Below are 101,067 nucleotides of genomic sequence, written 5' to 3' on the forward strand. Positions count from 1 at the left end.
TTCATACGAAAGATATTACTTGAATCAAGAATTACATCCAGCTATATAAATAAAGAGTTCGGTTAACTTTGATCCTTAAAATTGAGTTTAAACCAATAATGTTAAAGTCTTTTTAATAAATTTTTTATTAGTTCTTTAAATTCAACTCTAAAAACCCAATTTACTATTTTTCCCAAATAAATAACTAAGCACAAATTACTGAATTCAGTAACATTAACAAGAGAAAATGTCACAATTTCACACTAGGCCACGCAAATCCTTTGCTTATCATCCAAGTGGTAACCAGTCAAGAGGCCATGCATGGCCCATGATAAATGTTCGGTGTGTGGAGGTTTGTGAATTGGGCTTCTTGGGCTTGGTGAGGATCCAATGGTTAATAAGGAGAGTAAGGTTTTATTGGGCTTTGTGCTGAACTATCCTTTATACACACACAAAAAAAGGTTGTTCTCGCATCGAATTCTGTTTTAGATAATTTGATAAACACATTCATTCACTGCGAGTGTCATACTTGATTACTAGTTTATGCAAATTAAATTGAAGAGGATTGCAGCTATTATTATTGAACATTTCGTGTTGACACTGAAAAAGGGGTCTCATAGTTTGATTGAAGAAGCAATATGAGTTTTCTGTTCGGCAGTAGAAAGACTCCCGCTGGTACTTTCCTCTTCTTCCTTTCCAATTTTTGTTTTTGTTTTTATCAAAAGGTTACATCGTCGTTCTGATTCCGTTCATTGAATTCGAGCTATTTGTTAGAAAAAATTGTGTCTTTGATTGGGATTTAGGAATTGGGTTGGTTTGTTATTTGTGACAGAGCTTTTGAGGGAGAATAAAAGGATGCTGGACAAGTCCATTAGAGACATAGAAAGGGAAAGACAAGGCTTGCAAAATCAAGAAAAAAAATTGATTGTTGAGATTAAGAAGAACGCCAAACAAGGACAAATGGTATCTTTCTTTTTTCTTCTTTTTTGTGTGTTTTATTATTATTATTATTATTTGGCATTCTTAAGTAGTTTAAATTTTGTTTCAGTTTTGTGAGGACTGAGATTTAATGTAGTGTAGTGGGGAGGTGTTAAGAATTGAGATTATTTGAGCGGGTATGTAATAAAGTGCATTTTTGGTCTGTTTGTGGGTTTGACTTTGATTTGTTAGGGGGCAGTGAGAGTGATGGCCAAGGATCTTATCAGAACTCGCCATCAGATTGAAAAGTTTTACAAGCTCAAATCGCAGCTTCAGGGTGTTTCTCTGAGAATTCAGGTTTGCTTCCGCACAACTCTTTTTGTTTTGTTTACAAGTCATCACTAGTAGAGAAGTTAAAGGTTATGAGTTTTAGCATTATATTACCGTGATGCATATTCCTTTGACGTTTGGAGTTCAATGGGAAATAATAATAAACGAATGTTCACTTGTTATGTTGCTTCTACTGTTTATAATTTTAATTGTGAAAGCGAGAAGTTGTTATACTGAATAATTGATTAATGTAGTCTTTTGCTGAGTTGATGTTGTTATTACGGTAGTATATTTTGAAAGATTCCACAAGTTTACAACGCAGCGGATCCTTTGATACATAAGCATTTGAAAAAGAAAAGAATAAGGGGTCACTGTTCATACCACAGTAATATGATTAGTTTATTACTGTAGCAGCCTTGTTATATGTCTTTCAGTTTAATTTAATTCAACCTATCTTGCGATGCTACTGTGTATTTTGAATCATGGATTTCATCCTATATGAAGAGATTTTGAAATCTGTAAGATTTTCATCTCTATTTTTGTGTGTTAATTGGACAACCTCCCTATTGACCATGTACTAGATCTTGCTGCTCTATCTTTTGTCAATTTCTGGTCTGCTACAGATATAACCCTGGACGTAAGACTTTATTCTTATAGATGGTCGATTACAACTTTGAATTAGGAATTTAGGATAGATCACAGCCACTTGGTCACCCTAATCCAGTCACCATTCCCCATGACCTATTCTTTGACCAAGACTACTAGTGTTTTTTGTTGTTCAAGCAGCTCTCTCTGGTCTACACTGCGCTTATAAGCTGAGGTCATGACTCTTGGATTAGAAACCTCCCGTCCTCCCTCCAACACATGGATCATTTCTTCAACCTTACCAGGACTAAATCACAACCTAAAACAATCTTGGCTTCATCTACTTTTAAATTCTCTCACTGCCAGTGAACTACCACAAATACCAGCAATCAAATACTAAAATTGAACACATGTTTGCATCAGTCTCCAACAATCACAACCTTTAAAAATTAATGTTAGATTTTAGAGTCTGTAAGACGGATTGCATTATAGCCTTTAAAAATGACTCTGTATGATCAATTTCAGACACTAAAATCAACTCAAGCAATGGGAGAGGCTATGAAAGGAGTTACTAAAGCAATGGGACAAATGAATAGGCAGATGAACTTGCCTTCCTTACAGAGGATAATGCAAGAATTTGAAAGGCAGAATGAGAAGATGGAACTGGTATCTGAGGTGATGGGAGATGCAATTGATGATGCTTTGGAAGGTGATGAAGAAGAGGAAGAGACAGAAGAGCTCGTGAATCAGGTTCTTGATGAGATTGGAATTGATATCAACTCTGAGGTAAGTTGTTATCATTCTTATTAGAGAAGTGAGAATTATAGATGAAAAGGATTATTGTTCATTTGTTCCCCTGGCTGGAGGTGAAGGAGTAACAATAATAATGACTGATGATACATATTTCTCTTGTTCAATTTGCAGCTTTTGAATGCACCTGCATCAACGTCAGTCACTGCACCAGCAGCAAATAACAGGGTTGCTCAAGCTGAATCAACAGGCAATGAAGACACTGGAATAGATGATGATCTACAGGCTAGGTTAGATAACCTGAGAAAGATGTAGTGTGTACGAGGGAAGATGTTTCCAGAAGTACGAAAATAATTCTTGTACATGAAATTAAGCTGTGTTTTAGTCTCATTTTATTATCAGGTCTGAAGCTATCATATGTACGTAAAAGAGTAATGCTAAAAATATTACAAATTTAATTTCTTAAATACATATTATCAACTTTCAAAAGTGTGGTTCTGGTCTACATAATTGATTCCGCCTCTTACAACTAATTAAAAGTTTGAGTTTGCTTTAATAATTTATATGAAATTCCTTGTGATAAATAGAACTATTCAAATGCAAACACTATTGCTGAATAAATCAGGGATTAGTTTTTCCTAAATATTTTATTGCAAAGCTAATCCATGAGTTGTTTATTACTTCACATCCATTTTTAATGAGATAACAAACTGATCCTAGAAGAAATATATACCTGGACGAACACAAATGATCTCATCGCAAGAAGTTTTAAACTTTATCATTCACAAAACATATCTGTGAGGAAAACAGAAAGTTTTAATTTCGAAAGATAGCTACCTCACGAGTGGGGATGGAATGATCAATATTTAGTGTGTTTGGAAACATATGAGAACGCCTGTAAACATGGTTTAACATAAAAGTTAGAAATGCATTCTAACGTGAAATCTATAACAGATTCAAGAATTCGTAGTGACCATGATTATATGATCATTTTCTCCCAAAGCAACTCTACTATTTGGGAGAGTCATTTTTTCAACCTGAGTGCGGCACAGTGGGCAACCAGAATGAGAGCCAAGCCACTTATCAATGCAAGAAGTATGGAAGATGTGCTTGCAAGTGTGAAGCTTCCTGACCCTTTCCTCTTCTTCGAAACCTGTCAAGCAAATAACACATTCGGTCTGATTTGTGCGTTGTGCAGCCTCTGCTGCCTTATACTGGAATGTAATTGAATGTGACTCTAAGCTCAAACAAGGAGAGAACTTGTCATCGAAAGATACACCTGTTGTAGGAAAGGGTGGTATGTGATAGGTATGAGTGCAAAATCCAAGCATAGTGAGGATGAAAATTGTAAACGAAATTACTAGTGCCACTATTATAAAAATCCCAGGGTAGATATCCATTTCTGACATGGGATTCTTTTAGAAGCATTAGTAGAAATGCTGAAATGAGTTTGTTGATACGTTTGTGATACGATTGACAATAACTATGAGCACAACTATTCGGTGTCCTCAATGCTGAAACAGATACAATACACAATTTTGAAAGGATACATAGAATGTGGAATGAATAAAATCTTTTATTGTCCTTTGGGTAAATGAATAGAACTTGCATTTGGTGATGGATAAGAATAAGCTGCTTTTGTTGTTTCAAGGAAGAAAACATTTGATATTTACAATGAAGGGACATGTCCTCCTTTGATTCAAAAGGATTACTTCCGGCTATGAAGAATATTCTGGTGGTTTAGCTGCAGAATCTTTGTGTGTTGAAATAGTTTCTGTATCCTTTTTAGAATTACTCTCATATCACCTTCGATAAATGCCATAAAGGAGAATAACATTGGTGGCGTCCCACAATTGTTTGAAGGAAAGTTTCATAAATGTTATTCTCCCTTTTACATTGTTAGATATTTTCATGCATAAATTCATTATTTATTTAAAGGATTTGTATATTGACTGTCTATGAATATATGTTATGAACTCATTAAAAACATCATATTAAACATTTTAAATTACATTTAAAAAGCATATATTTAATAAATTTTATATTTTTGTATATAATAAATATTTTCTTAAATGTGACCTTATGACGAGGAAGAGTCTACCATTAGAAAGATCTTCATTCTTCAATCACAGGACTCACAACTCCTATCCGATATGCTTAGTGTGTTACCTTTAAAAGGGACCACCGTCCTAATTAGATAAGCTTATCGATAATTGCCTCTTTTGCCTGTCAATAAATCGTTGAAAATTTTTCATTACTAAATGATATATCTTAGTTATTGACGACTTCTAGCAGCTGGTAAATTCTTCTGAAAAAAAATTGTTGGAAAAGATTACGGTGGGTGAGAAATATGAGCTTTTGGGTTTTTTTTTTATAAAAAAATATGTATTAAATTATTAAATATTATTTAAATAATATAAAAAGTATAAAAATAAAAAATATTAAAAAATGAAAATAATAATAATAATTTTTTTTAGTATATAACTCTTAAGAAACCTTCTTTAGATTAACATTTTTTTAAAATATAGAAAAAGATTTTAAAGACAGTGTACTGCAAATTAGATATTTAATTTTATTTTTATTAAAATAAAAAAATTATTTAAGTAAAAATAAAAAATAAAAAAATATAAATACTTCTACATCATCCTCCACTTTTTTTTATTTTTTCTCTCAAACCTTTTTTTTTTCTTCCAATCCTACCTCCTCTTCCCCTCCTTACCTCTCTTCTTCTATTTAATTCTTATTTTTCAAATTTCTTCTTCCTCTTCTGCTTCTACCTCATCTTCTATACCCAATTTTTTCTCCCCATCCTCACATCCACTCTCATCTTTTAGTCCTCTATTTTTTTGTACTCACTTTGCATTGTTTGTTTTTTATATTTTTATTTAAGTGAATTTATTTTTATTTAGCTAAAAATAAAACTAAACATTCAATCAAATATTTTCTTTTTAAACTCTAAAAAAAGCTTTAAAATACATTTAGTGCCAGCACTGATATCAAGTCAATAAAATTCAATGCATTAAAAGTTTAGAAGTCAAGTACTACTTAAAACTACTATCGCATTGTTTTAAATTTTGAGGGAAAAACAAAAAGCATAAATTTCGCCAAATAGGAGTATGCTACCGTTGGCTCTTCACTTCTTCAATTGATATCTTCCGACATATATATATATATATATATATATACAGATGGGAGGAGACGAATTAGATTTATAAGTTGACAAAGGGGTAAGATCATTCAAAGGCAGCACGCGCGCGCGTGAAACGCTTTAAAAAGTTTTAACAACTTGAATTTTCCTTTTCTATTATTAGCAACACACTGTAGTTGTTTGATCTTTTCTTTTCATTCCCCTTCTTTATTCTTTCCATATATCTTGTGTTGTGGGTTGATCATTTTGCTGTTGAAGATGGATTTGTAGATACAAAAGACAAAGTCATATGCATGCTGCCACTGTTTCTATCCAAATGCATCTTACTCTCAAATAGAATGTGTTGTATTTGTTTGGTTTTCGTAGACAAAACTTCGTCAGACTATGCTTTTTCATATGCAATGGGATCTTCTTTTCCTTCATCTTCGTGTGTCTGTGTGTGTGTGTCTATATATATATATATATATATATATGTTCTATAAGTAAATCATATATTGACAAATCATTGTATTTTAAGGCACTGTTTGGCTTAAAAAATATAATATTTTATTTTATTGTAATTTTTTATTTTTAAATATCTGTATAAAAATAATTTTTATTAGTTTTACAATTTTTTATAGATCTTTAAAAAAATAAAAAATAAAAACAAAGTAGTGTTTTATATGCTGCAGAAGATAACATATTGTGTATTCTTTCTTTCTTGTTGTTTAGGAACGACGCTGAGCTAATCTAAGAAATCTTACATGGGTTTCAAAAAGCTTGAATCAAATGCACCAAATTCAATTGAAAGGACATTTTGGTATTGGCAAACCAGTGACAAATTTGGAATCACAATTACTCCAAAGAACGGGAAATGTACATGTATTAGGATAGGGGACATGGGCGGTATCAAGACAACAATTGCAAAGAATTACAATTATTAGACTGTGTTTTGAATATGCTGCTTTTTTGGCAAATACAAGGGAAGGGCCAAAGAGATATATGGAATAATTTCATTAAAGAATAAGCTTTTTCCTACATTATTGGACAAAGAAAATTTAAAATTTAAAACACACCATACAGATTGTCACGTTATGTTGAGAAAAGTCTTCGTCACTTAAAGGTTCTGTTAGTTATTGATGATGTTAATGATACCGAGCAACTAGAAACTTTAGTTGGCATACATGAATGGCTTTTGGATCAACTAGAGAGATAAGTAAGTGCTTGCTAAAGAATTTCATGATATCTACAAGCTTGAGGCATTGGAGTTAGATGTCAACTTTTCAATTTGCATGCCTTTAAAGAAAGTAATCTTGAAAGGGAGTGTTATGAGTTTTAAAGAAAGTGGTAAATTATATATGCTAGACGAATTCCACTAGTTCTTAAAGTTTTAGGGTGGGTTCTTCGTGAAAAAGACAAAAAAAGTGGGAAAGTCAAATAGAGTAACTCAAAAAAATCAATTAATTAAAAAAGTTCATGATATAATAAGACTGATATATGATTATCTAAACCAGAAATCTTAAAAATATTTCTAGATGTTGCATTTTTTAATGGATTGACTTTAGAAGTTAATTACTTGAAACTTTTACTGCTGGGAGATAGTAATTATTCGGTGGCTATATTGGATTAGAAAGGATTATTAAAAAGTCTGATAACTATATTTCTAAAATTGTATGTATGCATGATACTATACAAGAAATGGCATAGGAGATTGTTCGCCGTGAATCTATTTAAGACCATGGAAACTACATTCGAATATGGGATCCTCATGAGTAAAATCCAATTTTGTTTATTGAACACTTGAATTCTTTGCAATAAACATGGCTTATAATGATGTTTTAATTATTATTTTTTATTAGACATTGCTGATAGGGAATTGAGGCTATTAGAAGCATAAGATTTAAGCCCCCAATAGATATTTGCTAAGATAAAAAAAAAAAAATCTAATTTTTTGGATTTAAACGGAGAAAATCAAGACCACTTGCATCTCTCTTGGGCTTGACCAATCTTTGCCAAAAGAACTAAGATATCTTCATTGGATATGCATTACCCTCTGAAGTCCTTGCCGACGAAAGAAAGTATTAGTCCCTTCAACTAGCGAAGTTTCATTTTGGAATTGCTTGAAATTGGATGAAGATTTTCGTAGGGTTATAAGGAAATCAACGTAATACTAGTGGCAGATATGCATGCATTTACACGAACTAGAACGAGGTTATGTTGAAGATTCTGATGTGTTTAGAGCCACATATGAACTGTATCACAACAAAAAAATATCTGATAACAATTGATCTCTGTTGAACTATACATAGCCTGTGTTGTTAAGAGCGTACTTTGGAGTCCACTTCAAAACCCCTCGAAATTAAACACTCGTGGGGAAGAATAATATAGTGAATGGTGGTAGATGTTGTCCCTATTCTCTTACCAAGCTTTTGTGTCCATTTGATCACAAAACATGTCTCTGTATTAAGTACAATTAGTAATTAATAATCTTATTTAGAGACTAGTGTTTTTTTTTCTTACTATGGTGCTTGTGATAATAATTAAAGTGACTTGTATTTCTTTTAGTTGCGTTTGGAGAATTTTAGAATAAAAAATTAAGTATAATAGATTTTTTTAAAAAAATTCTCCCTAAAAGTTAAATTTTTTTACACTTAACATAAAAAATCTTTAACCAAAAAACTAAGATATTCTAAAAATACAATTTTCTTATTATCTAAACACATATAATACAGTAATTTAATATACTTTTTTTTAATCAAAACACAACATTAATTTCACCCGTAGCCAACACATAGTATGTAAATCATTGTATCTCAAATTTTAGTAAAGATAAATTTTCTTACTAGCTTAATTTATAAGATATTGAATTTTAACAAGAAAATATATAAATATTAATTAATTTTATATACAACAAATTTTATAGACAAAAAAATTATTTAAATTTTTATTGTAAAATATTTTAAAATAATTTGGGCTAACTAAAATACAAGTGAATGATGTCTTTAATACATGATAGTGTGAAGTTGAAATTTTATTAATCAACTCAATACTTGATTGACAAAGTTAACGATTAACTAATTTTTTAATTTGTTAATTTGTCAAGAATTAAAGCTAAATAATTTTTTAGAAATTAATTCAAAATTTAGCAAGTTTGAAATTTTATTTAAGTCATAATATTTATCATTATTAGAAGATTAAATGGTAAAAATCATTTAATATATTCAAATATTAATAAACACTTACATATACGTTTCGTTGGGGCAAATAGGGAGGGAAAAAATGAGTTTAAATATTTTGTGAGAGAAAAAATTGAAAAAAGAAGAAGAAGAAGATAGTTTTTTTAAAGTGGGACCCATACATTAATGGGGAAAAAGTGGGAGGAAGATGGACGGTGGTTTTTTTATTTATAAAATAAAATATTAAAATACATTTTAAAAATATAATATTGAAGAAGTTAATTTTTTGATTTATTTTTTTATATCTTCCTTTACATGTTCAAATATATTAAGAAATATTTTTATCTTATTTTAACTTGTTTAAACAATAAACTTTTTTTTACTTTTTTATTTCACTCATGATTCAAATAGAGCATAAGAAGAGCACTGATTAAAAAATTTTAAAAATATTTAAAATTGCATTGAACATTATGTGAGAAAGATGCATTAATAATATTTTTAAAACAAAATAAGTAATCTCATAAATTTATGTACTAAAATGATAGGTATTTAATAATTTTAGAGACTACTTTTCATAATTTATATTTTTATATTTTATTAGAAATTTTATACTTTTAATTGCTATTTGGTTTTACAAAATTGTCAAAGATAACTATAGAAAAAATTAAAAACATCACATAATGTAATATTTATATATTTAAGATTAATATATTTTAAATGTGACTTTATTTTAAAAATATTAAAAATGTTTATATTTCTATTTGTGTATAAAATTTGAAATTTTCAAAAAATAAAAGCTCAAAAATATATTAATAATGAAAATAAAAACAAAATAAAAGAAGTAATAAATTAAAAGTTTTCTAAAATTTGAGCTTTTAAAAATAATCTTTTGATAATTATAAGGACAAAGCTAAATATTATGTAAATGACTCATATAACACGAACCTGATTATTTCCATTTATTTTTATAAAAGAAATATTTTAAAAGCTACATTTAAGATGTTTGTAAAATTTCCTAAAAAAATACAATATAAAGAATAGTTTTTTTTTTTAATATTTTACAGAACGGTTTCATAAATCTGTAAATAAAATACTATTTTTTATTTGTATTAACTGGTTAAAATATAAACAATAAAGCATTTTTGCATCTAAACAACTGATTCAACTTTTCCAGGATTTGGTTTTTGAAATTTGTGAAGAGACAGAGTTTCAGACAGAGAGAGTAGAAAGGAAACTAAAATCCGGAATCGAGGCTTCAATTAAATACACTTTACTCAATATTTCGAATCCGAAGCTCATCTCAGCACAGCGTACTCAAAAAGCAAACCTCAAAAAACCATTTTCCATTCTCTCTCACCCCCAACACACAGAAAATAAATATATTACAAAATTAAATAAAATTAATTTCTCACATTCAAAAAAAGGGAAAATTTCACTGTGGTTCAAGTTCAGTTTTTCCTTTTACGTAGACGAGAAGTTTCTTCTTAAAAGGAGAATACATAACATTTTTCAACTCGTCCGAATCGGTCACTCTGAGTGGGGTTTTACTGCTTCAGCTACTGAGTCGAATCGTTCTTCACTCTATGGTGAGTTTAATTTTAAATTTTTATCATCTGGGTTGCCTTTAATTTAGTGTTTCATCAACCCCAAAACTGCATTTCTTTGTTTGAGGAGTTTTTATGTGGCATTAGTGAATTCGGGTTACCGTTTTGTGGTGAATGGGTTGGTGTGTGTGGTACTAGTGTTTAATTTAGGTTGTTTTGGTGGTGAATTGCTTGTTTAGACTTCTGGGGCATGCTACTTTTTTCTGAAAGTTTTGATTTTTCAAGTTTTAAGATGTTCACCTTGCCAATTTTCAATTTTTGTTATCTGGGTTTGAGTTGCTTGTGTTGAAATGGGGGATTTTTGTGTGCTAATTTGTTTTGCTTTGTGTTTTTGGGTTTTGCAGTTTGTGTACCTGAGGTGCATGTTGTTGATATTCCATGGAAACAGTTGTTGGTATTGAGGATAATGATGATGGGAAGCTTGAAGACAGTGGAGTTGATAGAAGCAGTTCTGCTGTGTCTTCACCGAAGCAAATTGCCAATCCAGTTGTATACAAGCTTGTTCGGGTAGATTATATAGTTGCTCTCTGAATTTTCACTTTTTTTAATGCTTCAGAGTTATGGGGAAAATTTACAACTTTTTAGTTGATACTTTCATGACAACAAATTAACTTGAAAGGAGTTGCTATAGAACCCTACTGTTATTCAGCATACGAGTGCCCTTTTATCAGTTGTCAAACATTTGTAAGGATGTTTACCTAGTCTTATAAGTCACCTGTTTATTGAACTAAAACCCTAAGCATTGTCCCTTGAGTGATCTAATGTGTTTTTTCTCTTTGTTTCATTTGATGACAAAATGTTCATAGCATCCGTAATATATTAATTAAAATCCCAAATAAATAATTATAATATTCACACATTTAAATCAGCATGATTGCTTGTTGTTCTAGCTGCATAGCCTTTTAATTTGCCTATTATTCATATTTGCATTCATAATACCTTGATGCCCTTTCTTTTTCCAGAAATGGCCTGCGATCTCAACTACGAATTAACAAAACACCTAACGGTTTATCATCTTCCTTTTATGGTCTAGTTATTCTATAAATTACTTTCTTCAATCACTGTGTTGTTGAGTTTTATGTAATTGAGCTCATTTTCCCTAATATTCTATAATGGCTGAAATGGAATGTGACAATGTGTCACTTTGTTTAATTAAATTAAAGATGGGAAGTCCATTTGAAAATTCATATTTTATTATGTGGTTCTACATTTTTGTTCTGTGCTTTATACTTCTGTTTAGGCTATATTCATAATTCGAGTTGTTTGTCTGATATGATCTTTAGGTTGAAGGTGATGGGAGGTTAGTGCCTGCAACAGATGATGAAGTAATGGAGGTGGAGGATTTTCTTGAGTATGAAAACAGTGAAATGCGTGTTGTTGCGGACACTGGGCAGAGTTTGGAATGCATATCAATTGAAAGATCATCTTCTGGGAAGCTTCGTTTGGAGTGCTCAGAAGGTGTATGCTCTTTTACAAATTGGTTCTCAACATTTTGAATGGCAGGTCAAAGCATTTGCCAGTTTTTATACTGTTTACACCAGACTATCTCCAGGGATTTCTTAGCTGTGTTACTGCTGCTTATCTCTGCTAAGATCAGGGATTTGAGCATTGTCTTTATCTTCCTTCAAGTTTTAATTAATTTAGGACTAAAATTTATGTGGTGTCTTCACTTTCATGATATAAACAGCCTCCCTTTTTACCATGGTTAATTTGGGGTCAATGATTTCTGTGCATAAAGCTGTTGAAGGCTTGAGACTTTGTTTCTCTCTCACATAAGTATTTTTTGTCACTATATTCATTCTTGTTTTCCTTTACTGAAATTATTAGCTTGATTGTAACTTTAAAGGGTATACTACTTATTATCTAATTTAAAATGTTGATGGACTGATGTTTTAGTTATTATTGGACATTGGTTCACAACTTTTCTCTAAGTTTAGGCAAATGCCACGTTGGCTAACTTATTTATTTCTCTTTCTAATATCTCTTTTCATATTTTCTATCAACTAATACTGCGGGTGTTTCACAACTAGGCACTGCAGAGGCAGATTTGGGGAAACTCAATGCAAAGTTTCAGGTAATTGGTTTTCTTTTGTTTTCTCCTCCAATTCCTTCCCTCTAGCAATTTCAGCATTAGGAGAAAAAAAATTTGAATGCATGAACTATGCTCTAAGCCTCTAACCCATTGTGATTTCGATTTAACAGTTGTAAAATGTTGATATATCCAACTTAATGTTTTCTTCTGTTTGAGAGCATACATAATAAAGGATTGATTTGTTTTGATTCCTTTTTGTTAAATTATGAAATGTAAAGCAAGTGATGACCATACTATTTACTTAATTGAGTTAGTTTTAAGCATTTATGTAGTAATAATCACAGCAAGCTTTTTCCTGGTGTAGTTCCATTTTCCCTTTCTTTAGAGTAGATGTGGGTCTGAGATTTATTCTCAGGAGATCCTATTATGTTTTTGTAGCCAAGGCAAGTGTATTCTGATTCAGAAAATATTAGTTACTAGATTCAATTTCCTGTGTGTATCCATGCTATGGCAATCTGTACTTTGATAGATACCCATAAGTTAGATAGTTACATTAGTTCATTAATTAGGTTAATTGGTTGAAGAAATAAGGAAAGTTGTAATTGACCTCATTACTCACTAATAAAATATATTCTTTTATCAGAGAAGAAAATAAAATGATGATAAGCTTACCTTCTATGATAACAACTAACTTGGGTTTATCTAATCATGAATTATAGCATCAAATAATTGATGATACTTTAGTTTGGCAGAATATGGCCAATATTTTTGCTTGGATTTATGTATGTATACTGCATCCTTTTGATTTTAGACAATAGAAGAAAGTTAAAATAGGTATCATGGAGCATAGATTTTTTCCTCATCATAATTATCCACGAAATTGTTTGAATATTACTTTCTGTATGAGTCTCTTACCTTGAATTTTTTTGTTGTGTGATATTTTATGGGGTTTTATTCGAAGTGATTAATTATCTCCTATTTTCTTGCTAGCAAGTTGTGGATTTTTTTTCGGTAGATCCTGACACCTAGTTTTTGGCCATTTGCCTGCATCTTTGCATGTCCTGGTGTTTATAGTATTTGTTTCCTAGGGTCCTTCTTGACCTCTAAAATTTCTTGTAGTACATTGAGCAGATGTTGCAAAAGGTCAAAGAAGAAGAGAAACTTCGCTTATCATGTGGATCGCCTGTTCATTCTCATGTAAATATAGACAGCCAGTGTTCAGCTGATAAATTTCCTATCATGGATGGGAAGGCTCAATCTGAAACTCCGTACCAAGAAATACCTTCTATAGCTTCAAGTTTAAATTATAGTCATAGTAATCAATCTGGGAGTATTGATCAGTGTTCCAGACCTTCAGAAGGGGTAATAGAAAGTGGATCTTCTGCTTCTGCTGTCTATTATAATTTGAAGCCTGATTTTTCAATGGTAGATGGAGAAATATGCTTGGATAAGCTATCAATCAGAGAGCTTCATGAACTGTTTAAGGTAACTTTTGGTCGGCAAACAACTGTTAAAGACAAACAGTGGCTGAAAAGGAGGATTGCCATGAGTTTAACTAACTCATGCGATGTTTCAGCGACAACTTTCATTGTTAAAGATAATAAAATTGTTAGAAAATGTGAAGAAGACAGTTCCAAAAATATGAATGCTGCATCTTTAATCTCTTCAGAAAATATGGCTGAGGAAGAGGATGTCAACTTTAATGATTCATCTGCTGTAAAGGGTTGTGGAATTGAGGATAACCTAGTTGTTTCTGAAACAAGACTGAGAAATCACAACACGGAACATGGATTGGGACATGAGAATCATCAGATAGAAGAAAGAGCTGCAAAAAGAATACGGAAGCCCACTAAGAGATATATTGAAGAGCTCTCTGAACATGAATTTAGAGAGCACAGCCCGAGGTCATTAATTTCTAATAAAAATATGGGACTTGGACATGTTTCTCCAACTTCATATGTCAGGCCTTCTAGAAATGCTTTTTCAGATGGCAGAACATTTATCACCAGGTTAGATTCACTTGGAGGTTCTGATGTCCTAATTCCTTGTGCTTCTCGGGATCAAAGAAGTCGTCCAAGGAAAAATATCACCTCTCTTATGGTAAGTGATACAGTTTTTCGCTTAAATATGTTTAGGCAACACTTTGTTTTAAATGTTAACTTTACCCCCTCAGTAAAGCATGATTCCTCTTGTTCATGTTTTCTGTTTCTTACTTCTGTCCTTATTGATGCTTGATGTTGGATGTTGACATTGTAGGAATTTTGAATTAAAATATAGGAGAAAAAAGAACATTGAGTAATAATATTGATATACGGTGCATAATGGTTTGTTACAAAATGCAAAGAGCATTTGACCCAGCTTTTTCTGGGCATTCTCTTTTCCTTAAAAGGAGAACTTGGGCCAAGCACAATTTTAAAAAAAATTATTAGAATAAGATTGGCTTTTTTTTAAATGAGCAAAAAACTAAAATATATAGCTTGTATAGAAGCTAATTGGAGGAACTTCTACGTTTAAGGAGAATAGAAATCCAAAAGGCTGGGCCATTATACTAGCACTAGACTTCTCATATTAATCAAAATATCAAATTAGGAAACAAATCATGAAATATTATGTAAATTGGAAACCATTCCCAAGAGATCATCAAAGATCGTCTATATTTTTCTAAGAAACAATACTAACGTTATGAGATATTTTAACACCAAACGATATTGTTCCTTTATGAGATGAACTCAGTAAATTTGGAAAGTTAGCATGCATTTTTAATTTTGTTTGGGTTAGATCCAGACTCCCCCCCTCCTCTTTTCTGCATTTGTTGTTATTTATGCCAAAGCAAACGCTTCCTTTTAATGTCGGCTTCAGGCATTGCTCTTTATGATCACATGTCTAAGAATGTCTTTGTTGCTGTGTCTTTCCTGCAGTGCTTTCCTATTTGTATTCCTGTTGTGTCTTTCTATAGTCTCTTGATAGTTCTGGAAAGTACATTTATTGTCTTATAAAAAATAAAATGTTATGTTTTATTTCAGAAATTCCATCCAACTGGCATGGGTGAGGCTGCAAAATTGGGTAATAAGTTGCTGGGAGAGCATGGTTTTGATGCTGGTAGTGAGATTCAGGACAAAGTCTTGAAGTCAAGAATGCCTGCAAAGTTTCATCAGCCAGTAAGACCAACTTATCCTTTGCTAATGGTAGAAAGGGTAGGTTTTTTATTTTATCTGTTGGCACACGCACACACAAAAGAAGAAATTCATTAGTACAAATAAAGTTGAATTTTATTATAGAGAAGCGACAATAGAATTATAGACCATAAGAGGGTCAGTAAGTGTTGTTATGGTGTTTGATAATTCTTTACCTGACATGGGATTGAGAAATTATGGCACCTGGAGAAATCACTAATATGTTGATTTGGTCAACTTTTATGTTTATATTTTAAAAATGTTTTTAGCTCACCTTTTTTGCTTAGTTTTCTTATGTATATTTCCTTTATTGAATGTAAACTCAGCATGGTTGCATTTGAAATTGCTATTGCAGTGGGTTAATATTGATTTTCTCCTTTATAGTTATAATTTTGGAGTTCCTCAAAAAAAAAGAATATTTCTTCATTTGGAGAATAATCAATCAGATAAGTCAAGTCAATGTTATGTATCCTACTTCATTAACTTGTATGGTTGCAACATTCATTGAACAATGTGTTTGAGGGTTCTGGTGACTGATGAGTCATGGGGGCAACCTATTTTGGTGCAGTTTCTGATGGTCAATTATTAGGGCTTTGGTATAAACAAGGATGCAATTTTTTTTTTTACTGAGTTATGAAATCCTTTTGTTGTGTTTGATTGGAGCACAATGCTTACATTTTTAGGGGTGCTAAATCTGTCTTTTTGGCCCCAATTTAGTGTTCTTCTCATTGCTGTTTCTAAGGAGTTATCATTGTACAACATGCATGGAGATTGGGCGATAGTGCTACTGTTATTTCTATCTATATTTTTTCATGTTCTCTTAGGTTGTCTTTGGTGTTAGTTTTGTTATAATAATTGTTCTTGCTTTCCCTCTTCCACATCCCATTTGCAGCTCTTACTCCTTATTTTATTCAATATATAACATGAACTTTTTTCTTTTGTGGTTCTTTTTCTTCTGTGGTTGTGTTGGTTCTAGTCTGCTTGTGAACCTGCAAAAGAGACAATTGAGCTTTGGCAGGAATTGAGGCCAGAAAAGGCTGATCCATCTAGCCACACTTCTGATGACAATATCGTTACTGTTCCCACTGCTAAAGGTGGAATGAGGAGGAAGCATCATCGTGCATGGACTCTTGTTGAGGTAATGAAATTGGTTGAAGGTGTGTCTCAGTGCGGACCAGGGAGGTGGTCTGAGATTAAACGCCTCTCCTTTTCATCACACTCATATCGTACTTCCGTTGATCTTAAGGTAAATAAAAGATTTTAATAAAGCCATTTTGATCTTGTTAAAGGTGGTGGTAGAGTTGTGCATTGTGCAAGGCTACATTACATTAAGCACACATTTTACCTTGCAGGACAAGTGGAGGAATTTGCTCAAAGCTAGCTTTGCAGATGACGGGGTAAGAGTTTACGATACTTGTTTTAATTTGATCTAGTAGACGTTGGTTAAGTTTAAGTTAGGTTTCTACAACCTCGTCTTTTTCCAACGCATGCCTTGATGTATGTCTGGACTTGATATGGCATTAGTGTCTTATCCCAGCAATTTTTTTGATGATTTTTCAAAACTTGCTATTAATTTATTATTATACAAACTAGTATTGCCTCCCTGCAATGCACAGTGTAAGTTATAAGTTTTTAATTTACTATTTTTAATTTCAACATGGTTATATTTATCTATCTATATAGTAAAAGTTGACATGAACTTTTTTTTCCAAGTTTTTTTTAATTCTCAATTTATTACCTGGTTTATTTTTTATTTTTTTTTAACTTTTCATATGTGTGTGTTTTACTTTACTTTTGGTGCATTCATGCAGTTCATTTTTACTAACATTCCTTGTATTTGTCCTCAATTTACTTTAAGACAAATGTTAACCAGTGTCCATCAAAAGGAAAAAGTTTTTGTCATAAATGCTATTAATGCACATCTCCTTGTGATTTTCAATGCATTCCATCAAAATTTTCGGTAAAAACTTTTCACTTTTAATTGCTTAATCAATGTCCTTAGGACGCAGGTTAGCAAGATTGTTACCTTAAAAGAGAAGGGAGAATTATTATTTATTCCAGTTCTCAAAGTTATAATAAATTTAGCTTCCATTTCCTTAGTATATTAAATTGATATTTTGTATTTTGGGTATGATAGATAAATGCGCGGAAGCATGGTACAGTTATGATTCCTGAGACAATTTTAGTACGTGTAAGAGAGCTTGCAGAAATGAATTCTCAGGTGCCTCCAAGCAAATTAACAGGTGGTGCAGGGAATGTGCATGGTGGAGATAGATCGGGGTACTTGTAAATAATACCAAATTACTTATCACCCAATGCAACAAAAATAAATAACTAAGTTCTGCACTTTCTTAAACCGATCCTTTCTTTTATGCATAGAAGAGTAGTTGCAAATCTTGTAGACAGTTGAGAAATTCGTTAGATGTTTAATGCACTCAAAACGTTGTTTACAATCATGTCACTTCTTCGTGATAGCTATTTTTATGTTTGTAAATTTTGTCTTAGTAATATACCTTGATGTTAGCAATATACTTGTTTTGTTTTTCTGTTCTAATGCTCCGAAAGTTAAATCTTTGATACTGAACAACAAATCATCGTAACAACCTTATTTAGGAAATTAGTCAGGTTATTTAGTTGGACAATCCAAAATATTGGTAAGAGTAGAAATTGGTCAAATTTTATATGTTAATTTGAAATTTTAATTATTTTATTATCTATATGGTTTTACATCCATTTATTATTTTATGTTAAAAAATGTTTTATTATTATTTGTCTAATTCTGGTTTAATTGTGATTAAATTAATAAACTGTGAATTAGTACTTTTACTATTTTAATGGATTACTTAGTTTTAAAAATGTAATATTAGAAAATGTTAAGAATGTGTTGTTTGTAATTGGTTTTTCTAAATATTAAAATAAATTTTGAAAGGCAGTTCATTTTTGAGATAGATATTTTAATTTTTTTTTAAAATGAATCAATCCTAAAAAAAAATATACTACTTTTGATGTTATTTATAAGAAATAAATATTAAATTTATTAATACTAAGAGAAAAATAGTTAAATTGATGTGTTATATATCAAATGAATTTAGGTATTTACTTTTATAACCATGTGTACAAAATAATATGCTAATTATGTACAGAGAGATTATTATCATGCAGTCTTTATATTTGAATATAATATGGTATTTCTATAACAAGGGTTTTCTGTAAGACATGAATTATTATCAATTGCCATCGAAGCTCAGCTCAAGTTTATTGCATTTGATTATTCATAAATTTAAAGTATAGAGTATTTAACATGAAATTGTATTTTAGACCTTACAGTAGTTACTTTGGTATTTATGAAAAGTTTAATATGTAATTGCAATATTTTATAGGCCTATTTGATTTAAGTCATGAATTTATAATTCTGATCATGACAAAAACAAGTCATCATTCATAATAAGCTGATCTATAACAGTGCAATAATAGACACCAATATAATAAAATGTAGTTATAAACTCATAATATAAGTAGCTTGTTACTCTGCATTAGTTTTAATTCTTTCCAGTTTTCTTTGAAACACGAATCACAATAAAATTTAAAAGAGAAAAGGAGTTGAAATTTAAGAATCGGGCCATCTGCATTAAGTTTTATATTTCTAATATAGCTTTTATTCACTAGGACTCTAATTTTATACAGAAAATATTATAAATATAAATATTTTAAAAACTTCAATCTAACTCTCTTTTTAGATTACAACCTAAATATGTTACAATATAAAAATGAATTTATCTTTATATTTTAAATTAGAATACATTTATTTGGATACAAGCTCATTGTTTATAATTTTTTTACACAAGAAATACATATTCTTAATTCATCTTATTTGAATTTAAGTCTCCAATTAAGTTTTTAGATATAATAAATTTCTCGTTACTAAAATTTAATACAACTATTTTCTTAAGACAAACTCAAAATTATTAATTAGATAGGAACAATTTGCTATCAACCTTAAATTAAAATATTCATTATTCATTTAATGTACCTGTTTTTTAAGAATTATAAAATTTTTTTAGTTTATTTTAATTTTTTGGTATTTTTTATTGAAATAAATTATTTTTAATTTATATTATTAATTTTATAGTATAAATTTTAATTTTCAAAAAATTATTAAATAAATATTTAAATAAGAGATTATCGTAAAATATATTTTGTTTTTATTTTGGTGAAGGTAGTATTTAGAGTAACTGGGCCGAAGAGGATATTAGAGCTGGGCCCAAACCAAATGCTTGAATCAATCTTCTTCCTTCTGAGACCTACTCTTCTCTCTTTACTGTGTTCCGGGGAGCAAAGATCGTACCTTCTTTTTCTTCTTAGTTTTGAAAATTATTCTGCTTTAGCTTCGCTGATTACCCACCCCTTTGTTCATTACAAGGCAAAATGGGTATCATTGAGAAGATCAAAGAAATTGAAGCCGAGATGGCTCGGACCCAGAAAAATAAAGCCACTGGTACTCCTTCCCTCCCCTACCCTCTATCTCTTTTTTACTTTTTTTATTCTAATAACCATATAGTTGCCAAATAATGTGATTTTTTTTTGTTGGGTGTTTGTTATTTTTCCCACTTTTTAAATTGATGGTCAAATTTTGAGTTCAGGTTTATCAGCCATGTCTTTTTGTGTTTGATATTTTCATGATTATGAATGCATTTGAATTTGTGTGTTGTGCAGAGTACCATCTTGGGCAGCTTAAGGCAAAGATAGCAAAACTGAGGACACAATTATTGGAGCCTCCGAAAGTATGCACTTATATAGTTACTGTTTATGTCATTTTATTTTTTGTGTAATTTAAGTTCCATATTTTGTGTTGATTGATGCTGGTTTTTTTTTTAATTTTAATTTTTTAGTATGTTTAGATTCTCTTAACTGATTATTGAATGACAATTGTCCTTTTAACTTGGTGATTTTTGGTTTAAGTTCATATGCATGTTCGATACATGGTTTTATTGTCTTTCTGTTATCAATATATGTAATAGGGTTCCAGTGGAGGTGGAGAGGGATTTGAAGTTACAAAATTTGGTCATGGACGAGTTGCACTGATTGGATTTCCAAGGTCTGGCTTCTAAAATAACTCTTCCCTATTAATTTTAATGATCAATGTATTTTATTTACTACCATTGTCTAACTTGATTATAGAACGTTTGTATTGGGTTTTATTTCTTGAATGTCTGTATGTGTAATGTGTCTTCATTCTTTAGGTGACCCTGATTAAAATGTTAACCCTTTCTGGATTTTTCCTTTTCATGTTCCAGTGTGGGAAAGTCTACTCTTTTGACAATGTTAACGGGCACACATTCAGAATCTGCATCTTATGAGTTCACCACTTTGACCTGTATTCCTGGGATTATAAACTATAATGATACCAAAATTCAGTTGCTTGATCTTCCTGGAATTATTGAGGGTGCTTCTGAAGGCAAGGGACGTGGGAGACAGGTTAAACTAAAATTGCTTCTTTCTATCATTCCTGTAGTAGGCTTTGGTAAACATGGCTTTGTCATTATTAACATTGGAAGAATGTTGTTTTGTAAATGCTTTCTCAGGTTATTGCTGTTGCTAAATCTTCGGACATAGTATTGATGGTTCTTGATGCCTCCAAAGTAAGTGTCATTTTTCATTTTCTAATGCAGTCTTTCCCTATTCATGTTGTTAGCATTGCTAGTTGATAAAATAATATGTTTTGTTGTTGCAGTAAATTAGTATTCTGACTAGGGATAATAAGCAGCTAAAATAGTGAGTCCGTTGGACATTATCATTAAAGACACTCTTCAAACACGAATAGGAACTAAAGTAGTTGCCTTTTCATTATATAATATTTTCCTATAATTACTTTTCTTTGTAAATATAAATTCACTTGCATAACTCTTACCCTCTTACATAAGATTATTATATTAATGGACCATGTTTCTAAATTCCTGCTCCACTTATTAAGTGCTTAGTGTGAGTTCAACGTGTTTTCATCTTCCCCTTTTACTTTTCATTCCTGCAGCAGGCCTCCTACCATGAAAAGAATATGTTTTCATTCCACAATGCTTGTGTGTTTGCTCTGAATTTTGTGATCTGTTTTTTTTTTTTTTTTGTTCTGAATCCATGGTTCTCATGTTATTGCTTCAAACTATTTGGATTTTGGATATATTAGCTGTAGAATTTATCTAATTGTGAATTGCAACACTTTCAATTTTCTTGTCATGTGTAAGAGTGAGGGTCATAGGCAAATATTGACCAAGGAGCTGGAAGCTGTGGGTTTACGGTTAAACAAAAGACCTCCTCAGGTAAGTTTTTGCCCCAAAGGATATTTTGGGGTACATGACATGAAGCATATATTTATGTGTGGCATATAGGTCTGAGTTGGATTTATATAATTTTTGTCATCACTTCCTCATTAATTTGGAGCTTTATATTCATTGGCAGATATATTTTAAAAAGAAAAAGACAGGCGGCATTTCATTCAACAGCACTTTGCCTTTGACTCATGTGGATGAGAAGCTTTGTTATCAGATTCTGCATGAATACAAGATCCACAATGCAGAGGTATATAGCAGATTTTAAAGTCAAGTCAGTTGCAGTTCATTTACAGGGACCTGTAATGATGAGATATTGTAATAATAATTATGCAGTTGTAATTGTGAATAATGTTAAATTTTCATTTTTAATACTTCCATATGTTTAAATCCAGCGAAGCTAGTGTAGTGACTTGGGGATGCTTGGCTTGTCGGTGATGTATGCTTTGTTTTCCATATACTATTATTTTATAGATTATAAAACCTAGTTAGATAGCAGTTTGGAGGTGAATTCTCTCTTTTTCTTTGTTGCCATTCAATACACAATAACAGGAGCATCCTATTCTCATATTCTGTTTCTGTATTGCTGCTTAGTTTAATCCTTGATATCATGTATTCCTTTCTATCATCATCTTTCTAGTTAGAGATTAGGTTTCATATTGATGAAACTGTGATTATCGATAGCAGACTGGAACTTTTTGAGGATATAATAAAAGCATTGACCTGTCTAGGTTAGTCATGATACAACTGGCTTTTATCAGTGATGGAACCTGAGCATCTTGATAAATTTTGTAATTTCCATCACTACATGTACTATAATATAATTAAGCCTCTGTTTTCTGTTACCTACCTATGTCAAGGGAGTTTGCTGACGACTTTAATTTAGGTCCTTTTTCGTGAGGATGCTACAGTGGATGATCTCATAGATGTCATTGAAGGTAACCGGAAATACATGAAGTGTATATATGTCTACAACAAGATAGATGTGGTTGGTATTGATGATGTGGACAGATTAGCCCGGCAACCTAATTCGGTTGTCATTAGCTGCAATTTGAAGGTAAGTTAATATTTTCAGTGTCAAAAGAAGAATATGAGATACAATAAAGTTTCAGAAATTATTATATTTTTTTAAATATTCTAGAATGTATGTTTCTTGACGCAATACTTTATTTTAATGTCACTCTTTTTGTAATGTCTTCTTGTAAACAGCTGAACTTAGATAGACTACTTTCGAGGATGTGGGATGAAATGGGTCTGGTTAGAGTTTACACAAAACCGCAAGGCCAGCAACCTGATTTCAGTGATCCTGTGGTTCTTTCTGCTGTATGTTGCATATCATTGTGCTTATTATGAACCAGTGTCCTGTATTCTTTTTAACTATTTTGAGAACCTTTGGCTTTTTTTTTAAATCTTCTAATCCTTCACAGAGATATCACTTTATTTGGAAAACTGTTTTAGGATAGAGGTGGCTGCACTGTAGAAGACTTCTGCAACCACATACACAGAAGTTTGGTGAAGGATGTGAAGTATGTTCTGGTCTGGGGTACAAGTGCAAGGCACTACCCACAACATTGTGGCCTTAGTCATAATCTTCGCGATGAGGATGTGGTTCAGATTGTTAAGAAAAAGGTCAGCAAAGCCACCCTTAATAATCTTGTTGTCTGTTGTCTGAATGATTGATACATCGTTGTCCAAATTCTGTCCTTCACTTGCTGTGGCTGAACACATGTATATTTGTCGTGTTGAGAGATTGACCATGATATCTTCATCCTCCAGGAAAAAGAAGAGGGAGGAAGGGGTCGATTTAAGTCACATTCCACAGCACCTGCTCGGATATCTGACAGAGAGAAGAAGGCACCTCTGAAGACATAATTATATGACAATGCCTATGATTTCATTGATTTACAAGGTGAATGAGAAAAATGGCTACAGGCTGATGATACATTCAGAAGCAAAGATCTTCTCTTGATTGGTCTTGCAACATAGGATTGAATGTTCCTCCTCAGCACTTACTAAGTGAGGCTCCTATGTTTTTTGTCACCCATGTGTTGTAATCCCTCTTTAGACAATAGTTTAATGAATAAGAAAGTGTCCATCTATGACTTCCAAGAGAAATATAAAGTAAAGGAAACAGGTTATGCATCTTGAAAATTGACTTGTTCGTTATTTCCTTGTTTTAACATATGCTAGTAGACTCTTGGTGTGTGTTTAGTTTAACTAATTTGGATTACATTTTTGTTGATTTTCCGAGGGAGGTTTTGAAAACAAAAAGCAATACCAAACATGCTATTAATTTCCTAATGTTTGCCTAAACCAAATAATTTACAGTATAGTAACATATAGCCTTGTTTTGGCGACTGCAAGTTGACACAAATCCCTCTTCCCGTGGCCTCACAGTAAGAATAATAAATTATTTCTTTGGATTAAACTCTTAATCGCGTGTTCATCACGGCTTTACTACCTCATCCAAATCAATCGACTGTTCTAACTACAATATCTAATACTGAGAAAATTGCTTGCAATTTTATAGAATAAAAATGACCCAGCAATTTTCTTTCATTTCTTTGTTTCCCACCTTGTCTTTGGCCAAAACAAAAATGGGTGAGAGACAACAATTAAGCTAAAGATTAATTTTTTTAATAATGATTTTTAAAAGTTTCTTTAGGTCTTTTTTTTTTTCTCGAAAATCGTGTCATTTTACTTTTTTCACCAATGCCTGACCTTTGAACTAAAAATGAGAGGGAAAAAAACTTGATTAAACAACATAAAAAGGTCATCCATTATTGATTGATCAACATTTTTTTTAATCGACATTTGGATTCAAGTCTTTGGTACCATTTTTTTCTCGCAAGTATATGAGTATTAGTTGTACTTTAGGATCAGTGCGGCACACTTCCACAACTGTTTTGAGTGGACCAGGTCCCGGGGGGGGGGGGGGGGGGAGTGTGAACAAACACCTTTTATTTTGGCACAAAACATAAGTAAACTATTTTATCTACTCTTAGAATTATTTTCAAATCAAAATTAATTTTCTTGTACCATAAAAGTTAGCATTACTAATTGAAATAGAATTTTAATTTTGATTAAAAATAATGCTTAAAATAACTAAGGCGCTATATAAGTTTTATCATTTTTTTTCTACTTTTTTTTTTTCAATATATTTCTCAATTTTGTCACCCACTCAGTTTTTCACATATTTATTGACATAAGTGGTCATTAATTATGCACAAGTCCAAATGCTTGCTTTATTTTCTCCGGTTTCTATTATCTATCGATTTTTTAAAGATATTTTTCATTTATCTATTCATTTAGAAGTTTTTTTGGTTCATATATTATGAAGGTTTGCATTATTCATACTGAGCTCCATTAGCCATGGATGCTTGTAATAATCACAAATCATGGACATTGAATTTCCATCAGCCACGAATGCTTGCATTAGTCTTTAATCATGGATGTTGAGCCTTTCTTTAACCACGGATGCCAATCATGAACATTGAGGATGCCACTTGCCACTTGTAGTAAACAACAATAACCATACTAATTGTTAAATAACTGATACTGAAACCATAGACATTTTTTTTAAAAAATGGAACCTGAAAATACTATAAACACCAAAACCTAGACAAGTCAAAATTATAAGAATTAAAATATAATTTAAATTACAATAAAGCTCTTTTTCTTTTTCTTTTTTTAACTCACTCTAAAGCTCTTTATCTTAAAAAATGTGTATATGGATGGATCCTAGGCTCTCAGCATCAAATGAGCCTCCAAATAAAGAGTTCAGGAATATCATCTCCCCTGCCTACAAGTCAATTATTGCTACTTTTCATAGTTCGGCAGAATGCCACTATTCATTATTTTAGTATTCTCTCTGTAACCATTATGCCAGTTACATAATGGAAAATGACTTGTTCACACCCTTTTTATGGGGTGAGAAATGCATGAAGGAAGAAAGAGATATGAAGAAAAATAAAAGTAAAAGATATAAGAAAAAGAGAGAGATAGAGAAAAGAAAATGGAGAAGAATATAAGGGAAAGTGGGTGTGAAAATATAAGTATTCTTACATTATCCAACCCAAAAAGCCAATAGAAGTGTTCATATCAAAGAATTCCAATTATACTTGATGTGATTAGGAACAAAGACTGGTTCATATCGTGTTTGGTGAATTGGGTCGAATAAGTCACCCATGGTCGCTTTCTTTCATTGCAAACCAAACATCTCAATATGATGAACTATATCTCAAAAAGTCATTATTCTATAATACTATTGAACTTGCTCTTTCTTCCCCTCCTAGACATGAAGATAAGGAAAACAGATAAGCAAATCATTGCCAGCATATAAACTCTACTTTTTAATCCTCATTGAAAGATCACAATCATCAATAAATGATTACATTTATTAAGCAGCAAGTGTTAGTTATGGGATCTCAGGCATCTAATATCCAATACAGAACCAAAGGGAAAAGCAACAAGCAATAACCAAAAGATCAAAAGGATCAACAACTAAATAATCATCCAAAACTTACCACTAAATATCAGTAGATCCAAGAAGTTCAAACTTGGAAACTTGATTACATGATCCATGAACATGCTTCATTTCATGAAGCTAACAAAGTTACACGAAATCACAATTGTATAGTCCTCAAATTGATGCTATTTTTATAGATCAGATGATAACTAAAGTTCTAATCCTTCTAGACAAAACCAATTTGAAAGATTTGGCACAAAAAAACTTTGGAGTTGTTACACAGTCTACCAAACAAATGCTTTCCAGCATCAGAATAAACTTCTTGATTGCACGAAAACTGAAAGCTCAAATTCAATCAATTAGCTGGATCGAATTCTCTTCTGGTTGACTTTTCCATCAGACTTCAGAGTCCCACTGGAGTCGCCTTCTGATGACGCTTCGCGGGACTTAGTAAAAGAATTAGAAAGATCAGCATAGAGATCTACCACCCTTCTGATATTGCTATTGAGCTCTCTAATCAAACCCACATTTCGACTCAGATTATCGGGCATCTTGGACTCATGATTTTGGTTTATCTCATTGATTAGAATTCGGTTCTGATTCAAAATATCTTGAGCCTGCAATAAGCTCTTCTGAAATACCTGTAAAAGTCTGCTATCTACTTGAGTTGAATTACCGATATCTCCAAATATATCACCGTCCATTTCAATCACACTTAGGATTCAATTAACAAATAATCCTGCAAAAAAATAATAATAACAACAAACAGTAACAAATAAATGAAAAGTTAAAAACCCTTACCAATAAGAACAGAAGACAAAAAAAAGTGATAATTCTTACAAAATATAAAGAAGAAACTAAAAAGACGCAGCTGGGAAGGATGCATAACCTATCTGATTGCAGATGAGAAAAGCAATTCAAAAGGTTGACTCAGTTGAAACAGGATTTTTGGGAAACACAATCAACACACACACTTTTACCTATTCTTTCCTCTATCTCCTAAGCAAAACCAACCAAGCAAAGAGGAAGGAAGGGTTTGCATAAGATTCCAGAGACCAATCAAAAGACATCAACAGCAAGAAACACTTTTTTCCTCTCACTCAGTGACTTAAAGCAATACACCCTTTACCACAAGAAAGAACCTTTTCTTTTTACTGCTACCAATGAAATCAAAATGGTACAAAACACGACACAGTAACACACATAACACAAACACCAACCCAGTAGTGGGAATCCAAAAGGCCAAGTCAATGAGTCTTCCTTTCCAATAATATAACACAAACCCATTTATGAATAAGGTAAAAAAATCATTTAATAAAAAATAAACTTTTTTTTTTCAATTGTGCAATTGAAATTAAACATAATTGAAGGATGAAACAGGCATACCCATGAGAACCAGAAACGAAAGGGCATCTAAAATGGAGGCAGAAAAAGAGGGAAACTTTTTCAACAACTCAGGAATGTGATCTTACCTTGACAAAGTGGAGCATCCCAGTTGTGTGCGATGGGTGACGTCAAAAGGAGAGGGGGGAAAATTGGAATTTTGTTTGAATTGAGGGAAAAAGAGAAATTTTTTGGGGGAGAAATCTAGGGAAAAAGAAAGAATGGAATATGGGGTTGAGGGCTGAAGTGAGAAGGCCCTGAAATCATGGAGAAAAATGCAAGGAGAAGAGATGATATACAATATGCCATAGAACATGGTCCCACTAGATACCCCCTGTAATTACAGCTTAGTCATTACTTTTAAAATCATTTATATAATAATAATTACAGCTTAGTGCATAAAGACTCGTGCTTTTAATCGATTAAAATACATAATAAATATAACTTTTATATTAGTTATTTCAAAAGTAAAAAAAAATTATAATAATTTATTATTAGATAATAGTGTAAACAATTATTACATTATTAGTATATTTTGATAATTTTTTAATATATGTCCTTAAACATGTAAAAAAAATTATAAATAAATTTGTATTAAAAATATAATATTAAGATTAATAATATATATATATATATATATATATAAATTAAAGTATACTAAACATGTATATTAATTGATAAAAGATTATTTTAATTTAATAATAAATTTTATGATGTTCTGAAAAATAAAAGAGTATTTTATGCTCTCATATATATATATATGTGAAACAACGTGATAAAATTAGTGATATATTTTTAAAAATATAAATATTTTAATATTTTTTTTATACACAATATTTTAGTATAATTTAGAGAGAATATTTTAATATATCCTTAAATTTAAGAGCATTATAACAAGTACCATTTTAAATTTTAATTTTAATTAATACAATAGAATTAGCTTAATAACTATTTTAATTTAACTTATAATTTTGAATTCAAATTTTAAAATTCACCGAGGCATAACCAAACTTATTAATAAATAACCGAAATATCACAATTGATATTGGGCTATTTATTATTGTGTTCGGACGTTATAAAATGATGGTTATTTTAATTTCTGATATTTTTTTAACTTTAAATATTACTTTGGTATGGGTAAATGCTAATTAAGAATTTAAGTCAAAAAATATTATCAATGCATGATTATATGATTTTTAATATATTTTAACTTAATATTTAATTTTAATTGTTCTTACCAATTTTTTAAGATTAACATGAACTTTTAATATATCAGTGGCCGTTTCTTGGAGAAAAAAAGTGACACAATTCTGGCCGTTAGATTACATGCAAATCCAATGAGTGGCATTTACCCTATTTGGGCTTTCGGCTTGGCCTCCCATTTAGGGCTTTATGTTACAAAATGAGGCCCAGTGGCCAAGTATAATTTATATCAAATAATTAAAATTTCTTACAGTACACATTGAATTTACAATTTTTATATTGACAAATGTTTAGCGAGGGAAGCCTCATCAAATGAAATAGAATTTATATAAACTTTTTATATAAAAAAATCTTAAAACATTAAATTATTGAAATTTTATGAAAATGGATATAATATATTCATACCTAAATGTGGGTTACAAAATTGAGAGATTGAATAGTTGATTGACACATTGAATAGTGTCGCAGTCAACAATAAGTAATAGATAAATTTTTGTAGCATTACGTCTTTAATTGCATGATTGTTGCGTCCTCCAATGGCGGAAAAGTACAGAGCTTCCACGTTGAACACTTGCAGTAAACTCCAATCAAACTAATACGTGGAATGTTATAAAAATTATGTGAATTGCACCCATTCTTATTCTTAGATTGATGGTGTGTTCTTAACCCTCTTTAAATATATAATTTATTGGCTTAAACATAATTAACTGTAAAATTTATGTTTTTGATATTTATAATATATTAAATAAAATAACAAATAAATGATTATATTATACGTCTCGTAGGATATAAAATTAATAATAAATTATATGCATGTATTATGTATATTTGTAATTTGATATAAAACATAATTTTGTCAACACTAGCTAAGCTTATTTAGCTTCAGGCTTTCATCTTGTGTTATTTTTTTGGTTTATGAGGTATGAATATTGGCTTGAAAACTAAGGCGTTTTCCATTGGACATGCAAAAGCATGCAACACACAGTGAACGATTCAACATTTGAAGTGAAAAAATTGGGAATTAAAGATTCTGATTCGAGATCTTAGGGTTACCACAAAATTGGGAAGTGTCTTCACGCCGTGATTTTCTTAGTTGTTGAGGGTTCTGTTGGGACTTTAGATATGTAATAAAATAAATGTAACTAAGAAAATATTATATTGCCTGAAAATTTCCAAAGATGCTAACGTGTTGACTTTGTTATAATATTTTATTGTTTGATTTTATTTTCTAATATTTTAAACATAAAAACATTGATTCTTATCGATGAAGTTGCCAATTCGTACTCTCCACGAGTCAGTAAATCACACTCAAGATAGTGGGTTCTAGTTTAATATATAAAAATGGAGCGGCTTAAAAATATAAAAAAAGAAACTAAAAAGAATTCACGTATACGCTTCTAAAATTTGTAGAAAAAAACCAACATAATAATAATATTTTTAATAAAAAATTGATGTTCAAGAAAAGAATTGAAAATATAAAATAATTAATAAGTTATTTATTTAGAAAAACGTGAAAATTACTAAAACAGTAAAACACCAATTAAAGTAATATGTCTTGAAAATATAATTATTTTCAGCGGAGAAAAAGTTTAAAGAAATGTATCTCTAATTTATGTTTATAATTGAGATCATTATCATACTATTTTAACGTTGACTAATTAACCAAAATGGCAATAGAGTGTCTCGTCATTTACAAAATTTTGCAAAATTATCGGATTAATTGATTCAAAAGGGAAAAAAATTCGAAAACATGTTACTTATTTCATATATATTTCCAATATATATTGCTAAAATAACATACTATTAAACATATGTAGATGAATGTAGAACTGTATTGAGTAAATTTTTTAAAAAAATGAAGATAAAGACCTTTTAATTCATAAAAACAACAAATGAAAAAAAAATGTCAGAACCCCTAAACATTAGAGTGTATTGTGTGGAGATGATTAAATAAACTTTTGGTTTAGAATGTACCAACCAAAAGTAGTAGATATAGTATTATATAGCCACCCTAATGAGATAGAAAATGAGGCACTATTATTATATTTGATACCATATCTCCGAATCGAACATTGAAGTTCAGAAGTGTGAAGTTTGAACATGAAGCCGCCTATGAAATTACTTGGTTTGTGACATTGGTGTGCACGCGCTGAGACATGTGCCACCTCATTATATTATTTAACAAATAATGTCATTCCAACACGTGCCCTTGTCTTGTATTTTGCACCACCATTTTTGTATTTCATTTTTATTCGTATTTGGTAGTCTATAGTATTTCTACGCCAGCTTCTCTCCTTTAATGCATTCACATTGTACTTTATACGTAGATATAGATATGCTTATACTGTATACCAGTGGGTATGTAAATGTAAGGAGGGACAGTAAATTCTAATGCGATTGCCACCCCCGTTTTGATGGTATTAAAAAATCTTTATGTATTAAAACAATAATATCGGCTTTTAAAATTCAGTTTTTTTAAATATCTATTTAATGTCACGTAATAAGAAATTGATAAATAATTGTTTTTATTAAACGTTATTATTAATAAAAATTTATTATACATAGTATATTCTTAGAAAATTTATTTAAAATTATAATGATGATATATGAAAATAATAACATGATATGTTTATTAATGTTACTCTTTACAGACAATTAACGAACGCATCTCCTAATTTTTGTATTTGCTGTAAAAGCATATTTAACGGTATACTAAGGATCTAGCATGCCCTACAAATAGTGAAGCCTGCATGCCACATGGATCTGAAATTCTTTTCATCTACATTTCTCAACATTAATTAAATTGCATCAAATGTTTATGAGCCAAAGTTAGTTATGAGTCTTATCCTTCTGAGGTGTCCCAAGTGATGTTAGTTAATGTCTTGATAGTCTATAATTTTCTCTGTACCCCTTTCTTTCATAAAAAATTAGGAAAGTGTCGAATGTTTCTTTAATTTAATTAGTGCCCGTATGAACGACTACCATTTCATCGAAGTAAGAAACTTTTGCTTTGAAAAAAATATATTGATAAGTGTGATTTTGTATTCAAAGGTCTGCGACTTGAGAATCTTGAGTGTTATCATCGGGTGAAGATAGAGATGGCATAAGGTTTATTAAGATATTTTAGTATGTCTGTTTATAGCTGTATTTTAAACGAAATATTTGTGTTCCAGTTCATGTTTGCGCGAGAAACAAATTTAATATCCATCCTCATATTCTATGGATATCTGCACCTATCTTAATAAAAATAATTACAAATAAATACTCGTGTGAGTATAGACTCTCATTTAGGGGATAATTTCGCTCCCATCATAGGTACTTTTTTTTGGGTCTAAATCCAGTTACCATATGCCAGGCAAAGACTCCTACCTACCACCCAAGCCAGCATCTCATGAGAGCATACAAATGTTGATGTTGATTGTATCTTGAGTAACTTTTTCTAAGATAGAAGAAGACTTGAACAAAATAAATAAATAAATAAATAAATGATAGTTTCCATCCATACAAGCACATTCCGCGTATAGGAAGTAATATAAGAGATTGGGTAACCCTTCTATTTCCTTTTCCTTCTCCTGTGGAAGTGAACACTTCCGCTTGTCATGAAATAATGAAACACAAACAATTTGCTAAAACAATGTTGTGAAGCCATGTTATGTACAAAGTCAGTAGTTGACAGCAAAGTGCCTCCTTAGATATCCCTAAAATCATCATCATGTATTTTCCTTTCATTTTGATACAAAATTGAGTATTCCCCCGCCTGCCCTTCAAGCAGGTTGCTCCCATTCACACCACATGAACGAGGACTGGCATATGTCTGCAGTCTTCCCCCAAACAATATTTGTAAGAACCAACACAACGATATGTCCAATGTAAAGAAAGTAGGTTCATCCACATTGCATGCTTCCCCCTCTTCCAAGGTTGTTTATCTTGTGGCTCATACAGCTTCGCCGAAAGCCCCATATTCGTTGACCGAGGGCCTTCGATAGGGGGAGATCACAAGGATATCAAACAGCCCACGAATCTCCCCCAGTGATGCACACGAAGAATCTGCAGATAAGCAATGGTTTATATGTCTCTCTTTCCCATAGCTCCGGTGGAATTCTGCTTCTTTATACCATACTGCCAGGCATCTCTGGTTCTGTCACCCATGTGATCAAAATCATCTAACGAATTCTCCATGGAATACCTTGATGGACGATGGTTCCCGTTTCTGGAGCTTACTGGAGCACCCATCTTCTCATCATCTTCAGACGGTGCTCCCAACCTGGATTCCATATGCATATCCATTGATCTATATCTTGGTCCAGCTGATCTCAAGCCCCTCATATTCGAGGAAGCCTTATTAAGCAATGGTGTGTAAGACAGTCCCTTGGACGCTAGAAAGTCCTTAGGAAGGGAGTCCATGTCCATGTAGCAATTTCGAGATTTTGCATCAGCAATCAATGCAGCCCAATCGTCAGATTGCACCAGAGCATTCGCATTTCCCATGACCTGTCAATGATAACAAACCATCAATACCAACCAAAAAGTCCCCCTGTCAATGTAATAAACACGGACATAAATTTATCAATGAAGATAGCATTAGAAAGATATCCTTACCCAAAGGGCCCTTCTTGCTCGTGTAAGGGCAACATTCATTCTTCGTATATCTGCAACAAAGCCAACCCCATGACTTGATGCACGCACACAAGACATAATAATCACATCACGTTCTTGACCTTGGAAAGCATCAACTGTATTGATATATAGATCCTTCCCTTCTTCGGAATTTAAGACTTCCTCAAACTCACGTTGGAGGCACTTCAACTGCAGCTTATAAGGAGTAATTATGCCAACAGTAATCTTTCCTAATCCCAAAGATTTCAATGTTTTCTGAACATGCTCGTATAATCGGAGACAAAATTGTGCTTCATGTATGTTTTGATAAGAGACTGATCCACCCCTGTGAGATTCTCGCCCATGTCTGATATCATAGAATAAATAAGGTCTAAGTAAAGGGTCCTTGTAGTATGGCTCATCAGGCAATTTAGCCACACTTTCACTATCAGTGAGGCGCCCCTGATAGAAGTACCTGGAAGGGAAATCCCGAATTTGGGGATGCATTCTATACTGCACAGACAACAACATTGTCGGGCACCCTGCTTGTTGGAACCTTTCAAAAAGACTTCTACTGTACATCAATGTTCCTGCAGCCTTGCTTATAACTGTAGCCGGAAGTTGCTGAGGATCTCCAACAAGAACACATCTTGCTGCCCCAAGAGAGAGGGGAGGCAGGACTGCCACCTCACTGGCTTGGGCTGCTTCATCAATGACTACCATATCAAAACCATGGGAAAGACGAGAAAACAACTTGCGGCCACTGCTAGAAACTGTAGTGAAGACTATCTCAGCTTCATTAGCAAAACTGGCCTCCAAACTAGCACGAGCCTCTTCCAAATTAAAACCACTACCAGGACGGAACCTACTTTCCAAAAGGGCAAGCCGAGACATCTCAACCAGAACCTTATCCCTGTTCTCAACCATAGCAGCAAGGTTTTGTAGCAAAGCATCTCGATTCTGGTCTCGGGCCATGAGAAGGTCAGGATCAACACCAACAGATCCTTGGGAACGAACAGCGGCAGCAGCAGCATTTAGTTCTCTATGAAGACAGTGTAATTGCTGAGTCATATGCGCCTCACGAGTTTTTAACTGATGCATCCACCCCAAAATTTCTTCCCGACTCTTAACAAGAAGCTGTTCAGTTCTACGCTCGACAGAAACTGCTTGGGCAGCGCGTGTCTGAGAATCAACCCCAACTCGAGCGACATCAGGTCGGTATACTTTCATCTCTCCATCAATAAATCCTCGATCAAGGACACGGGCCAGAAGCTCGTCAGTGGCAGCATTAGATGGGGCACAAACCAACATTCTTGGTTTTGGGACCAGTTTAGGCAAAGTTCGTAAGAGATTCTGGTCCATATTTTGAAGAACTTCATCAATGGATCCAGTGGGGGCATTCTCTGAATTGATCTCGTTGACTTGCTTGTAGCTTTCAGGGGCTACATGTTTAAGTAAAGAGGTGTAGTAGTGCTGATACTGCACAAGGTGAATTACATTCAACATTCCCCATACCGTATGTGTTTTTCCTGTTCCGGGAGGTCCTTGAACAAGGGTAAACGGCCAAGGTTCTTGTCTTTTTGTTGTCCCACTACTTGTACCAGCAGCTGTATGCATAGCTGCCCATTGGATTGCTGCCAGCTGGGGTTCATTGAAGGTTCTGCGCAGATACTCAACAAAGTTTTGTGTGAAGCATTCAGGCATGGCTGGGGTCTGTTGCTCATATTTAGGAAAGTGTTCAGGACTAGGCTGAAGGATTGCAGTTTGCATCTGCAAAGTAAGAAATTAGTAAGAATTGCAAATCCATGACACTACCTAATATAAGAATCAGTTTCAGCATATACCTGCACATTTAAGCGACGAAATGCATGTAGAGCAATATACTCCCTCTGTGTGGTAGCAAGAGAACCAAGCACTGTCAAATACCAGATGCTTCCACTTTGAAGTTTTCTTATGATGTGATCATCATCAACCCTGCAGGAAAGAACAATATTATCTAAGTTTAATGGACAAAACCATTAAATGGGGGCTTTACTGGGAAATTTTGAACAAACACTTACCTGCTGGAATCATAAGAGTCTCCAACATAGTAATGGAGAATTGCACCAGGAGGATCTCGAGTATCAATAGGTGAGTGACGCCTAACTGTACCGACCACTCGACCAGTGATTTCTGATTCCCCATCATCCTGACTTAAAGATGAACTGTTCTGCTTGGATCTGACTGCTTGCATAACAAAAGTATCAACCCAATTGAACTACAGAAGAATTATTAGGACAAACAATCTTGAACTAGTTTTACAACAAACCTGATCCAGGCCTAGGGGACGAAAGGATTGCAACATCACCCTCCTTAAATGACCATTTGAATTCGTGTACTGGAAGGACTTTCACATCATACCAACCTAAGAAAGAGACTCAGATAAATTAAACCCCACATATTAACAAAAAACAAATAAATTACAAACAAAATACCCAAGAGACACAGTTGTTAAAATACCCCCAGAAAATTACAAACAAAACAATAGAAAATTAAATTCCATGTACTTGGGAGACAAAGATGGAGTATTTAATAAATACGTAGCAGTCCACAGCACAGTCATATTGCTGAGCAAAAGAAATAAAATGTATATCTAACACAAAAGAAACAATTAAAAGTATAAGAATACCTCTTTCTCTTGACTCATTTGCCTTCACTCGCACCATAATATGAGTATCTCTTGACACTGTTTCTGTTGATTCTTCCCAGGTACTGTAAAGTTGAGCCCGGCATTCTTCAAAAAGCAAAGGCTCAAATACTCTAACATACTCTTCCAGTGATTCAAACCGTCCAGGAACACATTGTAGCTCAGTCTCCTCTGAATCACAAGATCTTCAATTAGTTTCCAACAAGAATAAATGAACAACAAATAAACTTCCAAGGGAAATAACGGATATATCCCTATTGACTCAGTATTTAGAAGGACAAATGAGCACAGCAGTAATCATCAATTAATTTACTAGCACCATGTGCATTTAAGCTTACAACTAACACAGAATATACTGCAACATAAAGCCTTAAACAAACAAATTATTAGGAACCGGATACATAATACCATTATTAATGCATATTAGAATCTTCCAGATGGTTTTTTTCACCATGCAATCCCATCATTTCTATCCATGTTATAGCTGGAATTGGTTTTATTTTCTTCAAGCTTTAAGAGGTTTTGCATTTGTATGTTGCAGATGATTAAACAGTCTTCAACAGTTTGGTGCTAAGTGCTGTCTACATTCCTATGATTGATGCAAAAATCTTCAAGAACCTATCTTGCACCTCCATGCAAAAAGCTGAGGCATCTTTATAAATTCTATCACTTGTGTTCATAATAATTTGCATGGCAGAGAAAAAGTTAAGATATTTTATTACAGAAGGAATATAACAGAAAGTGCAGAAATAATTTCAGATTATTTATCTACAATCAAATTGTAAAATAGTACCACCATACATCCAGCCACAATAGCTAAAGATCCTAATAAGTAATATCCATGAAATGATCTTCTAATAAACCTGTATTTGAATGGAAGAATGACATTTTCTAATGAACATATGTGTAGTGGTAGTAGTGCATCTCTAAAGTAATTGTTCTGTAAATTTTTTGGATAACAATTCTTGAACTTAGTGTCGAAAATTAATATTATGGTCAAACAATAAGTAATATCCTTTTAGAGAGTCCAAAACTACGTGCATGAATTCATCAAATCCAAATCTCAGAAACAAATAATGCCACAAATTGAATAAAACCACCAAGTAACATATAGAACAAGAACATGAAGAAAGAGGGCAGATAATATACTGAATTGAAATAAATCTCCAGGTTACCCTTCCACCTGTTATCTTTCGTTCTTTCTCAAGAAACAAGCCAACTTGAGAACCATAACACAAAAGAGGCATATGATGGTGACTGGATTACATAAAGAATCATGTAAACCAGGGGAAGCTATCAAATCAATATCAAATTTCATTCCAAAAACAACTGTCATCACCTTTGCATGTCTCTCCAGTGTTATGACTCTCATAGTGTGATAACTGGAGGAAGGGAGCAACAACATGAAAAATCAGAAACAACTTAAGGGCAACAAATAGAAAAATTCAAATACAAGCTTATCACTAACAGTATATATTAGCACTAATGGTAAATTTACTACTATTTGATACCTGGGTGATGCCAAAACTTTTCACTGGTCACCTCCCTTATAAGGCGTTCAACAGATGTGTCCTGGGACTGACTGCTGACAGGAGCCTGCTTCTTGATAGAAAGTTGTTTTTTGCTTCCCAACTTGACATCATTGGAGCTTAGACCACTCGGTCCTAACTTCCTATTAGAAACAAGTACACTCTTCTGCTGCCTTGATTCTGTCAGTTGTTTCCATGAACCCTGTCTTGGAATGAGTGGTAAATTGGCCTCTGTAGGAGGTTCTGTTTCACTGTTTTGTCTTCTAGCCCTAACATGTAGTAGTCCAGAAGTATCACCATTACAATCAGATTTAGGCTCATGTGCTTCACCTTGGTTTCCACCTTCCCCATAAGATGGATCAACATGTTTCTGATCCTTAGGTAATCCAACACGCTCAACTTGTGCAGGAATAGTGCGAACTTCCTTTATAGTTCGACTTATGACAGGGGATGAGAAAGTCTGCCTTCTAGGGGTTGAGGTTTTAATAGGACCTGCTTGCTTGACATCTTCCAAATTCAGAAACATGGTCTGTCTATTACGTTTCTTTCCCAACATTTCCTCTTTACGTTGGTCAATCTTCCTTTTCCCAGGATTATTTGCACACCTAAGTGCATGACTTGCTTCAATTCCTTTCACTTCTTTTTGCTTGGGAATTAAAGTGGGTTCCTCCTGTGCATCAATAGAAGCTTCATTTTTCACATTGCTTTCTGAATTTGGGATACTATTGCTTTTCTGTTCACTAGAATTTGATTCTAGACCTATAGAAGCATGGCTACTCTTTTCATGATTTATACTATTAGAACTCTTAATATTGCTAGACTTACTGTCAGAAGCCACTGCAACACCCCCATCCACCGTTCCAGATGTTGCTTGCTCTTCTGAAGCTTGAATTTGTTGTAGCAAATTCTTACCTCCATTCACATCAGCAAAGCCCTCCTCGTCAGACCATTCCCCTTCTTCCCTCTCAGTAGATTGGGCATTGGCCGAACTTAGTACCCGTGAATCCATCACTTTTGCATCTTCATCTTTACTTGACTTAGAGGAATCCTTTGTATCCTGATCTCCCACTCTCTTCAATTCAGTATCTGTGTCAGGGACACTAGTGGATTTAGGCCGAACAAAAGGTTGAAATCCAGAGACAGATGAGGCATGCGAAAAAGCATGATTGTTTATTATTCCTTGGGCAGCAGTTGACCCTGCAAATAAGTCAGAAACATAAGGATTTGTTGATGGCTGTGTCCTTAGAGGCTGGAAGCAGAAATTACCATCTCTCTCATCATTATCCTCAGCAGGTGGCTCATTGAGATCAAATAATGGCCTTCCTCGAGAACCCATCTCATATGCATAAGGATACAAACAAAATTCTGAATAAATCGTTGCACAGGCACGTTGATTTTATTCTTTTTAAGAGACAGTATCCATGACATGCCCACAATGAGGGAAGACAATGGATCTGCAAGTTGGGGGGGAAAAAAAACAGGGTCGATAATTCTTCAAGCACAGCAAAGGAATGAAATATATTATCTCAACAAATGAATTTACAGAGAAAGCCATAGCACATACAATTTTCAATGCAATATAGCCCTGGAACTTGACCCCTACCCCAAACCCAAACACACAATTCCTTGAACAGAAGGAAATCAACAATTTACGAATCTTTACTGGTAACAATGACTTGTTTACATGAGTAGGTTTTCAAACATGTATAATTATTGATCAACATTAAAGAAATACAAAAATACAAAAACACAAAACAGAGGAAACAAACCCCTGATAGCAAATCAAAACCTAACAGCAGAAACAACTTAACAACATAACCAATGCTAAGGACGCTAAAAGCCAGACTTCAATCAACAATCCAATGCTCATTTAACATAAACCCACCAAACAAAAGCGCCCCTTTCAACAATCAGAGATGACAAGGGGCATAACCCAATCCCACCAAAGCCAATAATGAGACACAGCTTCACCACAAGCACGAAACAGTCCTCAACTCACATCATCTCAGATCAAAGAACCACTAATTTCTCCCCCAAACCCCAAAACAAGACACTAAACATGAAACCGCAAAACTCCACCCCAGTGAGCACAACCATCCATATTTAGGGTTTCAATAACCACCAACAAGTCACTAACTTTATCAACACCCAATCCATCAACCACGATTCCAAATCCCCACAATCAGCACAAACCCTTCACCAAGATCTTATCGTCACAGACACCCCACGTTGAGAGATCAAACAACTAGTCCATTCACCCAACCAATCAAAATCGTCAGACAAATAATGCACAAATCTAAATAGTCAACACCCCCATCCTCATTCACTCTCACCATTATTCAACCAAACTCATTTCCTATCCTCCCAGATTTCCACCACTGAAATTATCACCACCCTAAAAAAAATTTAAAAAAATTAAAAAGCGAAAAAGAAAATCGAAAATTAATTTTAGTCTTAGAGAGAGAATTTACCTCTTCTCACTCCGCACACAGGGGAACGATAAAGAAAGAGAAAGAGAGAAGAGGGTCGCTCTATAGGTGCAACTTAGAGAGAGAAAGAGACAAAGAGAATGCAATTTGATGAGGGAAAGAGAGGGTGTGGTGACGGGCTTTTATAGGAAAATATCGATCCCATCTCGCCGCCCGGAGTTTCCACCGGCCACCGTTAAGTGATTTCCGTCCAAAGGCTAATTTAGGCATTTCATTATTTATTTAATGACGGGTAAACTCGTAAATTTCTTGTGCCTCCAGGGGTAATTTAGTGAGTTTACTTCTTTGCAACTAGAAATCGCCCCACCACGGCTTTGGACGGCGGCGAGTGTTTATCAAGCGATAAACAGCGCGTGAAGATTTGTGGTCCATTGGTTTTTTATTAATTAATTTAAATTGTAATTTCTGTCTCGAAAAAGGATGTACTTCCAGTGAATTCCATATGTCTCCTCGCGTGATGATACTAATCACTTTTTATATATATATATATTTAAAGGAAGTTATAAAACGGAAATTTCGTTAAAATATTTTATTTTATTATAAATTTTTATTTAGATTTCTTGTTTTTGATAAGTTTTCCATTTTCATTTGGATCAATGAGGTCCAGAAATCATGTTCAGGAAGTTTTTTTTAATTTTCTTCTTTTCTATAATATTGATGTTTTTGCTGATTAATGATCAATATTGAACTTTCTGTGTCCAGTTTATTTGAAATTTAAAACATAAAACTTATTTTTTTGTATAGTTAAATGTTAATCACTAGTTATTAAATTTATTATTATATTCTTCAATCATCACTAAGATAACAATCAACGGTAATACTATTATATCAATAGGTTTCTTAGTTTAGCATCCAATTTTGTATTTTTAAGTTTTTTTAGCATTTTGCTAAGCAATTAACTACACATTTAAAACAATTAATTATAATTATAAGATTATGAATTTGTAAATATTTATTATTCCTTTAAATGTTTTAAGATAAACATAAAAAATCGTAAATATTAATTATTATCTATTTATTGTTACAATTAACATTTTTAAATTGTTTATTTATAAACAATGACAAAGGAACGAAAATGGATCCCAAAAAAAAAAAGTAAAAAATAGCATGCATAAAAGCTAAGAATCTTTCAAAGATTTTTATTTCCTTTAAATTTATCATAAATATTTTTAAAAAAACTTTTAAATTTCACAACTAATAAAAACTAATCTATCTTTTGAATATAAAACACGAGTCCTCAATTTTATGAGGATATTTATGAATTAGCATAAATAAAAATTGTTACATAATTTCTCTTTCACTGAGTACTTTTTTTATTCAATTTAAATTTAAATTTTTTATATTTTTAAAATTAATATCTTTAATTTAGTCTTATTCAGTATAACAAAATATTTATTATTAATAAAAATATTTATTCTTATTTTTAATTAAAAATTATAAAACCTAATATATATATATATATATATAAAATACACGTGTAATGCAATAAATAAATAAATATATATATCACTGGCTAGTAAAAACGATTTAGTTGTTTTCTACTTTTTGGGATTCATTAATCGGTTTATGATTGTTCTAACTTTCAACATAAGCATCAGGTTCTACATTTTACTTCTTTCTCTTTCGTAATCGAAATTTTTTTTATGACAACAATTTCAGTTACTATCGTAATATGTATTTTTATTATTTGTTTTTCTTAATCATTTTTTGGATCGGTTGTGAATTTAATTTTTAAATAATTTTATACTTAAATTTAATTCCTTACTTTTTTAGTTTTTATAATTATTTTTTTAATATGTTTTTTTGATAAAACGTTTACAATTATTAAAAGATCATAATCCATGCCGACAAATTTGTTTAATACAGCCAAAACCTCTTCAATAATATCCGAGTTCAAAACTCTTACATTGTGTAATTTCTTATGCAATAGTATATATTTTTAATTTTGTTCCTTTCAAATACAACTGCTTAAATTTACACTTTAGTTCATTTCAATTTAAATTTGAATGAAAATTTAAATTTTAAATCTGACATCATGTCAAATTAAATATATTTAAAAAAAAAATACAATTCGACACTCTGTATCAAATAAATAAACATAGAGATGACTTGTCTTAATTTAAATAGTTTCTTATGATACTCTCACTAATCTCAAAAGTCTCATCTTTTTAAATTTTATTATCTAATAAAACTAAACATTCATTATCAATAATAATAAAATAGAGAAATCTATTATCATATTTAATTCTTAAAAAATGCAGTATTTTTTTTATCATTACTTGATAATAATAATAATAATAATTTTATATATTTCTTACTTCATGGGTTATATATATATTTTTTATAATATCTTTCAACTTATATTCATACTACATAAAATCTTATCATCTAAAAGTACATCGTGATTTGTTGAAGAGCGATAATACTGAAAATTTGGAACAAAACAACAAGTTACAAAAACCAAACAAGAACACAAGCACTTGGTTAAAAAAAGTTGGGTCCATTTATCAAGAGACAAAAATAGCATTGTTGCCAAAAGATGAGTAGGGAATGGTGTTGTTGAAGGCAATCAATTCAAGTTGGCTTCAGAAGTTCAAATGTTTTAAGGATTTTTACCAAAGAATTTTGAAAGAACGTTATGTGTTGGGTGCTTTGCTATTTTTTATTTGGTTTTGTGCACAAATTTGCTATCTTGTTAGTGTTAAGTTGGTGCGTGACGATTCCCTTCATGAAAAATTGCCATGTCAGCGTGGAATAAAAACTTTGATCTACCTAAGAGTTTGATGTAACTACAAGGCTTAACCATGAATGTAGATATAATAACTACATGTTAAGTTGAAATAATTATAAATAATTATTTATCTATTTATTTATGTATTTGATAGTAATTATTTCATCAACTGTATATCACTTTATTAGAACATATATGAAATTATGGATACCATGTTTTACATCATACATATTTATTTATTTTTCATTCATGCGCGTCTTAAAATTATTTCATACTAATATAAAATATTGTTCCAAAATTATTGTAAAAGCAATTACTATTTGTATAGTGATGATTAAATTAGCCACTCTCGAGGAAATTCCATTTTTTTAACGATTAAGTATATACGTTTAATAACGAGGGTGATGATTCTTAAGAGGCTCAGAGTGTGGCAGATTCATTCGTGTCTTTTTACGAAGTTGTTCATTCGTGTCTTTTTACGATGTTGGACAGTACATTGCTTGCAATTTAGCAACGATAGTTTAATAAGAAATTTCACTTTTCGTACCGAATTAGAATCATGCTTATATGTGTGTAAGGACCAAAGAAACAGAACACCGATGAGGCTTCAAAAGCAAAGCTACTCAAGTTGAAGTTCCATATTCTTTACTAAGAAACACAACTTTTGTATCCTGCATAAATAAACCAGCAAGACGCAGCTACTTTTTGTTTAGAAAAATAATAACACCACAACTCAAGTTAATTTTCTTTTAATCATACATGAACGTTATAACTTTCTTTTATCAATTAATCATAATATTCTCCATTTATATAAAGTTTTTCACTTTATAGTAAAGATACAAATTACTTTTATTATCTATTTATTTTTAATATATATACATGTATGATACAAAATCATAATGGTCCTAACTAATTAAAATATGAACACATGCATTTAAAATTTTTTTCACACACTAGTCGAGACCATAAAATCTCGGATCACCCAATAATTTCTCATTTTAAGAAATTATATTATTGCTTAAAAATGACCCATGCTTATTTTAAATAAATTATATTTTGTAATGTAAAATATTTATTTTTAAATTTATTTTTTAAAATTTATATAAATTGAAAGAAGTTTGAATTTGTACAAGCTGCTTTTAATATTTTTATTGAAATCATCTGGGAAAAATTATATTACTGATTAATAATAAAAAGTTGGAGCAAACATACACCCATAATCTTGTAATAATTGTCTCCGTTGAAATCATGCATGTTGATTGTTAATGACTAGCTAAACATACCATGTGAATTGTTGTATTAATAGTATGTGGTGACATTACACAATTCAAAGCAGAACATAGAAACAATGTTAGACATATATATACACCACTGTTCAACTTTTCTACTTTAAGCTCATTTTTCTCTTTTTTACGATAAAATTGGTTTGCAAAATGAGTGGGTGAGTATTGAGAAAATGAGAGCAAACCAGTGAAGTTGGTATTTGGGGTGTGAGAGTGAACAAGGTAGCTATATAGATTCAAACACGACTTCATGGCTGATATGATGTCATTGGGGTATATTTAATTACGATGATGTGGTCAAAACACCTTGGTAATATTCTCTATCAGTTTTACATTTTTCTTTTTCATGTTTTTATTGATTTAAAATATATATTTATGTGTTTTCTGCCTTTTCTTGTAAATAATGATAAGAAAATTATTTTTTAACATATTTACTCGTATATATGTTCAATTTTAAAAATGTGTTAATCTTCATGCACATGTTTTCATTCTGCATGATCATGTATAATAATAATTACAGAAAACTATTGTTATTTTTAAGATTTTTTTAATTATTTATTAAAATATATTAAGTGATGTAAAATAAAATGAGTTCTACTTGTTATATATCTAATAAAATTTTATTTTACACGTGATTTCATGAATCTAAATCAAGGTCAGCCGCATGGTAAGACGGACCAAGTCCTTAGTACTTGAGCTCCGAAAATATCATTTTACTCGTGAATTATATTTTTAAAAAATAAAAATAATAGTTATTTAATAGATAATATTAATTAAGTAAGAATAACTATTTTTGATTAAAAAGACTTCTCATTTGTGATTTAACTCTTAAAAAATAAGAATTATAATCATTAATTGAAAAATAATATTTGAGACTGTAATTAAAAGTGTGCACATATATAATAAATTATATAAATCTCTCACCGTTATTTTAATCAATAATTATTTTTTCTTAAAGCACCCTTTAAGAACATATGATGCATTATCGTTTCAACACTTTTTTGAAAAAAGAAAAAGACAATAATACAAGATTATGATAGAAAACTATTGGGCTATTATTTATTTATTTTACTTGGTTGGCTAATTAAACGTAATTTTTTAATGTGTTATATGTATAAAAAGAAAAGAAAAGAAAAAGTAAATTGCGTGCAAGGTGACAAATTACGAGAGGAAAAAAAGGTAAATAATTATCCTAATTAATATACATTAAAAAAAGTTGTCATTTAGTAACCATGTGATATTAAATTGATTTTTATCATAATGTATATTTTAAAACAAAAGCTTCTTAGGTAGTGTGGTTCAAGATGTTCCTTTTTATTACAATGGGTTTTAATGAACAAAAATATTGGCTTCAGAGATAATAACCACAATTGTCTTCCAGTCCAATCTGAATAGTATCGTCTTGAAATAAAATTGTTTAAAAAAAATATATTTTGACATTTTTTTATTATTATTACTTGTTGTATGTGACATGAAGTCTCCTTCATTAAATAAGTCGAAAATTTGTTGCACCGTGATAATGTAGTAGCTAATTGGTTGAGAAATTTTAATGGACTTAATACCCTTTAATACGTCTAGGAAAATGCTTGGTGGTCCTTAATACTTGAATTTTTCCACTTACTCTGAACTGTTACTACCTAAATACAAATTACTCAAGATTAAGTGTGTCCTAATAACTTATGATTTGCAGATTTAGGAACCTAACTAGGTCTTTTTCATTTGAATCTTTCATATTTTAATTATACACGGGTCAAAGACAAAAAGATAGTGATTGAGAAAACATTAAGCAACCTTAGTTATAATTATTATAAAATTACGTTAATAGACTTTATTAAATCACCTTTTATTTCGTACAAAAAAATTTCGTTAAAATGAAACATTATTAATTTATTATTATATTTTTCAAGATAGAGCTGTAAGTACTAAATATAAAATTCAAATAACTAAAACTATATGAAATTAATGAATAACTTTTCCATTAGAAATTCACGATAATTGAGAAATGAATTCGAAATAAGAGTAAGATCCTTGCTGAATCCATTTGACTCGATAATGGAGACTTTTGGGGTCAATAGCTATAATTATAAGCGTGAACTTAAAAAAAAAGAACAAATAAATGGTGTTTGCATTTTACATAAATGCCCTTGCAATGCTATCATGTGATTGAATGTTCACGGCTATGTTGAAGGCCAATTTGTTGGACTGTAGAATGTGTTCTTTATTTTTTGCGTACAAAAGTGCTACCCAACCAATTACCTTTTTGTTACACGTAATTTATAAATTGAAAGAACAAGAACATTAGAATATTTCAACACATTAACCAAATTAAAAATATTTTTTTACAGGTTTTGCTATTTTTAAATTTTTTATTTAAAATATTAAATTTAAAAATAACATGATTAATATGTAAAACATTTTAGTATTTAGGATTTATAATTATTTTTCTAAGACTCAACGATATGATCTCCACGGCTTTAATTTGTCTTTTGTCTTGGTCACTTCATTGTCAACATGTATAGTTCATAGTTCGATACAATTGCGTCCCCCAATAAAATTATTCTGAGTTATCTCGAAAAATATTTTGTTAATAATTAACAAGAGAGTTATATATGGTAAGAAGTACAGAAAAATTATAACAATAAAAACATTGGAAATAAAACAGTTAACGATTAATGAAAATTATATATATCTTCTATTTTGTGCATATGTTTGTTATTTAAAACCAACATTAACATTTATAAATCGTGCTCATAACTTAATAAAAGTAATAAAGAAGCAAGACAATATTTTATGTATATGCAATAGAAAGCTTTGCTGAATTTTTTAATTTTATCTAGTTTAAATATAATTGTTTCTAATAAAAAATACGTAATTTATACAAAAATAAAAATTTAATTCTTAATGATTTAAAAATGAAAGAATAAATATAAACTATTTTGTGTATTATTATATTCACCTTTATTTCCCTTTGATGTTTGCTGGCAAAATTATTTTACAGGCTTGTGAAATCATTGGGAGAAAAAAGGGTTAAAGCATTGGAGAGAAAGAAACATAAGTGAAAAGAACAGGGCCAAAAGTTGGGGCTAATAAAAGGCATATAGCTTTTGTAATCCTTACGTTCTTATTTTGCTATGCACTTTGAAATATAGATATTCTTACATTTAACCCACTTGAAAAATAATAATAATCCCACTTAATATTAAATCAAATAAATATATTCAATATCTAAAATTTTTGAAAAAGTAATCTTTTTTTTCAAATTACAATTTAAAAATATTATAGAAATGTTTTTTTTTTCCAATTATAGTTTTTTTCCCCTCAAAACATTTTTTAAAAAAAATACAAAAACTTCATTCAAAATTTTTTATATTATCTACAAAGTATATAAATTAAAGGATAAATATTTTTAATACAACAAAAATTTAAATAAATTCTTTATTTTATTTTGACCCTATTAACGGAGGAATGAAAAATCAAAGTAACAGAGGCGTAGAGTAACAAGAGCGGAACGTGAAGAATGGGGCGTTGGAAGCAGAAGCAGAAGTGGAAAAAGATCTTGTGAATAACTTGTGGATCCACTTCAAGAGCGCATCTATGGTGATTGGATTGAGAGGTTTTTGTCTCTTTGCAATCGCCTTTCTACTTGTTTTGGAAGAGAGGGTGTCAAAACCCGCTTGCCAACTGGTTCCGAGCAGCAATGAACATGAAGATGTTGATTATGACTTGAAGGTGATGATGGTCGCTGACCTTCTTCTATTGGGCTCCGAATCTGGTCTTGTCAATCACTTCTTCAGAGACTACTACATGTCCAAGTTCTTTCGGGTATTTTCCTTTCTCTTTTATCTTCGTAACCCTTTTCCCCATTTTTTTTACTCACTAACCAATTCTCGCTACACTGGTATTTTACATACCCTTAAAGTTAATTTTCGTTATAATTTTCGCCAATGTGTTCATTTTTTCTAAGGGTGTGTTTGTGTATATGCGTTTGGATAAGTATTTATTTAACCATTTATTCAGTTAGTTGATTTAATTATGAATTATACCAATAAACTTATTGAAATAAGTTGAAGACAGTTTATAAGAGTTTGTTTTTCATAAACTGTTCATGAGCTCTTTCAAACAAGTAAGTAAGTAGTTATTCAATAAACTCTTTTTATATGAGTGTTGATGCTATAAATTTGATTATGAAACCTGAAAAATATGCTTATTTTGATAAGTTATAGAAAAAAACTTATTAAAATAAGTTAAAATGAACTTACTAGAGTTGTAAGGTGTTTTCATAAGCCCTAAGTTCTTCCAAATACATTTCTGAGAGACATTTAGAAGAATTGACACAGCTTATGAAACTAGCTTATAATTATATTTTAAATAAAATATGAGTATATTTATTAAAATAAAAATTTTAACTTATTTTAATAAGTTTAATAATTAAATTTGTTGAAGTCTTTGTGATAAAAAAAACATTGAATAAATATTTAATTAATTATATTAATCAAGTCTGCTCTAAATGGTACAGAATAAGATCTTTGTTTTTTTTTTGCTCTATTTTCGTAAATCTGGTAACACTTAATTCATGTAGCTAGTGTTTGAAGTATTAGCATTGCTAATTTTTTTGTTTTCCCTACTATCATGCTATGAATGGAGATTTTTGGTTGATTTTGAACATTGAGGTCCACGTTTGAGTTTCATTCTTCCGACCCTTTTTAATTTAGTGATGCACTAACTGGCCAGAAATCTTTTGAGAGTTTGAGGCCTGATTTGCTTCTTGTATTGGGAGATGTTTCTGCAAAAGGGTCGGAGTTGACAAAGAGCAAATGGATGTCAGTGCTGCGTCAGTTTTACCAAGTGTTGGGCCCCTTTGTTGGTCTTCCATTCCATGCAGTTCTTGGTGATAGGGATATTGGAGAATGCAGTGATCTTGATATGAACAAAGTCGATTGGATTGCTCACAAATTACCAGGATTGGATCCTTCTGGCTGTGCTGCATTTGAGATTGGTAACATCAGTTTTGTCACACTGAATGCTGTAGCTTTGCTTTGTGGCAATAGTAGTTTGCGTTTTGATGTTGAGAAAGTAATAGAGAGGGAAAGTCTAGAACTTCGTATGGAAGCAGAGAGTGCATCCAAAACAATTAATGATTCCCCCAACTTTAGAGATGCAGACTATAACTTCTTCTGGAGGGAGAGCAGCATGTTATCTGGATCAGGCCCTGTACTTCTGCTTCACTTACCTTTGGACCAAACAAGAAATGAGCACCATGGTGACATTGATGCTTTTAAGAGATCTTCAACTTCTTTTATAGAGGGGTTAAATGTGGTGCCAAAAAGCAGGTTAGTGGGCATACTTGATATGTATCACATATTATACAATTTTGAAGTTTTCTTCCAAGTTTAGGAGTTATTAGGTCAAAAATTATGCCGTACGTTAGAAAAAGATGCATCATCTGTTACCATTCCTCCCCCTCCTCTGTTTTTTTTTTCCCTAATAATGGCCTGAAGTTTCAATCTTTCCCTTTTGCTGAATTTAAAATCTTTGATGAGTTCAGTTTTGGAGTGTAAAAATAGTATTGTAGAAATTCAGGAAAATTGTGCATATAGTCAAGGGTTATGTTTTTGTTTTATCGACATGTTGTTTAGTTTGTAGCCAATAGTCAGTATCCATTCTTGCAGTATTCATGCTGTTAAACTTTCTATTCCCTATTTAATGTAGTTTTTTCGTTTTTTGAACTAGGGAGCTCATTGGGGGTGGCCTGTATAAGTTACTTCATACCCTCCCACTAAATGCTTCTGAATACATTTTACAAGCTCTGAAGCCAAGGTAATCAAATGTTTCTTTGGTTGTGACTTGTGAGTTCATATAACAAATACTTGCTTGTCTTTGTTTCTCTCTCTCTCTCTCATATATATATATATATATGGAAATATGCTGTGCTTTTAGCTACAATTTATTTATTTGTAGTTACTAGTGAGTAACTTAGTATGCTGGACTTGCATGCTTCTTGAAAAAAAATATTCCTTCAAGCTTGAGATAAAATAATGTTGGTCAGGTTTTGAAACAGATATGAACCATGGCCTTCATCCATCAACGAAACAGTTTTTCCTTGGGTTGGTATGAAGATGTATGCTAAACCATTATGTTGTAGAGTTTAGGTGTCACTTGTGTGCTTCGACTGACTTCTCTTTTTATCGGATCCCCCTACCCAAATAAACCTAAAAAAATGTTTCTTTGTTTTACTCCCCGCCCCCTGTTAGTCTACAAGCTTAAGTTTCTTCTTAGTAGTACCGTTTTATGCTGCATCTTCTGAATGTAAGTTACTTGCACAATTGCATGTTAATATTTGCTTTTATTGCTATTGTCAAAAGATATAATATGGTTTAGTGGGAGAATAGTTTCTAAAATTACATTTGATTATTTGGTCTTGTGCATGAGAGCTGATTCAGTTTGTTTTTCATATTGAATGTTTAGATTGATCAATGTCCACATATGATATAGCTTTTGGTCCAAGTATTATACAATTGGGATGGTGCTTAAATGTTGTGTTTTCTCACTTTTATCACTTGATGTGCTTGTTTTGCATGATACTTAGTAGTGAAAGAAAATAAAATTTAGCTGCATAACTGAGGGGTAAGGGAACACATGGAATAAAGAGAAGGAGTAAATCCTCCTTTGACTTGCCTCTCCCATTGTATGCAGGATTATTTTTAGTGCTCACAGGTATGCATTTTCTGATTACGTTCATTGGGACAGAACTTATGAGATTACTGTTCCAGCAATGTCATGGAATGCAAGAGATGACCCGGGATTTGTGATTGCCACATTCCAAAAGACAGGAAGAGCAGTGAGCATCAGTTATTGTTCTCTCGCTAGGGAATCTCATATTCTTCTACTCTATATTTCTATAATGGCTTTGTTTTGTTTGGTGTGTTTAAAAGGATAGCAAGGAAGAGAGAGAGAGAGAGATGACCGTGGGGAAAGCTGTGTTCCGCATTATTTTTCTTCATGATTATCGTTGTCTACCAATTTTGAAGTCCAAGACGAGAAGTTTTGCTGTGTGAAACTTCACTTTCGACTGTGTTTGGTTCAGTTTATTTTAGAGGGATAATCACTTTTTTTTATCAACTTCTTGATAAAAGTTTGGGAAAAAAGAGGAAATGATTATTTCTCTCAAATAATCAAAACCAAAAATGTACTATATCTATCTTAACATAGATTAGATAGAGAGTGGGAGACATAACTTATTGTACTCCTATATTACAAATTCGACCCTCATTTTTTAGTGTGAGACACCTTTTGAACATAACCTCACTCTCATGTCGGTGACATGTATTCTGATAATTCATATCATATCACATCATTTTAATATACTTTCTTTTTTATTTGTTATTTATTCAAATGAGGTTCTTACTTTTATTAAATATTTAATCAACATTTATTTTTTTTAGTTTTTCAATTTTTGATCGAGTTTAATAGTGTGATGTGATCTATGGTGGTAACCTTGCTGATGAAATAAAATTTGATTGTTGTATTTATTTAATTTTTTCAATCTACATTAGACATAATTTGGGCAAATTTATTTAAATAATGTTAATTTAAAAACAAAATTGTTATGATTCTCAGAATCAATCAGCAATTTTATAAACTGAATAGAGATATATTCCTTGAATTACTATTATAATCGGAAATGGAGATACAGAATTGAAGAAATCCAAGCCTTAGTGACATTGGCCAGAAACAAGGAAGAACAGAGAATAAAGAAGAAGTTAACAATACCGACTCCCATACAATTACAACTAAATTATAAATATAGCACACCTATTACAGTTATAATAATCATTAGTTATTAATTAGTAACTTCCACGTTTTGCACTTCTCACGATTACTACGTCGTGGTTTATTCATATTAATTCTGTCCCATCAGCATTTATCACAGCATCCATATCAATACTCCTTCCTTTGAAATTGACCTTGTCCTCAAGGTCAAAAGTTGGAAACTTGGATTGAATATCAGACACAGATTCCCCAATAACTATCTTTTTTAGATAAATTAGACCATTGAACCAAAATCTGATCTATCCAATGACCCTATTGCAATATGCGACGAGAATCCAAAATCTTGACAGGTGTTGGAACAGTGGTGGCCTCTTCAAAAGTCACAGGTATTGGAAAGTATTGCTTAGAAGGATTGCCAATACATTTCTTGAGAAGAGAAATATGAAAGACAGAATGAATGCGAGCAGTGGAAGGAAGCAATAAACGATAAGCAACTTTACCAATTCGTTCAACTACCTGAAGAGGGCCAAAATACTGAAGTCTCAATTTTTTATGACAATGCGAATACAATGTGACTTGACGGTAAGGCTGAAGTTTCACATTAACGAAGTCACTAACAGTAAACTCAAGATCCCACGCTTGCGATCTGCAATTTGTTTCATTTTATGCTGAGCGCGAGCTAGATTAGACTTAAGGACTCGCAAAACATCATCACGTTGCTGTAATAATTGTTCAACCTCTAGAACAACAGAAATTGCAGTATCCCGAACCAAAGATGGTGGAAGTCTACCGTAAACAACCTGAAAAGGTGTCATCCCTGCAGAAGTCTGATAAGCAGTATTATACCAAAATTCTGCCCACGGCAAGAACTTTAGCCAACAATTAGGATGATAAAAAACAAAATAGCGAAGATACATCTCTATGCAACGATTCAACGCCTCGGATTATCCATCTTTCTGTGGGTGATAAGCTGTACTCATGGCCAAGGTAGTACCTTGACATTTGAACAAATGCTGCCAGAAATTACTAGTGAAAGTCTTATCGCGATCTGAAACAATAGACTTTGGAATACCATTTAATTTTGCAACATGCTGTATAAACTGCTCAGCCATGGATGCACTTGTAAAATTCGTCTTTAAAGGAATCAAATGTGCATATTTTGACAACCTATCAATCACCACCATAATAACAGTATAACCACACATTGGCGGAAGGCTTATTATAAAATCTATAGCAATATCTTCCAATATTTTTTCTGGAATAGGCAAAGGATTAAGCAAACCAGCAGGTAAGGAATGAGAAATCTTAGCCTATTGACAAACCTGACATTGCTGAACATAATTATGCACCTGTTTTTTCATTCCACGCCAATAAAATTGAACGATTAGACGTTGTTAACTGTGTAAAACTCCAGCATGATCCCCAATTGGAGAATCATGAAACTCCTTAATTAATTTGACAGTGAGAGGAGATTGTCCTGGCACAACCAAACGATTTTTCAATACAAAAGGCCATTCTGTTTGCGAAAATTAGGAGAAATTTGACCATTTTTTATGCCCAATAGTATGTTGCGGTACTCATCATCGTTGACAATATGTTCCCTTAATTCTGCAATTAAATCACAATATTGTGTAGACAATGCAAGGCAATCCATATGTGATAAGGCCTCACCCCCCACATTTTGCTTACCCAGTTTGTATTCAATACCAAAGTCATAACCCATAAGCTTGTGCATCCATTGTTGTTGTTCTGGTGTTTGGAGTGTCTGATCAATTAAAGACCGCAAACTCTTATGATCAGTACGAATTATGAAATGATGGCCCAACAAATAACGTCAAAACTTGGCGGCTGCTTCAGTTATCGCCAACATCTCGCGAACATATGCAGATTTAGATTGCATTCTGGATGAGAGTTTTTTTTAAAAGAAAGCAATAGGATGTCCCTTTTGACTTAAAATAGCATTGATACCTGTACCCGATGCATCAGTTTCGATTCAAAAGGAAGGAAGAATCAAAACTGGGGAATTTGTAATTGCCTTTTTAAGGTTGTTAAAAACAGCTTGTGTAGAGTCTGACCACAGAAAAGCATCTTTCTTCAAGAGATCATGTATGGGAGAGGCCAATGATGCATATCCTTTAATGAAGCAACGATAATAACTTGTGAGACCAAGAAAACCACGAAGCTGTTTAAGAGTAGTATGAATTGGCCATTTAAGAACAGACTCAACCTTGTCAGGATCCATATATACACCAGAAGATGAAACCATATGTCCCATATAAGCAATTTGTTGTGTAACAAAAGCACATTTGGACAATTTAGTGTGACGTTTATGGTTTTCCATAACAGACAATATTTGTGTTAAATGCTACAAATGATCGGACCATGAAGCACTGTAAATGAGTATATCATCGAAAAACACCAAAATGAATTTGCGTAAAAATTCCTGACATACTTGATTCATCTCCGATCTTTTGGTTGAACTAACAACTGATGATAACTAGAACGCAAGTCCAATTTTGAAAAATAATAAGCGTCGTGTAATATATCTAGTAACTCATCAATAGTTTTGGAATCGGAAAACAATCTTTAATAGTGATAACGTTCAATGCTCTGTAATCAATGCAAAATCGCCAAGACCCATGTTTCTTTTTAACCAAAATAACCAGAGATGAAAATGGCCTAGTACTGTGTTGAATCAAGCCTTCCTGTAATAATTCACCGACAATTTTCTCTATTTCAGCCTTGTAACTAAAAGGATATCGGTAAGGTCGAACTTTCACAGGCGGAACATCTGGTAACAATGGAATCGCATCATCATGACTCTGAGATGGCGGAAGACCATGAGGGTTGTGAAACACAGAAACATACTGCCGAAGAATGTCAACAAAATCAGAGGATGGTTTAGGCACCAAATCCCCTAAAGGATCCTCAGCATCAGAAGGCATCTGAGAGTGCAATGTGAAAACTGCTGATATGGCATCATTTTGATGTAGACGACGAAGATGATGATACTGTGCCTGAATAGCAGAAGGCGACAAATGGGAGTCCCCTTGAAGAGTAACAAAAACAGAATCATCGAAAATTTTTATTGTGAGTTGGTTATAATCCGCAACATGAAGGCCCAACGTCGCTAAACAAAAAGCGCCGAGAATAATTTCTGCACCTGAAACTGGCAAAAGAAAAGCAGAAAGATGAATGGTATGACCTTGAATTGAAAGAGGAACCTGTCGAACACGTCCTTTACATGTCAAATAATGACCATTACCCACCAAAACCTTGAAGTCAGGCGCCTGTTCAATTGGAAGTTTCAAAAATTTTGCCAAACGTGGTTGTATAAAATTATCCGAAGAACCACTATCAAGAAGGACTTGAACTTCCTGCCCAAAAATCAAACCTTTAAATCGCAAAGTTCTAGGACCCGAAGCCCCATTAAAAGCATTATGTGATAAGTGATGGAATTCTGCCACCGATTCTTCAATAACTGGAATAGAATCGTCCTTGACATTTAACGCCGTGGTTTCTAGTGGTTGTTCATCTTTCTAAAGAAAGAGAAGAAATTGAATTTTTTATCGCATGTATAACAAAGTCTGCGATCGCGTCGGACTTGCATTTCCACAACAGTCATTCGCTTAACAAGAGTAGAAGATGGAGGCACTGGTAATGGTAATGTTTTCGGGGTTGGAGGTAATCCTGGAAGAGACGGATTTTGCGATGATGGTATTTGATTGCTGCGACTCGGAATAAAAGATGGATAACGTGCTTTTGTGTTATGTGAAACAGGAATGGTCTTATCATCATAAAGTTTGGCCAGTGCCACCGCTCTAACCAAGGAAGTAGGAGATTGAACCAACACTTCCCTCTTCACATCACTTTTGAGGCCGCTAATAAAACAACCCAAAAGTGTCGCATCTATTAGTCCTTCAACTTTATTTGCCAATGAAGCAAATATATGATAGTAGCTCTGAACCGAATCAACTTGTTGAAGTTTGAACAAATGCCGTGCGTGGAGAAGCAAACGGAGAGGGACCAAAATGCGCTTCAACAGCGTGCACCAGAGCCTGCCAATTTGGAAGGAGATTGGTTCTTTGCAGCATTTGAAATCAGGGTCCAGCGTCACCTTCCATATGGATTGCAGCGATAGCCAAGCGCTGTGGTTCCGGTGTTTGATAAAGAGCCGAAAACTGCTCAGCACGAAATAACCAATTCAAAGGTTCTGTGCCATCAAATTTAGGGAAGTCCAATTTCATAGATCGAATAGGTACATTATTGTTATGCGGAGTTTCAGAAGCACCATCATTACGAACTGTGCGTTCCAAATTACCCAAAATTGCATCAATTGAACGCGTAATGGTATCCATGGAAGATTCTAAACGATCCAAAGGAGAAGAATCATGAGAAACCATGAATGAATCTAGTTTTTGTTCCAAGACATCAATGTGCGAAGAACTGGCTTGTTGAATCGAAACATGTTCTTGGAGACGTTTTAATTCTGCCGTAATTTCCTTCAAACGAGTATTGTCAGCCATGGGGAGGACAACAAAAGCACCAAATGTTATGATTCTCAGAATCAATAAGCAATTTATAAACTGAATAGAGATATATTCCTTGAATTACTATTATAATCGGAAACGGAAATATAGAATTGAAGAAATCCAAGCCTTAGTGACATGGGCCAGAATCAAGGAAAGAACAGAGAATAAAGAGGAAGTTGACAATGCCGACCCTCATACAATTACAAGTAAATTATAAATATAGCACACCTATTACAGTTATAATAATCAATAGTTATTAATCAGTAACTTCCACATTTTGCGCTTGCGTTTATCACAGCATCCATATCAAAATTCTTAATATAAGTATCTTTGGAAACAAATTCCCTGTCTGGTGTTAATTTTAGCCAGATTAGCACCTATATTGCATGTGCATGTCTGATAGTAATTTTTTTTAAAATTTTTTAATACACTATCGTTTGAAGGTAACCGATACTAGTTCAGATATGAACATGTGATTAGGTTAAATTCGGATAAAAAATTAAATATAAATAAATAAATTTATAGTATCAGACAAATAAAGGTCATAAACGCCGCGTGTCGAATGCAGTGTCGACTCTGCCTTCTCGACTGCGCTATCGAAGCATCTGTGACAATATTGATTGTGATTTGGACACATGGCATTGTCGAAAGGGGTGTCGTGAAATAGCTTCTTGTTCTGCTCTTGGGACTTAAGCTGTAGCTCTGGGATGCTGTTGCTGTTGCGGAGAACTGACTGCTCTTCATGTCAGACTTCACTTTACGCTGAGGATTCTGAAGCCCCTAGCGAGAGTTGATTCTGGGGAAAGGTGGGAACCCAAGGAAGGACTACTTCTTAGCCAGCTTTCCTGTTCTTTACGGGTGTGCTCACAGCATCATAAGAATTTGACTTGGTCGCTATCTTCCATTAACGTCGGTGTGAAGCATTTTGGCCATTATTGGTGTGAAATATTTGGGAACCATGTTTTGATTTTGGCAGTGATATTCATATAAATAACAAATATAAAATATTATATTTTTCTCAACCCAAATATAATTAAAACTCATAATAAATAAATAACATAAATTCATAAACCTAACTAACCTCTTAACCTTCGGTTCCACAAAATTAAATTTGAGAAAGAACTTTGCGGACCTAAGAGCTTTCCCAAGATCAATTAAAAAACTTAAAATGATTGAAGAGTTGGATATCTAATAATTATTTTGCAACGATAATATTAAAATAATAATAAAAAATTATAAATATCAGATATTATTAAATAATAGTATATTAAAATAATAATAAAATTTTATTATAATTTCATTTAATTTGATATTTATCTTATTTCTAATATGTGTCAATTCTTAATATAATATCAGACATATTAAAGTGATAGTATATTTAAATAATAATAAAAATTCATACATGAACGATAGTGCTGCTGAGTTGACAAAAAGAAAGTATTAGATAAAGAATTAGTTTTAAAAAAATATTATTTTAAAAAATTGTTTTTTAAAAAATATTATTTAAGTAAAAATGCCTTAAAAGAATAATATTTAATTTATTCAAAGTATCTTTTATGTTTAATAGATCAACTTATTTATGTATATATAGATAATATAATTATTATTGTACTAATTTTTATTATAATTTTAATATTATATATTTATTGGTTTATTTTAAGGTTTGAAATTTATAAAGGGTGCATATGAGTAAATAACTTACTTAAGTATTTATTTAATTATATTTTTTTATATGAGGATCTATGAGATAACTTGTCATAACTTGACGGTGAAATTTGTTAGAATAAACTTAAAAAGAACTTATTTTAACAAGTCATATTAAAGAGTTTATTTTAAAAAGTTAAAATAAATTATAAAAGTCGAACTATTTTTATAGAATATCAATAAGCTCTCTAAATATTTTTTTAAATCTATTAATTTATTTATAATTAAATTTGTTGATCAACGAGTCTTGTTATAAAATAGAGTTTTTTAATAAAATATTTAAAAAAAAAGTCAAGTTAGACAATAAGGATTTATTTTGTGATGTTAAAAGAAGATGAAATCTGAGAGAAAAATTGTTACTAGCACGCGAAAGATGAAAGATGAAAAATGAAAAATGGTAAATAGAGTAGTGTAATTGTGAAGATACTCCAATGTTTAAGTTAATGTATGTATTATTAGAGTAATAGAAAAACAAATCACATATTTGGCATAATGAGATTTTATTAGTAATATAAGACTCAAATGAAAGCAAGATTATATGGTGTGCTAACATAGTATAACCGTAGAAGATTTTGGACATCCTAGGACGATAGGTGTGCTACCAGTTGCGATCCCCTGCGTGAGCATGTATGGAGCTTTAAATGTGCAGGTGCATGTTGCGTATTAAACCACAAAGTAGAATAGCACGAATTAATTTTTTTTATTATTATTATTAGTTAAATAATAATCAACTTATTATTATCGGATCATGTATTTCTAAAATTTAATGTACCCGAGTTAGTTTTTTTTTCCTCTTTTTTGCTTTCTGTTTATTGTTAATATTTTTATAATACATATTGAAATTTCTTTTTTAATATTATTTTGATAAAAAATAATATTTTATTTTAAAAAATTAAAAATATAAATATATACCAACACAACAATCTAATGAAATGCAAACTAAGTATAATTGTGTTAGTTCGGATCAGGTTAACAAAGAAAAATGTTGACAAAATTAAAAATATAGTTTTTTTATTAAATCTAACTAAGCTTATCTTAAAATACCTATAACACAAACAATTGTACCTCATAAAACATTTATTTAAGAGTTAAAATTTGTCAGAAAATTAACTAATTAAATCGTAAGTTTACAAATTTTTATTAAATAAATTAACTTTATAAAAATTTATACAAAAAAATTAATAAATGATTTATTATATTATATTATTTTAAAGTATAATATATTTTTAATATTACTAAATATCAAAGTTTGAATAATATTTTTTATATTCAAATATATTATTGATATTTGAAAAAAGATGAAAATTTAAAAACAAACTTTTGAAGTTAAAGATCAGGGGGTTAGATCAAACTCTAAAAAGAAAAAAGGAGGATTGTCTTGGAAATTTCAATCAGAATTCCGAAGCCAGCAATAACAAAAGAAAGAAGATTAAGATTGAAAATTGAAAGTTTAGCAGTGACGTGTAGTTGGAAGATTAAAATTAGAAGTCCTCTTCCACGTTCCTTCAAATCTTCAATTCATTGAAGCTTTGCCCCCTTTGGGAACCCTCAGTTTGGCCATGTTTCCTTCATATTCATAGCAGAAAAAGAGAGAATAAAAATCAATGGCGGAAACTGGAACTGGATCCTCACCCTCCCCCAAACCCCCAACAATGGACCCGCAAAACCCCTCTTCTTCAAACCCTACAATCCAATCCCCTTCTTCAATCTCCCAACAACAATCCCCTTCTATGCCTCCTCTTCCCCAATCTCAACAAGATCAACTCCTTCACCAACAACTCAGTCCTTCAATGCAGCAACCCCAACAACAACAACAACAACAACAACAACAGCAACAATCGCAAACCCTCCTAATTCAGCAACAACAGTCACAATCCATGCCCATCAACATCAACCCTATTTCCAATTTTCAACTCCAACAAACCCTTCAGCGTTCTCCTTCCATGTCACGTCTCAACCAAATTCAGTCTCAGCAGCAACAGCAGCAACAGCAGCAGCAGCAGCAGCAGCAGTTCAGCGTCATGCGCCAGCAGCCTGGCCTTTACGCCGGCCAGATGAACTTCGGCGCTGCGGCGGCGCAGAATCAGCAGCAGCAACAGCAATTGGGTGCTTCCAATTTGTCGCGGTCCGCGTTGATTGGGCAGAGCGGGCATTTTCCTATGTTGTCTGGTGCTGGAGCACAGTTTAATCTGTTGTCTTCGGTATAATGATTAATTCAGTTCTTTTTTTTTTTTTTTATGTTAATTGTTTTCAAATTTGGTGTTTTATTGTTCTTGGAATGAATATGGTAAATGATATCGATGCAATGTTGTTGAGTAACATGATATGGTCGTGTTGAGGAGAGAATGATGCAAATTTTGGGTGTTTTGAAAAAGATGTAACTAGTGGACCATGTGATCAATTTTGATGGATTGTTGCTTGGTTGATAGAAATTGTGTCTTTCTCTATTCAGTGATTCATTATTCAATAACTAGCGAGGATTGAAATAGAAACAAAACAGCTTTGTTACGTTACATATTTGCCTTTTCAACCGTGCTTGTTTCTTTTGCCGACGTGATTGGTTATTACTAAATAGGGATTTGTGATAGCTTTTGTACTAAGGCTTTTCTGAGCAACCTTAAAAATCATTGCATTTCATGCCTTCCATGGTCAAAATTCATTTCTTACTTGAATAATTTTGAATTCAATGTAGCCAAGGCAGAAAAGTGGGTTAGTCCAGTCATCTCAATTCACTTCAGGTAATTCTCCTGGACAAGCACTGCAAGGAATGCAAGCAATGGGGATGATGGGGTCACCAAATCTTAGCTCGCAACTACGAGCCAATGGAGCCATGGCTTATGCACAGCAGCTGCGGATGAGTCAGGGTCATCAAATCAGGCAGCAACTATCACAACAGAGTTCGCTAAACACTACACAGGTATAATGTATGCTTTGTATGTTTTGATGTAATTTTAGTGAACTAGGAAATAATTATGGTTAACAATGCTCTCCTTGTTTCTTTATAGAATCAGTTTGTCCTATTCTTACATGTTTTAGATTTTAAATGTACATGCAGTCAAACGACTGCAGTGTTCTTGGTATTTCAAGATGTGGTACACTTTTTGTTAGTTCATGCTCCCTTGATCTCCAAATATCTTGTCTTGTTTTTAACATCATTGATCATACCACAATTTGATGTTGTAATTCTGGACCATTATTGTCCATCATGTTTTGGATTTCACCGTCCGTTTTTTTTATTTTTTATACAAGTGATAATTCAATGTCTGAGTATAATGTTTATCCTATTTTTATCTTTCTTCTTCATTTTGTTACATAATGGGGTTTGGCAGAGCGATGGCAATTTGACATTATTAATAATTGTACTATAAAATGTTAAATTTTATCTTTCTTTTGGATTCACCTGTTGCTTTATGTGAACACACTCATAACATTTAACTTTTTGGCACCTGCCATTTTATCTGAATGAACCATAAAACTTGAATTGGTATACCACCTGCCATTTTATCTCTGGTCCTGTTTGCATTAATTATTGGCAGTACTTGCCCATGCTATTTTTCATTCATTGAATGTATTTCTCACCTTACTATCTTGTAACAGCACCTTCTACCTTCAACATTCCTGTTCCTGTTCCTTTCATATTCATAGATTACATATGATCTAATTCAGGGTAGAGGTAGACAGTTAGCTATCCCACCTTATCTGTTGAGTTTCTGAGAGGTGCTTTATTCTTCCCACTTCAGTCCCCTTCTGGAAGTTGGGTCTTTGAGTAGGTCAGTTCCATGGTTATAGATTTGTAAACAAAAGGAAAATAAGCAAAAGAACAGAACTGAAAGCTTGTGGTTTATCATTATGTCATGCAATTTGAATTGGTTAATATACATTGATTCTGGAAAAAATTTAAATTTAAAGTTTGAGACTTTGGTTTATGTGTCTGGGTTTTTATAAATATGTATATAATTTTTAGAATGAATTAAGACATATTAGAACATTGACTGTAGTACCGTACTGCTGACTACAGGTTCAAGGTATACCAAGGTCATCATCCCTTGCTTTTATGAATTCCCAGTTGTCTGGATTGTCTCAGAATGGACAATCTGCAATGATTCATAACTCTTTAACCCAGCAACAGTGGCTTAAGCAAATGCCAGCAATGTCTGGCCCTGCCTCACCATTGCGTCTTCAACAACATCAGAGGCAGCAGCAGCTGGCTTCTTCTAGTCAACTGCAACAGAACTCTATGACCCTGAACCAACAACAATTGTCCCAGCTGATGCAGCAGCAAAAATCAATGGGGCAGCCTCAGCTGCATCAGCAACAGCAACAACAGCAGCAGCCTCAGCAGCAGCAGCAGCAACAACAACAACTTATACAGCAACAGCCACAACAACAATCTCAACTACAAGCATCAGTTCATCAACAGCAACAGCAGCAGTCTCCGAGAATGCCAGGACCCACAGGCCAGAAGTCACTTAGTCTTACAGGATCACAACCAGATGCTACTGCATCTGGTGCAACTACACCAGGTGGTAGTTCTAGCCAAGGAACTGAAGCTACAAATCAAGTCCTTGGGAAGAGAAAGATACAGGATTTAGTTGCACAGGTTTATTTTGAACTTTTTGTCTTTTCTCTATAATTTTTCATTTATTGGTTATATTTTGAATCTTAATCTTCTATCTTACAGGTGGATCCACAGGGTAGGCTAGACCCTGATGTTATTGATCTTCTTTTAGAGCTTGCTGATGACTTCATTGATTCTGTAAGGATTCTAACTTGTTTTTCCTACATATATAGTGCATGCCAATTGCCAAACAGGTGATAATATGCCATTGCAACAAAAATTTTGTTTGAATATATCACATGGAATGATTCTTTTATATTACTAATTCAAATTTTCCCTATACTTGAAATTCATAGTATGAAGGGACTTTTTGTCTTTTGGTAAGTAGGGAAATCCCAATTGGGATTGAAGGGGGAATGGGAAATGTTGTGAGTGTTTTGAATGGGAAGAGCCTTGGGAGAACTATACTGCAAAAGCTAGCCATTGTAGTTAGAGAGTATGGCCTCATAAAACCTACACTTGAATCCCATTCTTCCAATGTAGTACTCAAGTCCCATATGCAATTTGATCTTAGCATTGAACCCCCTAGCCAATAGCAGCCCTTGACTTTGAAATTTGAATATCAATGGAGCTACCATGGGAGATAAGGTTCACCCAACATGAAGGAGTTAGACTTGGTATATAAGCATGCATGTTAATTTCAACTTGAAGTATTAATAACTTCATGACTATGGATTCTGAATGTTGTTAATGTTATATGACCTGTTAAATGCAATCCTGCCCCTCAATTTACCGTGGGAACTTTTAGGCTGAATGTTTCTTCGACACGATTATCTAATTGACAATTTTCTAGCTTTATTTTTTAATGGCTAAAAATTTACTGCTGATCTATGATATGCATGACTTGTTGAGATATAGTTACTTTGGCATGTATTGTGCTTTCCTTGGGGACAGGATAATTTTCTTTCCCTAGTTTTCTGCATAGCAGCATAGTAAATGATTCACACTGAAAAAGTTTGAAAGTTTTAAATTTTCTTGTTAGTAATGAACTCGTGTTTTTTATTTAATGCAGTTAGGTAGTTTTCCTGGGAGTAGCTGTTTCCATACTAAATGTCTTGTTTTCTATTTCTCTGTTTTCATGATAAAATGCACTGTCAATGGTTGTGTTTGAGCTACTACTGTTTTTCTTTGCAAATTTATCTTTACCTTTTTTGCAGGCCACTACACATGGTTGCATTTTGGCAAAACATAGAAAATCATCAACTTTGGAGTCCAAGGATTTATTGCTACACCTTGGTATGTTTGGCAGTAGCTTATTCTCAGCCCACCCTCCAAATCAATATGGAATAACCTTTGCATATTTCAAAGTGCTTTAGAGTAAATAATTGTTATTTCTTTGGCAAATTTTACACTAGAGTATTATTGGATACTTTAATTGGCTAAAAAAGGGGAGGAAAATTATATTATTTGAATCTTATTGGTTTCAAGTGATTAGCGTTAAGCCCTTGTGGTTTTTATCTGTGGTTAAATCTGCTCTGTTCATCCAAATATTTTTAACTCATGCAGAGAGGGTTTGGAGGATGTTACATGCCATATCTTTCTTGAACCTCTTTGTTTAATATATGTGGTTGAATCTATTATTTGGGTTATGGATAAACTAGAGCACCTTACTTTGCATATCATCCATTCCAGCTTTAAAATTTCTTTTTCAACATTCTCTAATGGACATATTTGAAGCTTGTATAATGTATAAAAGATCATGGATTGACATCTCAAGTGAGGTTACAAAATTGAATGCTTGGATTGACAGTCTATTATTATTTATATTTGATAAATAGAGTTTGACTGCCATCCCAGTTTTTGCTGATCTACCTGTTTGCTGTGTCACTATCCAGAGAAAAATTGGGACTTAACAATTCCAGGATATTCAAGTGAAGAGAAGAAGTATCAAAGCAAACCTGTAAGCAACAAAGCATTTATCTATCTTTCCCTTCTGTTCCCTCTTCCCCAATAAAAAGAAAATCAATCTTATAATAATATGATTTTGATGGGTTATGCTTCAAACTTGCAGCAGTTAAATGATCTCCACAAGAGGCGCCTAGATATGGTATGTTTGAAGGATTCACGCATATGATTGATTTATATACTGCTTCTGTTGGATAATAATATAATCGATATAATTTTCCTTGCTTGCTAATCTTTCAACGATTAGATTCGCACATTGATGGAATCCTCACCTGCTGAGTCAAGTATTAACAGCTCTAAAGAGATTAGTAGACAGGGCCTTCCTAATCCTAACCCTGTGGGTGTCCACCACCTCGTAAGACCCTTGAGTTCCGAGCAGCTGGTCTCTCATTCAACCGGTTCTCAAATGCTACAGCAGATCACAAGGTTTTAATTAACCTCTGTTTTTGGTCTTCATACTGCAAGGTTGAACTGCCTGTATGCTGGTAAGATGCCTTCATTTATAGTTCTACACTTTTTTTGGTAACATTTTCATCTATCCTCTTTTGAAGTTATCTAATTTTTGCTTTCCATTCTGACCAGTCAATTTAGTCCAAATGTTGTATAGTTATTGCGATCAGATTTCTTCTTTTCCTATTTTTCCACTAGCATATATATATATAGACTCCAATAAGGAATCTCTAATCATCTCATGGTCAATATCTCTGAGAATTTGCTTTTTAATCAAGCTTGATGGCATTGTTATCACGTGACCCATGTAATCGATCTTTTTTCTAGTGGGATAAGACTACGTTATAAGGAATGTCTAATAAACTCCCAGTTTCCACTCTTATTGGACCAGATATTATAAATGTCAATCCAATGCACATAAATTTCTGCCTTAATTGGGCCTGCCTTTTTTAGTATAAGGAAATTATTATATAATATGGGAACTTTTAACGAAAAGTCGAAAACTATATGCAAAGGACCTGGCTTCTGTCGATTTCCTTAATTTTGTATTATTCTTTAAATTAATATTTATCAATTGATATTTAATTACATCAATTCGTTTGGATGTGTGACAGTTTTTCATACCATATAGTTGCTGTATTATAATAGTGTAGATAATTAAAATTCTAAATGTCCTCCTGTTTTATGTCTTCACAACTGTTATTATCACTATTTGAGTAGTTGGCAAGTCTTCTTACCCAGTAATCTTGTTATTTTTCACCTCTCAGGTCTCGAAGCGATTGCTTGCTGAAACTGATTAGAATACAAGGGAATTGTAATTACATAGTATTTAGACATGATAATTAGTTGTTAAGGGATCCAGGAATTGGCTACCTCCTCCTGTTATTTGCCCCTGTTCTCAATAGTCATTTTTGTTTCACTGTTTTAGCCTACTTATGAATTTTTCATGTTCATTGGTAGTATAAACATACATTGGGTAATTGCTCTCTATTTCTGATTAATTATGCAAAATTGGTGTAAAGCTTTTCAGTTCTGAGTCGAGTGTAAAGCGACCAACAAGTTTGGGCTTTGGATTTTAATGTAATGAGTTATGAAACTAGGGATATAGTTGATTGGGGAAATTATAGCATTTGTTTTGGTTGTGTTGTAGACAATGATAAACTTACTTTACTTTATTTCCTTTTGGTTTTTGTGAATATGTAAAATGGCTAGTAATATTTGTGAATTTGCAATTTAATCTGCAAACAATACGAAATATGTGAAATTTTTAGACTCTTGGTATTTTATGGACTAGATGACTATCAACAACCAACAAGCTGTGAAATCCCCATTTATTGAGTCTCGGGTAACGTGGATTTGAGAGCAACCAGCAATATGGTAAGTATCGTTAGTAAATATTTTTAACTTTTTTACAGTTAACCATTACAGAAAGAGCAATGTTAGTATTCCATTTTGACATATTTTTAATACAATATTACTGGATGAATTTTGCAAGTTTGAACGAGGGGGCAAATACGATGGTCCATTTGTTGACAACCGTGTAATAATCATTGGATATATTAATTATTTAATGATTGACCCAAAAAGTAATTATTTAATGGATTAATGTGATTTGTCACCTGCAACCTGCATAAATTATGTGAGTTCTATTTCTAATTAATGACCTAAACTCATAATTTTATAAATTTTTAATAAATTTCAACTCTGCCGAGATATCATTCCTCTTTATTCAATCGGCAGTTGGTCAGAGAATATGTTGGTGATCCACCAGCAAGTGTTTTTGTCCAAAGCCAAATGCTACTTTATCTGGGCCACTCTATATGTTCCCATTTATTTACCCATGGTTATTGAGAAGTCTCAAGAGTCAGAATTTGTGCATTATTTTTTTACACGTTCATGGCTATGTCAATGGGACCTTTATGTTCCCACGGAAAAATCAGCATTTGTTGTTTGGTGCGAGACAAGATGTCCGTGTTGCCACGCCATTCTCTATGGTTGTAATTTTTTTTTTTAATTACAATTGTTCTTCCCGTAACTTTTGATAAAAGTAAATGCTAAATAATGGTTAAGAAAATAAAAAGGATTTTTTTTATTAATAAAGATGACATTGCACTTTTGTCATGATTTTTTATACATCTCTGACATAATTTTTAATAAATACTTTTTATTTGTTGATTTCTTAATCAATGTTCTTAGAGTAAGTATTGATAAATTATTTTTGAAAAGTGTCCCAGGATTATTAACCTTTTAATCCTGAAAGCAAATTTTATTGGTCGCCAAAAATCTTTTGAGTTTTGACCTTCATTGATATGTTTGTATTCAAACAGATTGCTTATTCTGAAAACCATGTTAAAAGTATCTATTGCCCTAGTTCTTTTAGATTCTCTTTATTTCATATTAGATGTTATTTAGTACTAATGCATATTTACATCTTTAAAAAATTAATTTTAATGATTACTATAGTAAAATAAATTGATTTCATCAAATACCCTTATTAAAAATGCTGCAAGTTATTGCAATAATTAAATAGTAACTAATTTTAGAGTTATTTTAGTCCTTTATTGACAAAAACATTATTCCTAACTAATAAATAAAGATATTATTAAAATAAATTATTTAATACTATTTTATCATTTAAAAATAATAAATAATTTAAGACCAATAAAATAGAATCAAATGATATATAATACGAGAGAGAATATGTCAATTTGTTTTAATGACAATAATAAATTGCATATACATGGGTCGGTATTTGGGAAATGTAGTCCTCAAACTCCAACATGCTCAGATCTTTACTTTTGGTAAAATTTCAAATATGTTCCTTTCATCTACCCCAAACGGAAAATCATTCTGGCAAGTATATTAATGTTGAATAAAAATAGTTATATCATTAAATTTATATTTTATTTCAAAAATATTATGAATGTAACAGAAATCTCATAATAAATAATAATATAAAAAAATTAACAAATAATGTACTTAAAAATGGGTGTCCATTTCTTATTAGATTAAAATATATTAATAATTATATCTTATAAATAGAATTGAAGGTAGTATAATAGAATTACAAAGAACAGAGAAACTATTGATTATAATATAATCACTTTGGAAGAGCAAGGATGAAGGTGACATGGGAACTACGTTTGAAACATATAGCTGAAACTGGAATGAGTTGTGCACCCAACAATCAATCCTTTGAATGATGATCATCTTCCCATTTGATCAGAAACTACTTCTTCCTATAATTTTGTCTGATGTAGATGTCATAATTGTTTTATGGGGCACGTTAATTGTAATAAAGAGCTACAGTGATAGTTCTACCCTCAGAATTGAGAAGTGACTTGGATGTTCAGAATATTTTTTTTTATCAAATCTCCTCACACTTGTGCTGTGAAAATTCGTGATTGTGGAAGATATCAGCAATATTAGTTTTCTATGTATCTTTTATACCTAGTTTCTAGATTTTCTCAGCAGTTTTTTTTCGGTTGATTCACATGCTTTTAGTAATAAAAATTTTTAGCCCTTATATTGAATCAATAAGTGGGTGATTTTTTTTATTATTAATGATAAAATTTAATTGATTGTTTATCATTTAATGGATTGCGAATGGAATTTATCATAGGAAAAATTAAGTCAAAGCTAAGCAATTAATGCTTATCATTGTATAATATTATTTACAAATAAATTAATATCTATGAGAGAATACTTTTTAATATATATAATATTGTAATTGAACTTTAATCATTTCCGATGTATTTGGTTCTGCGTAAAATTCATTTAAACGTAAATTTATTTTAATATTATAAATTATAACTTTCATGTTGAAACATAATTTTATTATGTTTCTAGACATACACTTAAAAATATTTTTGAGAATTGTTTAATATTGAAATAAAAACTTATTAACACTGATTTGTTTCACCATTCTCGTTCTCTTCCTTAGATTAATATATCTTTGACACAAATATTTCTCTACAGTTTTTTTGAAAGAAAAAAACTTTGAACTAGCTTGTACGAAAAATTAAATCCTAAATTATTCATATAACATTTTTTATAAACTTTTATAATATTGTTTTTAAATCTCTCTCTAGCTTGTCACTTATCTGGCACATAAGTTGTCTTTGTTGTTTTTGTTTCTCTGCATCTTGCCCAAAAATAATATGCAACAAGCCTTTCTCTCTCATCAAATGTCAAATGACTCAAGTTAGCAAGCGACTTGAAGTGTTTCTCCCTCAATGCTTCACGCAACATCTTTGCTTCATGTCTTAGAGTATGAATTATGAAAGCACTGATTGTCATTTTCGGAAGGATGATGATGATAGTATCGTTTCGTTTTTTCAATTGATAAATATAAGCATATATAATGGAATCAGTTTTCTACCCCAATTGTAAAATAAGCAATTACCAGTTCCTTTCTCTCATCACTTCCATCACTATTAACCCTTCTTCCTGGGAAAATCAATCTCAAGAACTCACATATTTTGGAGTTTTATAAGTTCTAAAATTAATAATGACTGTACAAATGTTGTTCTAAAGAAAAGGACTTCATAATTTGTTATATATTTTGTGACGATAATCAATTTTAAGAAATTAACTTGGAAATAGTAATCTGAGTGTCACTTTCAAAACTGATGAAATACGATCACTTCATTTATTTTACTTGTAATCGAGTTTTGTTTCCTTTTATATGACATTTGATAGTAAGCAGCTGAAATTGGATTTGCATTGTTATTTTGTGTACATTTGGTATAGACTTAATACTGTCCATCATCACTGGTTTAGCCTTGAGAGTGACCTGTTTAGACTGTGATTGAATTAATGTATCAATTAATATATACCAATGCAAAATGCAATTTATCATATTACTAACAATCACGTAAATTACTTTAATAAGTTATTCTAACTTAATTTATGATCAAATTTGAGTCTTAATAAATACATTTGTATTAAATATTTAGAGAAATAATTTTATTATTCATAAAAATTTTATATAATTCAAAACATAAAAAAATATTTTATATTCTACTTTTTTAGCAACTAAAATATAAAAATTATAAATATGAACTAATTTTAACTTTGATAAAATTATAATTAGAATTTCATGGACTATATATTTTGTAAGGTACACTTTTATGAGTTTTGGGTCTCTTGATGGGCTTAGTGTAACAAAAGTGGTAAGACAAGCCCGGAAAGGTTTCCAATTTGCATGGAGGACCAACATCAGTGTTAGTTGGTCCATTGGTTGTTGGTTGGTCCCCTCTCTCGGGAATACGAGGAGTACGACACATAATGCCGTCATCACTGATTTAATTGGTTTAAAGGGAAAATATTTTGTAAAATGAAATTTTCAGATTTTATTTTTTGTATATACTTCTTTACTTTAGAGGAGGAGAAATCCCGCCAACCATATGTTGAATGTATTATTAAAATTTTAGTCTGATTCAATGGTAATAGAAATTAATTATGCATAAGTTTAATAATCTATTTATTTAAAAAATTTAAATTTGAAGTCTTTTTTACTTATATATCATTTGATTTATTGTTAATTTAAAAATATAAAATTTATATACTGTATTTTTTTAAGTCCAACTAGCTTAAGCATTGTATTTTTATTATTATTTTTGTTAAGACTTGTAACTTCAAGTTTTAAGCTTTTATACTTTAGGTGTTGCATTTCTTTTTTGTTTAAGTTTGTGATTCCTTTCCTTGAATTTTTTTTATGTCATATGCTTATTATTTTTTTTTACATTTAACTTTTTTTATTTTAAAATTTTGGGCTTTTATTTTTTTTATTTGAACTCTAATACCATCTTAAGACTTTTAAATGTAGACTAGATCAAGAGTTAAGAAGGGTGATTGGACTTCAAAAAGGTATGCTATTAATCACTCTCCTTTCTTATCCTTTTTCTTTTTTTACTCTTTTCCATCTAACTCTAGCTACATCCATGCAAAGTACAATGTTTCTTAAGATAATGATAATTTTTATGCGTGCCAGCCAGTGAGTGAAATTGGTGTTTGAGTGCAATACATATATTATATCAAGGTGAAGTTAGTGAGAAGGAGAAGAAGCAAATTAAATAAAGAACATGGGTAGACGTCCCTGCTGTCCCAAAGAGATCAACAAAGGTGCTTGGTCTCGAGAAGAAGATGAAACCCTCTCCAAATATGTTGCCATCCATGGAGAAGGCAAATGGCAAAAGGTTGCCCAAAATGCAGGTACCTCTACATTTGTCATTCATACACTCTTATAATATCACTATATATAGTCCACACACACTTGAGTGGGATTGAATTTTCCAATTCAAAACTCATCATTTGTTATATTGCACAATTGGGTTCCTTCATTCCTTTCTTTCTTTTGCGTGTGCCTCATAAAATAAGAGCTTATTCCCTTGTCTTTAATTCTGTTATTATTATTATTTCTTAATTAGGCATTGGCTTTTTGGTTATGTGCAATAATATGTCTGTAGGTTTAAAGCGATGTGGAAAAAGTTGCAGACAAAGATGGTTGAATTATCTCAAGCCCGGTATAAAAAGAGGCGACATCTCCGTAGATGAAGAGGACATGATTATAAGACTTCATCGTCTTCTTGGTAACAGGTGATTTTTATGTCTATTTTTATTTTTTTTTTCTTTGCTTTTCAACTTGTATATTCTAATGCTCAACACAAGTCTCAGATAATTCAGAAGTTTTATTGAGTATTTGTACTACATATTTTGGTACAACTTTGAAGACCTTTTATATACTATAAGATTATGAATATATATACATCGTAATAGTGCCTATCAAAAAAAAAAAAAAACCATCGTAATAGTATATAAATATATATGATTTGGTGATCAACAGTAAAAGTTACGATTTTTTGTCTACGTTTAGATGGGCATTGATAGCGAAGAGGCTACCGGGACGAACAGACAATGAAATCAAGAACTATTGGAATACTAATTTGTCAAAGAAGTTGCAGAAACAGCCTACATCGACATCTGCTTCTTCAATTCAACACAAATATGAAGAAGAGAAGACCATAAAAATGCATGTAGCACTCGAAGCTCCACGGCCTAGGAAAGTGAAGTCCATTCAAAATAGTAAAATTTTGGAGACTGGGGGATGTGATAGGCATAGTACTACTCCAAGCCCTTCCAATAAATTAGAGGGTAGTAGTGATGAAACTTCTTTTACTGATTTCCTCATTGACATTGATCAGAACCAGTTGTTGATTGGTGATGAATCCAACTCAAAGCTCCCAGAAATTGAAAAAGACCACAATAACAAGGTAGGCTTAAACAATAGTCCTAGCTTATTATCACCTTCTGATCATTGTCAAAATCTCTTACAAGAGAAATTTGACCCTTTGGAGACCCTTTTGGATGTGGAGCTTAAGAGAATGGCTTCTTTTCTTGGACTGGAAAATGATTGATTAAATGATTTTATTTATTGAAGTGACATGAAAATGGTAAAATTTGTAGGGAGCCATACATATATGTCATCCATATATGGATTGACTAACTAAACATCGAGCTAGATGTATAAATCCAGGGTTACTTCTGTTTCTTTCTTTTTCTTTTTCCCTCTCCAGTTATTTGATGGGTTGTTAACTCGTAAATCCTTAATGTTTCTCCAAAATTAATAACATTATTCCAATGTGCTTTGTAAAATCTTTTGTTTGAAAAATGCTGGATATCTTACTACAATTAATTTTTCCCTTCAATTACTTTTGATCTGCGTCAGTCATTGTATTTGCTTATAAATGTATGCTTATATACAATAAGAGAAAAAAGTAAATTCATTTGAACATATATTTCCAATGGTAATCTGCTTTGATAATTTATATAAACAACGAAAGGGTGTATCATTTATCAACTCATGCATCCTATAGGACCTTACACAACCATCGGTCTATATTCTATATATGTGTTCTATAATTCAAAATGTAAAGAAATATATATGATGGCAAAAATGAGCTAATGTTCATAATTCAAAGACTAAGCAAAGCCACTTTATGATTCCTTAAATTATAATGTTGTTAGTTTGCACCACCTTTGGAGTAAGTCTTCTCCTCAATCTATGGTCAACAGGTCAAGATTCTTCAACATAGTATAATTGAAGTAAGTTTCGATTCTGAAAAATTTTAATGAAGTCATGAACCTCTTTCCTACACTTCTCCTAACATTCTTATAGAATCTGAAAGTTTGTTGGTGCAGTAGCTTCAAGCTAGACAATTTTTACGTACCAGGCTCTATATAATCTTAATTGCAAGATAGCTGTACGTAGTAAATGTTACAAATTTTCAGCTATGTGGTCACAATTTTGCACTTCGCTTCGCCAATACGTCGCTACCAATGTAATTTTCGAAAGCGATTATTGCAGTCACAGATCAGCACAGTGACAATCAATGTGAAAGCAAAATTATCCAAAATAGAATATAGTTTTAATACTCTATGGTGCTCATTAATTAAAAAAATGTCCCTACCACTGCCTATGCAATTAATTAGTTCTTTTTCTCTAATGCCATACAAGGGTTTAGTTTCCAATCGATCTATTCTACGTACCTACGGAGTTCAATTCCATTTGCATATAAATTTCACGCAAAAAGGAAACTTATCTTCCTCTCATAATTACTCTTTCACCAACCAATATAATTTGATTGGAGAACTTTAGGTTGGAGTATTCAATACTCAATCTTTGTAAGTATTAATTACAAGATGATCCCTAGCAAAAGATAGATTGATTATTGAGTATTCAATAGCTGATATTAATTCTGTTTTTTAAAAGATCACGAAGTTTTAAAAAAAAATTGATTGAAATATGTAACATTTAATGTTATTAACATATTTTTGCTGTAATTTTTTATTAAATATATTAAGTCAATTTATTAGTAATGTCCTTAAAACATTGGTTAGCAGATTAATACATATTTTTTTTATTCAAACTTACATTAAAGTGTATTAAACATCAGAATAAAAATATATTCCTAATAATTTTTATTAAAAACTTGCTATTTTAGTTCTTTAACTAAAGAATTGGTTTGCATTTACTAAAATTTTGACATAAGATCCTATAATGAGTATCCTTATTTATTAATTAAGAAATTAATATATTAAATTTTTTTACTAAAAAAATATGGTTGTATTTATAAAAAAATATTAATTAAATTTTATGAAAAAGTATCTCTGCAGAATCTTTCAAGAATCATATTATCTTAAAAAGGTGCTGTAATTCAATGTTAAATTTCTTTTTTGAGTGTATTTAAATATACAGTTTATTTAAATATAACATTTAAAGAAATTATAAATGATAATTTATATTTATAAATTGAAGAATAAATTTTATTATATAAATAAAAAATAATTTATTTTAATAAATTATATAAATTTATTAAAATAAATTAAAAATAACTTATACCAAGCATATCAAGCAGTATATGTAAAGATTGAGTTTAAGCAATTAATAAAAATAAAATTTTATTAAAAATATTCATTATATTTTTAATGTTATAAATATTTTTAAAAATTTTTATTTTTAAATATTTAAAATTAACGAAATTGATATATAATTAGTTCTTTTGATCCAGAGAGAGAATTCTCATGTTATTTGCCCTCACTCCATCACATTTCCCCCCACTCCATGCACATAAACAAAATTGATCTCTAAATGTAAAATTGCAATATTCACGTGTATGTTAAAAGTATACATAACCATATTCATAACTAGAATAAAAGGTCCAGAAGGAAAAAAAAATATTATGTTTAAGTAAATAATTTAACTAAAAAAAAAATGATCACATAACAGTTTATATCTTAATAATTTAATTCAATAAATTTACTTTGATGCTTCACTGAAAAAATTATTCAAATAAACCGATAACAGAATTATAAGTCACATTCATGAATTTAATCAAATATATTCAATTTTCAGCTTAAATATTTAGAAAATAAGACAAGTATAAATCCTAAATGATATAAAGATGGATTCAATTCAATTGGCTGAAATCAAATTTAAAAAATTAAAAATTAAAAAGAATACTAAACTTTTTAATTGAGATCATTCTTTTATTCTAATTTTACAAAACAATTCTTCCCAACTAAATTTATTTTATGTTTATGTGTGTGATATAAAGCAGCCATACTTAAAAATAATTAATATTTTTTTGATTGGAAATTTAATCTACTTATACGATTTATATGCTATATGAGGAATGCCATTTTCAATATTAACTAAGTTAAAACTTCTGATATGGGATTTTAAATATTTTGAATTATTTTTATTATATTTACCGTGTATTTCACATTTTTTTCTCCAAAAAATTAATTTTTTATTATGATGAGATATTATTAATTTGTTATTTCTTTATTCTTTCTTTGTTTCGTGAAGTTTATTATGACTATGCATTTAGGTTCGCAAAAAGTACTTTTCAATTATGCACAGTAGAATTGGGCCTTTCGGCTATGCTGTCCGTGAATTAGCCCACGTTAATTAACCAGACTTTTTGGAAGTGTTGGAAAGGAAGTGTGGGTTTGGCGTTATAATTTAATTAAAAAATTATAATTAAGAAAATATTTTATAATTTTGGTAAATTTTTTAGTTTTTTTGAATAATTTTTTACCATTATTTTTAAAATCAGATTAGTCATTGAATTAGTAAAACTATTGGTTTTAAGGGTCATTGGTTTAATTATAGTTGAACTGATAATAAAAAATATATCTTTAAAGTATACTTATATACAATATGGGAATAAAACAATTATTGATAAACAAAAATTAAAAACTCGATCAGAAAATAACATAATATCATATTATTAAAAAAATAATACCAGTCAAATAAATTAAAAAATCGTACTCTATGAATCTAGCACAATTTTTTTAAGTCACGAGTATTGGATCCAAAGCTAGAAGCCAGGCCAACCGGTTAAACAATTTAGAATGGCCCTCAAAATAAAGCAACAAGAAATAAAGGCCCAACATTCTTTTTAGATGTTGATTAGTGATCTTAAAATATTAATTAAACAATTTTAAATGATAAATTTATATTAAGTTTTGCGTTAGACTGTATTGCAAATTATTAATATGTATTTTTTCTGACAAAAGAATTTACTTTGAAATTTGAAACTAATATCCTAAAGACACTTATTTGTCATTCCTTTTATCTATTTTAATTATTGGAAAATAAGCCCATGCCTATTTATGTTAAATCTTGTTCTTGGGGTTTTATCTTTCCCCATTTGTGGTTGTCCTTGTGCATAGTTAATTATGCGTTACGTTTGTTTTTCTCCTTCTTTCTTTGAGCTATATTTTCATTTAATTTATAACATATCACCACTTTAACCTTTTAAAATACACTTTTTTTCGGTTTAAAACTATAAAGATATTTCATGAGACCATTCAATTTAAATTAAAAAAGAAATTATAACAGAATGGCAACGAATTTTTTACATCAAACTTTTACTTTTTTCTTATTTACTTTACTGAACAAATTAATTTCACTCCAAGTTTATAAACCTTGAGTTCAAATTTAAAAAGTTTAATTTTTTATTTTACTTTAAAATCTCAAAATCTCATACACGTAAATTACTAATATTATACGGAGCGAAGGAGCTCTTGCCATTGGAATTATATTAAAAAAATAAAATGTTAAATGATTTTTCTCAAAAGTTATTTCTTATCTCAATCATTTTGAAAACGATATGAAAAGCTGGATTTCCCTTTTATGTGCACTCACTGACCTATTCTGTGGTCATTTTATGTGAATTCACATTTTTTATTCTTTGGGAATGGTAGCAGTAGCCGCCTCTGCCTTGCTAGTTATCTGAGGTTGCTTGTTCTGCACACTCAAACAAGACCAAAATCCAATCCTTTCCAAATCAAGTTATTTTTTATGCTTTCTTGAATAGTTCCATCTTCAATCTATTTGTAAGTTGTTTCTTTGTTGTCTTGAGTGGTACTTCATCTGCGAACACCTATCCAAAGAATGACACAAATGCATTCATTAATGGCATAAATGCAAATTTCTAAAAACTAATATTTCTATTATTTGACCAATAGAAGTGAAACTAATTTTGAGTGGCATTTAAAAAAATATAAACTTATTATTATATATATTTAAAATATTAAAAAATAACTGCAAGTTAATTTTCAAAGCTGTATATAAATATTTTTGAAAAAGATAATGTGAAAAGAAAGATTATAATTTAAAGGGTATATAATGGGGTGCATGTGCATGCACTGCAAGAGGATGATAGCATATTGGAAGAGTTTTGCATGGAAAGTTCAGTTTACCGCAAATAATATAATCATATCATACTGTAATATAGTCCGACGTCACATGCACCTACTCACAATGCCCCTTGTTTATTCGAAAATGCCTTTTCTTCCCAACAATTTATTAATTTAAATATAGGTTTACTTAAACCTATGTCTAGAGCGATCTTACAGTTTTTTTTCCCTTTAAATGTAATTATGGAAAGTTTTTCATCACTTGCAGAATTACAGAGTTACTCACTTTAAAATGTGTGGCTTCTGAGAAGTGGCTGAGTCAGTACTCATTCTATTTTGTCTACTGTTGTGTACCCTTAGACCATCAACCTGAGGATCGATTCCATTGCCTGCAAAATGGTACAGAGAAACCATGTGCATGTGAAGTTATTGTATACCCTATTTTATTGAGAACATTTAGGAGGTTTTTGACTGTTATAATATGGTCTAGATTAACTTTAAAAGAAGTTCTTATAAATGTCTACAAAATAATAATTTTTTATAAATTAAATATATTTTATGTTTTTTTAAATTATTTTATTTAACTTTTTGAAAATTTAAAGAGATGTATTGTTTTTAATTTATAAAAAGATTATTATTTTTTATTCTTTTAGAATTTTATTCAATCTGAGTGATAGGAACTACTCAGTACATTCATTTAATTTTGGATGCACTATATGGAGACATCCGAGTTCTAAACTTTATGATTGCAGTTATGTCATTTATTTCCTTTCCTTTGTTTCTTACTATCTATATATTCATTGGTTGAGTTGGGTAAACTTGGCGAGGTATTTTCCAGCCCCATATATTCAAGGAAAAGCTGTGAACTTTCAATAATCGATAACAAGAGAATAAAAAAATTATCAATACCATTTAACTGATATTAAAAACTTGTGCCTAGTCATAAAAAAATTGTAACATCTAACGAATTTATCAATAGACTTATTATATTAACGAGTAAATGTAAATACTACAATACCTATAAAATTGTGATAACAATTATTCATATTTAGACCTAAATTAATTTAATAAACGTATGGTTTTCTTAACATGTATCCAATAATACACAATAATAATTTATATATAATAAATTTTTATTAAAAATTATAGGATACCATAATAACTATTATATTGATAACATTAAATATTATAATTTTTAATTTTTTTATTAATTTCTTGTTACGTGTCATTGGTCTTGCCTGAAAAAATCAATAAATTTATACTCTACTAGTTATATATAATTTTCATGCATATTAGTTGATTTTAAGTCCAGTCATCCACTTGTAAAAATAAAGTAAGTCACATAAGAGCTAGCTTATTTAATTATGTTACCTTTGCACAAAGAGTAACATTCCAATTCTTTCTGCAAAATGAAGTTAAAATTATGTTGTGACCTACCAGTTTTCAGTCGCCAAGTTTAGCATAAATTACTTCTCCCCATGACAACTATGTTGTGAATTCAAACCATCATTAAAGGTGGTCTAACAAAATATACTTTTAACTTAAATATATTTTTTGTACTTAGCAATATACTCATTTTAGTTTTTTTTTCTTTTAAATTTGTATTTAAATGTTTGTTCTTTATTATTTTTCAACAAAGAATAATTGTTTGCTCTCTATTATTATTATTATTGTTATGTTTAATCTCGACTTGTCAAGCAAACTGTGAACTGATGATGATCGCTTTTGTTATCCACGTAAATATACTATAATTTGATGTACGTACTTCTGGGAAATTTTGATTTTTGGCACCGTAGGTTTTTCAAGCACAATCCTATATTTTGGTGTTTTCTTTTTTTCAACCAATATGGTGTTTAAGGATCCAAGCAAAAGACAATAAGAGGAAGACAACAATAAATGTGCAATATTGAAGAAGAGAGAAAAGCTTAAGCGAACGACCGCAATAATAATAATAATAATAATTAAGGGAGACAAAAAATTAAGACTATTAACAAATTCCACGTAATGGATTGACAACTTTTAAAAAGTTAAAAGAAGTTGCACTAATTTTATTTAATTTTTAAGAAATTCAAAAACTTACTAAAACGATTTAATAGAAAAATAGATTTTGATGTAATCTAGCTAATTACACATGCGAAAACTGAAACTTAACTTTTTCCTCGTTATGTTTATATTATAAGAGTTTGAAAGAAGAAATAAAGTTTTTGAATGATAAAAAAAAGTGAGAAGGAATGGAAGTGAATGAAAAGTTTTTTAATTTAAAAATATGAGTTTGAAAGGATTTATAAAATCTCATCATCCCATCTAAAAATTTTTAAACATGATTTATCATCAAATAAATATCTTCCTTTTCTTTCTTTTCCATCTCAAGAAAAAAAAATAACTCACAAACAAGCTTAAATGAATTATATAATTTCTTAATTGCTTTTAAATTATTTATCTTATTCTTTTAAACAAATATTTACGAGCAAAGGTAATTAAATGAGTCTTAGGTAAAATCTCAAAGAGCAATCTTCAGTTGCACCTTTTAAAAAGAAACTTTCGCCAAAATAATTCGGACTTTATATTTATCATTAAACTCGACTCAAATGTTTAAAAAAAAAAAAAAAGCAAGGGTGAAATATGACAATATTCCAACGTGGGACTTATTCAGCAAGATATATGCTTGAACAAGAGCCTAAATTAGTTTTTCAATTTCATTTTTATTACGTTCAGTTTTTCAGATACTTTATATTCAACAAACATTCAAGAGCGTGGGAAAGTTAGATAGAAAGTAGCTGCTCCATTGCATATGAATGGCAGATAGGTGTATATATATTATAATTTAATTATTATATTTCTTTGATTTTGCTTCCAGTCACTAAAACGTGGGAAAATTAAATTACATGTCCCCCTCTCAAGATACACACAATTTGAAATCTATAAGCTCTTTTATGTTTTTTGGAAAAACTTTAATGAGCAAATTATTGGCGGTGGAGACCTAGCTAGGTTTCCTTTGGGGTCTTTCCTAATAAGAATATATAATGTATTTATGCATATTATATATAGAGCGAGCATGATATCTCTCCCTCTCAGCTAACCTATAGAATCTATCTCGCTCTGGGGATCACTCTCACTCTTACATTTCAAAACCACTTGCACGTGCACATAGAGATGGGAAGAAGCCCTTGTTGCTCTAAGGAAGGCTTGAACAAAGGAGCATGGACAGCTTTGGAAGACAAAATTCTAACAGAATACATAAACATTCATGGCGAAGGAAAATGGAGACACCTACCCAAAAGAGCAGGTAAGAGATGTATATGCATTTAGAGACTATTTATAAATTTTAAAAGTTGTTAGTTTATTTTAATATTTTTTATGCATAGTTTATCACAATAGATTCATTTTAACTTATATTAATAAGTTTTATGTCAATTTATGATATAAATTCTTTGTATAAATAAAATTTTTATTAAATAAATACTTAATTTAACTGTTATTTAAACGTATCCTTATACAACTTCATATATGTAGATCAATTGATACAATTATGGAACAGCTTCAAAAGATTAATTGACTTCAACTTACATATGTATAGCGGTTTCATGCAGGTCTTAAGAGATGCGGGAAAAGTTGCAGGCTAAGATGGTTGAATTATCTAAGACCTGGCATTAAAAGAGGCAACATTACTAATGACGAAGAGGAGCTTATAGTCAGGCTTCACAACCTTCTTGGAAACAGGTATGTCAAAATTTTGATATTTCTGTTTCTTTTTTACTTGACTTTCGATATATAGTTTCCTGCGCTACCTATAGAGATATTCTATTTTAACAATATATTTTTATAACATGCAACCCATTTCCATTTTTACATTTCTTTATCACATTACTCATTTTATTTAACATTTCTCGTTTTAATTTTAGAAAAAATTATAACAAAAAAAAAAACATTAGTTGAAAACTAAAATTTCTGTTGTTTTTATAGTGTATTACTATTAATCATTATAGGTATATTACAGAATAACAACAGTGTGTAATAATTTTTAAATTTTAGGTGGTCCTTGATTGCTGGAAGGCTTCCAGGACGAACAGACAATGAAATCAAGAACTATTGGAATACAAATATTGGAAGGAAGCTTCAGAATGGTACTCCAAGCAGCTCCATTACAAGTGGTAATGGTGCAAGAAGCTCTATAAACACACTTCAACGAGATCGAAGCCTTAAGAACCAAGAGTGGCACGATCCACCAGATAAGGGTTCGTGCCTTGTTCAGACTAAAGCAACGAGGTGGACTAAGGTCACAGTCACTGAAGAAATTACTCAGAGAAATGAAGGGATTGAGAGCAATAATGTTAGTGATAAAAAAATGAAGGGATCATTAGTGTTTCAATCTTCAGAGAGTAACAATGATCCAATGTTTGATTTCATGGCAGATCTTGAGATGGATGGTAATGTGTTCTCGGAGATTCTCAAGATGGACTTACCCGAACCATCTTGTTTGGAAAATAAGATACTGATGGTTGACAATGGTAACCCTAGCTCATTTGACAACAAAGACTATTTATCTCCAAAATCATCCAATGATGATACCACCTACTTCCCTTTGGGTGATTCATTTTATGATACAGATTTTGATTTTCTTCCGGTGACAACTTTCATGGACTCCGGGATTGATTGGAACTGAAATAATAAAATGCAAAGAAAGACTAAGTTGGTGTGTTTGGATTATATATTATTATTATTATTTATTATAATAAAATGTTTATGAAAACGTTTTTGGCTGAAAAAAAAGGTTTCTTTTCATGGTTTTTTGCATCCCTTACATGGTTTTGAAAAAATTAAATGTTTCTTTTGATTGCAAAATAAACTAATGTTGCATATATTTTTCCTATCATTAACATTATTTGATACTCGAGATCAAGCTGCAACTAAGTTGCATGTCTCTACTTGATCTGGCTTCAATCTTAAGCTGCTTTATTTGTATTTTAGATTTTATAATACCTTCTCTTTTTACACCTAGTTATAAAATTTCTTTATAACAAACAAATAATAATCGATAAAAAGAAATAGTTTCTGTTTTGTGTAGTTAATAACTTAAGTTTTTGCGGCTTGTCTCTTTCTCCCGTTTTCTCAGTATTTTGGATATGCTAACCTAGGTAGGGGATGATGCGAACAATGACATTAAAAGGTGATGTATTACTAAATTGGCAAATGATTTTTGTTGTTGAAAATGACATTAACTTTTTAGAACAAAAGGGAATATGCATTAATGTAATGTCATTGTCCACTGCTTCGTCTCATGAAAAAGAAATTCCTTATCCGCTAATCAAGCTGACAAGGGATATTAAGACAGAAATTGTTTATGAAGCGACAAGTGCATGCGTTGCCAAGAACAAAACTTTGGTCTTGTTTATTTTGAAAAAAATAAAATAAAATCCAAAGACACATGCATCATCATCTCATGACTTATGCATTCAGTTATGTTAGTTGTTTCTGAGTTTATGCTAATGAAAAACCAAGAACACTGCACAACTAAAATGTAGTCTGAATTGCCTTCATTTTTAAATACCCAGCGTTCCACGCACGAATGATTCCACCAAGCGTTGTCAATCTGCAATGAATAACGCTGAATTGATATGATTTATTTTCATCTTTATCTAGTAACTCAAACATTACGAATCTTTGAAACATTGTCATTCTAATAAATATTACATAAATTATTTAAAAATTATATTTATGATACATCTTAATTAGTTGATATTATAAAAATATTTATACAAATAGTATATTAAAATGAATTTTTATTAATTTATCACAAAGAGTAATTTTTTTTGCATAAGATTTAGCATCTCATTAAATTTACGTTTAATTTAATAAGATGATGTTAATATGACTTATGAAGAACTAAATTTAACTTAACTAAAGATGTGAACCCAACATTTTAGGTATTAAAATTGGATATTTATACTATACGTATGAGTATATAAAATCCAGACTGGATGAGGCCAAATGAAGATTGGATCAAATTAAATGTTAATATAGAAGGGTTTTTATTATAATTATCATTAACTATACTACAGAAATTTTTGGCGATCTTTGAATTCTTCTGTCAGGGAAGCATTTAGGGTTTTAATCCTAAGGAACCAGCCTAAATATTAATTATATTTTTAAAAATATTTAAGCAAACAAAAAGTATGATGCAACGTATGCATACAAAATGAAATAAATTCTTTATAATTAACATACTATATATAAATTATAAACACTCATACACAACATATAATTGAATAGAAAACAGTTATAACAATTTTTATCAATCATCTTTTGCTTTTAAGTAAGAATTAGTATGAATATTTATTTTGCTAAAGAACCATTTTTAGCTAGCAACCAAAACCAAGATTTCCTATATATGGAAATTGATGGCCACGGATGATGGAGTTTGCAAACACACGGGCATAAGATCCACTGGATATGTTCATTTGATACTTGATGCAGGTATATATATATATATATATATCACATTGATTCAGAACAATTTTTATAAGATTTAAATAGTTTTATTGTCTTGAAAGTGAAGTAAGTTTGATCTATTTTTAATACATCTCCTCTCATCAAATTTATTTTTAATTTAATTCGACTTACTAACTTGATTTATTTTAATTTTATTCTCAATTTCTCTCTTTTTTAAATGATGCTTATTGTAATAGTTTTTTATATTACCATAAACAAATTACTTAAGGAAAAGGATTAAATTGAAACCAAATAAACAAATAAAGGATCAAAATGAATTATAGATTCAGCATAAATTAACTCTCAAATAATTAGATAATGATGAAAAATTGAAAGTTTTAAATAAAAGATTGATAGCAGAAGAAATTTTATTTAACCTCAATGGCTCAAAAAACTTGAAGGATTAAAATTGTACTTATTCAACGTTGAAGAAATCAAGTGTGTTAAGAGAGATTAATTCATACTAATGTGAGATTCAATACTTTCACACTAACTTTGATAAAATTGAGAATTTTTGTTAATTTAATTATTAGATTATAACTATTAAATTTTTAAATTGTTTGTATTAAATTTTATAAAAATATAATTAAATAATTCTTATTTTTTTAATATATTTTAAAACATATATAACATTAATTTTAATGTGTATTAATGATATATTAAATTCATAAGATATAACTTGCAATCAAATAGTGAATTCTTAAATGAAATTATTTAATAAAGAGTTATTAAATGATTTAAGAAAACTAAACTTTTTATAGATGTAAGTTGGTTTCTTTTCATACACACGCAACAAAAAGGTATTAAATAAGAAAATGTCTAGTGGTGAAAGAGAGAGAAATAAAGTTTATATATATATATATATATATATATAGAGAGAGAGAGAGAGAGAGAGAGAGAGAGAGAGAGAGAGTTTATATTGTTTTTATTACAATTTTTCAAAATAAAAATTTAAGAACAATTCAAAGTTAAATTTTATACTGACCTGAAATTATGTTTGCAAATATACACATAAATATGTAAGGTCAAAAAGAGCATTAAAAGTGTATTTAGCTCAAATTTAAAAAGGGAGGAAAGTTGACTGTCTCTGTTTCGATTTGATTTAAGAGAAGGAAATCCACAGATATCATTATTAGATGAAAGAGAAAAAAGAATAAAAATATTATATCACTACACCTCTATAAATAACAGAAAAATGATAAAATAAGATTTTAAGTCAATTTAACTAATTTAATAAAAAAGTTATAAACTATTTATTTTCTTTCAAATCTGTTATCATTAAAAAAGATAGATTTTAATTTTTAAATTTAACTAATTTCTTTTCTATATTTTTAATCAAATCAAATGAGATAAAAATATATATAAATATTCTAACTACTTTTTTATTACGTAATTAAATTATTTTCTTTTTTATTAAAAACTTACACTTTTTTTTTGTCCAGACAAATGCCCGGTAAAGAAAAAAAGAAATTATAAGAGATTATTTATAGACTTAATATTTGATTGTAATTATAACAAAAATAATTAAGGTTACCATAAAGTATTTAAAATTAATAAATGAACGCTTAAAATGAACAGGCTAGTGACGGAGGAGGGGAAGAAAGGGGATTGTAGATGAAGTGCATAACTGGTCTCTAGTTGAGAACAATGTCTGCTGAATCGCCAAGTTCTGTTCGTAAAGGTTTGTGTTTCTTCCTCACTCAACCAAACTCTTTTTTTTTTTTGTTCATTTTGTGAATTGGGTTTTGGTCTCTTTTGCAGTGGTTGTTCATCTCAGAGCCACTGGCGATGCTCCTATTCTCAAGCAATCCAAATTCAAGGTATTTCCTTTCCACCCTTCTCTTTAATGGGTATTTTTATTTCTCCTAATTTATCAGCCAAATAGTTAATTGAATTTCCTTTGCTTCCTTTCCAATTTTTTATTTTTTTTTTTGCATCCCCATTTCTGACGTCGGTAATGCTTTATTTGTTTCAAATTGAAGTTTGTGGTTGCGAGAGGTGGTGCTTAAATCTGAATTTTTGTTGTAGATGATCTTGTGTCTCGATACTTTATGGCTTTCAATTATGTGGTTGTGGAAATTTTCATAATTGGTTAGGTTAATCCAAATCAATCTTTACATCTTAAATTATAAATAACACCTTCAATTTGGACATGCGTTTCAATTTTCATTGACGGAAGTGGACATATTCTGGATAAATCATGTAGATCGTGAAGGTAGTGACTGAATGATATTATGATTTGATTTGAAGGTTTCAATTTGTGGTTCTTTTCGAACTCTATCTAGAGCCTGTGAATAGCATTTTTGAAGACTGTAGGTATTGATTACCCAGTTCAGTTCAGTGAATTGAAGCAATGCATAATATTATTTATTGTCTACATTACGATTGGTGTGATATATTACTCAGGAACTTTCTCAAATGCAGGCTAGCCATTGCTCAACTTTTTTACCACCATTTTGGAATTTCACTACATAGCAGTTCAGTAATATGATGAACAAGTTTTCGGTTGAGTTAAACCATGTGAATTTATTATTACTACAAAGAAGGACCAAGCTTTATCCCTCTAGGTGAGGTTGACTACTTGTGAATAGATGACATTAGGCTGTATCAAAAACCAAGTTTTCGGTCAAACTAGCTAGAGCTAGATCTTTTTATATAGTTTCTCCTAAGTCGTAAAGTTTTCTTAGGTCTTCCTCTGTCGTAAGCTGAACTACCTTCCATTTGATATGCACGTACTATCCATGTAATTCACTGTCTAATAGAGATTACACTCCAATTTTCATGTAGACAGTGGGGAAAGAAGAGTACGTACTTTTTCCTGTTTCAGTTTTCTGTGTTTATTGTTGATATGAATGTATACACATTTTCTTACTTATGGAAAATGCAGGTTTGAGGTGCATGACAAAATGACATAAACTCAAAAGTTTAAAACTCAAGTCTATGCCATTATTTTGTGGAATGATTGCAAAACTTTATTGAGGCTAATTCTATGATAATATGTATTCAAACCCCTTAAGTGAAACAAATTCTTTATATACTTGATATGGCAGATAGCAGGAACTGATAAATTTGCTAAAGTAATTGACTTTCTTCGCCGGCAGCTCCACAGGGAGACACTGGTAAACAGTCACTATGTAGTCTACCCCCATCTATTTCCCTAAAGGTCCTGTTTACTCACTGCTCATTTCCTCATTTTGCAGTTTGTATATGTCAATAGTGCCTTTTCACCGAACCCTGATGAATTGGTCATTGATTTGTATAATGTAAGTTATTGTCAAATCTCTTTCTTTCCACTAATTTTGTATCTTTGTTGAATGTAGATGATGCATTCTTCTAATTCTTTTGCTGCAGTTACTAACATTTCATGTAATTATAATATGTCTCATCTTTGTTAAATAAACTGGAGGAAAAATTTTAGGTTTATGCCTGATGGGGTGGGTGAGAGTGTGTGATCAAAGTAACTAGACAGTGTTAAAATTCAATCAGTATTTCTTAAAAGTTGTGAAATCCTGAATGTGAAATCCGACTTCCATTTCCTTTCCTTTTTTTCCTTAATTTCATCGTTCCTTATCCTACTTGATGAAGAAAGAGGCAAAGTGACATTAAAAATTAAAATCACATGCCAGACTTCACGTCAAAATGAAGTCTCCTACAGATGGATTAGCATTTGAATTCAATAAAAAGACAAAAGGAAGTGCTGAGTATAGAATTGCTTGCCTGTATTGACATGTTTCTCTTGTCATGCATAGATAGATATGCAAGTGTTCAGAAAATATATATATAGTATGGCAGTCAATATTCTAATTTTTATGCAGATTGTTTTGGTATCTCTTTAGATAATTTAGTTTTGCTGTTTATGTATCGTCTTGTGTCACTAAGTTATTTCTTTTCTCTTGTGGCTGTCTTGACTTCTTAGAATTTTGGTTTTGATGGCAAACTGGTGGTCAACTACGCGTGTTCCATGGCATGGGGCTAATCCTGAATGATGGATGCTGGTTACCAAAGCTCCATATTGTGAATACATACTGTTTCCCTTAATTGTTGGGCGGTTGCACATTTAATCACAGGACACAATTTTTCTTTTTAACTCGGAGATTCTCACAGGATGGAAGTGCACGAAACCAAAACAGTACTCTTCACAGTTTTCTGGGTTTACTTAATGTTTTTTTTGGGGGAATGTTTTGACATTTTAAGAAAATTTGAGTCACCCCTTTTAGGCTTGTTCATGTCGTGATATTTATGGATGATTATGGTTTTGAGACTTATAATGCTTGTTGAAGTGGTGTTCCTTCAGTTGTTCATTCTGTAATATGCTGATATATGTTTCTTCAGCCATAATTCTTTTTAATCTTGTACATCTTTATAGTAAGTATTTGGCAGCTTGCCTTATATTAATTATTCCATTTGGGAGCAGTAACAGTCTTGCATTTATAGGCAGAGTTTGAGTAAATTTGTGTATAAATCATTGTAAGAAAAAATAATAATACAAAAAATTAATAAAATTTCTCTCATAAGTTAAATTAATTTATATTTTTCTATTTTTAGAAGCTATTCCTTCATTTAATATCTCTAAAAGTTAAAAAAAAAAAGTTAATTTTAATTTATGACAGGTGTTATTTATTTTTATATATTTTTTTCTTGCAAAAACTTAACCGGAAACTTACTTGAGCTGGACAATAATCTATTTAGGGGTTGTTCTGGAAGGAGAGTTTTAGACGGGAGAGTATAAATTTATATTTTAAATAAATATATTTAAAATTAATATATTTTAAAAAATATATAAAAATTAATATATTAGTAAAAGTTTAATATATTAACAATGTATTTATTATTGTAAATAATATATAATTTTTAATTTAAAATTAAAAAATATATTTTTTCTTCTTTTTTCCTCTAAAACCTCCTCCCAAACATTTTCTTAAAAAACAATTGGTACAACTTTGAAAATAAATTCTGCATTTCAATATGAAAAAAAAAAAATATGCAAATGGAGGCATATACAAGGGAGCATTTCTTTCTCTTTTTTATCTTTTTCTCACTTTTTTTTTTATTTCTCCATTGTTATGATACGAGTATAAAGTTAGTCCTACTTATTGAATACTAGAAAAATATTTTTTTTTAAAAATTTCAATGAAAAACATGCTGTCCAATATAAATGGGATTTAAATTAGTTTACTGCCTGTTTGACTGTAGTAAAGTGTACATGGCTTCCAATGCAAGTTATTGAGAGAAGGAGATTTTTTTATTTTCTATTTTTTTGGTATTTGGCTGAAATGAAGTTTTGAAGATTATATTAGATACATATTTTAATCATACTCAATGGTTTAAAATTAATTTCATCCAAGTAAATTTTACTAATTGCCACACATTCATGTGCCTCGGAATAATTAAATGTATTTGATTTCATTTGCATGCATGCAAGGTTGTCCTTGTGCACAGGCTGCATGCCAATCCATTTTAATGCAAATAGCCCACCTCCCAAATGCGGTGACAAAGACCAGGGCCCATTTTATAATGAATATATTATGAACGAATTTGAGTCATGAAGTTCTGGACAACCCAAAATAAAATAAATTGGATTATGAAGTTAACTTTTGTTGAATTTTAAAGTTTTCTGGTTCATATGATGTATCTTGATGATTCTTCCTTCATCAAGATAGAGAGAAATGCGTGTTCCCTCCATGATACAACCTTAGCATTCACCTCATGTAGTGACAAACACGTTCAAGTGTAATTCTAAACATGCTATTCAACATTAAATATTATAGTAATTATTATAATTTAAAATTTTCAAATTAAGAATAATCAATTACAGTAATTAAAATTATTTAAATACTATTAAACATTATAATAATAAAACAATAACATATTAAAAATATAAATATTATTTGTTATTAAAAATTTATAATAATTATTTTATTTACATACTTAATATTTTTTATCATAATAAATAAATTATAACATTTAAATATATAATTTATTTTAAAAATGTAATTATTTTTAAATTAAATTAACTAATAAAAAAATATAAATACAACCAAGCAAAAATCGATAAATTATTAATAAGAATAAAATGATATCATAATAGCTATGAACTTAAAAATAATGAGATAGAAACGTTAGTTTGAGGTATGATGCGGAGATTTCGAGGTTGTGGTAGGAAATTACGAGAAAGTCCTGAAATGTAGAGGGTAGAAGACAAGGTGCATTTGTTTTGGTTATTGACGATCGCAGTGAATCTGGACCAATTGGCAGCACTGCTTCGAGCGCCCATCCAACTAGTAACCGGTTCCACCGGACGGGTCAATTCGGTCCAAGTGAAATGAATCCCACATTATTTCGGATCAAATACGCGCTTGAAAATTATATATATATATATATATAAAGTTTAAAAAATTTTATATTTAATTTAATTTAAATTTAACAAAAATTTAAATATTTTATTTAACTTAAATCTAATAATAAGTGAAATAATAAATTATAATTTGTTAGATTTAAATTAAATAAAAAATTTAGATTAAATATAAAAAGTTTTACTCGATATAAAAAAATATTTTTATATATATTTAGAATTATAGTATTTAATATTATTTATGTATTAATTTTTATTATTTTATTTAAATTATTTTATTTTAAAATAAAAAAATTAACATTATTTATTTAATTTAATATTAAATATATATTAAATCTCTATAATTAATACTCATTTATATATTTTATATTTTAATGTTTATACCAACGTTTATTATACTGCTGTGTTTAATGATATTAAAAATTAAAATATAATTTTATTTAATATAAAATTTAAATTTTAGATGAGTCTCATGTGTAAAGACTAAATATATTTTAAGTATACTATATAAGGTATCATATTTATGATGTTGTAAAATTAAATTTATATAATACATGAATTTAATTTTAATCTGTTACGACTATTAATTCTTTATACTATTTTTTAAAAAATTAACAACATATTTTAATTTAAGTTTGATCCATTATTTATTAATTTTTATAATATTATATTATCTTATAATAAATAACAGTATTGTTGAGTTGATTGTCATAATTAATATACAAAAATAATATTTATATGTTAGTATATTATTTTTACTCCTCTTTCAGTTTGTTATTATATTTTTCTCTTATAATAATGTATAATATGTTGTTTTAAAACGCTTGTCTGTATATATTATCAGTATTTAGTCACGGCTGAGATCAGTTGAATCATCAATTACTCGCTTTATGGTTCAACTTGACCACAATCCACTGTTCCGCAGACCATAGTATCTCACAGATTTGTCGAATCGTAACCGTTAATCAAACCCTATTACCTATAACTAGTAACACTGGTGTGTACAAAGAGTGGTGCAGGTTAGCACCACCTTCAATTTGATCATAGCTATGCCTATCAAGATTTTGTTTTGGCATCTCATCCGTGTTCTCTCTCTCTTCAATATATATATATATATTCTTACACTGGGACATGCCGTGGCCACCTCTGCAGAAATCTGAGAGAGAAATGAAAGAGCTGGCACAGAACCCAACACTTTCATTAGAAAACAGACACAGAGCTGAGAATATAAGACGAGAGAAGTTTGTCCAAAGTTCTCAAGTCTCAACCCCTCAACAAAATCTAAAACCAAAAACAATATAATATATATATATATACACCTTAGGAGTTAGGAGAGACCCACAAGATTATCAGTCTCACATGATATGACTATGATATATATTCCTTCAAAAGAGAAAAAAAAATTGGGGAAAATTTTCAACCCCGTCTCAACCATGACAACAAGCTTTGAAGTTTGAGCTGCAAGTCCAACATTCCAAACTTGCATAGAGAAATACAAGAAGTTCAGATTTTTGGGGGAGAGAGAAAGATCTGTGGGGTGTAAGTGTAACTGTGGAAGTCTGTGGGGATTGCTTTCTTGAGAATAGAGGAAGATTTTTGTGTGTTTTAATATGAGTAACTGGTTGGGGTTCTCTCTGACTCCACACTTGAGGATTGATGAAGAATTTGGGAGAGAAAACCAAGAGCGTGGAGGAGGTTATCCTCCTCCTTCTTCTCATCCTCATCCTCACCCTCACCCTCCTTCTTCTCACCCTCACTTGTCTGTTATGCCTTTGCGCTCTGATGGCTCTCTCTGTGTTTCTGACTCCTTTAGGCACTCAGCTGCACCTGAAGGTATTGCATGCCATACTACACCTATCTATTTTTCATCCCTTCCCTTCTATTTCCCTTTTATTCAATTTCTCAATAATCTATATAAATAGTGTTTAGAAACAAGTTATTATTTCTCTTTAGACAATCAATATCAAACAGGCACTCAAAAACTTTTCTTTCCCATGATGAGAGGTTTTTGACATTGGAAGAGTCTCTGAGTCCTTAAAGAGTGTTCTATTTTAATGTGTTTTGCTTACAACCTTTTGCATGTTGCTCAAAACAGTTTATTTTGTGCCTTCATATTTTCTTTTATAAAGTTTGTTATTTTGCTGAAAAATAAGCACTTTCACTGGATTAATCCTTCTTCTTTCTTTTTAGTTATCGATGAAATTTTAAATTTGGTATCCCGGTTTTGATTTTTCACATTCCATTTTGTTGGATGGTCACAGAATGGAGATATGATAATGCAATAGGGGGAGGGAATTCAAATGAAGAAGGTCCAAAGCTTGAAGACTTCTTGGGTTGCTACTCAAACTCAACCATGGCTGAATCTAAAGTCTTCTGCCCAGACTCACAACATGACCAAAACCAAAACCAGAATAACATTTCTAAAATCAATGTTAATGTTGCACCAAGCTTTTGCACCAATGCAGAGATTGAAACTGGGGAGAATCTCACAAACCCTTCTTCCTTGCTCCACTCTTTCCATGCATACAATGATAGCTCACATACCCTTATACCCACCAATGGCATGTACAAGTCTTGGTTGGCTCAAACTCAGTTTTCTGAGGGAAAACCTTCACCTGAGGCAAATGGATGTAATTTTCAATCTCTGTCCCTCACTATGAGTCCTAGTGTACAAAATGGGGTGGGTGCAATTTCCACTGTTCAAGTGAATGAAGACAATCGAAAACGGGTCATGGCAAAATCTCATGCTAGAGAACCAGTCCCTCGCAAATCCATTGACACTTTTGGCCAGAGAACATCTCAATATCGTGGTGTTACAAGGTACGAGTTAATGGTGTTTCTTGTTTATTACATAGTTTTATATCACTCTTGTTTAGCTTTTTAATTTTTTATTTTTTCTTATGGATTTTGTTAGGCATAGATGGACTGGGAGATATGAGGCCCATTTGTGGGATAATAGCTGCAGAAAGGAAGGGCAAACAAGGAAAGGAAGGCAAGGTGAGAAAAATATGTTTTTGGTTATTTTTATTTTTATTTCTATGGTTTATTGTCATTGACCAAGGAAGCAAAGTTTTTGGAGCATGTTGAAGAACCAAAACAAGTCTTTTAACCTTTTCCCTTTTCTTTCCTTTTTTTTATTTTACTTTCCTCTCTTGTTTTGAAAGAGAATATACTAACGGTCTGCTTCATGCACTTGTTGGATTCTCCTCCTTTTCATATGGCTTCTTCAAATCTTTCACAGTTTACCTTGGTAAGTTACCCTCCTTCATACACATGGGTTGTCTCTCTTTACTTTACTTCCTTACCATCTTTGTAAATCTTACTGTTTACTATATCACGGTAACTGGTTAGATACGCTACTAGATATGAAGCATTGGAAAGTGTGCTTGGTTTCTGAAGATAATTTATCACTTTTGGCAAATAATTATATCTCTCTATTATTATTAGGTGGCTATGATAAGGAAGAAAAAGCAGCAAGGGCTTATGACTTAGCTGCACTCAAGTATTGGGGTCCAACAACTCACATAAATTTCCCTGTAAGGTTTCTGGAACTCGTACAGTTTTCTCCTTTGCAAAAGTCTTACCTTTGCTCTTTAAGACTTGCAACAGTACAAAATAGAAGGAACAAAAGGCTAGGAAATTAAATTATTTAGAAAAGTCAAATATTTAATTTATGTAATCTGATTTGAATCATTATATAGCAACTATGATCACTCTACATGTCTACTGTTTCTTAAATGCTCAGTTAAGCACTTATGAGAAGGAACTTGAAGAGATGAAGCACATGACCAGGCAAGAATTTGTCGCCAATTTAAGAAGGTACCATTAAATTTTTTCCATGTGATCTTAGTAAATTTTCTCTCTTTTTATGGCCTTCTCTTTTCTCCCTTCATATTCAATATGGAAGGACTTGTCCTTTCTGTTTCCCTTGGGCAGGAAGAGCAGTGGATTTTCTAGAGGGGCATCTGTGTATAGAGGGGTGACAAGGTATGGCCTAAAGTGATGTGCTTTTTCATTAATAAGAGTAAAGTTTTCCATGAATTATTTTCTGCAATTTCAGCTTTTTAATTAACGTGGGCAATTATTGGCCAACATTTATCCTTTTCTCATTGTATCATTTCAGACACCATCAACATGGAAGGTGGCAGGCTCGGATAGGAAGGGTGGCAGGCAATAAGGACTTGTATCTTGGTACATTTAGTAAGTTTGTAGACCCTCCCTCTCTGCCGCCTTTGTTTTGAGCTTTCTTTTATTTTTATTTTTCCCTTTTTTATTTACTAATGTATGATAGTGTGCCATAAAATTTAATGCCTTTTACAATATCACATGTCTAGTTTTCATGTGAGTATCATAATTTATGTTTTAAAAAATTATTTACATTCCATTGGTCATTCTATAATTAGCTAACCATAATAACTTACAGGTACACAAGAAGAAGCTGCAGAAGCATATGATATAGCAGCAATCAAGTTCAGAGGAACAAGTGCTGTGACCAACTTTGACATAAGTAGGTATGATGTGAAGAGAATTTGCTCAAGCTCAACTCTCATTGCTGGAGATCTTGCTAAAAGGTCTCCTAAAGACTCGGCTCAAGTTGCAGCCGAGGACTATAATTCTTGTGGTTCATCAACACCTCAGCCACCACCTATGGCCATAACCGATGGCCGTGAACACTCGGACGAGCTGTCCAACATGGTGTGGAATGCCAGCAGTGATGAGCAGGCACAGAATGAGAATGGAAACATTGACAATGTCACTGATCCATCACAACGGGTTTCACCAAACAAGGATGCTTTGAACCCCCAAAGCCCCAAGTGTTCTGTGGGGCTACCACCCAATGAGTTTGCAGTGAGTGGAGCAGATTATGGACATGGGTACTTTACCCTTGATGGACCAAAATACGATGATGGAAACAATGAAAATGACCACATGAACAATAACAGGCTCGGAAATATGGGATTGGTTAATCAAGTTCCCATGTTTGCTTTGTGGAATGAATGAAGGGAATGTTGAGATTAAGAACATTAGCTTAGAGATGCCAGAATTATTATTGAATGATCATTGTAGCTTTGGTATGGTAACTTATTTTCTTTTGAAAGAAAGGGTGTCAGTAGTGCTGATTCCTTATGTGTTTGGTAGGTAGGGTACGTATACACTAACATGCCAAACATTATCCACTTTGGTTAAAGAGAAAAATAGAATGCGTAAAAACCAATCATGAGATTCGTACCAAAACCCATGAACACAGCAAATTAGTATCCTCCTCGGCCAGTAACTAAATATTCATGTATAATTATATGTATCATTTGTCAAGTTAGCATGTGTACTTTTTTGACTAGAAGGATATTTTGATGCCTGAATCTTCATAGAAAATTGGTTCAGTTTGTCATGCAAATAAAAGAAGACAATAAAGTAATGGTTGGGGATGGGGAAAGGAAAGAGAGACATCTATGTCTTTTGCCATCAAGACAAACAAGAAAGACAAAGGAGACGAGCCATTTCCCTAGTTAGCATCATCACGTTACTTTCAAGTTCTTTAGCACTTGTTTTATACAACTATTAAGAGAAAAAATAAAATTCCTTATCTCATCTCACATACCCCGCTGTTTCAAACTAAATTTGTGCCTTATCTGTAAACTTTTTATATTTTGGGATGGAGTGCCAATCACAGTTAAATCACATAATTGTTGCAACTTTATGAAAGCTAAGTATGTTTGTGTAGTTAATTTACTTACCATATGTTTGGTTTAGTTTAGCCTTTTGGTCGAATAGACATGTAAATTTATTGCTTATGAACTTCGGACGTTCAATGGTAGCCTCAGTGGGGTAATCAAAGACATACTTTTGTCTTAAATTGTTAAAGAAAAAAAACCACTTACCCTAAAAATAATATTTAATTTATTCTATTTAATAGTTTTTATATATTAAATATTATTAATGTATTGTTCATTGAAAGTTGAAGTTGGAAAGAAATTAATTAGCTTATTGAATTTTAAAAAAAAAACTTATGAAAAGAAACATTAAAATATATTTAATAAAATTAGTTGTAAATATAACATGATATAATTAGAAGATATATATTTAATTATTTTGCTAGAATATAAAATTTGGTGATTATGCATATTTTCAAATTATTACCTTATTGTATCTTGATTTATTTTAAATAACTTATCACCTTAAAAATTAGGATAATATCTTCTTACTTTCATTCTTATTTTAAATAAAAAAAACATTGATTTGTTTTGTTAAAAAAAAGTAATTAATGTAATTTATAATATTTTAAGAAAATATAAGATATTAAACATTTTAAGAAAAAATGACGAGATATCTAATTTAATAAACTTAAATATAATTAACATAAAAAACTTGAAACAAAATTACACGTTAAATACCGCTTATTTATATTAATGTGCGTTTGATTATGTATTTACTCAATCAAACAATATTTGTTGCTAAGAAATTATGTTTCATTAATATCAAGTGTAATATTTCATAAAACTAATGACTTGATATAAATAAATAATATAAAATATTCATTTTTCAATTTATTTTGTAATCCTATTAATTACTACTTATATGTAGATATGCTCAAACCTAAACCATTAGACTTTAAATATATTATTAATCAAAATTTAAGTTTATAAAATTAAAATTACAAATACACAATGAATATTTTATTGTAACATACTTCCCTTGGTCCTTTTTATAATAAACAAAAGGCTAAATCATTAAGACTAAGGAAAATAATTAAGTATATTATGTTTTTCATAAATATAAATTTTATTCTAAAAATACTCATGATATTAAATGATACAGTTAGTAATTTGTATATTTAATGATACTAATAAAAAAAAAGTATAAAAATATTTAATAATTAATATATCTTAAATTTATTATTTATTTCTTATAATAAATACTAAGAAAATATTCTATTTTGTTCCTTATAAAAAAATTGGAGAGAATAATATTTATAAGGACAACCAAAATTTTTTATTCAAAAGGAATATCATCTTTCCCGCTTGAATCTATCACAAGTTTATTAATGTTCAATTTGAGTAAATTTATATAAAAATAAATAAAGACTTCTTTAAAACTTTATTGAAATTAAATAAAACATAAATTAAATATTTACAATTTATTGAATAATTACTATGTTTAAGATAAATCTATGAATGTAAATTATTTTTTCAAAAAATCAAATCAAATAAAAATTGAGATAATTTAGATCTAGTTCATATTCCACGTCATCAAAGTTATTAATGTTTATTTTTATTGAACTACAACTAAGCATGCTTTGATGGAGATATTTAAGAGTATTTAGCTTGTCATTTAAGTGTTGATTCGAAGTTTAACCTAAAAAATTGCTTTTAATTTGTTATATCTGATGTTTGTACGTTGATTTGTTGAAATTTTTTTAATTAAACTAATGCCACTTAGCAAAATTATTTAATTTTATTTGTTTGCACTGGTCACGAGCACTGGGATATTCTTTGACCTAGTCAAAGAGGGCCACTTGAACGAAGACTACGATAAGTATGGTACGGCCCAGCAGTAGGGAATTATCTGCTAAAATACACCGATGTGTATGGTGCGCACTCTCCCAAAAGGCAAGACTCCTTTTGACTCGAGCTAAAGGGAATGAATGAATGAATGAAAACGAATGGAGAGATGCCTTAAATTGCGTGCCTTTTCTTACTTTATCAAACTATTTTCTTGTCCTTTTACTACTGTTTCTCTAATATATTTTCAGCAAATCAAATATTTTTTATTATAACGTTAACAATATCAAATTATATTTTCAAATTAACTATAAATATTTTTCAATATTAATTAATTATTAAACAATTTTCTTAAATAAAACATATGTTGTGTATATTTTTAATTCCATACAAAATCAATTGTAATAAAAATAAATCGATTTAGAGTCTATATGGTTAAAAATGTTGAAACACTTCAAATCTCCATTTTCTAATTAAAGCACATTTCAAGGAAATATTTTCAAAGGGAAGAAGCTTATATCTGTTACAGAAAATATCTTTTACAATATATTTAAAAAGACACTTAAAAACGTAAATTTCATCATTCACTAGTTTTCAGTTTTATGCCATAGAGGCTAGGAATTTTCAACGTTTGACTTTTGAAAAATAAGACATATAATCTCAGTAAAAAAAATGTATATGTCCATTGAGAAAAAAATTCGTAATACAGATATTTGAAATAAATTTTATCAGGAAAAGAGGAAAAAAAAGAAAAAGAAAACTGAGAATGTGATTGCTAATTGAACTGAGTTTGGGTGCAAAAATATTTGATTAACTATTTTTTTATTTTAAAAATATTGAAGGTCAAATATCTAACAATAAAAATTATTTTTTATATATTTTATTTTTAATGCAATAAATATTTTTTTTAAAAATATTAACTTTGAATACCAAATTTAATTATAGAAGATGGTAGAATAAAATGAGATAAATCTCACGTGTCATGTATTTGTATTTGTATTCATCACACGCAGTTTTGAATTTTTATTGATCTTTTGTAAGTAAAGTAAATAAACCTTATACAACGGGGATAAGTTGGAAAAATTATTTCATACTCGTGGATTACTGTGATTTTAATCGATTAAAATATGATACGTATATATTTTTATAAGTTATTAAACATGTGACAAAATGTGAGTAAATGAGATTATATTATTCTATATCACTTAAAATAAAATTTGATAATACAAATTTCCTACACTCTCTTTTCCCTGTTTCTTTTATAAAGTGGGCAGATTCTCACGGGTTTGAGTCCCATCGTATATATATATATATAAACTTGAATCATATTAATTAAATAAATTAAAACAATAATTTGTAAAAAATAACAATTATATTTTAATAAAATATTTGATGAAAAATAAGTATAAATGGTACCGAATCACGCACTTAGTTAAGGCAATTAAAAATATAACTTGTTTCTGTCAAAAGAAAAGGGAACAAAAAAATTATCACTGCCAACAGTGGTACGGATTGGGGGGCCCTTTGGGGGCTTGCAGCAGTGAGAAAATTTAGAGAGAGATTCTGCAGAGAAGGGAAAATATGCATACGGGTGGCAGAGAGGGCCATGAGACACAAGAACCACAGAAAAAGACACAACATGTACAGTGCAAGATGCTTAAATATCCAGAGACATTTCTCCATCATTACCACCCTATTTCCAACCTGTTCACGTCTACAGTAGTGTGATGCAATCGTCAAATCCAACATATGTACAATTCCTCACAATAAGAAACATATTTATGTAGTTTATGCCACAAAATTAAATGATTTATGCATGATTAGGAACCAAAACATAATTAGTTCTAACTAGATACTAAAAACCATATATTCAAATAATAAATGTGCAAGTGTACATTGGACAAGGTAGTTATATTTTAATAGATTATGTTTCTTTCTTCTAGCAAGCTACAAGTTATTTATGCTACATGGGTAGCTTAAGGTAGATGGTACTGGTGCTATATGCTGCATATGGTTGAAGTAGTTCTTAGGGTTTTGTGTAGGGAGCGAATAGGATAAGAGCTGAGTTCAGAGATTGCATGGGTTGGATGCTGGCGTGACAGTTTGAGCATTTTTCCATCTATAGGTACTTCTTCTGTGTGCCTTTAATTTGAAGGCTGTGAGTTGTTATGTGTGGAATAGACAGGTCATTCTCTAGACTGCAAACAACAGCCTAGGATGCGTCCTGCAATTGCATTTTCACCAGCTTTCTATAATACTTTGACTTCCAGTTCTAGACTTTTGCATTTTGGTCTAACCATGCCTAATTCATTTCAAATCCAATCAAATATCCATCGAAAGTTTGATGCTGCTTGAGTCAACATGCATGCAATTTGCAATTTGCAATATAATATAATTTCGAATGTTAAACTGTTTAATAATACATGCTTTCAGATTCCAAAATTATTTTGTTTAGTAAAGGAAATTATTATTAGCATATTTGGATTTTCATTTAAACGTTTATAAATTCATGTTTATTTTAACGTTATTAGTTGTAACTTTTATATTAAATTCAGATTTTAAACAGTGTATTTAAAAGTTTTCCTTTTAATGTATGTATTTTTCAAATGGAATGTAATTCCAAACACGCTTAGTGTATATATAGATTCATCTAAGAAGATCTAACGGAAAAGTTATAGTTAATAGGGTTAAAATAAATGTAAATTTATAAATATTTAAATATGAATCTAAACTAACAAAACCATTTAAAATGGGAATTTATTGTATAATTTTTACAGTAAAACATATTTTTTTGATTAGTTTTCAAATACACACTAATTTTTTATGCCAATCATGATTAGAATGATATAAAAATGTACATGTACTAAATAAAATTCGAAAATCAAACATTTAAAATGTTATGGTTGAATTTGTCCAATTTGGCTGGAATTGTTTAACGTATACACACAGCTTTGTATTTATTGGGACAGAATATAGAGAGTAGCATTTAGAAAAATAAACAAGTTCTAGTAATAGTTATAAGTATCTTCAACTACCTAAATTAATTAAGATATTGATAATGAATTGGAGAGTGGGGATATATGGTAATGGTATGGTGGTATCGATATAGGGACATCCCCATTCCTCCAAATGGCCACCTGGGGTGCCCTGTAGCAAGCAGCTGAAGTTTAACCACT

The 101,067-nt window shown here is 31.0% G+C and overlaps 10 protein-coding genes across 23 annotated transcripts; 8 read left to right on the forward strand and 2 right to left on the reverse strand.

The window, feature by feature from the left end:
- Positions 1-424: 424 nt before the first annotated feature.
- On the forward strand, positions 425-3,115 carry LOC113849370 (vacuolar protein sorting-associated protein 2 homolog 1-like). The gene is made up of 5 exons (XM_027479243.1): positions 425-654; positions 812-942; positions 1,150-1,254; positions 2,338-2,598; positions 2,737-3,115. The coding sequence occupies exons 1-5, from the start codon at positions 618-620 to the stop codon at positions 2,875-2,877; spliced, it is 675 nt and encodes a 224-aa protein (XP_027335044.1). The 5' UTR covers positions 425-617; the 3' UTR covers positions 2,878-3,115.
- A 7,057-nt stretch (positions 3,116-10,172) lies between these two features.
- LOC113849369 lies at positions 10,173-18,198 on the forward strand. Of its 6 annotated transcripts, XM_027479242.1 has the most exons (10): positions 10,173-10,451; positions 10,814-10,976; positions 11,432-11,475; positions 11,753-11,927; positions 12,500-12,543; positions 13,621-14,601; positions 15,525-15,695; positions 16,651-16,920; positions 17,027-17,071; positions 17,812-18,198. In XM_027479242.1, the coding sequence occupies exons 3-10, from the start codon at positions 11,434-11,436 to the stop codon at positions 17,962-17,964; spliced, it is 1,881 nt and encodes a 626-aa protein (XP_027335043.1). In that variant the 5' UTR covers positions 10,173-10,451; positions 10,814-10,976; positions 11,432-11,433; the 3' UTR covers positions 17,965-18,198. The 6 variants fall into 6 exon arrangements, with proteins under 6 accessions (XP_027335043.1, XP_027335041.1, XP_027335040.1 ...); XM_027479240.1 differs by lacking the exon at positions 11,432-11,475 and having other exon boundaries at positions 15,525-15,659; positions 17,812-18,196; XM_027479239.1 differs by lacking the exon at positions 11,432-11,475 and having other exon boundaries at positions 10,211-10,451; positions 13,633-14,601.
- Positions 18,199-19,925: 1,727 nt separating this feature from the next.
- On the forward strand, positions 19,926-24,139 carry LOC113849277 (developmentally-regulated G-protein 2). 2 transcript variants are annotated; one of them, XM_027479056.1, is made up of 12 exons: positions 19,944-20,002; positions 20,092-20,169; positions 20,388-20,455; positions 20,693-20,769; positions 20,969-21,149; positions 21,257-21,313; positions 21,911-21,985; positions 22,125-22,244; positions 22,881-23,051; positions 23,204-23,317; positions 23,453-23,623; positions 23,771-24,139. In XM_027479056.1, the coding sequence occupies exons 1-12, from the start codon at positions 19,945-19,947 to the stop codon at positions 23,864-23,866; spliced, it is 1,266 nt and encodes a 421-aa protein (XP_027334857.1). In that variant the 5' UTR covers position 19,944; the 3' UTR covers positions 23,867-24,139. The 2 variants fall into 2 exon arrangements, with proteins under 2 accessions (XP_027334858.1, XP_027334857.1); XM_027479057.1 differs by having other exon boundaries at positions 19,926-20,169.
- Positions 24,140-26,334: 2,195 nt separating this feature from the next.
- Positions 26,335-28,105, reverse strand: LOC113850082 (protein ELF4-LIKE 4-like). 3 transcript variants are annotated; one of them, XM_027480440.1, is made up of 2 exons: positions 27,935-28,105; positions 26,335-27,201 (listed from the first exon to the last, which is right to left on the reverse strand). In XM_027480440.1, exon 2 carries the CDS (start codon positions 27,164-27,166, stop codon positions 26,822-26,824), a length of 345 nt encoding a protein of 114 aa, XP_027336241.1. In that variant the 5' UTR covers positions 27,167-27,201; positions 27,935-28,105; the 3' UTR covers positions 26,335-26,821. The 3 variants fall into 3 exon arrangements, with proteins under 3 accessions (XP_027336241.1, XP_027336240.1, XP_027336242.1); XM_027480439.1 differs by having other exon boundaries at positions 27,849-28,105; XM_027480441.1 differs by lacking the exon at positions 27,935-28,105 and adding an exon at positions 27,303-27,769.
- A 4,127-nt stretch (positions 28,106-32,232) lies between these two features.
- LOC113851626 (uncharacterized ATP-dependent helicase C29A10.10c-like) lies at positions 32,233-41,424 on the reverse strand. 5 transcript variants are annotated; one of them, XM_027482167.1, is made up of 9 exons: positions 40,331-40,435; positions 39,126-39,313; positions 37,842-39,056; positions 36,313-36,501; positions 35,953-36,048; positions 35,705-35,867; positions 35,489-35,618; positions 33,648-35,414; positions 32,233-33,539 (listed from the first exon to the last, which is right to left on the reverse strand). In XM_027482167.1, exons 2-9 carry the CDS (start codon positions 39,193-39,195, stop codon positions 33,114-33,116), a joined length of 4,056 nt encoding a protein of 1,351 aa, XP_027337968.1. In that variant the 5' UTR covers positions 39,196-39,313; positions 40,331-40,435; the 3' UTR covers positions 32,233-33,113. The 5 variants fall into 5 exon arrangements, with proteins under 5 accessions (XP_027337968.1, XP_027337967.1, XP_027337965.1 ...); XM_027482166.1 differs by adding an exon at positions 40,193-40,237 and having other exon boundaries at positions 37,842-39,313; positions 40,331-40,420; XM_027482164.1 differs by having other exon boundaries at positions 37,842-39,313.
- Positions 41,425-47,828: 6,404 nt separating this feature from the next.
- On the forward strand, positions 47,829-66,453 carry LOC113851040 (transcription initiation factor TFIID subunit 12b). Its single transcript, XM_027481529.1, has 14 exons — positions 47,829-48,184; positions 49,094-49,692; positions 50,093-50,179; positions 51,056-51,200; positions 51,295-51,411; positions 59,967-60,569; positions 61,061-61,285; positions 62,387-62,968; positions 63,050-63,124; positions 64,144-64,222; positions 64,822-64,886; positions 64,998-65,033; positions 65,139-65,376; positions 66,109-66,453. The coding sequence occupies exons 1-13, from the start codon at positions 47,957-47,959 to the stop codon at positions 65,322-65,324; spliced, it is 3,027 nt and encodes a 1,008-aa protein (XP_027337330.1). The 5' UTR covers positions 47,829-47,956; the 3' UTR covers positions 65,325-65,376; positions 66,109-66,453.
- Positions 66,454-71,427: 4,974 nt separating this feature from the next.
- Positions 71,428-72,759, forward strand: LOC113849061 (transcription factor WER-like). Its single transcript, XM_027478651.1, has 3 exons — positions 71,428-71,557; positions 71,812-71,941; positions 72,219-72,759. The coding sequence occupies exons 1-3, from the start codon at positions 71,428-71,430 to the stop codon at positions 72,757-72,759; spliced, it is 801 nt and encodes a 266-aa protein (XP_027334452.1).
- A 7,945-nt stretch (positions 72,760-80,704) lies between these two features.
- Positions 80,705-82,214, forward strand: LOC113851041 (transcription factor MYB8-like). Its single transcript, XM_027481530.1, has 4 exons — positions 80,705-80,837; positions 81,142-81,271; positions 81,584-81,827; positions 82,041-82,214. The coding sequence occupies exons 1-4, from the start codon at positions 80,705-80,707 to the stop codon at positions 82,212-82,214; spliced, it is 681 nt and encodes a 226-aa protein (XP_027337331.1).
- A 3,383-nt stretch (positions 82,215-85,597) lies between these two features.
- LOC113850431 (ubiquitin-like protein ATG12) lies at positions 85,598-88,430 on the forward strand. 2 transcript variants are annotated; one of them, XM_027480977.1, is made up of 5 exons: positions 85,598-85,721; positions 85,802-85,860; positions 87,091-87,159; positions 87,241-87,303; positions 87,957-88,430. In XM_027480977.1, the coding sequence occupies exons 1-5, from the start codon at positions 85,688-85,690 to the stop codon at positions 88,014-88,016; spliced, it is 285 nt and encodes a 94-aa protein (XP_027336778.1). In that variant the 5' UTR covers positions 85,598-85,687; the 3' UTR covers positions 88,017-88,430. The 2 variants fall into 2 exon arrangements, with proteins under 2 accessions (XP_027336778.1, XP_027336779.1); XM_027480978.1 differs by lacking the exons at positions 87,091-87,159; positions 87,241-87,303 and having other exon boundaries at positions 87,957-88,369.
- Positions 88,431-92,002: 3,572 nt separating this feature from the next.
- On the forward strand, positions 92,003-95,393 carry LOC113850073 (AP2-like ethylene-responsive transcription factor AIL1). The gene is made up of 8 exons (XM_027480409.1): positions 92,003-92,225; positions 92,654-93,212; positions 93,307-93,389; positions 93,840-93,928; positions 94,138-94,211; positions 94,329-94,379; positions 94,516-94,592; positions 94,816-95,393. Exons 1-8 carry the CDS (start codon positions 92,003-92,005, stop codon positions 95,391-95,393), a joined length of 1,734 nt encoding a protein of 577 aa, XP_027336210.1.
- The last annotated feature ends 5,674 nt before the right edge of the window (positions 95,394-101,067 follow it).

This window comes from Abrus precatorius, unplaced genomic scaffold (assembly GCF_003935025.1).
Source record: "Abrus precatorius isolate BTA unplaced genomic scaffold, Abrus_2018 Scaffold9, whole genome shotgun sequence".
Taxonomy (NCBI): domain Eukaryota; kingdom Viridiplantae; phylum Streptophyta; class Magnoliopsida; order Fabales; family Fabaceae; genus Abrus; species Abrus precatorius.

Coding starts and splice junctions, on each gene's coding strand:
- LOC113849370 (XM_027479243.1), top strand. CDS start 618: ATGAGTTTTCTGTTCGGCAGTAGAAAGACTCCCGCTG. Junction 655..811: donor CAGTAGAAAGACTCCCGCTG/GTACTTTCCTCT, acceptor TATTTGTGACAG/AGCTTTTGAGGGAGAATAAA. Junction 943..1,149: donor ACGCCAAACAAGGACAAATG/GTATCTTTCTTT, acceptor TTGATTTGTTAG/GGGGCAGTGAGAGTGATGGC.
- LOC113849369 (XM_027479237.1), top strand. CDS start 10,848: ATGGAAACAGTTGTTGGTATTGAGGATAATGATGATGGGAAGCTTGAA. Junction 12,544..13,620: donor AACTCAATGCAAAGTTTCAG/GTAATTGGTTTT, acceptor AATTTCTTGTAG/TACATTGAGCAGATGTTGCA. Junction 16,921..17,026: donor GTACTTCCGTTGATCTTAAG/GTAAATAAAAGA, acceptor TTTACCTTGCAG/GACAAGTGGAGGAATTTGCT.
- LOC113849277 (XM_027479056.1), top strand. CDS start 19,945: ATGCTTGAATCAATCTTCTTCCTTCTGAGACCTACTCTTCTCTCTTTA. Junction 20,003..20,091: donor TCTCTCTTTACTGTGTTCCG/GGGAGCAAAGAT, acceptor TTTGTTCATTAC/AAGGCAAAATGGGTATCATT. Junction 21,150..21,256: donor GCAAGGGACGTGGGAGACAG/GTTAAACTAAAA, acceptor ATGCTTTCTCAG/GTTATTGCTGTTGCTAAATC.
- LOC113850082 (XM_027480440.1), bottom strand. CDS start 27,166: ATGGACGGTGATATATTTGGAGATATCGGTAATTCAACTCAAGTAGAT.
- LOC113851626 (XM_027482165.1), bottom strand. CDS start 39,195: ATGGGTTCTCGAGGAAGGCCATTATTTGATCTCAATGAGCCACCTGCT. Junction 36,502..37,841: donor AAAGTTTTGGCATCACCCAG/GTATCAAATAGT, acceptor CTTGTGATTCAG/AGGAGACTGAGCTACAATGT. Junction 35,868..35,952: donor GTCCCCTAGGCCTGGATCAG/GTTTGTTGTAAA, acceptor TTATGCAAGCAG/TCAGATCCAAGCAGAACAGT.
- LOC113851040 (XM_027481529.1), top strand. CDS start 47,957: ATGGTGATTGGATTGAGAGGTTTTTGTCTCTTTGCAATCGCCTTTCTA. Junction 48,185..49,093: donor ACATGTCCAAGTTCTTTCGG/GTATTTTCCTTT, acceptor CTAACTGGCCAG/AAATCTTTTGAGAGTTTGAG. Junction 65,034..65,138: donor ACAAGAGGCGCCTAGATATG/GTATGTTTGAAG, acceptor TTCAACGATTAG/ATTCGCACATTGATGGAATC.
- LOC113849061 (XM_027478651.1), top strand. CDS start 71,428: ATGGGTAGACGTCCCTGCTGTCCCAAAGAGATCAACAAAGGTGCTTGG. Junction 71,558..71,811: donor AAAGGTTGCCCAAAATGCAG/GTACCTCTACAT, acceptor ATATGTCTGTAG/GTTTAAAGCGATGTGGAAAA. Junction 71,942..72,218: donor CATCGTCTTCTTGGTAACAG/GTGATTTTTATG, acceptor GTCTACGTTTAG/ATGGGCATTGATAGCGAAGA.
- LOC113851041 (XM_027481530.1), top strand. CDS start 80,705: ATGGGAAGAAGCCCTTGTTGCTCTAAGGAAGGCTTGAACAAAGGAGCA. Junction 80,838..81,141: donor ACACCTACCCAAAAGAGCAG/GTAAGAGATGTA, acceptor GGTTTCATGCAG/GTCTTAAGAGATGCGGGAAA. Junction 81,828..82,040: donor AAGCAACGAGGTGGACTAAG/GTCACAGTCACT, acceptor TTGGAAAATAAG/ATACTGATGGTTGACAATGG.
- LOC113850431 (XM_027480977.1), top strand. CDS start 85,688: ATGTCTGCTGAATCGCCAAGTTCTGTTCGTAAAG. Junction 85,861..87,090: donor TCAAGCAATCCAAATTCAAG/GTATTTCCTTTC, acceptor TTGATATGGCAG/ATAGCAGGAACTGATAAATT. Junction 87,304..87,956: donor TGGTCATTGATTTGTATAAT/GTAAGTTATTGT, acceptor TTGACTTCTTAG/AATTTTGGTTTTGATGGCAA.
- LOC113850073 (XM_027480409.1), top strand. CDS start 92,003: ATGAGTAACTGGTTGGGGTTCTCTCTGACTCCACACTTGAGGATTGAT. Junction 92,226..92,653: donor GCACTCAGCTGCACCTGAAG/GTATTGCATGCC, acceptor GGATGGTCACAG/AATGGAGATATGATAATGCA. Junction 94,380..94,515: donor GTGTATAGAGGGGTGACAAG/GTATGGCCTAAA, acceptor GTATCATTTCAG/ACACCATCAACATGGAAGGT.